The sequence below is a fragment of the Myotis nattereri genome (genome assembly GCF_964212035.1).
Source record: "Myotis nattereri genome assembly, chromosome: 1".
Taxonomy (NCBI): domain Eukaryota; kingdom Metazoa; phylum Chordata; class Mammalia; order Chiroptera; family Vespertilionidae; genus Myotis; species Myotis nattereri.
In genome coordinates this window covers 41,111,163-41,255,341 of record NC_138075.1, presented here as the reverse complement: position 1 = coordinate 41,255,341, position 144,179 = coordinate 41,111,163, and the positions used below count along the sequence as shown (strand labels likewise).

The 144,179-nt window shown below is 43.9% G+C and overlaps 3 protein-coding genes across 3 annotated transcripts; 1 reads left to right on the top strand and 2 right to left on the bottom strand.

The window, feature by feature from the left end:
* Nucleotides 1–25,022: 25,022 nt before the first annotated feature.
* Nucleotides 25,023–46,345, top strand: RTRAF (RNA transcription, translation and transport factor). Its single transcript, XM_081090526.1, has 8 exons — nt 25,023–25,203; nt 26,780–26,904; nt 34,125–34,224; nt 39,866–39,952; nt 41,302–41,390; nt 43,765–43,833; nt 45,846–45,894; nt 46,015–46,345. Exons 1-8 carry the CDS (start codon nt 25,143–25,145, stop codon nt 46,167–46,169), a joined length of 735 nt encoding a protein of 244 aa, XP_080946652.1. The 5' UTR covers nt 25,023–25,142; the 3' UTR covers nt 46,170–46,345.
* Nucleotides 46,346–46,452: 107 nt separating this feature from the next.
* NID2 (nidogen 2) lies at nt 46,453–110,139 on the bottom strand. Its single transcript, XM_081090516.1, has 21 exons — nt 109,918–110,139; nt 108,966–109,274; nt 101,275–101,507; nt 94,694–95,415; nt 82,671–82,820; nt 81,997–82,242; nt 78,950–79,150; nt 77,423–77,653; nt 68,825–68,968; nt 67,993–68,121; nt 66,796–66,939; nt 60,277–60,396; nt 59,235–59,465; nt 55,342–55,563; nt 54,578–54,747; nt 52,243–52,372; nt 51,159–51,330; nt 50,379–50,536; nt 48,774–48,897; nt 47,468–47,580; nt 46,453–47,158 (listed from the first exon to the last, which is right to left on the bottom strand). The coding sequence occupies exons 1-21, from the start codon at nt 110,122–110,124 to the stop codon at nt 47,148–47,150; spliced, it is 4,167 nt and encodes a 1,388-aa protein (XP_080946642.1). The 5' UTR covers nt 110,125–110,139; the 3' UTR covers nt 46,453–47,147.
* A 33,005-nt stretch (nt 110,140–143,144) lies between these two features.
* On the bottom strand, nt 143,145–144,074 carry LOC308514491 (small ribosomal subunit protein uS5-like; the record flags this gene model as incomplete). Its single annotated transcript, XM_081084655.1, has 1 exon — nt 143,145–144,074. The coding sequence occupies one exon, from the start codon at nt 144,072–144,074 to the stop codon at nt 143,175–143,177; it is 900 nt and encodes a 299-aa protein (XP_080940781.1). The 3' UTR covers nt 143,145–143,174.
* Nucleotides 144,075–144,179: the final 105 nt, after the last annotated feature.

Genomic DNA, 144,179 nt, shown 5'->3' with positions numbered 1-144,179 from the left:
TACAGTGGAATGACCAGAACAACCAGTTGCTATGATGTGCACTGACCACCAGGGGGCAGACGCTTAATGCAGGAGCTGCCCCCTGGTGGTCAGTGCACTCCCACAGGGGGAGCACTGCTCAGCCAGAAGCCGGGCTCACAGCTGGCAAGCACAGTGGTGGTGGCGGGAGCCTCTCCCACCTCCACAGCAGCACTAAGGAGCAGCGAGCAAGTGGGCGGTAAGGAGTGAGGGGTCCCAGACTGCGAGAGGGTGCAGGCCGCTGAGGGATCCCCACACCCCACCCCCGTGCACAAATTTCATGCACCGGGCCTCTAGTCTATAATAATCACAACAAATGGCCAGAGTCCATGGTCAATCATACAGGCTGTGGCATGGAAGAGACAGGCTGTGGGTTATGTATCATTCCAAAAATGTTCCCCTGTCTCTCATTCAAGAAAGTGCAATGATAATAATCATGATGATAATAATAATAACAGCAGTAGCAGCAACAATAAAGTAAACATTTATTAGTACTTAACCATGTGCCAGGCACAATGCTAAACCTTTTACAAATATTTCAGTGAATGCTCACAATACCTCTATAATATGGGTATTATTTATCTCACGTAGCAGGTACTGTGTCTCATGTCACATCAGGTGACCCATTTCTAACGTCAGCCACAGCTGCATGGAGACTTCTGTACAAGCTCATTCTTCGCCCTGGGGAAATTAGTGCCCTGGGGCACTCCTCAGACAAGGAGGGACAAATGTCTCTGGCACCTACCTTGAGAGGATAATTCAGGAATATATTTTATATGGTTTTTCAGAGGTTATGGAGGGATTGAGCCTCAATTATCCAGAATAGTAACCAGCCCAATAATTCACCATATTGGTCTTTCCTCTTCATCTGTATCATTTTCTTTCTTCCTACATCTCTGCTTTCTGGGATAACCCTCACCACCTGCCCCAAGTCCTTGACTTGGGCTCTGCATTGGGGGAGACTCAAGCTAATTCAAGCCCATTTTACAACTGAAGAATTTGAGATTTAAACAGGCCTTTCCCCAATTTCCCATTGATACTAAGTGGGAGATCAAGGATATGTACCTAGCTGTGTCTTGATTCTAAAGATTTAACTCTTAACTACTATCTTATAGTAAATGTGAATGCAAGCAGGGAAGAGGGAGGCTATAGGAAAAGTTTTGAAGCTGTACTTATTTATAGACTAGAGGCCTGCGTGCACAAAATTGTGCCCGGGAAGGGTTCCTAGGCCTGGCCAGAGATCAGGGCCGATTGGGGCCTCCCAGCTGCTGGACAGAGCCTCGGCTGCCGGCCAGCTGCGGGCTGCCTGCTGGGGCCTTCCTTCATTCCATGCCACCCCCTGGTGGTCAGCGCATGTCATAACGAGCAATGGAACTCCCAGTCGAACTCCCAAGGGGACACTTTGCATATTAGCCTTTTGTATACTAGTATATAGATAAGCAGATTGTTTGTTAAAACTTCAAACCTCTGAATTGCTTCTCTGGAATGAACAAATCAGTGAACTCCTTGTTAATATTTACCTTTTGTTCACTGTAGTCGCCTGGTACTTTGCACAGGGCACATCACCTGGTATCTAGGAAACAGTCCAAAGAAATTCAAGAAGGGTGATTTTAGCCCAGCTGGTGTGCTCAGTGGTTGAGCCTCAACCTACGAACCAGGAGGTCATGGTTCGATTCCTGGTCAGGGCACATGCCTGGGTTTTGGGCTCGATCCCAATAGGGGTTGTGCAGGAGGCAGCCAAGTGATGATTCTCTCTCATCATTGATGTTTCTCTCTCTCTCCCCCTCCCTTCCTCTCTGAAATCAATAACAAATATTTTAAAAGAAGGGTAATTCTTCATGGATGGTCTAGAATTATTTTTCCTTCAGGACTTTGGGAAAGGAAAGTTTCTTCCCTTTCCAACAACTGTTCCAGCACCTGCTCTGTCATCTCAGAGCTCAGGGACCCCCCAGGGTCAGAAGCGGGGTCTGAGTGGCAATGGAGGATTCCATTAGAGAAAAGGATCAGGAAGAATCTCAGGACAAAGGCCCTGCCAAGGCAGCTTTGAGGTCTTACCCTGAGCCTCTCTGGGAATCGATAAGAATGGCGCTCACTTCCTTCCCCCACCCCCATCCCATTTCCTGTCCCCAGCACTGTGCAGTATCCACTCCAGCCTGTCACACAGAATCCCAGCTCAGATTCCACTGCACGCGCATACCACACTCAGGAGGAAAAGCGTACTGTTCAGAGTGCTTGAGAAGGCAAACAGGCACTCGGAAAAAGGGTCAGAATGAGGTCATGGTTGATCACAACAAATGGCCAGAGGTCATGGTCAATCACACAGGCTGTGGCATGTCTCATCATGAGAAATGACAGCTCCCACCTGCAGCATATCTTGGTTTACTTAGCAGTTCTCAGGGTGTTTCAGGAAGTCTTGAGGGTCCCTGAGATCCTTTTTTGGGGGGAGGGAGTGGGTCCTGATAGATCACTATTTTTATAATTTACTATGTTATTTACCTTTTCTACTCTCATGTTCTTATGAGTGTACAGTGGAGCTTTTGGAGGTTAAATGATATTGATGTCACAACAGATGAATGCAAATGCACATATGAGAATCCGGCAGCCTTCCAGTAAGCCAATCATTAAAAAGAATTGCAAAAATAGAAAACAGTACCACTTTTCTCACTATCTTTTTTTGTTTGAGAAAATATATATTTCATAAAAATATGTTAGTTATGTTAACATGTAATGGGTTTGTTGTAGTTATTTTCAGTGAATTTAAAAATGCGTATTTTTTTAAATCTTAGTTTTCATTTCTAATATGGTAAATAGCAATAGATATTTCCCACATGAACCAACATCTTAATAATTTGTGTGGATTTTCAATAATTTTAAAAGTGGGAAAAGGTCCTTAGATCATAAAGTTTGAGAACAGCTGCCTTAGAGACAGTTTTCTAGTTCCACCCCCTATTTTGCAGATGGGAAAAAGTGTCATTCCAAATAGCATAGCTATTTAGTGACACAGCAGTAAGAGAAGATGACTCAAGAGGGCAAGACAGAAATGTTTTAGGTTGTCACCTTGGATGCTGTTCAAGTGTTTTCTAGGAAAACATTCCTGAATATAATTCCACAGTTAAAAAGCATGTTAAGAGAAAATTTTCCACAGGAGTAAAATCTTGACTCTCCTACAGGTGTAAAATGAACACATGTCAATGATTTTATTTAACTCACTATTAATAAGGAAACCAGGCAGATGTTATAACTGGTTCAAATCACAAGTCTAAAATCAGACACATTTTTACATCGGGAACAATGGAATGAATTTGCAAAGGGATGCAACACTGGCTTCCTTCACAAAAGGGGAGAGAATGCATGGAACCTCCATTAGACAGAACTTAATTGCATGACTAAAGCAAGAACTACTTCATGCCCCGGCCAGCGAGGCTCAATGGTTGAGTGTCAACCTATGAATCAGGAGGTCACAGTTCGAGTCCCCATCAGGGCACACTCCTGGGTTGTGGGCTCCATCCCCAGTGGGGGGCGTGCAGGAGACAGCCATCAATGATTTCTCTCTCATCGTTGATGTTATTATCTCTCTCTCCCTCTCCCTTCCTCTCTGGAATCAAGAAAAATATTAAATACACACACACACACACACACGAACTACTCCACACTGTATCAGTTATCTACAACTCACAGATTCATAAAGTCACTCAAAGGCAAGGAAAGGCGCAGAGCCCCCATGGAATTGGGATCAGGTAACTTGGAGGAGTGTGCTCTGAGCAATGCATAGCTTCCCCTTAAAGCACAGGTTTTTCTCTACAATTGAGATTCCCTTAGGTGACAGGCACCAAGCTAAGCTAAGTGAGTCAGAAAAACAGGAACTTGGTGTGTACCCTGCTCTCAAGGATCTTACAATCCAGTCTATTACTATATTAAAGGATGTTTGTATCCCAATAACAGTCATATGTCAAAATCCTACCCCTCAATTTGATAGTATTTAGAGGTGGAAACTTTGGGAGTTGATTAGATCATGAGGATGGGGCCCTCATGAATGGAATTAGTGCCCTTATAAAAGAGACCCCAAATAAATCCTTCATCCCTTCCACCATGTGAGGACACAGCAAAATGACAGTCATTTATGGACCAGGAAGTAGCCCCTCACTAGACATAAAATCTGCTGATGCCTTGATCTTGGACTTCCCAGCCTCCAGAACTAAATAAATTGAAAAATAAATAAAGTGAAAAATAAATTTCTGCTGCTTGTAATTCATCCAGTCTATGCTACTCTATAAGAGCAGCCCAAATAGACTAAGATACCAAATAACCGATTACTAAAGTTGGAGTGTACCCCTTTTCTCATACATAGATGAGGTATTTCTCAGGGTTCATCTCTATCTTTTGGGTAATAAAAGCTACCACCTATTTAATGCCTAGTATGTTTCAGGTTCTTGACATCCTCCCTAAAGCCCCATCCTATAGCAAATGTTACCTCCTCATTTTGCAGATGAGGAAAGAGAAGCTGGAGAAGCTAAGTCCCAGACATACCCAAGCTCTCAATCAGTAGGACTCTGGGTTCACACCCTCGTGTAACTGGCCACATTCACGCTTCCCCTAGTTCAGTGCTGATCCAGCAGAGCTTCTCGGGCAAAGCATGCATTTTGCAGTCAATATTCACACCAGAAAGAGCATTCATTATGTTGACCCTTGAGAATCATGAGTTTTAATTAACCCCAAACTCAGTCCAAAAATTTTTAACTGCTCTCTGCTCAATAATAGATATAGTAGGACCTCCAAGAGATGTTTTGGTTCCTTCATCTTTCTTGAGCAGGAGTTGGCAAATCACAGGCCATGGGCCAAATCCAACTGGTTTTGTATAGCTTATGAGCTGAAAGTGAATTATATATTTTTAAAGGATTGAGGGGGGCGGGAGGAAAGGAAGACAAATGATGTTTTGTGACTTGTGAAAATTATATGCAATTCAAATTCCAGGGTCTATATGTGAAGTTTCATTTGACTACAGCCACACCTGTTCGTTTTGTGTTTCCTGAGCCTGATTTCAAGCTACGAGGGCAGAGGTGAGAAGTTGTGACAGAAACTGTGTGGCTTGCAAGAGTGAAAATATCTATTATTACCAGAAAATAATTGCCAACTCCTGGCTTAGAGTGACTTTCTACGTGAATGTTAAGAATAATTTCTCAGGAGCCCCAGAACAAGTCATTCTAAAGGACTTCGGGATGGCACGACCTAAATGTGTCAGGTTTCAGAATTACTTGGGGGAAATTCTGTGATTGCAGGAGTCTTGGTAAAAAGGCAAAACCCACTAGAGGTTTGAAATCCTCCTCTGAGCACCACTTTGGGCAGGTTCTCCGCCGGGCTTCCCATTGTTGGCACCTCTGTCACCCTGTGGCTGTTCTGGTTTATGTCCTGTGGAAGCTCCGCTTGCCTTTACCATTAATTACAATAATTAAAATTAAGTGGTGCCTCCTGTGTGGGAATTTTCCAGTCCCTGACAAGAAGAAGCTTCCAACTAACTCTTCTTTCTCAAGAGCACCCTCTGCTGGCCACTTCTAAGAAGGCACCGCCTCAGCGTGTTTACATCTGCAGGAAGACGCCAAAGGCGATTTTGATCTAGAGCCAAGTATTATCTCCGTGCCTGGTCAAGTTTTTCGCAGTACACGATTGTCAGCATCTGAAGATACAGAACTTCTTCCTTGTCTAAGTTGGTGAGAGAACAAAACTCCCTTTGAATGCAAACTAACAATCTTCCTTAGTCAGGCTGGAGAGTTCTGGGGGGCACAAAGCCTTGTTGAATGCTAGCTGGCCAAACCCCCTGTTAGTAAGGCAAAACGGAGCGTATTGCCTACGACCATAAGGAAGCCTGAGTCTCCATAAGGGAAGGGCAAGGTGTGATTTGGCAAGAGTTTGAGGTCTGGTTTACAGCAGATCTTTTCATGTTGGGAGAGGGATTCGGGTTGGGTAAGGATCATGCTGTAGCTGTTTAGGGTTGGTGGACACATAAGTAAGCCAAGTCTAGGAATGTCAGCTGTCCACCGATAACTTGATGAGACTTTCCAGAAATTTCTACAATGAAACAAAGATTTGCAAGTTTGCTTTTCCAGGGTAAGAGTCTCTGAACAAGTGAAGTTATTCTAATGAGGGTGGTGGAATAGTCTGGATATGTTCATGTAGACAGTAAACTGGGGGGGTGAGGAGAGAGAGGGTTTTGATTCTCAGCTTCTTGAAAATGGTTATTGTGGTCCAAGAGGCTCAGTATGGATGGGATGTGGGCATAGCTAATGCCCTAGAGCAGTGATGGCGAACCTATGACACGCGTGTCAGAGGTGACATGCGAACTCATTTTTTTGTTTGATTTTTCTTTGTTAAATGGCATTTAAATATATAGAACAGATATCAAAAATATAAGTCTTTGTTTTACTATGGTTGCAAATATCAAAAAATTTCTATATGTGACACGGCACCAGAGTTAAGTTAGGGTTTTTCAAAATGCTGACACGCCGAGCTCAAAAGGTTCGCCATCACTGCTCTAGACACTGAGACGAAATGTTGGGCCTGTTCTGGGCTCCAGATTTGTAGGAGTGAATGGAACTGTGTCTACAACTTTCATGTTTGGGTGTGTGGACTCTGTGGCTACAAGGTAGCCTGTGAAGGAAACCTGATTATGTCACCCCAAATTTGTATGCCTCTTTTGTTGTAGGCTGCGGGAACGGCACCAGGTGTCTGCCCTGTGGGATCAGACCAAACCTGGGTTCAGCAACCTTGGTACTTGGGTTCTGGCTAAGAAAGAATTCAAAGCAAGACCCAAACTGTAATAGCAATTTATTGGGTAAGTTACAGAGGTAGGAAAAGTAATTTCTAAAAGAAATGGGCTTAGCAAACAAGTTCTAGAGGTAAAGGAAGGGCCCTTAGAGATTGGGAGTGAGGAAGCTAATGGTAACATTGGGGGGAGGGGGCGTGCTCCCGGAAGGGAGAGGACACTTGGTCCTCCATCCTAAGGGTTTAAGGGCAGAGATTTTAGGGGAGGCCCCAGCGAAAGATCTTAACAGAATATTCAGCAGTTTTCCAGGTGTGTCCTTACAGGGTTGTGGTCTCCACTGGTTGATTGGCAGGCACCAGGGTAGTAGGTCTTATTCAATGCAGCTGGTCCTGATGTCAGCCATGGCTGATTGTTGCTTCTCTGGCCTAGAGCTGAAATACAACAGAGGCCTAGATGTTACCTCTAGGGAGGAAAGGTCAGGGGGTCCAAACAGCCTGACAGCCATCTGCTCGGCCCCTAGCAGCTGGGGAAGAAAAGTCGCCCTGGGGGCGAGGTCCCACCCTACAATTGATTGTCCACTGTTACCCACCGGGTAGCTTTCCTGCGGATGACCTTCTGTACCTGGCCCATCATCCATGCTCTGCTCAGGTCTGTCTAACTGCCTACAGCACTTTGGCATGAAAATTTTCTTGAGCTGAAGGCAATTAAGAAGCAATAAATGCAGAAAAAGCTTCCCCTTTCCTGCTTAAAGCAGTGGTTCTCAACCTTGGCTGCACATTAGAATCCCCTGGGAATCTTTTTAAACTCCTGATTTCTGGGCCTCATCTTCCGGAAATTCTGTTTCTTTGTTACTAATGTTGTGGCCCCACCCCATAACAAAGACACAGAATTTCCGGAGGATGAGGCCCAGAAATCAGGATTTTAAAAAGATTCCCAGGGGATTCTAATGTGCAGCCAAGGTTGAGAACCACTGGCTTAAAGGCAAGAAATAAATTTCCGTTTATTGGAGACAGACTCTTATCAGCCAAGAGAGGGCACCAGGGGATTCTGCCAAACCTTGTTAAACTAACCCTTATCTTCCTAGTTAAGGAAGATGAGGAAGTCCTAGCCCTAGTTGGAGGACCCTAGCCCAGACCTTTTTGTTTTCTTAATTCTATTGCACTTCACAGTGTTGCATTTTTTACAAATTGAAGGCGGGATGTGCCACCAGCAAAAAGATTATGACTCACTTTATTGCAATATTCACTTTACCATAGTGGTCTGGAACCAAACCCGCAATCTCTCTGAAGCATGCCTGCAAAAGCATTCTGCTCTGGTCACTTCTTTAAGTCTTCCTTCTCTGGTAAAGATGCCATGTTCATGTAAAAATTCTATAAAATTTCTCTTCTTAGTCTGCCTTTGTCAGTTTAACTTTCAGACCTAGCCTGGAACCCCACGGGGGTCAAGAGAAATGTTTTCCTCGCCTACACCAAACAGGAAAAGGGTTGATCTCCGTAGACTACAGTGGTGCTGGTTTGACTTGAGTACCTGCATTGGCTTTGAGGGGACCAAGAGGAGTGAGAATGGAGATGCACAGAGGACAGTGCCCAGGGGAGACATCAGGGATTCAAGGTGAAAGGACAGAACAGGACTGGTAGCTGTGTCCTTAACCCCTCTTCCAAGAAAAAGCCGCAGAATGTATCAGTTACTCAGCCTGCCCTTATCTCGGCCAATGGGAAAGGGGGGGGGGGAGGGGGAGACTAGCCCAAGGCCAAAAGTATGCTAGCCACCCCCCACCCCCCCCCACCCCCGTCTTTGTGTAACCAGACCCTAGCTGCACCCTGCCCCCCACCCCCACCCCAAGCCCTATAAATTCTTTGTTCTCTTGGGACTCTGGGGCTCTCTCTTGCATCCAGTAATGGAAGCAGGGGGGGGGACCCAGCGAGCTTGTATGAAAGACTCTCTGCTTTTGCATCGGACTGGCTGGCTCCCTGGTGTGGTCTTTTGGGGATCTTGAAATCTGGGTATAACAAAGGCATGATGGGAACTCACCAATCTAAGAAAGGAGGGGCAGTCAGGAGGCTTCTCAGGCCCAGATGCCCAAAAACCTCCCAGGGTATTCTGGGGATGGCAAGTGATTCTGTGTGGCTGGAATCCAGTGTGTTTGGGGAACAACATAGGAAATGAAGTTTGAGGCCAGGTGCTCAAGGGCCTTGCTTGCAAAGGTGTTGAACTTGATCCAGGAGGTCTTAGCCCCTGAAAAAGTTTAGCAGCAAAGTACTAAATGTGATTTGACTTGTTATCTAGCATGTTGCTCCAGCTGCAAAGTGGTGAGTGGGTGGATGGGTGCCAAAAAAGGACTAACGAGCTGGGAAGCTATTGCTGGAATAATAGATGGAGAGACCTTCCCCAAGAGAGTGTCTTAGAGGAATGAAAGGGGGAACGATCCACGGTGAAGAGGTAGAACCACTGTCCCTTAGTGACTCACTGATGCTGGGGATGAGGAAGAGGTTTTCTGGCTTAGATGATACAGTAGGTGTTTAATTAGCTGAGATGGGAAATGCAAGAGAACAAGTGGGTTTATTGTGGAAATAAGCCACCCTGAAATATATGCCCCTTTGGCAAAAGCTTTATTTTGAGAAACAGCAGACACAGGAGAAGCTCTGAAAACAGAATTTGCCCTTTTGTAAGGGAAATTGACATTTATAGAGGGAATCCCCCTCTCTGTACCTGGCAGAGAAGGATGACTAAATCACTAGAGACTCTTCATTTTAAGGCACCGAATTAAATCTGCATAACAAACCTGACTCTCATTCATCTTTTCCTGGCCATCTCCCAGAGACTGCTAGTCCCTGCACCATTGTTTGGTGGTTTTCAGAGGGTTGTTTGTTTGTTTGTTTGTTTTTAGCTAAAGATAGTATTTCAGCCTGAATCCTAAGCTTCCTCTTGGAGAGGCACTGATTTTTTTCCCCTGGATGCCTTCCATGTACACATGAGCGATGCATATTAATAAACTGCTATTTGCTTTTCTCTTGTTTATCTGTCTTTTGCCTTCTTGTTTAAAATATATTTCTTTATTAATTTCAGAAAGGAAGGAAGAGAGAGAGAGAGAGTTAGAAACATCAGTGATGAGAGAAACTCTGCCTCCTGCACACCCCACACTGGGGATCAGGCCCACATCCGGGCATGTTTCCTGACTGGAAATCGAACGGTGAACTCCTGGTTCATAGGTCGACACTCAACCATTGAGCCATGCCAGCCAGGCTGTCTTTTGTCTTTTATCTAATAGGGGCCCCAGCTGAGAATTTAGGAGGGTAGAGGGAAAATTTTGTATCCCCCTCTTCAAAGGTGGTATGTTTAATTTGGACACATAGGCTATGAAGAAGAGGGCGAGGCCAGGCCAGGAATGGCAGAATCAGAGCTTCTCAGAGAGGCGGGGATTGGACAGACAGATGTAGACTTCCCTGACAGGTAGACTGCTGAAGCCATGAAATACAGGCATACTTCCTACATCCCGTGGGCTTGATTCCAGACCACCGCAATAAGGCGAATCATAGTCTTTTTGCTAGGCGAGAGGGGCTTTGCCTTCAAAATGCGACTTCTGTGAAGAGCAAGAAAGCGAAGTGCGATAAAATGAGGTGTGTCTATAGCTCAGTGATGGCGAACCTTTTGAGTCTGGCGTGTCAGCATTTTGAAAAACCCTAACTTCACTCTGGTGCCGTGTCACATATAGAAATTTTTTGATATTTGCAACCATAGTAAAACAAAGACTTATATTTTTGATATTTATTTTATATATTTAAATGCCATTTAACAAAGAAAAATCAACCAAAAAAAATGAGTTCGCGTGTCACCTCTGACATGTGTCATAGGTTCACCATCGCTGCTCTAGCTGAAGTCAGCAGATGACAGAGGGAAAAGCAAAGATGATGAAACAGCGATACTTATACTGCAGTACCGGTGGCCGAGCAAAGTGAGATGCCTCCCAAGGTCCTACACATCTCCCTCCAGGGAGAGAGGTTCTTGTCTCAGGACCAGAAAGCATCTGAGAGCAGGTATGGACTCCTGGGGCCTGGGGCCACCTGTCCCATAGACCCGGCCATGGACTGCAGAGGACTATGCTCAGAAAAAAGGAGGGAAAGAACTCCTCCTCCTCACAGGACAGAAGCAGGAGGACAGAGAAGGTAATTAGTTTTTATGGAACAGAGGATTTGACCTATTTCTTCCTCTGAATTTAATCAACTCAATGCCTGAAAGGTTGGGAAACAATAGAAGCGGGAAGGAAATTGTTCCGAACGAAGGCTGCCTCTGTGGAGATGCAGCTGTGTGCCTGGAGGGTGCTCAGGTCTCTATGGCTGAGCAGTAGGTGGTCCTGAAGGGGGGCAAGGCTGAGCCAAAGCCCAGGAAAGGGTCTGCGTTGGGAACTCTTCTGTGCGCAAGAGGTCAGCTCCTGGGACCCCCCAGAGCTCTCTGGCAGCTGTTCTCAGTCTTGAGCACATCCCCTGGGGGGCTTGTTGAAACATAGATTGCTGGCCCCACCCTCAGAGTCTTAGATTCAGTGAGTCTGGGATGGAGCTGGAGAAGGTTCATTTCTGTAAGTTCCCCGGTGCTGCTGGTCCAGGGATCACCCTTTGAGAACGTCTGGTCAATGAGATCCCCAAGATGACTGCGGAAAGCCCACGGATGAATATTATTCCTTGTAACAACGATGTGTATATTTGCATGTGTATAAGAGCATTGTGCTAAGCGAAATAAACCAATCGGAGAAAGATAAATATCATATGATCTCACTCATATGTGGGATATAATGAACAACATAAACTGATGAACAAAAATAGATCCAGAGACAAAGAAACACTGAACAGAATGTCCAACCTCAGAGAGAAGTCAGGGGAGTGTGTGTGTGTGTGTTGGGAGGGGCGGGCGGTAAGAGATCAACCAAAAGACTTGTATGCATGCATATTAGCATAGCCAATGGACACAAACACTGGGGCGGTGGGGGCTTGTCCTGGGGGGGGCGGGAGTGGTGGGGGGATCAATTGGGGGAAACAGGAGATATATGTAATACTTTAAAAAATAAAAAAAGTACCACTTACATATCAAATTTATGATTTTAAGAATATTCTTGTTTAGGATAAGGCAAAAGTGGTTGTATAAGTAAAAAATGAGTCAATTTAAGTAAAAATATTTTAAAAAGTAGTCTAGCCCTAACTGGTTTGGCTCAGTGGATAGAGGGTCAGCCTGCGGACTGAAAGGTCCCAGGTTCAATTCTGGTCAAGGGCATGTACCTTGGTTGCAGGCACATCCCCAGTGGGAGGTGTGCAGGAGGCAGCTGATCGATGTTTCTCTCTCACTGATATTTCTAACTCTCTATCCTTCTCCCTTCCTCTCTGTAAAAAATCAATAAAATATATTTTTAAAAATTAAAAGAAATAAAAAGTAGTCTAAGCAAAATTTGAATATAGGAAAATCAGAAATGGTATGCAAATGACTAATAGTAACTATGAGCATAAAAAGGAAATGATTTTACATTCACACTTACTATGTAGTTAGGGGTTGGTTGAATAAGAATTAACAGTGGGAAAGGCAGGGCCACTGCCCAGACAGAATGGACACAGCCAAGCAGCCAGTTTTGCGGTGGAGGTGACTACAGCAGAGTATCCTAGTCAGGGCAGTTAACTGAATCCTGTTTTATAAAGGGTGTCCCAAAATTCACGCAAGAAGTAATTTTGATAGAAAACACAGGTTTATAAATAAAAATTGTAAATTTTTTATTGATTCATAAAGTATATAGTATAGGGTTATGTATGGAATAGCATATCGGGTAAATGGCCTCCACAGCTTTGCTGGCACATACGCACTCTTTTGTTATTGCCTGAGCAGCCGCATTTTCGAAGAAGAATGGGTCCGATGATGCCTTCAGCCCAAAATCCGCACCAAACAGTGACATGTTGTAGATGCATTTGTTTCTCAACAATCACTCGTGGATTTTCTGAACCCCAAATGCGACAATTTTGTCGATTAACCAAGCCATCAAGATGAAAATGAGCCTCATCGCTGAAGATGATTTTGTTTGAAAAATCAGCATTCACTTGTTGTTGTTCCATAATCCATTCAACGAACTCTATTCACTGTGCGTGGTCAGTAGGCTTTAGTTCTTGGGTCAATTGAACTTTGTAAGCACGAAGATGCAAATCTTTCGTGAGAATACGTGTAGAGAGCTTCTCGAAATGTCTAATTCTTGACCACGGTGCCAAACTGATGTCCCTGGACTCTCAGCAACACTCTCACGAACTGCTTCGATGTTTTGTGTTGAACGGCTTGTTGAAGGACGGCCAGAGTGTTTCAGATCACTAATTGACCCAGTCTCCCTAAATTTGTAATTAATCTCTTCACAGTTGGTGAAGTTAAATCACTATTCCGACCATATTTTGAACGAAAATTGCGAACTGTAGCTGCCAAACCTTCATTATTTTTAAAATATTGCTCAACAATGAAAACGTGTTGTTCTTTCGTGTAGCCCTCCATTTTTAATAACCCTGAACTGTCAGCTGTCACGCTATCTTTTTCATTGGCAACACTTTATGGCACAGATGACATAAAATTCAAATCTTGTGTGAATTTTGGGACACCCTTTAGATAAGGAAACTGAAATTAAGAGATCAAGATCACAGTCAAATTCAGAGCAAAGCTATGGCTAGTACCTATAGCATTGCAGAGACAAGAACAGCAGAAGGTGCCCAGGGCATTCACATGGAGAGCTGGACACATTCCTCTAACTCAGTGGTTCTCAACCTATGGGTCACGACCCCTTGGGGGTCGAACAACCCTTTCACAGGGGTTGCCTAAGACCATCGGAAAACACATATATAATTACATATTGTTTTTGTGATTAATCACTATGCTTTAATTATGTTCATTTTGTAACAATGAAAATACATCCTGCATATCAGATATTTACATTACGATTCCTAACAGTAGCAAAATTACAGTTATGAAGTAGCAACGAAAATAATTTTATGGTTGGGGGTCACCACAACATGAGGAACTGTATTAAAGGGTCGTGGTATTAGGAAGGTTGAGAACCACTCTTAACCCTGTCCCCTTCCATCACCTAGAAGGGCCTCTCCTGTCATACCATGGCCCTGCACGGCCCCCCTTCCTCGCCTGCCGATGGCCCAGGCCCTCCACGGGGGTCACTGGCTCACATGTATGTGTATGTGTGTATATATATATATATATATATATATATATATATATAATCCCTGCCTATAGATTTTTTATTGCATTTGTTTGAAAAATATTTCTTTTTTTTTTTAAACATATTTTTATTTCAGAGAGGAAGAAAGAGGGAGAGAGAGATAGAAACACCTATGATGAGAGAGAATAATTGATCGGCTGCCTCCTACATACCACCAACTGGGGATCGAGCTGACAACCCAGGCATGTGCCCTGACCAGGAATCGAATCATGATCTCCAGTTTCAGAGGTGGATGCATAACCACCGAGCCATGCCAGCCAGGCTGACAAATAAAACACATCCAAGGGCCACATATGGCTAGCAGTTTGCAACCTTTGACGCAGGCAGAAGGGGCTTAGTTCCTCAGTGCCACAGGCTGCAGCGGAGGATCAGTGCTGTGGTCCCATGGGTCCCAGAGGCCATGGAAATGGAGTTCCTGCCACTTGGATGGAACAACTGAGGGCAGCACAGCAGAGTGAACCTGGATTCCAGGCAGTGGGCCGAGGTGGGTACAGCAATGACTTGTGCACCAGCAGCCAAAGACTGTACAGAATGAGAAGGTCCCAGGGGATGCCAGTGGGGGTCCATGAGGACACCTGCCACCCACCCCTTGGCATTTCAGAAGGTCCCCCCAACTTAGGTGCAGGCCCTAGAAAAAGAGACCAACATGGGCTCCTCATATTATACATTGACTGTGATTTAGCTTCTCTCCTGCGTGGAAGGGAGGTTCAAAGCAGACATGAGATTCCCACTGTGGGAATCTGTATATCACTTTCTCCAGCAATGCTTGTGGGGGACAGGCTGGGACCGACTGATTTCCCAGGGGCCTATCAGAGAGGCCCATTCTCAGCTGCAGATCGACACTTGGCTTTTGAAAACCAAATTCCAAATGCTTCCTGACTGTAAGGAAAGAGTATGGAAACCGCAGCAGCTTTAGACGCACACTCCCTGAGCCCTGAAGGCTACAGCTGCCAGAAAGTTGGACTCACTGGGGAAATGACTCAGGCCCTCATTAGCCATCTAAATGTTTTATTCCTACACAGTTGTTAGCGGGACCAAGGAAGTCAGGCCTCAGCTTCAGCAACGCCATCAGGGTGATGGTGGGATGGCAGCTGGAAAGGACAGGATGGGAGAGGCTGCATGTCCTGGGTGTTTGTGACGCCCGTGCCCAGCCCTGACTATGAGCCACTAAATCCTCAGGAGGCTGCCGTGGCTCCCATTTGCCAAAGCTAAAGTAAGAATGACCCAGCAAACGGGAAAAATAAAGAGAAACAAACTGTTCAAGGATTAATAAGTATAAAGAGCAAACATTTTCCTCTTTATTATTAAACCCCATACAGTCGCACATTTACAATGCTTGTTAGGGAGCTCTATAAAGGAAAAGTGTAGGGAAATTATCGTGCTTTCCCGAGCCTAGGAGAGAAATGGGGGCCGGCATCTCACTGAAAATCTGAAAATCTATATTTATTAAGAGTGGCAATGGGAGAGCTGGGAAATGTGTGTCCTGACTGTTAGCAACTGTATTTCTCCCTTTCTTCCAAGGGCTCCTTCTCTCAACCTTAGAATTTATTTTTCTGTCATTGAAAAGTTATCCAAATGGCTATCCGGCTCTTCCAACAATGCTGAGTGATGAATGGGAAGTAGGAAGGTGAACAGTGCACAGGCGTGACTCTCGATCACCCACAGGCTGAAAAGAGACTCAAAGGTAATTTGCCACAGCTAATCCCTCGTGTACACATTATAATACTGGAGATAGTGTGCATAGCTCCGATTCACCATTGCCACTCACCTAACCACCCCAGCAGCCTCCCAACTGGTCCCCCGGTCCTTACTCTTTACCAGCTACATTCTGTTCTCCACAGAGTTGCCAGAAGGATCTGAAAACTCAAGTCACTGCTTGCCACTCCCTGTTTAAAACCTTCAATGACTTTCTGTTGCACTTAGAATAAAACCCAAACTTTTCGCCATGACCTTTATGGGCCTGCTGACCAGTGTCAAAGAGAAACAATGCTGGGCAATAGTTAAAGTGGGAAGAGCAGATTTTAATCAGTAATAACTATTGCAATGGAAAAAAGAAGCCATCGTGAGCTGAATTCAACCTGGATTTGTAGAGGTGAATGGATGTTTTTTGTTTGCTTTTAAATCTGTTTTTATTGATTTTAGAAAAAGAGGAAGGGAGAGGGAGAGAGAAATATCGATGAGAAAGAAATATCAACATTGATTGGCTGTCTCCTGCACACCCTTTGCTGAGAATTGAGCCTGGCATGTGCCCTGAGCCGGAATCAAAAGAGTGATGTCTTGGTGCATGGGTTGAGGCTCAATCACTGAACCGCACCGGCCAGTCTGAATTGGTGTTTTTAAGGACAAATGAGGGATTAGAGAGAGGAAGCAAACAAGGGCTAAGGACAGTAAGAGGAGGGAAAGATTACAAAAGGCTAGTCAGCATACATGCATTTAGGCCAGCTGTGTCTGCAGGCTAGCAACTCTCAAAGTTAGGATTCTGTCTTCCCGGGAGACAGACCTTCTCCTCAGGTGATGGCTAGAACACACAGTAACGTTTTCTTGACAGCCTTGAGTTTTTAGGCCGGCACTTTCAAAGGGGCTAGTTATCTTGGGATGCAGCCTTAAAACGACGCTAGCGGTTGTTTACGTCTTTATAGACCAAGATTGAAACCAACTTGAGCGGAGGGTTCAGAGAAGCCTGGCTAGAGTTTGGTCATGAAGAGAATCTTTGTCACTGCTCTTCCCCTACATCACTTCCCCTTCATCTGACATGCATCTGCCCACACACCTTGCTCTGATCTGCCTTCAGTTCCACCATATCCCACCCTCCTGACAAAAAATGTTTTTACTTATGCTAGTTTCTCAGCCCTTTCTCTCCTCTGGACATCCAGTAACCGCTCATATTTTATGACTCACTCTGAATGTCACTTCCTCTAAGAGGCCTCCTCTAATCAACCCATGTAAAGTAGGTCCCTTTTGCCCTAACTGGTTTGGCTCAGTGGATCGAGCATCGGCCTGCGGACTGAAGGGTCCCAGGTTCGATTCTGGTCAAGGGCATGTACCTTGGTTGCGGGCACATCCCCAGTAGGAGGTGTACAGGAGGCAGCTGATCGATGTTTCTCTCCCATTGATGTTTCTAATTCTCTCCCTTCCTCTCTGTAAAAAAAAACAAGAAAATATATATATTTTTAAAAATAAAGTAGGTCCCTTTTGCTCAGTGGTTAGAATGTTGGCTTGAGGACCGAAAGGTCTCGGGTTCAATTCCCAGTCAAGGGTATGCACCTGAGGTGCAGGTTTGGTCCCCAGTAACCAATCAATGTCTCTCCCTCTCTCTTTAAAAAAAAAAGAAAGAGAAAAGAAAAGTAGATCCCTTTCTGTTCTTCTCTATCTCTTTTGCCTTTCGCTGTTGTTTCCTCTCTCCCTATTTGGCCAAAAGCTCCATAAAGGTGAGGATCATGTCCGTCTTCATTAACATCATATCTCAAGTATCTAGCCTGGTAAATAACAGATGCTCAGCAAATATCTACTGATAAATGAATGTTCTCCATCCTTACCCACGTCTCACTTCCTCCAGAATTGACCCATTGTGAGCTACCCAGGGCTTTCCATATCATTTGAGCACAGAAGAGTCCTGTGAGACTTAGAAGCAGAAGGTAGAGAATTTGTGTTCCTGCATCAAAATAGAATTTTACTTAAAATGTCCTCATACTGTAGAGCCAGTATAGGATCAGGGCAAACCCAGGGGATTTCACTGTCACCTGCCTACCTTATACCTTGCAGGCGGAGCTCCAGTTCTGTGGTGTACAGGGAGGAGCCCTGGGAAGTCTGGCCCCAAAGCGAAGCTTACATTTGGAGCCTACCCGCAGGACCATGCCTTTTCCAAGATGATCAAAGGCCCTTGGAGAAACCTGACTTCTCAGCACAATGGGGGGTCTGCAGTAGAAACCCCTGCCCGATCCCCAGCATCCTGGAGAAAGACCAGTTCTCAGAAATTTGAAAAAAGGGAAATGGCAAGTCTTTGTGGGAGTCTCAGACCATCAGCATGTCTGCCTGAGGGCTCACTTAGGTGTTGGGAAGAGGGAAAGGGAAGAGGGATTTTGGGGGGAGATCTGTAAAGCAGATTATCTAAATTTGACTATGTCAATTAATCTATGAGATCATAATCTCTGCCTTTCAAACATTCAGTGATGGCTTTTCTATAATTCTTAGGGGAACCCTTCATAGAATTCTAGCCCCAAATGTTGATCTCCATTGCCCCACCCCTAACCCTGCCTCTCTAAACTCCTCTCTGCCTTTTGGGACACTGTGTATTCCTGGTTCTTTTTATCCTTCCAACCACTTTCTTCATGAAAGTCACCTTTCCAGACTCTTCTTCCTACTCTGATTGAGTATGATCACTGGGTTTTCCCGAAATGCAGTTGTCAGCTCTCTTTACTTCCCATGGTTTCTCAGGGAGCTCCTTCTACATGTAGGTTTCAACTACAACTTTATGCTGATGGCCCCTCCGAAGGCATCTTTTGACTGGACCAGTCACTCAGGCTCATTCCTAAATTACAGGAGTGTTTACAGGTATAGAAGAGGAAATATCATTTTCCCTTTACCGTTCTGAGTTCTTGGCTGAGACCCCTGTAAGAAAAACTACTAAATGATTAACAAAAGTAAACAGTTGATGCATGCATGCAGAGCACATCATGTGGGAGAAACAACGCGGAGGCTTAGAATTCCAGCTTTTCTAGCATCTTCAACAAAGAATAATACCCTAGTAGAGAAATGACAGGACAAAGTAGTTTTTTTAAAAATTTCTTATTGTGGAAGAATACACAAAACATAACATAAAATTTAACTTCTTAACCATTTTAAAAAAATCCTCACTCAAGGATATGTTTTTATTGATTTTAGAGAGGAAGGGAGAGAGAGAGAAACATCAGTGTGAGAGAGAAACATTGATCTGTTGCCTCCCGTACACACACTGACTGACTGGGGATCAAACCCATCATCTGGGTGTGGGCCTGACCTGGAATGGAACCTATGACCTTTCGGTGTATGAGACAATGCTGGAACCAACTGAGCCACACCAGCCAGGGCTTAACCATTTTGTAAGTACACAGTTTACTGGTATTGAGTGCATTCACACTGTTGTGCAACTATCACCACCATCCATCTCTAGAACTCTTTTCATGGAAACTCTGTACCCATTAAACAATAACACCACATTCTTCCCCTCGCCCCAGCTCCTGGCAACCACCATTCCAATTTCTATCTCTATTAGTTTGACTATTCTAGGTACCTCATATAAGTGGAATGATTTAGGGGGAAGAAGTTTTAGTCTTCCAGGGGCCACAAACTATGGGAAAGTAAATAAAAGGGAGGAAACTAATGAAATAAGGTTTGTTTGCAGAATCCTCTATTAAGTCTCTGGGATGATAAGAGACTGTCTCTAATAAAATAAGAATTCATATCCTGCCTTTAGGCAAAAAAAAAAAAAAAAGGGGGGGGACCTTTTTCTGGGTTTGTTGCTTTTTAAAAAAATATATATTTTTATTGATTTTGAGAGGAAGGGAGAGGGGGAGAGAGATAGAAACATCAGTGATGAGAGAGAATCATTGATTGGCTGCCTCCTGCATGCCCCCTACTAGGGATCAAGCCGGCAACCCAGGCATGTGGCCTTGACTGGAATTGAACCAGGGACCTTTCATTCTGAAGGCTGATGCTCTATCCACTAAGCCAAACCAGCTAGGGTGGGTTTGTTGCTTCTTAATTGCCTTCAGCTCAAAAAATAAATTTTATGTCAAAGAGGCATATTTTGGGATGACATATTCTGATTTCCTTCATGGGCTACATCTACCATCCCCTCAAACTCAACAGGTGCTGAACTCGATTCTTCAGCTTCTCCATCTGGTTAATTTCTACCAGTGTTCCTGTTTCTATGCCTGCATACACTGTTTCTTCAAATCTCTGATGTGACATTCCCAAGGTCACCTTGAAGCCATCATTTCCTTCTCATCCAGGCTTAGTCCCACCAGCATGCGGATCATTTCCTTTAACTCTCTCTGGAATCTGTCCTCATGTTAGAACTATTGTAGTTCCAAGTGGCAAAACCCTAACCCAATCTGGCTCAAGCACCAATAGGAATGCACTCGCTTACATATCTGAACAGTGGGATCTAGGCCCTGGGAAGACATTTTCAGAAATTACCTTTCTCCAACTCTTGGGTCTGTTTTCTCTGTGTTGTTTTCATTGTCAGGCAAGCTTTTCCCTGTAGGATCCAGTATGGGAGGTGAAGGCTTCATGCTCCCGGTATGACTAAGGAAATGCCTATTCCATTTCTACCATTAAAATTGAGCTCTACTGGCCTGCTTTTTACTTTTAATTTAAATCATGAAATTCCAAAACCTGACCTGAAAAAAAACACGAAGAAGCAAGTCTTCATAATTAACAAAAAGAGTCTCAGAAAGAGATTGAAGGAGATGTATTCTCTCCAGGAGGCTCCAAGGAAGAAGACTTGAAGCTTCTCTGCACTTGTCACTTGTTAAGAAAGATCTGATTTAATAGAGCGTTAAATTAATAACATTCGTTAGAACATCAAGCTTGTATTTCTGTTCAGTATAGAGACTTTGTGTATATTCTGAAGTGTTACCAACTTGTTCTGTTCACTGTCTTTGGAAGAATAATTTAAACAAAGGGATCTAGTAAAACTGTCAGGACTTCAAAAAACGTTGCTATTTGTGAAACTAACCTTCAAAGAACACCCTGTATTTCTGGTATCTCTGATTTGCTGTCTCGCTTGATAATGTGTTGGCCTGGTAATAATGGTGAAATGGTCACCTCTGCTTTTCTGAAACAATACAGTTAGTCTTTGTGGAGCAGATGGTCTCTGTTGCAACTATTCATTTCTGCCCTGTAGCACCAAAGCAGCCTGTTAGCAAGCGGGCATGGCTGTGTTCCTATCCCACTTTATTTATAGACACTGACATTTGAATTTCATATAATTTCCATGTGTCATGAAACACAGGGTGTCCCAAACATATTTATGCACTTTAACAATTGGTAGATAGCTCACTGCCTTTATAATCATTCAGAATGTGTGTCTACATTTTGGGGGGACACCCTATAGTCTCCTTTGGATTTTTCAACTATTTAAAAATATACAAACTATTCTTATCTCTTGTTTGCACTGGTTGCTCCATCTGGAACTGTCTTCCCCATTTATTCACATGGCTAACTCCCTTACTTCTTTCACGTCTCCTCATTTCACCCTCTCAGTGAGCCTAACACAACCATTCTGTTTAAAACTGCAGCCTGCATCATTTCCCATTGCCCCCACTCCTTATTCCTTTTATCTTGTTAGGATTTTCCCATAGGACTTTTCACCTTCTAAAATACTAAATAATTTACTTACTTATAATTATACTAGAGGCCCGGTGCACAAAAATTTGTGCACTGGGGAGCGGGGGGGGGGGGGGGGGAAGGGGTGGTCCCTCAGCCCAGCCTGTGCCCTCTCGCAGTCTGGGAGCCCTCGGGAGATAACGACCTGCTGGCTTAGGCCTGCTCCCGGGTGGCAGAGGGCAGGCCCAATCCCTAGGTGCAGCCCCTGGTCGGGCTCAGAGCAGGGCCGATTGGGGAGTTGGGGCACCGCCCCCTGTCATACTCAAGGCAGGGTCAATGGGGAGGTTGTGGCGCTACCCCCTGTCACGCACAGAGCAGGGCCCATCAGGGGGTTGAGGAGCTCCCCCCTGTCACACACAGAGCAGGGCCGATCAGGGGGTTGGGGAGCTCCCCCCTGTCACGCACAGAGCAGGGCCCATCAGGGGGTTGAGGAGCTCCCCCCTATCAGGCACAGAGCAGGGCTGATCAGGGGGTTGGGGCAACTTCCCCTGTCAGAACAGAGCAGGGCCGATAGGGAGGTTGTGGCCCCGCCCCCTGTCACACACAGAGCAGAGTAGCTCAGCGGGTTGGGGTGTCGCCCTCTATCACCCACAGAGCAGGGCCAACCAGGGGGTTGGGGCGCCGCCACTCTCACACTCAGGGCAGGGCCTATGGGGAGGTTATGGCTCTACCCCGTCACACACAGAGCAGGGCCCGTGGCGGGGGGGTGGGGGTGTTGGGGCGCCGTCCCCTGTCACACACAGAGCCACAGGGTGATCAGGAGGTTTGGGCGCTGCCCCCTGTCACGCTGATCCTGGTGCCGGGAGACCTTGCGGCTCTGCGGATCCCGGTGCTGGGAGGCATATTACCCTTTTACTATATAGGATGAGGCCTGGTGCACAGGGGGGTGCCGACTGGTTTGCCCTGAAGGGTGTCCTGGATTAGGGTGGGGGGTCCCCACTGGGGTGCCTGGCCAGCCTGGGTGAGGGGATGATGGCTGTTTGCAGCTGGTCACACACCCTTCAGGGTGGGGGTCCCCACTGGGGTGCCTGGCCAGTCTGGGTGAGGGGCTGAGGTCTGTTTTCAGGCTGGGGGTGACTGAAGCTCCCAACTGCTCCTTTTTTCCTTTTTTTTTTTTTTTTTTTATTCTGGGCCAGCTTTAGCTTGAGGCTTGGCTCCAGCTCTTAGGCCTGCCTCCGCTGCTGAAAGTAGGTTTCTGGCCTTTGCTTACAATGTTGCGAATCTGCTGGCTGAAGTCCGGCGGTATTTATTACAGAGTTTCTTAAACTGCAGGCTCAGAGGCCTGCAGGCTCAGAGGCCTGCAGCCACAGGCGGGGAACGTTGGTTTCCTCCGTCACTGAGGCAAGCAAGCCTCATGTTAGTTTCAAGCTGCCTGGCTGCCAGCCGCCATCTTGGCTGACAGTTAATTTGCATATCTCGCTGATTAGCCAATGAAAAGGGTAGCGGTCGTACGCCAATTACCATGTTTCTCTTTTATTAGTGTAGATTTTTTGTCTTCCCTTGTCAAGTGGCAGGCTCTCTGAGGGCAGAGGATTTTGTGTATAAGTTCACAAGTGAATCCAAATTGGCTAGAAGACTGCCTGGCAGGCAGACAATACCTGTCTTAAACAATTACACAGATGGATTAATAACCTATAAAACCTCTGATCAACCATTAGACTGGAGTTCAGGATGAAACGGAATTTTTGGACTGGAACCCGGATTCTTTGTCCGCCGGAATCGAAGAATGAATCCACGGACAGAAAGTGGTATAGCAAAGGTAGAGATTTATTGAAGAACAAGTACAGACTCCCACGTGGGGAGAGGGAAAGAGTCCCACTGAGTTCCTTTTCCCTGGATGGCTTATAAAGGCTGCAGATCCTGGTGCCTTGATATCCCCTCTGATTGATCACTATTCCCTTAGACTGGTTACTATATTAACTCCTGGGCTCAAAGGTCAACCTCACATGGGGGTGGGGGGGGGGTAGGGGGGTGGGGGGGCATGTGAAGTTCTCCCCCCCAACTCCCCTTCCTTATTGTTTTCCTATTTATTCCCTTTGGGCTTTCTTCCTCTCCTTCTGGATGAAAGGCTTCCTTCTCTTTATTTTGTAAATATAGACCTTTTGCTGTTCCCAGCTCCCTCATTCTGTGGAAATGTACCTGCTGCAGCTTTTCAGCTTTCCTATGCTATGGAAATATACCTTCTGCTGCTCTGCAGCGCTGTGCTTCCTCCATGGTCCCCTTAATTTCAAAAATTTCTAAAATTTCCTAAACCTGTCCTATTTTACCCCTAAAATTCCTGTTTCAAGGACATTTGATAATAAAGTTGGTTTTCCCTTCTTGAAGTGCATAGAGGGGTTAGTCTTCAGAAATGCCTAAGATTCACTTCTTGGACACTTCATTCAAGATAGGCCACAGAACTTCTTCAAACGCAAGGTGGGGGGGGGGGGAGGACAAAGGTTTTTTATACAAAAGAGAGGTGGATGTTTGTAATCTGTAATATCTCTTTTCCAAAATTAGCTTTATCTCCTCCTCAAGTCTGGTAGGTCCCTTCAGCATTCTGTGTGTCTGAATCCTCTTCTAACTTCCCCACGCACCTGGGGGTGGCCGGGGCTGATGACCAGTTTCACGTGGCTGACAACTTAGGGTTCTGAAATGGAAAGACAACGTCAGGAGCAAACAACTTAGTTTCATTGAAAGGTCAATTCCAGAAAATAAAATGCAAGAGCTGCTTTTCTCCCCTTTATTAAAAAAATGTATTATCTGCAATTGCATATAAGTGATTGCTTTATTATCTTCCCTTCCTTGAAAAGTTTATTTTTGTTCTTGTTTTTTTGTTTGTTTTGGGCTAGTATTTCATTAGTTATATAACTAACATACACCACAGTGTGTGATTATAGCTGCAACTTCGATCAAATTTTGAGGCAAGACACTCTTGAAGCTGGTTTTCTTGCTTCAGTCTGTAAGTATTTTAATTGGAAAATACCTTGTCTCACGGTGCCTCCTTAAATTTGTATTCTGGTCTGACAGCACACTTAGTACTTATAACTTATCACTTTCTAACTCTAGATTACAAGCATCTATAAGTATCTATTTACATGCCTATTTTTGCTATTAAATTTCCTGAAAATATCTTGCTCATTTGTATGACCCACAAATGCTAAAACTTGTGTAATTGTAATCTGTTGAAATGAAATGAAACATATATAACTGGTGATGTTTGTAACTATAATATTATGGCTGTATGATACCCGCGGATCACTCCAAACCAGTCTGAAAGGGATCTTTGTATTAGCCGTGTAAGAAGAGCACCTATTATGTAGAAGGCATTCAATGAATGAATGAACACACTGAACATACTAAAGAGTAATTCTGTGAGCCGATGAGCGTGTCCCATTGTAGAAATTCTACATATACTATTCTCTGCACGCTGTATCAAGAAGGCGAGGAAAACCAGAGGAAACCGGCTTGGAACACAAGACGAAAGCGGCTTCTCAGAGGCTTTTTGCCTCTGTACGACTAGGAAGCGGACAATAAAGTTTATTTGAGCGTCGACGTGCCCGACGTGGCCCCGCCCCCCCAGCCGAAGCCGCGATTGGTGGGCGTTCGCCGGCGGCCGCCTGGACTAAGCCGCGATTGGTGGAGGCTGCCGTCATTGCAGAGCGTCCGCACGCCGGCCCGCCCTCTCGCCGCGTCGCCGGGAGCTTCGCCGCCAGCCGCTCCTCGCCTCTCTCTCCTCTCCCGGCCGGAGCCCGGGGGGCAGAGCGGGAAGCCGGGACCATGTTCCGCCGCAAGCTGACGGCCCTCGACTACCACAACCCCGCCGGCTTCAACTGCAAAGGTGAGGCGCCGGCCGGCCTGCGCTGCGGCCGAGGACCCCGCTGCCGGCGCGCTCTTCGGCGTCCGACCCGGGCTGGGCTCCCTCCCCGGACCGGGCTCCCTCCCCGGACCCTCCGCGGCCGTCTCCCCGGGGGGCCCAGGGCCGCGCTCTCCTCCCGGCCTCCAAGCTTGCACCTCTGTTTTCCGACCCCCGGCCACGCCCGGGCTTCGGAGCCCCTCCCCCCTCCCCCCTCCCCCCTCCCCCCTCCCCCCTCCCCCCTCCCCCCTCCCCCCTCAGCCCTCAGCCCCTCACTTTCTGCACTTGCTAAACTCCCAACGTGACCCCCCCCCCCCAGCCCCTCAGCCCCCAGCGCACTAGAGAGAAGGGACTCGCTTTCTAACTTAGTCCTTCAACTCCACGGCTTCCGGGTGATGGGCGGCACCTTTAGCACCTGCTGTGGGCCCCGCCGAGCTGGGAGCGGAGGAAGATGCTGAGTAATTTGGAGACCAGTTCCCTGCCCGCCGGGAACTGCTGGGTGAGGGTGGGTGTGGGGGCACCCGGAGCCCACCCAGCCCGTCCCGGACCGGACCGGGACCGGGACCGATGGCGTTGGAGTGAGCGATGCAGTGACGGGCTCATTCCCTGGTGTGGGTCGTACGAGAAGGTTGATGGCAGGTGAACGGGGTGGCTGGATGGTAAATACGAAGGCGCTTGGGTTTTCCAGCCTCAGAGCATGTTGAGGCGTTGGCGTGGCCACCCACGGCTCCCTGGCTGCCGCCCAGCACAGCCCGAAAGGGGTCCCGGTGCGCGGCCTGCGCGCCTCAGACCGTCCACGGTGCAGCTGGTCCTCCGGCTTCACGGTGGGAGCTGGACTCGGAGAGAGAAAAGCGTTCTCAGCAGGAGTAACGGTGTCTTGTTGGTCTCCATAGAAGCATATCAACTTAATAGAGTCTTGTTTTTCTGTCTTGCCTTTTATTTAACAAAAAAGGGTCGGTGGCAGTAGAGGTTAGGTCGGGATTTGAGCCCCAGTTTTTCTCATCTGTGAAGGGGGGCGGGGGAGCTGTTACCTCAAGAGCGTGTGGAAGGACTGAATGAAACAACGTGTGGTTTCTCGTGTGTGCACTTAGGGTGCAGTAACGGAGACAACGGTATCCTCTTTTTATTTCGTCATTGGCTTTATTATTACTTGGCTGTACATTTAACCTGGCCCCGTCCCTCTCTCCAAAGGAACTGGAATAATAACACTGAAGTAGCCAAAACTATCTCATTGACCAGACACTTTGTAATCTTATTTCATTTAATTTTCCTAACAGCTCTATAAGGTAAGCCCTGTTATTGCCTCCATCTTGTAACTCAAGAACCTGAGGCAGAGAACATTAAGGAGGTGAGCCCACGTTTACACAACCACTAAGTGTCTGGAACCAGAATTTGATATGAGCAGAACATTTTTTGATCTGTTGACCCCAAATCTGCACTTTCAACCTCTACTTTGACCAGCTCAATTAACTAATTGTTTTTGGAGTTAAAAGTTCCACAAAACCACTTATTGGAGGTGAAGGAAGTGCTTCTAGTAATTTATATGGCATTTTTGTTGCAGATGAAACGGAATTTAGAAACTTTATTGTTTGGCTTGAAGACCAGAAAATCAGACACTACAAGATTGAAGACAGAGGTAATTTAAGAAACATCCACAGCAGTGACTGGCCCAAGTTCTTTGAAAAGGTAATGAATTTGAAAGTAAAATAAAAGTACAGAGAGCTTTTCTAAAAATTATGTGAAGACAGACATGCTTCAGATTACTTTGTTCTTTTCAAATAAAAATAATGATCAGTGTTAGAAGTGCTGGATTTCAGGATTCTACTTTTCTTTTGTTTTTAGAGTAAATTATATTCTCTCTACCAAGCTTTCAGTATTAGATAGAAATATTTTTGTCTGGAAACATTGTGAGGTTTCTTAAATAAACAGTGATATACCAGTACACATATTCTATAAATGGTAAAAAATGGCCAAAATAAGAATTTCTACAGTAGACTAAAAATGTAGCAGTAATACTTACATTAAAACTAGGGGCCCAGCGTGCAATTGAAATTGCGCAAGGAGGCGCCCCATTGGGGGCCTGGACCCTCACCTGACCCATGTAGCTCCGAGCTGCGCAGGGGCTGCTCTGAGCACTGCCCCCGCTGCCGTGTTGTGTTCTGCTGGGGTGGGGGCAGGTGCTCCTGTGTGTTGTGTCTCCACTCTGCCCCGCCCCCTGCCCCAGCCTCCCCGCGGCCACTGGGGTGGGGGCAACACACAGTCCCCTTCCGCCCATGTGCCCGTGCAGCTCCTCCTGAGCGGTCGTCTTGCTCGGCTAATTACATATTCCCTGTTTATATAGATAAACTAGAGGCCTGGTGCATGAAATTTGTGCACTGGCAGGGGGTGGGGCAGGGAATGTCCCTCAGCCCAGCCTGCACCCTCTCCAATCTGGGACCCGTTTAGGCCCCATCACAGTGGGCAGTCAGACATCCCTCTCACAATCCAGGACTGCTGGCTCCCAACCGCTCGCCTGCCTGCCTGCCTGCTGATTGCCCCTAACTGCTTCTGCCTGCCAGCCTGATCACCCCTAACCACTCCCCTGCCAGCCTGATTGACACCTAACTATTCCCCTGCTGGCCAGTCACCCCCAACTGCCCTCCCCTGCAGGCCATCTTGTGGTGGCCATCTTTGACCACTAGGGGGCAGCCATCTTGTGTGTTGGAGTGATGTTCAATTTGCACACTGGTTGTGGCTAATTAGCATATCTGGTTATGAATGTGAGGGTGTTGTGACCAATTTGCATATTACCTTTTTGTTAGTATCGATAAGACATCAATATGCTTGAAAACGAAGATTGTCCTATTTATGATTATATTTAACGTACACACGTCCCTTGTTGTGAACAATAGAAATAATCCTAAAAGGATTATTTTTATACTAATAAAATAATGAGTAGATATACTGAATATATCCATTATTTTATTAAAAGGCCCTGAATGTATTTCTTATTTTTGTGGCTAGAATAATTTTCACATTGACTTAGTTTAATTTTAATAACACTTTTGCAGAAAATGGGGATAACAGTGGTACCTATTTCATGGTGGTGGCTTGCGTTGTTAATCAGTTGTAATATACCTGTTTACAGAGTGCCTGGCCCACAGCAAATGCTAAGCAAATGCTATATGCTTATTCCACTGCCTCTGCTACTGTTATTGCTACTACTAGGTTATTTTCCTTTGCTCCTAATAAGTTTTTATGAAAATTTTTATAGGCTTCTTTAAATTTTGAAATATATTAAGATTATGTAGTTAAATCACCTTATTTTTGGCCAATTCATGTGTATTAGACTGTATACAAAGTTCCACATACAGAAGGTATTTGAAGAATACAGTAGTCCCCTCTTATCTGTGGTTTCACTTTTCAAGGTTTCAGTTACCCACAGTCAACCACTTTCTGAAAATATTAAATGGATAATTCCAGCAATAATCCATTACTTTTAAATTGCACACTATTATGAGTATCATGGTGACATCTTGTGATGTTCTGCCCTGTCCGAGAGGTAAATCATCTCTTTTTCCAGCATAACCACGCTGTATATACTATTCACCCATTATTCACTTACTGGCTATCTCCATTATCTAGATCAACTGTCATGGTATCACAGTGCTTGTGTTCAAGTAATCCTTAATTGACAGAAGGTCAGTGGTAGCCTAATGCTACATCAGAATGCCTATGTCACTTATCTCACTTCATCTCATATAGGCATTGTGTCCTTTCACGTCATCACAAGAAGAGGATACAGTGTAAGATTTTGAGGGAAATCACATTCACATAACTTTTTGCAGTAATGTTGTAGTTGTTCTATTGTTAATCTCTTAGTGTACTTAATTTATGAATTAAACTATCATAGGTGTAATATATACATATATATATATATTTGTAGGGTTTGGCATTATCTGAGGTTTTAGGAACCTACTGAGTGTCTTGGAACATAGTCCCTACAGATAATGGGGGAATACTATATAAAAAATTTCTGGCCCTAGCTGGTTTGGCTCAGTGCATAGAGCATCAGCCTGAGGACTGAAGGGTCTTGGGTTCAATTCTGGTCAAGGGCACCTGCCTGGGTTGTGGGCTCAGTCACCAGTGTGGGGAGTGCAGGAGGCAGCCAATCAATGATTCTCTCTCATTGATGTTTCTACCTCTCTTCCTCTACCTTCCTCTCTGAAATCAATAAAAATATATATATATTTTTAAAGATTTAAAAGAATAAAAAAGCAGCCTTCCTGGGGATTTTCCTGGGCCAAAACAAAGTGGCCATAATGTGAATTTTTTAGCCACAATTTTCTCCATCAAGCTGTTTAAAGTAAGCATTCACGAATTCATTATTAAGTCTAGTAGGTTTTTTATGGAGTCTTTAGTCTATGTATAGTATCATGTCATCTGCGAATAATGACAATTTTACTTCTTTTCCAATTTGGATGCCTTTTATTTCTTCTTCTTGTGATCGCTATGGCTAGCACGTCCAGTACTGTGTCGAGCAGGTGGGGTGAAACTGGGCATCCCTGTCTTGTTCCTGTTCTTACAGGAAATGGTTTTAGTTTTTGCCCATTAAGTATGATGTTGGCTGTAGGTTTGTCATAGATGGCCTTTATCATGTTAAGATATGCTCCCTCTGTTCCCACTTTGCTGAGAGTTTTTATCAAAAATGGATGTTGGATTTTGCTGAATGCCTTTTCTGCGTCTGTTGATATGATCATGTGATTTTTGTCTTTCAGTTTGTTTTTGTGATGTATCACATTTATTGATTTGCGAATATTATACCAGCCTTGCATCCTGAAATAAATCCCACTTGATTATGGTGTATGATCTTTTTAATATATTGCTGGATACAGTTTTCTAATATTTTGTTGAGGATTTTAGCATCTATGTTCATCGGGGATATTGGCCTTTAATTCTCTTTATTTGTAATGTCTTTATCTGGTTATGGAATTAGGATAATGCTGGCCTCATAAAAAGAGTTTGGAAGTGTTCCTTTCTCTTGGATTTTCTGAAATAGTTTGAGGAGTGTAGGTGTTAGTGCTTCCTTGAATGTTTGGTAGAACTTCCCTGTGAAGTCATCCGGACCTGGGCTTTTGTTTGGTGGGAGTATTTTGATAACTGCTTCTATTTCATCAGTTGTTATTGGCCTATTCAGGTTTTTTCATTTTTCCTGTTTCAGTTTTGGGAGATTGTATTTTCCTATGAATTTGTCCATTTTTTCCACATTGTCCAACTTGTTGTTCATAGTATCCTATCTAATAAAAGAGAAACATGGTAATTGGCGTACGACCGCTACCCTTCCCATTGGCTAATCAGGGTGATATGCAAATTAACTGCCAGCCAAGATGGCGGCCAGCAGCCAGGCAGCTTAAACTGAACATGAGGCTTGCTTGCTTCAGTGACGGAGGACTGCAACATTCCCCGCCTGCCGCTGCAGGCCTCTGAGCCTGCAGTTTGAAACATTGTAACAAATATAGAAGCTAACCAAAACCCCAGAAACCCCGCTTTCAGCAGCCGGGATCTCAGAGCTGGAGTTGATACAGTGTTTTGAGATTATAGAACCCAAACAAACCAGATACCTGCTTTCAGCAGCAGAGGCCTCAGAGCTGGAGCCAGAGCTAAAGCTGGCCCAGAATAAAAAAAAAGAAAAGAAAAGAAAAAAAGGAGCGGTTGGGTCAGTCACCCGCCAGCCTGAAAACAGCCCTCAGCCCCTCACCCAGACTGGCCAGGCACCCCATTGGGGACCCCCACCCTGAAGGGTGTGTGACCAGCTGCAAACAGCCATCATCCCCTCACCCAGGCTGGCCAGGCACCCCAGTGGGGACCCCCACCCTGATCCAGGACACCCTTCAGGGCAAACCAGCTGGCCCCCACCTGTGCACCAGGCCTCATCCTATATAGTAAAAGGGTAATATGCCTCCCAGCACCAGGATCAGCAGAGCCCCGAGGCCTCCCGGCACCGGGATCAGTGTGACGGGGCAGCGCCCAAACCCCCTGACCGCTCTGTGGCTCTGTGTGTGACAGGGGGCGGGGCCACAACCTCCCTATGGGCCCTGCTCTGTTCTGACAGGGGAAGTCGCCCCAACCCCCTGATCAGCCCTGCTCTGTGCCTGATAGGGGGGAGCTCCTCAACCCCCTGATGGGCCCTGCTCTGTGCGTGACAGGGGGAAGCTCCCCAACCCCCTGATGGGCCCTGCTCTGTGCGTGACAGGGGGCAGCGCCCCAACCCCCTGATTGGCCCTGCTCTGTGTGTGACGGGGTGGCGCCGCAACCTCCCCATTGACCCTGCCTTGAGTGTGACAGGGGCGGTGCCCCAACCCCCCAATCGGCCCTACCCTGAGCGTGACTGAGGGTGGCATCGCAACCTCCCGATCCGCCCTGCTATGTGCATGACAGGGGCTGGCGCCCCAACTCCCCACTCGGCCCTGCTCTGAGCCCGACCAGGGGCTGCACCTAGGGATTGGGCCTGCCCTCTGCCACCCGGGAGCAGGCCTAAGCCAGCAGGTCGTTATCTTCCGAGGGCTCCCAGACTGCGAGAGGGCACAGGCTGGGCTGAAGGACCCCCCCCCCCCCCCCAGTGCACAAATTTTTGTGCACCAGGCCTCTAGTTTTCTTATAATCCTTTATATTTCTGTGGTGTCAGTGGTTACTCCTCCACTTTCATTTCTGATTTTATTTATTTGGGTCCTCTCTCTTTGTTTCTTGATGAGTCTGGCTAATGAGTACTTCATGTCATTCCCTTCTGGCGTATAGAGTTTCTGATGAGAAATCAGGTGTCAGCCTTATGGAACTCCTTTTATAGGTAACAATTTTCTCTTGCTACTTTTAAGATTCTCTCTTTGTCTTTAATTTTTGGCATTTTAATTATGATGTGTCTGGGCATGGCCTATTTGAGTTCTTATTTGGGGTTCTCTGTGCCTCCTGAACTTGTGCCTTTTTCCTTTACCTGGTTAGGGAAGTTTTCTGCCATTATTTCTTCAAACACCTCCTCTATGCCTTTCTTCCTTTCTGCCTCTTCTGGCACATTTGCTATTCTTATATTGTTAAGTTTCTTGTTGTTCCACAGCACACTTAAGCTTTCCTCCTGTTTTTTCTTTTTGGTTTTCTGATTGAGTGATATTTTCAACTCTGTCTTCTAATTCACTGATTCGATCCTCAGCTTCCCCTAACCTGCTGTGTATTCCTTCCAGTGTGTTCTTTATTTGTGTTATGTTATTCTTTATCTCAAACTGTTCTTTTTTCATAGTTACTATATCTTTTTTCATGCTGTTGAGCATCTTTACCATCATTACCCTGAACTCTGTTTCAGATAAATTTCTTACCTCTGCTTCATTTAACTCTTCTTCTGGAGAATTCTCTAGTTCTTTTATTTTGGGGTTGTTTCTTTGTCTCCTCATTTTGGCTTTCTGTTTGGGTTTGTGACTGTGTTTTAGGTAGATCCTCTACACCTCTCAATCTCTACTGTAGGACAGTGTTAAAGGCTGTTTCTGACTAATTAGATCAGGCAGAGACTGCCTTGGCCTACAGTCTGATAGGATTCCAACTTGAATTGCTACCCTGGGCAATCATCCTTGGGTGTTCCTGGAGTGATTGAGTTTGTTTGTTTGTTTTTTCAACAGGGTGGGGCAGTTGCTTCTGCCTGGAGGCTAATTGTTACTTTTAATCTCAGAGGAAGGTGTTTTCCAATAGGATGTGTCAACTGTCTTTCCCCCAGGCAGGGCTGATGTCTATGTGGGAAAGATGTCCTCTGCTGCTTCAGGGAAATGACTCAGTCCAGGAAACTTGGGGTGTCTGCCTTTTGAGCTCTATCCCCAGTTCCCAGTCCTGGCTTCTGCTCTCACAGATCCAGTCCACTTCACCCTCCCCTTGCGGGAGCACAAGGTGGGTGGCTACACAGGGAATTTTGTGCGTTGGCTTTTTAAGAGGGTGCCTGAATTTTCAGCTGTTACTCTCTGGCAGGCAGCACCCTGCTGCTTTTCACAGCCAGATGTTATGTGGGTGCCCTCCTCAGTTTTGGTGTTCTTTGCTGGGGGGCAGCTTAGGGATTAGACCCCAGAGTTCTCAGTGGCAACCCCCCACAGCTGAGATATCTCTCTGGGACTTCAGTTGCAGTCTATGGGCGCCTAGCCAGCCCTTCGCACCTCAGTCCCTCCTACCAGTCTCTGTGCTGTCTCCACTTGTGGTCTCCACTTGCCGTCTCGGGTGTCAGGGTTCTCCTGCGAGTTTTCCGTTGATTATTCAGGAAGTTTTTCAGTATTTTAGTTGTAATACCAGTTTGTTCCTGGGAGCATATCCGTGAAGCATTCACTTACTCTGCCACCATTTTTAATCTCCAATCTCTTCCATTTTGTTTCTTCTATGTTTTATGAAGTCTAAGAAATTTATTTCCAGTGGTTTTAAAAACACTACATTCTTTGCATTTTTTTCTATCTTTCTGGGGCTCTCTTGTCTAAATAGCAACATATTAATTCATACATCTTAGCTTCTTTTATCTTTCGCCATTTCTCCTTCTTCCAGAAGATTTCCTCAAACTAAAAATTCTATCTCTTGCTTTATTATTATGTTCTTCTTTTTAGAGTCCTTTTTATTTAATTGCTCTATGTGTATTGAGACCTGGAATCAGAAAGTTTAGATTCAGGTCCCAGATGTTGGCAAGTGTTAACCTCAATTTTTTTATCTATAAAATGAGGAAGTTGTTCTAAATCTGGAATCTGCAAAAGAAAAATTTCAAAAAGCATGATGGAAATACTTCACTTAAGGTGGTACACTTAAATGTTATGAGAAATTCTTTGAGATCCAAACTAAGGTATCTTTTAATTTTATCATTTTTTGATTCTGTGACTTTATAGCAATAATGAAAGTGATTTTCTTTTTTCTCTCAACAGTATCTCACAGATGTTAGCTGTCCTTTCAAGATTGAAGATCGACAAGAAGCAATTGACTGGCTTCTTGGTTTAGCCGTTAGACTTGAATATGGAGATAACGGTATGTTTTGTGGGGAATGTATGTTTTAAAGAGAGGAGGGAGGATTTGGGAAAGGAGTAAAAATGTAGGGAATACCAGTTTGTGTTTCTTTGTCTACTTTTGGTAGACAGTTAAGTTTTAAGTTTTATATATTCTCATGTTCCTTTTCAGTATCTATTTAAACACTTAATTTTTGGTAACCATTCTTCTGTGTCTAATACCCATCTCCCATCCCCCCTAACTCTTAAATTGTCTGGGAAAGAATTTTCTTTTCCAAAATTAGAGCCTTTTTATTATTATAAGAAGTTAAAAGCACTGTCTTTCATTGGTATTTAGATTTTTGTTTTGTCTTTTTTTAGAATTTAGAAATGGTGTCTTCTGGAGAAAGCATTTTTATGCCTTCTCAAAAAGTAGTATTTATTACATTAATAAATTTTTCATCTTTCACAGTCTGTACCTTAGCCTTTCAAGTTAAATTGTTAGTGTTCAAGAATTGATGGGATTTCAGAATGTTGATTGCAGCAGGTCATTTCACAAGAGACTGAAAGATATGTGTATTGCTGATATACATTATAGGTCAAAATATATTATTTATATGTAATAATCATTTTATTACAGATACTTATAGGATGCTTTTAAATACTAATATCTATAACAAAAATAACATTTCCTCTCATTAGACCATTTCATTTTGAAAGGCCTGCCAATATCTAAATGCAAGATCTGATTATCTTACCTCCACCCTCTGTGTTTTGTGTTGTTCCTTCTTACTGTCAGTTCAGTTCTCTTAATCATTGCTTTTTTAAGCCTTTTTGATATCTTTGAGTCCCTTTTCTTGCCATCCTGTTCCCATCTATTTTTTCCCATGTCTATTGTATCTGTTCTGCCTTCCCACTACATACTATTGCCCTAATTCAGTCTCTTATCATTTTCTACTGAGATTATTATAATCTCTCTCATACTGGACTCTTAGCATCACCCTCTATTCTCATCAGCATGGCCCTTCAAGCTAACTTTTTTAAACAAATCTGTTTTAGAATGCTATGGTTGGTTTCCAAAAAAGCACCTCCTATTATATTCAGAAGCATCATTGCTTTTCCATTTTTCTCCAAAAGGGACTCCAGGCTCCTTAGCCTGGTATTCAAGGCCTTTGATAACTGGGGTCCACCAGTATTCATGTGCTTGGTATTCCAGCCCAACTAGATTAATGCTGGCTCCTGTTTACATCTCTTTTTTCTTCCCTCGATTTCTTGGCTTACATATTCCTTTGACTAATATGCCATTTCACTCTATTCTCTACACATTCTAAATCCTGCTCATCCTTATAAGATCCAGCACAAATACCAATTAGCATTTCCTTCTGAACTTTCATAGTTTTTAGCTCTATACCTTTTAAGTCATTCACTTTCCATTTTGGCTTATGTCTTACTTGCCCCACTAAATTGTAAGCTCTTACTCAGTTTTACTTCCTACATGGTACTGTACCTCTATTAGTCTCCTATTGCTGTTGTAACAAATTACCACAAACTCAATGACTTTAAACACAGTTTATTATTTTAGTCTTGGAGGTCAGAAGCCCAGCCATTTATTTTACTGTCAGGTTGTTGACAGATTCTTTTCGGGAATCTAGGGGAAGATCCATTTCTTTCTTTGTCTTTCCTATCTTCTGGATGTTGCCTGTATTCCTTGACGTTGTCCCTTTATCTTCAAATCTAACAGCATAGCGTCTTCAGTCTTTCTGTAACTCTATTTCCATTGTCACATCTCTCTGATTATCCTGCTTCCTCTTATAAGGGTGCTGTGATTACATTGGGCCTACCTGGATAATCCTTAATCACATCTGCAAAGTCCTTTTGCCATGTAAGGTAACATTCATAGTTTAAGGAATTGGGAATATGGGAATCTTTGGAAGGGAGTGGGCAGTCATGATTCTGTTTCTTTGCATATAATAGAAGACTTTTAATGTTTGGCAAGTACAGTATTTGAATGTTCACATATTCTAATACAGAGCACCAACCAGCTCCAGACTTAAATTACAGAAACTTTATGCAGAAATATTAAAAGCTCCAACCCTTTTTTTTTTCCAGTTTGAATTTTAGTTTAAAATGAAAATACATATGAATAAATGTTGTAATCAGAAGCCTTGGTGGCATTAGTTGATTTTTAGGACCTTTAGGGAAGTCTTTATTCTGCTTTGAGTTGGTAACTCTATGTTAATTTCTTACAAAGTATTCTCCAGCTTTTCAAAAGTGTATTTCAGCTATTCCCAAATGAAATTGTAGTCATATTTCAATTTATTTCTGCTTTACTTTTACTGTATTAATTTCACATTTGTCTATTTTTATAATACTTTAATTTAGATTACCTAGGTACCAGGAACTATAGATATCAGATATATTTTTATTGATTTCAGAGAGGAATGGAGAAGGAGGAAGAGAGAGAGACATCAATGATGAGACAGAATCATTGATCAGCTGCCTCCTGCACACCCCACACTGGGAATTGAGCCTGCAGATCTCCTGGCTCATAAGTCCATGCTCAACCACTGAGCAATGCCAGCTTGGGCTAGCATGATATTTTTTAATTAATAAAAGAAATACACTGATGTTGGATCTGAAATAAAGTAAATTTTTTATATTGAAGTTTATACTTGAATTTTGTTTGAAATTTTAGCTGAATTATTGTTGAAAGGTAAATTATATCAAAAGTATATTAAAAGTCTAAACTAGAAAACAAGTTTTTGTGTAATCTTAAAATTCAGAATTGTAAGAACAGACTTTTTGGGAAAAGGGCTAAAGTGGTAGTACTGTCCCTTATCAGTAGAAGGCACTGTTGTATTTTTGTGGTTTTACGTTAACTCCTTGCATTCTTCTTGACTTTTAAATTATTTGAAATGTTTGTCCTTATTTGATGAAACCATTATAAATTTGTATTGTGCTTTAGTACTTTTAAAGGTTTTTGTTAGCTTGTGGGGTAAAGTGATTAAGATCAGACTTAAATTTTTCTTTTAACTTTTTTTGGCATAATTTAAGATTTACAAAAAAATTGCAAGAATACAATAAATTTTCTCATATTCTGTAAATATTAACATTTAATTCATTTGCCTTGTCCTTCTCTCTATATATAATATACATATTTTTTTCTAAACCATTTGATACTAAGTTGTAGGTGGTTCTTTTTTGCCTTTGAGTATTTTAATGTGCATTTCCTAAATGTACATAACTACAGGATAGTTAGCAAAATCGGGCAATAAACTTTGATTCACTACTCTTCTCTGTAGCTGTTACTCACATTTTATAAATTGTCTCAATATTTTTTGTTCTTAATATATTTTTATTGATTTCAGAAAGGGGGAGAGAGAGAAACATCAGTGATGAGACAGAGTCATTGATCGGCTGCCTCCTGCACGCCCCACACTAAGGATGGAGCCCACAACCTGGGCATATGCCCTGACCGGGAATTGAACCCTGACTTGTTCATAGGTCAACACTCAACCACTGGCTGGACTCAATAATATTCTTCATACAAAAACAAAAATGCATTCTTTGCTCATGTGTTGCATTCCGTTGTTATGTCTCTTTAGTCTCCTATAATCTGGAAAAGTTCCTCATTCTTTATTTGTGCTTCATGAGACTGGCGTATATTTAACCCTTTGTATGTCATAAGTGTCTATGTGGGGATGGTTTCAGTTTTGGACGTGTGGCAGTTAACTGGTTATTAACTGTTCTCAGTGTGGGTTTATCTGTTGTTTCCTCATGATTAGAGTTAGGGTTTGTACTTCTGTTAAGAACACAGAAGTGATGTTTTGTTCTTTTAAGTGCATGTTATCAGGAGGCATGTGTTAGTAATATGTCCTTATTACTGGTGCTATTACTTTGATCACATGGTTAAGGCTTCTCCATTCTAAAGTTACTATTTCCCCTTTGTAATAAATAAGTTTATTGTTGGGAGATACTTTGAGATAATGTCAGTATGCTTTTATTCCTCAAACTTTTTCATCTAGGTTTAGCTCCATTTGATGAGTCTCATCTGAGTCAATTATGCAGATAATTGCCAAATGATGTTTTTTTAATTCCATCATTCTTTCTATGTTTACTTGTTGGCTTTTTAATGAGGAACTTTTCCTGTCTTTCCAGTTTGTTTGTTTATTTAGATTAGTTTGTATATGTGGATTCTTATTTTACTCAATGGCTTACAATCTTTTTTTGTTAATAGTGTATCTTTTTAAAAATATATATATATTATTCATTTTTTTTACAGAGAGGGATAGAGAGCTAGAAACGTCGATGAGAGAGAAACATCAATCAGCTGCCTCCTGCACACCCCCACTGGGGATGTTCCCGCAACCAAGGTACATGCCCCTGACTGTAATCGAACCTGGGACCCCTCAGTCCGCAGGCCGACGCTCTATCCACTGAGCCAAATCGGTTAGGGCTAATAGTGTATCTTGATGTTTACGCTATCCCAGATTTGGCCAGTGGGAGCTCCTGTAAGCTATCTTCTGTCTGATTTAAATCTTAACGCTTTTGTTTCCTCTCGTTTCAATAGCAAATCATCTAAGCATTATAGCAAAAGATGGCATTTGGACATTACATTCAGTATATTAAATATTTTTCAAGTAAAAGTTGCAAACTCTACCTTTGGAATTCTGGCTTTCAAGTCTCCATAAAATAGGTTTAGGTTTGTATATGATGGTGTATTATTTGAAGTACTGATATTTTAGAAAGAAAAGTTTTTGAGTTCTATGTACAGCTTTCAAAAGATTTGGGAAGAAACTTACTTTTTAGTTTGTTTGCATTTAATCTCACGTAACTTAACATTTACCCTCACCCCTATAAGTTTTAAAGGAAGCCGTGAAAGCAGACTTTGTTTGCAAACATTTAGATCAAGCATGTCAAACTCAAAGGCTAACTAATATGGGCCAGATAAACAAGGTTTACGTTTATGTGGGCCGCAAAAAAACAAAAGCTTCAATTTTCATAGAAATGTACGTTTATTTCGATAGAGACATGCTGAATACAAAGAGCTGAAATAAATGAGTAATCGTTAACATAAAATGATAGAACATTTTAATAAAAATTAATTTTTCTTGAACATTAACTTACCAGACACTGAATAACTGCACAAATTAATAAGCGTAACGCAAATCTATTTTTTTTGTTCTCCAAAAGCAAAATATTTCCTGTTGCGTACACCAAACAAGTCAGTCCAAGACTAATGACGTGGCAGTTGGCTGCTAAAATATTCGCTGCTAGTATTAGTAGAGAGAAATGGTGTGCCTGCGCGTAAGGCGTGTAAGGGAAATGAATGCAACATGATGATAGTAATCAGTCATTATTGAATGTTGTAGTTCATTAAAGTGTTTCTTCCGCAAAAATATTCATTGTGGGCTGCGAGTTTGACATGCTTGATTTAAATAATGTTTGATATATATTACTTTTTAAGATATTAATGAAAAGATCCTTGTGTAAGGATTCAGTAATCATTTTAGATTAATTAGAAAGCTATAATCACATTGTCTTCTGCTAGATTTTTTTAATAGCAAAAATAATTTTGATTGGATGAGTTGTTTTATAATAACCAGTTTGGCTCAGATTCAGTATATAAACAATGTTTGTTTTAAGTTGCAGTTTTACAAATTGCATTTTTGCCTATTTTTCAGCTGAAAAATATAAGGACTCAGTATCTGATAATACAAAAAATGCTGACAATGCAGCTAAAAATGCAGAGCCATTGATCAATTTGGATGGTAAGTACAGTAGACCCTCTTTATTCGCACTTTCACTTTCCATGCTTTCAGATACCTGTGGTCAACTGCTTTCTGAAAATAATACATGAAAAATTTCAGAAATAAACAATTCACTTTAAGTTGCACACTGTTCTGAGTAATATGGTGAAGTTTTGCACTGTTTTGCCTAGCTTATGAATCAAGCCTTTGCTCAGCATATCCACACTGTAATCACTTAGTTTCCGTTGGGTTGTCAGATCAATTATCATGGTATCCCAGTGTTTGTGTTCAGGAAACCTTTATGCTACTTAATGGCCCCAAATCATGAGACATGATGCTGGCAGTTTGGATATGCCAAAGAGAAGCTGTAAAAAGCTTCTTTAAAAAAAAAAGCACACACACAACAAAATATATATATAAAACATGGTATATAAAGGGTTAGGCACTGTCCCAGTTTTAGGCATCCAGTGTGGGTCTTGAAATGGATCTCGTTTGGATAAGGGGAGATGACTATGTAAATGCATAATAATGATCAACATTTTTGGTTTCCTAAATGATTTTTATTTTCTAAAATGAAGTCTGTGTTTACTTGGTTTTAGTAAATACTTCATGCAGACAGCATTTGTGAGGATATTTTATTCTCTATGGTTTTTTTATTGTCAGTTACAATGTGCTGTCTCCTTCCTCTTATAATTGAATATCTGAATATTGAAATGCTTTTCTTTGATCTTCTCATAGTAGTGTGGAGATTTTTATTTGTATTTAATCATGGTGATGATTGTTTGCTTCCTGGTAACAACATTTTTTCTAATCTAATGTGACACTATGAGAAAGTGGTAAAATTTTTCATTATTTTAAATCCAGATGTCTTTTAGTAATTCTGCTTTAAAAAGTATAAAGAGTCTAATTACTTACATTATAGTAATATGTTAAATAATTCTTTCACTGATTCATTGTGACCTATAATTTGAGTTATTCTTGTGAATTAATAAGCTGCTTAGACACTTGAGAGCTGCTGCTTAGAGAAAAGGTTTTGGGAAAACTGTCCATTGAAGGGATCTATGTATTAAAATGAATAGCTTTGGGAAGAAATGTTAATTAAAAGTGCTGCATAAATGGGCCTTGCAGAAAAAGTTATGAGTTAATTTAGTTATTTATTGGATTGTTCAGTTTGGCTGATTAGTAAGAAATCCATTAATCTTATCATTTTGCCTAGCTGTTGATGCCTCTGCACTGCTCCAGTCAGAAGTTTTAAAAATTGAGATTTGTTGTTAATGGAAAATTCAAAATGTTTCTTGTAAATTTATGTTTACATATCTGTCTAATTATATGTTTGCAGAGCTCTAAGTTTCCATTTTAATTTTTTCTAGTTAATAATCCTGATTTTAAGGCTGGTGTAATGGCTTTGGCTAACCTTCTTCAGATTCAACGTCATGATGATTACCTGGTAATGCTTAAGGTCAGCTTCATATTCTTGATTCTTGACAGATATTTTTTATATATATATATATTAGAGGTCTGGTGCATGAAAATTTGTGCACTGGGGGGTTGGGGAATCCCTCAGCTTGGCCTGCCCCCTCTCACAGTTCAGGAGTCCTCAGGATATGTCCTACTGACGGGAGGTGACCAGGCTGATCAGGGGAAGGCGACGCCCCTATCACTCGGCTGCTGCTGCCACTGCCGCAGCTGCGAGGCCTGAGCCCCAGGACTTGCAGCTGCCGGGCTCACGGCTGCCTGATCCCCGGGCCTCGCATCTGCTGTGGCTTTGTCCAGATGGACATCTGGAAGACGTCTGCTCTAATTAGCATATTACCCTTTTATTAGTATAGATATTTAAACTCAATTTTTAAAAAATCAACTTTTTATATTTAAATGTATGGTTGATGACTAAAATGTGGAGGAATGTGGAACATAAAGCAGATTTCATCTGTTTTAGATTATCTATTAACAGCTAATATCAAAGAGTGTTTACTGTGTGCCTGTCATTTTGTTTACATCCTTTTGCAAAGATGATTTCATCCAATCCTCCCCAACATCCTAGAGGTAGATGCTAATGTCTTTCTTTTTAATATGTATATGAAGAAATAGACTTAAAGAGAATAAGTGTCCAAGATGACACAAAAAAATGATAGAGCCAGGATTTTAATGTAGGCATTCTGACATTGTCGTTTCTGTATTTCCTAAATCGCCCTATTCGTTAAGATAGTGGAATATGCCAAATTAGTAATGGTGAATTTGGCCAAAAGTACATATTCCAAAATGTCTTTGAGGAAGGAAAGAATGTTTCTGTCTTCCAAGTCACCCTTCCTAGATAGGTCCTCAGTTCATACCTCCACTTCAGGGATTCCAATAGTCTGAAAAACGTCTCTTATTTCTGAGAGGAAAAATATACTCATATTTCAGAAAATTTATGCCAAGTAATTGTGACAGTATAGTGGGGGGTCTCATGGAGAGGGGAGTGGTACTTACAATACCAGACTTGGACATTATTTTAATTAAAGTTTTAGTTTCTCATAAAAATCTACACCTTACACATGTAAATTACTTTTAAATTGCTTTGCAGTGAATTAAATAATTAAATTTCACTCTACCCATAAGAAGGATTAAGCCATATTCTATTTTTTTTTATTCTATTAGATTAATTTATTCTACTATTTAGAATTGTATGTAGTAAATGGCGGTTGTAACAAGGGAAAGACTATTCTGTTCCTAGATTATTATTCTGTATGCTGACTCTGAATGTCAACTTGGATTTTCTCAACTCAGATTGGATGTCAAGAGACAAAAAGTTGTATTTAGTGAAATTTAGCCCTTTCAAAGGCTTGTTCCTTACCTAGGCAATTATGTAAATTATTTGAAACAGTTCTACAGTATTCACATCAGCTTTAATCATAAACTGGGAGGAGAAAGACAATTCAGCATTTTGGAGGTTCTCTTTGTTATACTTTAAACACCCAATGGGAAAAAAGTAAAAGTTAGCTATAATCATAAGTTTAATAAAATTCTAATCCTCATTGCATGGTTGTCCTTTGAGTTATTTTAAGAATCATTCAAACAATGCATAACAACATGGAAAACATCTTCATAGATTTGCCAAGTATGAGAATCAATATATTTTCTGTTTGACCACCACACTGTTTACATTTGCAATCACTGTTCAAGATTGGTTTAAGTAATTCTTCTCAAATGTAGCATTTAATTTGTTTTTATTATTTAAAAAAATTTACAGTTTTCACTTACTTTTGAATTGTAATTGTCATCCATTAGTTAAAATTACATTTAAAAATCTTATTTTTTTAGTTTATGCAAATACATGTATGCACTTGTGTCTGCTGGAATAAAATTCCTTGATGATGAAAAAAACATGTTCTATGAAAGACCAGAAAACATTTTACTATAATTAAGAGAAAAAAGCAAGGACAGTGTATGTGTGTGCACATGCTTGCCTGAGTATGCTTGTACTTTTAATAAGAATCCAAGGATCTGGTAACAGTGATTGTCTTCTGGAGGGATGGCTGAGGCTTGGACAAGGAAGGAGACCTACTTTTTAACCATGTGTCCTTTATTTAATTTTTTTTTTCTTTTTTTTTTTACTGCACACATGAGTTACCAATTCAAAAAATGTTTTAAATTGTTTTGGGTATCATTTCACATTTTAAATATTAAATGTGAGAACTTTTATTACAATATGTTTGTTTTTTTAATGGGGAGTTTGTTAATGAAGTAGGTAATTCTAACTTGATCAAACTGGGCATCCTTCTTATCTAGACTCAGAGAAGGAAAAACGACAAACAGGCAGTGAAAACTAAAAACAGTATTTTTGGGTTTCTTAGGCAATTCGCATTTTGGTCCAGGAACGCCTGACACAGGATGCAGTTGCTAAAGCAAATCAAGCAAAAGAGGTATGTACTTTTTAAAGTAAAATCTAAAGTAATTATTAATGAAAGTTTCTTCTGGTGTTGTCACAGGTTAAACCCTGCATGTTACTGTTTAAGATAACCATTCTGTGTTAGAACTGCCCAGAGAAAGGATAGCTTACTTCAGGGGGATTGAATGTGGTTTCTAAGCAAATTGTGTCTAACCATTTTGAGTGAAAAATGAACTCATGTTTATCTCCTTTCACACCTTAGAGAAGCTGCCAATGGCACATCCAGTCTACCAGTGTAAACCACTGCATCTACCTAGTTGAAGTTTATTTAAAGGAATGTGCACTTGTGAAATATTCTGGGTTATTTTGACTAATTGCTGGGGAACGGGACACAACCTCTCAATATTTTCCTTTTTGACCTAAATCCTACGTTTGTTCTTTTGTTTCTTCAGAGAAATCTCATTTTACCTTTTCTATTTCCTAGCATAAAACCTAAGTAACTTGCATAACGTCACCTAGTGGATACGTGGTTGAGACAAGGATTCGAGTGGTGGTTCACATGAGCTAGTTGATGATCTAGGTGAATTGGGGATAGAGAGGCTACTAGAGTGTGAGGTTCAGGGTACAGGTGACTAAAACTTATCTTAGTAGAATGAGAAAACTACACCATAACTAATAATTCTGAGAAGTTTTTAGATAAATTGTACCATAAATCTAAATGTCCCAAAAGTCTCATTGACTATGGGGCAATACAGAGAATGTCCTCATGGGTTAGCAGCAGCTGCCTGATAATGCCCCCTTCCTGCTGTACAGATGTTGCAGCGACAGCCTTGGTTGGTACAACCACCATCCTGAACCCTGGTCTTTTTTTTTTTTTTTTTTGCCTCCATCAGTTCCCCAATGTCATTTGTCTTCTATTAAAAGGTTATTGATGCCAGGTAAGTGTACTCCCTCTAAAAGACAGTTTCTTTTAAAGGTTCTTACTGGCTTATTAATTATGTGTGAATCCAGCCACTGGAAATTGGGCTAAAAGTCAGCCTATTTCTCCCACACTATAAACAGAGAGTAAATTCATTCGGTAAAGCTATGGTTTGGAAGGCAGTGCAAATAAGGACAGAGCCAAATCACTGCTGCTCTTTACAAAGTAAAATTTAGTTTTATTCTCAGTGCTCCAAATAAATCTTAGTTTTAATGTCATCTCAAAAGATTCCATGCTATAAATAATAATACAGTGGAGAAGTTTTACAGTTGTGTTCTTCTTTGTAACTGTTCATAAGTAGCATGTGGTCATCTTCAGCCATAGAGGTATTTTTTGGTGTTTGGGCAAAGGGGAAAGGGAGCCTCTGGTACAGCCTAGCACAGTACAATTCTACTCTTTAGTTTTGCTCACTGAGTTTCCATACCTGTTTGTTTCTATACTTACATAGTGTGTTTATTAGCTATCTTGAAGCAGATGGAACCTAGGTAGATTTTCATTAATAGATTAGGCAAGAATTGAGTAGTGACAACTTAGCATTTATAGCATTGAAGTATCACTATGGTTTAGATTCTATTCAAAGTAACTTCAAAATGAACTGTTGAAAGTTAAATTATATATATTACATATAATCTGTTAAAATTTCTGGCTGAAAAAGTATGTTTTAGGTTTGTGCAATTTGCAGACAAATTAATGTGCTCGGGAAAGTAATATTAAAAGTAGTCCTATTCCATTTGCCCTGTACACTGCTGCTTACTGTAGGTAAAACAGAATAATAGCAGCCCTGCAGTAGTGACAGGGGCCCTACAGCAAAAAGGAGCTATTTTATATGCCTGGTCTTAAAGGATTGGATGGGTTATGGAATTAGCCTCCCACTATATTTAAAGGCCATTCTTTCCTCACTGGTTATAGTAGGGAAAACAAACATCAAAATGCAAATTTAAGAGAACTCTCATTCCCCTTGCTACTGTGACTAAAAGGGTTAAAATAATAGCTAGCTGCTCTTTAGTTTTAGATAAGAAAAGAGATGATACTTAACTATCGCCTCATTTTGTCCATTTTTTTTAAAGGGGTTGCCTGTTGCTTTAGACAAGCATATTCTTGGTTTTGACACAGGAGGTAAGTGATTTTGTTTTGATGATTAATTCAAAATATTTTAGAAACTTGGTGAACATTTTGGGGGAAATGAGTGGTCTGAAATATAAAAGCTATTAATTTTGCCATGTTTCTTATAAATAGATGCAGTTCTTAATGAAGCGGCTCAAATTCTGCGATTGCTGCATATAGAAGAGCTCAGAGAGCTACAGACAAAAATTAATGAAGCCATAGTAGCTGTTCAGGCAATTATTGCTGATCCAAAGACAGACCACAGACTGGGGAAAGTTGGGAGATGAACCTGTTAGGATCTCAGCCTCTCATCTATTTAGTACAGTTGAGAACCATGCACACTGTGGTATGTGTTTCAAAATCAAACATCACATTTTCAAGGGAAGAGTCCCAGAAAATTGACTATGTTTTAGAGATTTACCATCATTGCTTTTTCTTTAATAAAGTTTGGGAAAGCAGAATATTTTTTTTTGACTATGTGTTATGTTTATGTATAATTAGTCTGTTTCTTCCTTTGTAATTAAGGTACATGCCAACACCCAGCTTTGTTATAGAAATAATACACATCCTCAAAAAGTCATAAGAAAACTTAAAATATTTTATTGAAGTAATCTAGAAAATTTGAGGACTGATACATCTTTGGTATTTATAAATGTAGTAATTTCTGTGGGTTATTCTATAGAGGGACTTACAGGAAATACAAACTGAAATGTTCTAGCACCTTTTAATATAAATAGAAATGAAGTAATGCAGAGGTAAAAAATATTTTAAGTCTTAGAACTTTTGTTGGGAAACTATAAATAAGTTGGTTTTTTCCCATCAGTTCTGCATAGCCTTCTCTATGTCAAATTTATGATGTTTAGGGTTTTATTTTTATACTGGTCATTTGTGCTTTAATTTCTTGGCCCAAAAGAACTCATATAGGGTCTTGACATTTTTCTAATTGGTTCTTAGTTGAACGAATTTGACCTTTTTAAATATGACATAAATGTTTATAAAAAGTTGCTTTAATAAGCAACAATTAAAATTCTATTACCTCTTTTAAACTTGCAATAATTTTTGTTTTTAAAAATACAGTAGTAAAGATTGAGGTATAAACTTTTCACAAAATATACTTAGTCTTTTTGCACTGAAAATGTCCATTTTGTATGTCCCAGAACTTTTAATGGCCAATTCCTTTTTCACTTTCTTCGCCTTTGTTTGCAGTAAATGTTCTTTAGGGTCCAGAATCTGATTGTAAACTCAAGTCCTTTAGGATGCTATATTTATTTTCTTCCTGTAAGGGAAAGTGTGGGAGAGGACAGTGCGTGAGTATTTTTTATAACTGAGTTGCAACGTAAGTCTTTTTAAAGAAGAAATATCCTAATAGGCTGACCTGTTTTGTGTATAGTTTAGCTAGATAGACTTAAGGTAGTAAAAACTGGTCACCCCATGGGTTGGCCATTAACTTTTCCAGCTCAAAGTGGCTCTCACTGGTGGCAGTGTCAGAGGCAGCAGCCAGAATCAGGACCAAGGGTAATCAGTTACCAGATCTGTCCTCCCCTCCCCTGCTAATCCAAAGGAGCAACCTGAGCATGTTGTTTACCTGCTGGGCAGTAGGGGTAGACTGCAGTTATCCCGTAGAGATGAGATCGCTGTTCTGGGAGATACTCATCAGTAAACTGGCCACTGTCTCTATTGACTGATATAATACCATCCCTGGGAACAGAAAGGAAACATGAAGTCATAAATTTCAAAACAGAAAAATCTCTACAGCCTTTTAGAATACATATTTTAAATTAATATAACAAAATGAGTTTTGACTCATTTAGATTCAGAAGGTTTGTAGCAGTGGTTCTCAAAGTGGTCCTCAGACCAGCATCATCTGGGAACTTGGTAGAAATGCGAATTCTTGGGCCCTCCTTCATACTTAATCAAATTCTGGGATATAAGACCCAGTAATATGTTTTAATTAGAGGGCCTGGTGCACAAAATTTGTGCACACGGGGGGGGGGGTGGGTGTTCCTCAGCCCGGCCTGCGCCCTCTCATAGTCTAGGAGCCCTCGGGGGCTGTCCGACTGACGGCTTAGGTCCTCTGCGCTGGCCAGCTGTGAGCCTGGCTTCTGAGTGGCACTCCTCCTGTGGGAGTGCACTGACCACCAGGGGGCAGCTCCTGCGTTGATTGTCCCCTGGTGGACAGTGCGCATCATAGTGATCAGTCATTCTGCCGTTCAGTCAATATGCATATTAGCCTTTTATTATATAGGATAAGCCCTCAGAATGACTCTGATCCACACTGAAGTTTGAGGACCACTAACTGGGTCTTAGAATCACGAAGATCTGTTAAAATACTGATGCCTGGGCCCATGCAAGATGAATTAAATCAAAATTACAGGGTTTAGGATAGACACTACAGGAGTGGGCAAAGTAGGTCTGTGACATTCTTTTGAATTAAAACTATGATAATCATAACTCTCATGTCTTTCCACACAAACAGCTGTAAACCTACTTTTACCAACCTTGTATATATTTTTTTAATGTTCCCCAATTCCTCCTTGGAGAACTGATAGACAACTAGTAAGTCCACAGTGTCATTTTAAATCATATAACTAATATACTTCATGGTGCCACTTAAGCCAGTAATAACTCTGAAGGTCATATTTAGATTAAAGCACTTCCTTTTTGGATAGTTACTACTTAATAGCTCTGCCACTTTTAAGCCACATGTGAGCATTACCATTAAATTTCTGGGTAATGTTTAAAAGATGCTATCTACTAATAAAGATAACAAAATGAAAACGTCAGTAGAGGACTTAATTACTGAAGTCACTAGCTAACATTGGGTGAAACAAACGATGTATCCCCCAGAACAGTTTGCATTTTCAGGCTCGTCCAGAATGTGTCAGGCTCACCTCCTCCAGTCTGTGTGGTAGAAGTGATCTGCATAGCTAACAATGCTGAAGGGGTAGTTGAGGTTGTTTTGAATGACATGCCGTCCAGTTCCATCAGGCAGTGTACACTCCAGTTTTTTGGTTCCTTTGAAAACGAAGAGGAAAAAAGATACTTTCACGCCATGGGGGAGAGGAGAGGGAACCTTGCCAAAAATAATATTGGCTGATAGATTCCATCTTAAAGAAAGGTAGAATAAGAAATAGCTATTTTGCCGAAACCGGTTTGGCTCAGTGGATAGAGCGTCGGCCTGCGGACTGAAAGGTCCCAGGTTCGATTCCGGTCAAGGGCATGTACCTGGGTTGCGGGCATATCCCCAGTGGGAGATGTGCAGGAGGCAGCTGATCGATGTTTCTCTCTCATCGATGTTTCTAACTCTCTATCTCTCTCCCTTCCTCTCTGTAAAAAATCGATAAAATATATTTAAAAAAAAGAAAAATAGCTATTTTATTCCCATTGTAGTGATACAAATTAAAACCTAAAATTTTCTGTTCTATTACCAGCCTTTAATTTTTTCTTTTTTTTTTTCAGTCTTTAAATTGTTAAATAGAGTTTAAACTCTTAATCCTTTCTTGGAAGAAAGGATTGCTTTTACAGAAATTTAGCCAAGTTTCTCCCAAAGTAGGGCATTAGAGAGAAGCTTTTTTATAATTAATTTCAAGTGTAAACATAACATTTGGATAAATATTTGCACTTTGTAAGTAATGTATAATAGCCAAGATTGCCTTTTAACTAGTTTCTAGGTAGAAATAAAAAGTAACTAAAGGGGCAACATGACTTCTATTTTTCAATTTAAAGGAATCTTAATTGTGAAAATTTTGCCATAGCTAAACAATTTAAAAATTTTCAAGTTTCACATTTCTTATGGGACCTGGATTTAAATTTCAAATACTTTAAAAAATGTTAACTGTTGTTTGGACAACTGGGTTATAATAGTGACCTATGTGCATTATAGTCCCCTTTTTTAGATGATAAATTCTTTAGGAACGGCCGTTTTCATGTTCTGTGGTATATAGACATACTGCATCCTTTCAGTAGTGAAATCACACAACAGAGAACGTTAGCCTGGCTTTCGGCAATCTGAACTTGTTACTGAAGTGAAGCTGCCATACTGCTTTTCAAGAATGTCCTCAGCATAATGGCATACTGACCGCTAGACAGATACTTAGAAATTTATAACACGGGCCAAAGGAAAAACCACCTATCACCTCTTGTTCATTTATCTAAATCGGTCAATTCTAACAGTGGGTAATATTTCTTTTTAACTTTGAAAGCATGCCAAGTATTCATGTGGGGAAATGGCACACAATACAAAAATGAGGGACATAGTAGTACTCCTGAAACTTAACTGCCGAATTTATATTCACACACCCTAAAACCCTAGGAAGTTCATTGTAAGCATCATTACAAAATGTCCTTTGAAAGTTTACATACCAAAGGAATAGATTCTATGTGCTGTACTGTTACAAATTTAAGCCAAAAGATGGGATTTTGTTTATAAAATCTGATCAAGGGCAGGCACCACTGTAATGAAGCATTCTGTATCTGCATCCCATCAGTAGTATTACCTGCATCTGCCCAGCAGAGCAGTTTGGACACGGGGTCAAAGGTTAAACCATTGGGTAGTCCAAGGTCATTATTCACCAGAATTCTTCTGTTTTCTCCATATAAAGATGATGTTTCAATTTTAGGAGCATCTCGATTCCAGTCTGTCCAGTACAAGTTGCTGTGGATAAATTGAGTAGAAAAAGCACCCTGAGTGTGTACAAGTCAAACTTCAGAACCTTCTTTGAGGCTTTTCACTAAGTATTTCTGAGTCAGAAACAATGTTTTCTTCACTTATTGAGGATTTTCTCTGGAACTTCATTTGGTAGAAGCCCCATTAAATATGGCAAGAGCTTCTCAAGATACAGCAATCCTCCCTGGTTCTAACAAGCACTGAAACACTGACCAAGTTATATGTCCCAGTGATCACCTTAGCATTTATGGACAGGGAACATTTTCTTCTTCATTTTGCTACAAGGAAAGAGGTCTGAGAAATGAAATGCCAGGCGTGAGTTTTGGTTACCATTTAATATGCATAAACCCTACTGTGGTTTTAACACTGACTTCTGTGTTGCTGAAGGAGACCCACTTCATTCTAGTTTAAGTATTGACCTCTGGCCCTACCTTATCATCTGATAAAAGGTAGAACAGTTCCTGACACCTAGTAGGTCCTCAATAAATACTGTTAAATTAACACATTTGGGCTTTTCTTTCTGCTTTTGTTCTGACTCCCACCACATTTAAATCCAAGGTCTTCAAATCAGGATCTATAGGTAATGGAGAATTAGGGAGGCCCAGCTGACCCTCGGATAGGATCCACAGTGATGGCTCGGGGATTCACCAGGTCCGTGTGGAAGAGAGCCTTGCGCTCAGAGCCGTCCAGCGTGGCCCTCTCTATCCTATCCAGGCCACTGTCTGTCCAGTACATCGTTCTGTGAAAGTGGTCAATGGCAAGGCCTTCAGGGCTTATCAGATCTGGAAATAAAAAAAAGGTAGGACTGGAGCAGGTGAACCTGCAACAGATTTACGTTTGAACAACAACAACAAAGTCCTGAGAGTCCCTTAAGTTGGAAGAACTGGGTTACACAAACTAATTGCTAAAATTCTGTGGCACACCCAAAATACGATTTTTGCCGAATTGACAAAAAAAAAAAAAGGTATCATTTTGATTAATTCACACCAGAAGGCTGCTGTTGTGTTGGCTGATATCATTTTTCATTTGACAATCTAAGGGAAGAGAGGTCAGTGCCCCTGACTAAATAGTCAGGTATTGCATGTTTTAAAAACTGCAGCACACCAGTTGAAAATCGCTGGTCTAGACCAGCGGTTCTCAACCTGTGGGTCGCGACCCTTTGGGGGTCGAACAACCCTTTCACAGGGGTCGCCTAAGACCATCGGAAAACACATATATAATTGCATATTGTTTTTGTGACTAATCACTATGCTTTAATTATGTTCAATTTGTAATTGGGGGTTACCACAACATGAGGAACTGTATTAAAGGGTCACGGCATTAGGAAGGTTGAGAGCCACTGGCCTATGAACAGACCTAGCAGCCTGAATGCACCAGGCAGCCACAGAGCTGGTGTCCCAGGCAGCATCAGTGTGGCCTCACCCTGAATCCTTAACTGTGAGCCTTCCTTTCCTCTGGGAGCCCAACTTCTCAATAGAAAGGGCCCACAGCAAAAATCACTTTCTTATTCCTTATGTATGAACATGTTTGTTTATAAAGAGGATGTTGTCCAGCGCACAAGTGACTTGCATAGAACTTAGTTTCCCCTGTTGGGTTAAAATAGAGGGGAGACTTTGGGATAAACAGGCAAAAATAACTTGGCCTTCCAAGGAATCAAACGAAATGGGAAGTGTCTTCTGGGTGAAGCTGCTGACCTGAATTAATGATTGTCTCAGGCTCTGCTCCTGGTTCCAGACTGACACGGCTAATTGTCCGCGCAGCGACATCCGTCCAGTACACCATCCTCTCCCGGCAGTCATAGTCAATTCCCACAATTATCGAGCCCTGTGTGGGCCAGAACACAGAATTGGAAGAATTAGGACTCCTTGCATTTCCCCTGAGTTCATGCTCAGCTGCCTCACGCATGCATGTCTGCAGTGAACAACCCTGCACTGTACAGGTAGCCAAGCTCAGTGGTTAGACATGTAGGCTCTGCAGGCCGACTTCTTGAAGTCAAAGCCGAGCTTGGCCACTTAGCTGTGCGATCCTGGTACTTAAGCTTTCTGTGTCCTGGTTTCCTGATTTCCAAAACGAAGGTAACAGTACCTATACTTCATATGGCTGCTATAAAAATTAATACCATAAATTCTTGTGAAGTGTCCTAATCAGAAATGAATATGCAGTAAGCTCTCAATACTCACTATAATTGTTGGCAGTAAAAGCAAAAGTGCCTGCATGAAAAAAATTAGCCCATTCAGTGATTGAAGGACAGATGTTAGTCTCAGCAAAGTAAGGTCTTAATACTTTAACGGACAAAAACAGTGACACCTTTCAAATGTTATCAGCACTTTTTGAACAAGCTTTCTAAAATTTGCTAACAAATAACAAAATCTATGCTCCCCTCCCGTGATATGAGCTCTTTCCCCTAGCTCAGATGCTGTCACCCTCAACTCTGTCTCTCGTTGCAAAGCAATTCTTTGGTTGTACTCTTGGGTAAAAGAAAGTCTACAGTTAGACGGGTTAAGGAACTGGGGAATGGCCGTCACTCAGCTTCTGGCTAGGGAGGTTTCGTCTCCCTTATTGCTAAATAAACTGCAAAGTCTTATAAAATGCTGCGTCAGTGATACTCCTTTCCAAAAGTCTGCACAGTACTTGCTTCGTTTGATTTCCAACCCAGATTCCTGCTTTGAGAAGCCCAGCCGAATGTGCAAAGCCAACATCTAGGGGCCATCTGGCTGTCCCTGAGGCCACGCCAGCTCCTGCTTGCCTAACAAGCCTGGGGCTGGCATGACTTATGGCCTCTGGCAGAGGAGTCAGCATAGAACCGCTACACAAGCAGGATGTGGCTCCCGTGGAAAAGGGAACCGTTTATATGGGGTAGGAGGGTCTGAAGGTCAAATACAATTTTACTTGAAAATTAAAAAGTCGTGTCTCAGGGAAGAGTACACATCCGCATGGGCTCCCATTAGCCCAGGGAATCATGGGATTCCTTAACCCATGTAATGACTTCATAGTTATTTGGAGAAAAAAGTCGCCATTTCAGTAAATTTCCCCAAGGTGTGCTTATAACCCGCGTTCCATTTCTGTTTCAGTTCCACCACCACCCTGTCCTCATCAGAGACAAATTCAGAAATGCAGAGAAGCCATGTGACATGGCTAGAATAGATGGTTACTTGTGATAACTTCTGAGTTTCTACCTCTTCTAGAGAAACTTTTATTAAAAAAAGAGTATGCTTAGTGTTTGCCAAGAAAACACAAAAACTCTAAAAGGAAGAAAAAAAACCATCTTTTTCTAAACACTGGCTGCTTCTAAACTTCTTCGGAACCAGATACGGGGTTCATCAACAGAAATAAACACGGACACTGTACTGTTATATAAGCAAGTACCTGGAGCGTGAAGCTTAGAAATGGAATCAGACCATTTTCCACTACAAGTGGCCCTGCCTTTCTGTGACCTCCCTTTTCTTCTCCATTTGAGAGAAGAGTCCCTCCTCCGAAATGGAGTGCCTTACAACAGGGAGTGGCTGGCTCAGGAAGCGGCAAGCATCCCCCAGGGAGAGCTGGCCACTCCTTTTCCAGCATCACTCTCTCCCCAACTCATCTAGAAGGAGCCAAAGAAGATGAGAAAAGAACCAAAATGGGAGGGGAAAGGGCAGTAAGTTGAGGCAGTCATTAATGGATTTCCACTAGGGATTCTCATCTGACCCCCAAAATCACACCCTGTCGTGATTTCTAGATCTCTGGAAATGTGGGTGGCATTGAAAGCACCCTGGGGCCTGGGGTTAAAAGTCAGTTTTCCCTTGGCTCACCATACTGCCTCACAACCCTGGAATGCCCTTTCCACACATCGGAAACCCCATGAACCAACGAGGCGGCAGCCTTGGTCAGACGTGACCCAGCAACAGGGAGCCCCACTTCCGGTGGTGCTGGTGTCAGACCCATGAAGACAGACTGCAGCTCAGAAATCCTTGACAACCTCCCTCCATCTCAGGCCCCTCCCCAGATCTGAACCCCCACGCAGCTCCGTCCCACGCGAGAAATCCTCTTTACATGCAGCGACAGCAGGGTCCTGGCCGTGTCCTTCTGAAGCCTAGTACCACTGAGGGGCAAGTAGCCGATCTGCTGGCCTTGGGCATAGAGCAGGAAGGTGCCCACGGACGGAGGAATCACATCAGGCCGAGGCGTGGGCCGGACCAAGGGTGGAGCAACCGTGGGTATACCTGCCGTGGGAAAGACAGTGAGCGGAGAGAAAGGGGAACAAGGGTGGGCGGGGAGAGAGAACAGTTACTTTCCCATAGACCAGAGCCTCCAAAACATCAAAAGTTCTTAAACCTAGACAGATGTGCTCCAGATGTTCCTTTAAAGAAATTCTAATTTCTAGGGTTTTTTTTTCAAGGATCAATTATGTAAATCACTGCCAATTACTAGGGAGGAAGACAACAACACATCTCCCTCAGAACAAAGCAGTTTTTTTCTTCTTTTTAAGGGAAAGAAACCAGAGCCAGAGTTGTGTCAGCTTCTCTTTGGGGCCCCCGGGGTGACACGCGTCCCCTTTCACCCTGGGCTGGGGAAGGGGAGTAACGGCGTGCTGAGCTGAGTTCCAGATGTTCTAGTTACAGAAACGGCTAATGACAAAATCAAACATTAAGTCCAAATTGGGATCTCGGGGGGGATCAGATTATAAATCAGCACCACACAGGAGTGACTTGTCTCATTGGATCTGTTAACCCCTTGTTTGCCCACCTTCCTACACAGCCTCCCAACAGAGAAACCTCAGGCCGCTGAGGTGAGTGAGGGCTGCCCCGGGTGCTTACATGCAGGGGTGGAGCCTGGCTGGGAGCGGGTGCCCTGCACCTCTCTGCCGTCTCTGTCCACACACCAGCAGAAGTCACTCTTCCCGTGGCACTGCATGGGGGTGAAGTGGCCCAGGTCGTCGCACTGCGGCACGTACTGGTCGTCCCTGGGCGCGCCACCATAGTGCTCCAGCAGGTTTGCCCTCCAGCGCTCACACATGGTCTGGGGCCTCTGGGTGGGCGCTGAGCAGATGGGACAAAAAAGCCTTTGATTGTAAGCCAAGGACAGAGTGCAGCCTGGCCGCCTGGCCTCCCTCCTCCTCACGTGCATTAGCGGGCCTCAGCCAAGTCCCTGAACACGGACCAGAGCAGTCAAGTGCTCTAAGTCCTCCACAGGAACCAGGAGAATGGCATCCTCTGGATGCTCCCATCTTCCCAGGCCAGGAGGGTCTGCCATCAAGGCCCCACCACATCGGGAAAGAACAAGAGGAGGTTAAGATCAGGTGCAGGGCTCACTCAGCCCGGGAAGGGGGCGAGCTCACTCCGGACAGGAGAGGCCCAGGGCCTCTGCTAACAACACTGTGGGGCGCAGTGGCCTACATGACGCTTAAAGCAACCTTTGCTTCTTTCCCACTTGCTTCAAACTCTAGGACTTGCATCTGAGAGGGTTATCTTCAGGCTGGCTGGCTACTGCTTGTCTTAGAAAGCATTCCTGAATGTCCACCTATGCGGCCCTCAGCACCTGTCCACTGGAGGACTATGCTCGTGAAAGCACAACTTACCGTAATTGGTATATGAGAGCGCAGAGAGGTAGCGACACTCCAGTTGCTGGAAGTCGTCTGGCCATGCTGTTCCTGGTATTATCTCAAAGCTGAAGTAGGCTTCACCTTCCCACCATGTTTCTCCAGCACCCTGCCCCTCTTCCCTCCCTCCCCGCTCACCACCATGCTTACACTCCACTAGCTTCTCTTGCAGAGCCGTTTCTCTACCCGCAATACCCCAGACTGCTTCCACAGGGCCGTCGTGGCCTGTCCCAAACACCAGTTCTCTGTCCGAGAGGGCTCTGTTACAGCCTATAGCACAGCCACCTGTGGGAGGATTGCTCAAAGGACCCGAAACAGGAAGTGCTGCTCCTTTTTTATCTCCTGCCACTCACAGCCCATAGTGTGCAGAAGAGACAGCCACGTGCCTACTTGGCACCGCCACTTGGATGTATCACAGAAATCTCAGAGGAGGACTAACAAAATCTGGGCCCCTGGATTTCCCTTATGAGTAATTGCACCTCCACCTCTCCATTGCTCAAGTCCAACTATCCTGGACTTCTTTCTCTCGCTCACATATGTCAAGAAATATCAGCTGTACCTTCACAATACATTCAGAATATCTTCACATCTTCCCACATCCACCCCCAGCACCCTGGTCCACGCCCCATTACCCTGTGCCACAGCTGTTTTCCCTGCTTCTCCCCTCCTTCTTGCCCCTCAGTGTAAACTCAACCTGGACTCAGAAAGAGTCCCTTTAAAACCATCATTTCAAGCCCTGGCTGGTTTGGCTCAGTGGACAGAGCATCAACCTGTGTACTGAAGGGTCCCAGGTTTGATTCCAATCAAGGGTACATACCCAGGTTGCACGCTTGATCCCCAGTAGGGGACATGTAGGAGGCAGCCAATCAATGATTCTCTCTCATCATTGATGTTTCTATCTCTCCCTTCTCCCTTCCTCTCTGAAATCAATAAAAATACATTTAAAAAACAAACAAACAAGTCATTTCATGTCATTCCTTTGATGAAAATCTCCAACGGCTTCAAAGAACAAGCCGGAAACACTATAGGTGGGCTCCAACACCTATAATTTTTCTAGGAAAGCAGGAAGATGGGGAATAAAATCGGGGCTCAAACCCAAGAGGCTCAACTACAAGACTCACCATCGCTCATGACCCACGGAAGCACAGCTCTTGTTAAGACCTCATGCAGAAGGAAAAACTGATTTCCTCACCCAGATGTGTCTCAATGAACCCAGAGAGGGACGTGCTGCTTTCTCAAACGCCTGCCCTCCATCCCTGGAGAAGTTCCCAACACCACCACTGGTCCACATTCCAAACCCAGAGGACCCATTCTTGGTTCAGGGACCACCCAGTGAGGAATGTCTTTGTTTGGAATGAGGACACACAGCACAGTCAGCTTCTGGGAAATGGCACCACACCTCCCTCACACGTGGGCATCCCTCTCATGCCTGACTATATGAAGCTCCTTCTCAATCTGACCGTGGCTTTATTTTCCTTCTGTTTCTGGTTGGCAAGGTTTTAAATATTTTGAAATTGTGGGCAGAAACTGTTCTCTCCCCCTTCAAGCTGACCCCATATGTAGATGAGACCAGTCAGAAATGGCAGCCAAGAGGGAAGTCTGGGCCACAGGGAAGAGTGCCCAAAAGAACATGCCTCTCTTTTAGTGATGAACTTCCCATTCTCTCGGCTCCCTTTTGAATCACTGTCCTTAACACATGCTTGTCTTCGTAAATGCAACAGAATTCTGAACCATTCCCCCAAGGAACCTCCCAACATCTGATTCCTTCAAATCCCAGCGGGAGTTAGAACCAAGACTTCTTAAACAGTAGGCATGAGTGAAACGGGATTTCTCTGTATTCTTTTTTTGGGGGGGGGGGCAGTATGGGGGGAGGAGGCTGCAAAATCTTTTCCTAAAAATAGGAACTAGGAGTGTCACTGTGGAAACAGCTAGCTCAGCGGTTGCCAACTGGTGGTCCATGGACCACTGGCGGTCCGTGAGGTCCGAAAGGTTGGCGACCGCTGAGCTAGATGAAGCGTTACCCATTTTTACCTAGATGAATCACTAATGTCCTGGCCATAATAACTAATATTTTAAAAGGATCAAAGCTGGTAGTAATTCTCTAGTTCTTCATATTCACATACATTAAAAGCCAAGACTAGTATTTATGGAAACCTTTTCAACACTAAGAATGGATCTTTGAATATAGCAAGCACATTGATAGAGGAATTACTTTGGCCGAAACAGTATCACACCAAATTCTACGTTCTTCACAATCAAGTTCTTCTGTTTTTAAAAAATAAAGTTCTTCCCATCTCTGAACAGTTCCGCAAGGAGCAGAAACCTGCCTGGGCAACCTGTGGTTGGCGTAAACTGTGAGCGCTTGATAACCATTCCCCATCCGGATGGGTAGTGACGATGAAAACAGACATGTTTATCATCAGCATCTCAGATCACAGGGGCTAATAATACAGGTTCCTGCTTCTCTTTTGAAGGCAGCTGGGCCAATGGTGACGTCCCCATGGACATGTTGGGCTGGCTAGAGGGGCCTGGGGTTATTTGCTCAGAGCAAACTAGCTGGATCCACTCACAAATGACATACTTATGTTTCCTAATGCTATTAAAACAGCCTTCCGGCAGTTTCCTGTAACTCAGAAGGCCAAGTGAAGAGACAGTTATATGGGAAAGGCAATTTTTCTTTTGGACAAAAAGCTGGTCTGGCAAGACCCTCTGGGTCTGACATCTCTAAGCTGCCCTAACAGGTCTAGGGCAGTGGCCTCAGCCTGACCTACACACTCAATCTCAATCGTGGGTTGAACCCATTCTCTCCCTTCAAGCTGACCCCATCATGCAGGCGAGTTTTGTATTAGACGAGAGTCAGGAGGCTGGAGTACAATGCATGCCGGGATCACATATATCGTGTGTGCATGTCTCTGTGCCCCTGTAATGTGACTGTGCATGTAGCTGAGTGCATATCACTCGAGAGTTCCTAGAAGGAAGGAGGATGGTGTCATAAAGGATGGTCATCAGCCCTGAATCTGCGTGGTCTGGGCAGGGATTATAATCTACCCACAGCCAGTGCCATTCTGCTCCCCAAGCCCCAGGCCTAACGAGGCACAGGAGGAGGCTCACCTGGGGGTCCGCAGTGAGGTGGGTTAGAGCCGGGTGGTGTCCGGGTACCAGGGACTTCGTGACCGTCGGGGTTCACGCACCAGCAGAAGCCGGTGCTGCCGTGGCACTGCAGTGGCAGGAAGTGGCCCTGCTCGTCGCACTGGGGGATGTGGATCCTGACGCCTGGGTAGAGGTGCTGAGCCTGGGCGGCGCGCTGCTGACGCTCACAGGTTTTCAGTCCTGAGGTGGAGTCTTCAGGGCGGGGTTAGAGGAGACACAAGGAGGAGGAGGAGGAGGAGGAGGAATAAAAGGCATTGCTACCCACCTGCTTTTATGAGCCAACCTCAAGGTCTCCTGTCAGAGGCTTTTTCTTCCATAGTTGGAAGGCAGCATAATGTGGGAAAATGAGCAAGTTACTGGGAATTTGGAGTCCTGGATTCTTATTTTAGCTCTGCCACTAACTACCCAACACCTCCCTAATTCTCGCAGTCCGCCCTGTAAGTGCCTCCGCTGACTTTACTGTGAAGCGGCCCCGCCCATCCGCCTCTGGCTCCTGTTGCTGTCTGGATCAAATGAAGAGCAGCCATGGCTTTGGTCCAAACATCCCAGAGGCTCAGGAGGAAACAGTTCAGTTTGTCTCCTGAGTCCAGAGTTTAAGTCTGAGGAGCCCCAGGTCAACAGCTGTCACTAGACTGCCCCTCGGGCCAAGTCCCAGAGCAGTCATAGGGGGGCTGCACCCAGCTCACCAGAGCACAGCACTCCTGCTTAGTAACCTGAGTCTCAATACTTCTAACTCGCACTTATCAAGGCAAAGCAGGTCATTAGGGCCGTTAACCAGAACTGCTCACAGGTAGGACAATGGATGGGCCACACCCCAAGCCTCCAAGAATGCGAATAGCTGTGAACAGCAAACCGAGCCCTGGTGGTAACTGGGAAATATCCAGAGCCTGAAGATCCACTAACTACAGCCTCCGACCTGGAGAAATCAAGAGTGGGCTGAAGTGCTATAGAAAAATAGTGCTGAAGGAGCCAGTTCTCTGTGCCTAATCTGGCCTCCCCTTACCAGGTGTGCACTGAAGTCCGTCCCCATGATAGCCAGGCTGGCAGCGGCAGGAGAAGGAGCCGGGGGTGTTGTAGCAGGTAGCCGAGGGGTGACATCTGTTCTCCAAGCACTCATCAACATCTGCAGTGTCAGAACGGGGGGGGGGGGGGCGAGGTAGGGGGGGTAAGGCATGTGACTTCACTGCACTCAGCCTGTGCTACTACCTGGCCTTTAGTACAGGAGGATCAACCATGAGGATCAACTTCAGAAGACCTTTGGGCATGAGCAGAAATTACTGACACTGAAAGGCACACCTAACAGTACAAGGTCAAAGGCTGTGTTAGTCTATTCGAATGTTCAGTGTAGAAATGAAACATGTGGTCACTCAGAAAAATAGATCCTGCAGTATATTTCTACAGCAGTTTCATCTACAGTGAAGTCCAAGAAGTTATTACCTGCGAACTAACCTTCAGACTATAAATCATTAATTCCTCTCAGTAACACTACAATAAACATATGTAACAATGGTTTTCCCCTTTTGTTGCTGGTACCATGTCCCTGTGGCACTGATTTATGGGTGCAGAGAAGTCCAATGAGGTTTCAACAAAGTTAGAAGCACATACAGTCTTGCTCAGAGCCCTACTGTCTAGAATGCCCAATTCATCAGAAATTTTTCTTTGCTTTCCAGTTTCAGAAGAAATAGAAAAGTATAGAAAAATATTATCAGAGGTTTTGATACCACACATTAAAAAAACTAAATTTGTCAGGCTTACAAAGTATAAACAATTCAGAACCCTCACCACCACACACACACTCTACTACATAGCACCATGAAAATTTTCCTATTTCTCAGCCCTAACCGGTTTGGCTCAGTGGAAAATTTTCCTATTTCTCAAACCTACAACCACCTGAAACTTCAAACAAAAGCCAACTTCTAGCCCTCCTATTTTATTTACTGAAATCAGACAATAGCAGAAAAGAAAACCATCTCCGAGAGTCTGTTAAAACCAATGCCCAGTGGTTGAGATAAGCTGTCTTCACAGACAGAAGTCTTTGAGAATTAAGAGGAGGCTAAGGGTGTAGGTCTGATCAAGGCTCCACTGAAAATAGTCACATCCACAATGACATCCAAAAACTGGTTTCAAAACGTGTAAATAGGAAACATGTGGATGGGATGATCAGTGTGACACCAAGAAAACAGGAATCCCAGAAGTGAACTTCAACAACTTGGTACAACCTGGGCGGGGACTCATGGGACCAGGAAGCCAGAGACTTACAGCCTGAATTGGACGTGAGTTGGCTGAGGACAGATGTGGCTCCTCACCCAGCCTCCCGGGACCCAGATGGAATCTCCTCTAGGGTTATCAGCGCCGCCCTGCCTGTGACCACACTCTCACTGAGCCACTCCTGTCCCGGTACCAGCAAGCAGACACACTGGTCGTGCAACACAGACCTTCTGTTCACAGGAGAGGAATCTCTTCCATTGTAATTAGCAAATTAGCATTCCTCAGTCTCAGGGGAGGTTAGTCAACATAAATTAGCTCCCTGTAGTCCAAAAAAGTCCTCAACGCTCCACACAACCAAGTTTAATGCCACCCAGAAAGGCTCTGCTCAGATGAGCAATCGGCCCCCATGGTCAACTTCCTTTCACCTGCAAAGGCAAAAATGTAGTTATAACTTCATCTGAAAAGTTAGAAACAAGGTTTTCTGGTGAGCTCCTCAGTTAACCCGAAGTAAACCAAATGAAAACAATTACAAGGAAAACCTCTCCAATGTAATGAATAGGAGCTGTACGTTGTCAAATTTAGTCATCCTTGAGATCGTCTCTTCCAAAGCACAAGTCAAATTCCCAGTGGGCAAAGCTGGTGACCATCCAATTCCCTGGGCCTGGAAGAGGCCATGAAACCAAACCTGTAAAAATTAACATCCAGCCAAAGGCAGGAAATGAAAGCTATTCAGAATACATATGCTAAAAGTACTTCTCCTGGTAACCGGAACCCAGGCAATGGCAGGAAGCAGGAATTCCTGAGACACGGCCTATTTCTAGAACTCACGGATCAGTTTCTTGTGATTTGTGATTATTTTTTGAACTCAGAGGGGACTCCCCAGAGCTACCAAGTTACCTATGTTCTTGAAGCCTATGGTCTAGAATTCTGATCAGACCTAAAAGAGCAGCCATCCTCCCCGCAGACACTGAAGTCCTGGGGAGACAGGAACTGCAATAAATGCCCAACAGGGAAAAGTCCCTCAAGAGACTAAAAGCATCACAAGTGAGAAATGCTTATCCCCCCAAATCTGGAGCAGGTTAAGGCTCCCTGGAGCACAGTCCATGCCACCTCCTTGGAGGAGCTGACACCACGTCCAGGCAGCCACTCCACGTCCCGAGCTCCGAGCAGGCTGTGGCCCCCTCAGGAGGGCCAACACTGCGGGCTTCAGGGGTAACTGGGGCTTTTGTAAGGAGAAGAACTCTTTCCTATTTCACAGGGTGTCAGGAGAGAAAGTATGGAAAGGTTTCCAGCCCCTTGCCAAGGAGGGGCTTTCCTTGTAGCCCTGGGGGAGGTTCATGCCGAACCACCACTGTCAGGGTCTGTGGGGCTGTGAGAGCACCGATGTCAGGACAGCCGTGTGCAAGGCGTGGTAGAGCTCCTTCACCACTCCGATAGCACAGGGAGGCACAGTCTCAGCAGACAGTACTTCTCCTTTCCAGCATCGATTAAGCTGGCAAAAACAGTTTGGAAAATGTGTTGAAAATCCTCCATTTTGACTTCATGCTTTGGTGCTTCCACATTCTTCTCACTGCCCTAATTCTAAGCACACACCCCAAACCAGCTGAAATCCCTTCAAAACAAACCCAACCAATGGATTCTAGTTCCCTCCTTCCCTCAGTCCTCTATCTGCTTTGCTTTCGAACCCACAGTGAAATTTCCTGGTGCCAATTAACCTGCCTCCCACTCCAGACCCCCAGTAAGGGCCCACAAGTTCTCACTCCCCACCCATCTGGTCAAGCATCCTTCTGGTTGTGGCCCTGCATGGCACACGGTGAACTCTGGTCCTGTGAGAATAATAAACTTCCTCCTTTCAAGTCTTGTTCTCTTCTCCCGTGGCTGCACTGTTACCTTACCTGACTCAACAGCATATCCTTAGAACAGAAAACCTGGGCAATAATGTAAGCACCTCCTCCCCTGGCCCTGCTGTGCGGCAGTGGCCCTGGGTGATGGGCCATCTGGACCCCATCTCCTAACTCACACTTGCTCCTGCCTGGAAAGGTCCAGCTCAAGACAATCTGTTTGTGCACCCGGCAAAGTGGCCAAGTCTCTATAAGGACAAATGTGCCGGAGGAACATCTGATTCAACACAGGACTCAGACCAACACAGGGCTGATCCAACACAGGGCTGAGGAATGATTTAACTCAACTTGGATAAAACGGTTCCTGCTAGTGACTCAGACTAGACTGAGAACCTAAAGCCAAGTGCAGCCTCTCCAGGGAACCAGGATTTTAACAAACTACCTGGAGAAAATAAGCACACACCCTTTTATTGCTAGTTTGATGGAATAAAAAGGTGTGCTTTAAGAATGCATGCTCTCTACAAAACCGAGCCCTTATCTCTATTTTTCTGTATTTTTTCTATTTATCTCTATGGCCACTGGGACACACACACACACACACACACACACACACACACACACACGTCCTGCAAGTCATCTCTGTGATTAGCCCAGCCTGACTTAGGTATGGCATGGGTATTTAGGAAAAGGATTATTCATTGTCTACTACCACAGTAGTAGACTTTCCAAGCTTTCCAAAAGCTTGGAAAGCAACCACATGGTAACTGACTCTAGGAGGCAGCCTCTCAGATAGCCCCAAAGATTTCTCTTCCCTCCTGGTAATCACAGTCTTGTATGATCCCCTTCACTTGAGTAACTTGCTTCCTCACTTCTAACTAATCCACAAAAGCAATATCAAGGGGATGACATTTTGATTATAACTTCCGTCTCTGCCCCTGGCTTTGATGAAGTCAGCTTCCTTGTTGGAGAGGGCTGTATGCCAAAAAACTGATGGTCACCTCCAGACCACAGCAAGAAAGGATCTGAGGCTCTCAATCCGTCAGTCCCTCAAGGAACTAAATCCTGCAATAACCATGTGAGGCTCTTTCCCCAGTTGGTCCTTCAGATGAGACCCCCAGCCTGCCAGACCCCTTGACTGCAGTCCTGTGAGGGTCCTAAAGCAGGGGACCCACCTAAGGCAGGACCCTGACCTGAAGGCAATAAATGTGTATTGTTCTAAGCTGCCCCATTTTGGGGTGGTCTGTTCTACAGCAATAGATAGTTAACACACTGGGGAAGCAACTGATGTATCTGGCATGTTTTTAAATTTATGGGTCCCAGAGAGAATTCTAAAAGCAGAGAACGAGAGAGGTGAGCAAAGTCTTACAGGACAGGCTAGAACAGCAGTTCTCAACCTGTGGGTCGCGACCCCTTTGGCGGTCGAACAACCCTTTCACAGGGGTCGCCTAAGACCATCCTGCGTATCAGATATTTACCTTATGATTCATAACAGTAGCAACATTACAGTTATGAAGTAGCAACGAAAATAATTTTATGGTTGGGTCACAACATGAGGAACTGTATTTAAAGGGCCAGAAGGTTGAGAACCACTGGGCTAGAAGTTAAAAGAAGGGGGAGAGAATGATTGTAGAAGGGATTAGGGCAAAGGCACATCTAACCTCAATTAACATTCTAATGATTAACACTCCTCACATCTAGGCTGCAATTAATTTCAATTGCTTTGCTTTAAACCAAAGACCCAAGAAATTAAATACTTTATAAGCACCCTCTCAGCTGACCTGAGCAGCCAGATGTTTGAATATGAAATTCTGGCAAGGTTTTTTTTCTCTCTGAATTCTCATTTCTCAAACCAGTAGTGTGTTAAATTGAACTGAGTGATAAGTTCCACAAGGGTGGACAAAGTATTATTCCCACTGTGGGGCTTGACATAAACAAGGAGTCTGTGTTCCTCACCCGGACCCCCCAAGCTTGGAGAAGGTACCCCACCTATAAAGAGCCTATCTGTTATAGACAGAGCTCTTTGGCTGGTCAAGTGGGACAAGCATCTGTGAATTATAAATACACCTCATTCTCATTTGAGCAACACATGAGCTCTGTCTAAATCTGGGGGTGGATTTTGTTGATTTTGCAGGGGGTTGGGGGAATCAGGCCTTAACTGAGACCCAGCTTTAAGTCATTTCAATGTAAATTGTGTTTTCAAGAAAAACCATATAAACAGAGCTTCTGGACAGAAGAGGAAACATTAATTGATTAGGCAACAAGATTCAGAAGAGACTAAGTCGCCCTCCACATCTGGAAAGGAGAGGAGGGCTGAGCTGCCTTGACACACATCGTCTGTTAATAACATATGGCTGTGTCTGCTGGTCCAGTCAGCCTGTCCCGCTGAAACCAAAGCGGAAGGAAAGGGAGAAGGATGAGACTCAAACCACTGGCGAGGAGGGAGAGGGCCGGGCTACTTAGATCTCTTGGAGCTCCCAGGAGTTACAAGGCAGTTCTTAGCACCCCGCTCAGTGGGCCCGGGGTACAGTGGCAGATGCAAGCAGCAATTCGAGGAGAAGGGGAAAGCCTGCCTCTCAGGTTTCTGTTCCCAAGAGAGACCTTTTCCCATTCCAAACCCTCTTCCCACCATCCTCTCCTTCCCATAATTTGTGTGTTACTGATGGACAGACAGCATGAAATGGAATTTCAATTCAATCACATGCTACTGGCTGGATTATGTAGATTCACACTGGATAATCTCTAGCTGAAACCACTACTAAGCCCAGTTCCATGAATATTTATACCCAGAGCGTTATGCCTACTGTTTCAAAAACAGCCTCACACATTATTTCTAAGTTAAATCTGAACAGTGAGTCCTACATTCTGGTTTATTGATTTTGTAAGTCTTAATGGTAGTTAGGTTTCTGGGAGAACAGTTTTGAGGACTCTTATATAAAAGTGTTAATATCCTCATATCTGTGGAGTTCATCTATCTACCTACCTACCTACCTCCACAGAGAGAAGAGAGGGAAAAACTTAGAATTACATGCATGTTCAGATATTGCTTAAAATATTACTTGAAGCAGGGGAATTGCAACTAAAAATTAAGCATGACTTAAAGTGCTAAATTAGGTCATTAACCAAAAGATTGAAAGAAGCCGGCATCCTAACAGGAGACTAAATGACTGTCCCGAAGTCCCTCCAGCCCACACAACGCTCCAAGGAACAGAAGGTTACAAGCCGGCAGTGGCTCCTGGTGTTCAAGGCATGTCTCCACCACGGACAACCATATATGCTCACCAATCCAAGCCAAGGGAGATCCACCCTTGGCCCCTCTTTTTGACTCAAAGGACACCCTTTCTCTTTCCCTTTTGGCAATTCCAAAGCTGTACGAGTCAAAGGAGGGGTCTTTTCTAAACCAGGTCCTGCCGATGTGGGGATGTGTATCCAAGGTGACCTTCCATTGTCACTGAGGCTGACCCGCAGGTACTCACCGGTGCACTGGTGCCCGTTGCCGGTGTAACCAGGCAGGCAGACACAGCTGAAGGTGCTGCCTCCAAGGTGAACGCACCGGGCCTGGCCAGTGGGAGCACAGGTATGGCTGCCATCCTCACAGGGGTTGGGAGGTGGGGCAATCACTAAAAAAGAGAAGAAGGCGAGATGTCCAAGAGTTCAAGCCTGCAAATGGGTGAGCTTTGCTCTTCACAGCGCGATCGGCACACCAACAGCATCGGGACTTCTGAAGGCTAATAAAGAATGCAGGTTCTCAGGCCCCATCCCAGAGCCAGGGAATCTGAATTTTAATAAGAGCACTAGATGGTTTGTATGCATATTAAAATTCGAGAAGTGCTGGTCTGGGTTTGTGGTTAAAGCACTAGGCATGAAGATCATCAAAACAGTGGATTTAAAAGTGTATTTCCTTTAATATCATCTAGCAATGGCATGAATTTGGAATTCTAGTTCTTTTGGATCCACTTTTTTTGGGGGGTGAACCCTAGAAAATGGTATTTTATTATAGACTAGAGGCCTGGTGCATGAATTCACACATGGCTGGGGTCCCTTGACCTGGCCGGCGATCAGGGCCACGGGGCCAATCTGGGCAGGCTGGCCGAGGTGAGGAACCGCGGAGGTTGGCTGAGGGGAGGGGGGGGGGGGGGGACACCGCAGGGGGCAGCTCCTGTGTTGAGTGTCTGCCCCCTGGTGTTCGGTGTGAGTCATAGCTATCAGCCAGTCATCCAGTTGTCTGGTCATCCAGTCGTAACAGTCACTTAGGTTTTTATATATATAGATGGAACGCTTTGTCTGGTCAAGTGGGAAAAGTATCTTTGAATTACAAATCTATTTCATTGTAATTTGAGATATATTTGACCTCTACCTGGAGCTGTTATTATTTATTAAAGAGGTTCATAGTCTTGTTACATGACTGGACCAAATACCAGACACATGGGAATCCCAACTGAAGTGAACATCCTTCAATATCTCAACACCAAAAACGTCTCTTTAGAGAAAAACAACAACAACAAAGCAACCAAAACAAACAACCCAGAACTGAACTGAGCCATAGCTTTGGGTTATTTTAACGGAAATTTTGTTTTCTAGAAAAACCATACAGTAGAAATGGAAATGTTAATGAATGAAAGAGCCAGGTTCACATCATTTTGGCCAAAAAGAGGAATGACTTTGGGACTCACAGACGCAAGTGTACTGGTCCTCTGCAAACCTGTAACCGCTCCGGCACTCACACCTGTAGCTTCCCGGCAAGTTGATACACACAGAGTTGGGGCCGCAGCGATGGAAGCCAGTTGCACATTCATCTACATCTAGGAAGAAATCAGAACAGAAAAGTGCTGCTCAAATCATGGGTCCCACAGGGGAAAGGTCTGGAAACTCAGTATCTTCTCACCACAATGAGGCTTCAAGGGGACTCACAGCTGGTGGACTAAACAGGAGTTGAAATGCAGGATTTTAAGCACCAGATACAGATGCATGTTGCAGATCATAAATAATATTTCAAGTCATTCAAGCATAAGCCACAGGGAGATGTATTTTGAACAAATATTCTGAAAAGTTTTTGAATGTTTAAAAAATACTGAACATTTAGAAGAAAACCACACTGTAACAATTTTTCTTTTAAAATGTAAAGAGATTTCTACTGATACTTTTGGGGACATAATAGGTGAAAGAAACACAATGTCTGAAATCTGAATAAAAAAGCATACCAGAAAATGTACTGCTTAGTAAGTGTAAGAAATATTTAATACCGGTTTAAAATTACAAAGCTTAAAAACTCAGAATATCCAGGAATTGCAATAGAGGTCTTCTTTTCACAGTCCCATCCCCAAATACCCACCTCCAAACTGTCCTCTCAAACTATCCAGCACACACCCTAGTTTTTAAATCCTCGTCTTTAGATTAACAGCTGCTAACCTTATGGGTCAACGGAGATCATTAAGAAGATAGACACTTGTCTTTCATAAATGTAGTGCCTGGTGACTCCACGCGAGAACCGAGTATGGCTCTTACCCATGCAACTCCGTCCATCTGCCTGGTACCCAGGTGCGCACTTGCAGGTGTAGTCCACACCCATCCCCGGGTAGCACTGAGCTGTCGGGCCACATGTGTGACTCCCATCATAGCAAGGATTCACTGGCACGGGGGTTGAGTACTCTGTGCGGGTAGAGAGGAAATAAAAGCACAATCTGACTGTTGTTACGAGAACGGCATAGGAGGGAGATCCAAGACTTGTTGGAACTAACTGTATATGTGTCTGTGTTTGGGGCCCACATGGCAACCTGCTGAATTATTAATATCCAAAGCTAGGCTGCATTATTTGTATGGTGATTTTTAATTCCAGAATGACTTCCTTTTGCCTACTTTACAGACAGCTAACCTTTTCTTGTTTATAGTAAGCTTGTGTCCAGGGATTAAAAATATCCAATACATGGCATCCTTTTATTTAAAAACTAGAGGCCCGATGCAAGAAAATTCGTACCAAGAGTAGTTCTTCCTTCCCCTGGCTGCTGGCACCGGCTTCCCTCTGGCACCTGGGACCCAGGCTGCTTCCCTCCTGCGGGCACCCGCAGGCACCCAGCCAGGACCCAGGCTAGCTTCCCCTGGGCTGCCCGCAGGCACCTGGGACCTGGCTGGCTTCCCTCCAGCCCCAGCTTTGTCAGGAAGGATGTCCAGAATGGCATCCGGAAGATGTCTGGTCTAATTAGTAATATTACCCTTTTATTATGATAGATGGTCTATCATCTCATGTGATTCTTGGGGTAATTCTGAGCTGGGTTGTCATTGCCATTATTGGTAATTTTCCCAGATAAGGAAAGTGAGAGCTATTGGAAAAATTGCCTGAGCACACAAAGCCAGGAAGTGGGACAACAAGGACTCACACCCCAAATTTCTGCTCATAAATTGGGCAATCTCTCACTAAAATTCACTATAAATCAAAATTCACGAGAAAAATCTTGCTATTACAACATAAAGAGGAATGATTTTTGCAGTGTTTACTTTTTAGGATTAACCCTGCCATGGACCCATCTACCCACTAGATAGTGATGACTGTTAACATCTGAAATCTTCCCTAAATAATTTTATTTCTACTTGCAACGTAATAGTAACGCTTATTGAGCACTATATGCCAGGCGCTGTTCTAAACCCTTTACATCCTAGCCCATGAAATCCTCATGACTACACTGTAGGAAGTAAGCCACCCACCGCCACACAGCCAGAAGAGATGGATGGGGCTGGGAGAAAGAGCCAGGCAGTCTGGCTCCAGAGACCATGCTTTCCACCACTTTGCTACAACCACAACCAAAGGAACGCCATAAAGTTATCCAGTCTAAGCCAAGGGCACAGAGATGATGGTGTTCGAAAGGGCCCCGAACACCCAGATGGGATGAATCCATTAACCATGGGCACTTCCGTTTACTTCTGATTCCTCCAGTATCAAATGAGAACACAGCCCGGCTGACATGGCTCAGTGGTTGAGCATCGACTTAGGAGCCAGGAGGTCAGGGTTCAATTCCCGGTCAGAGCACATGTCTGGGTTGCAGGCTCAATCATCCCCAGTGTGGGGCGTGCAGGAGGCGGCTGATCAATGATTCTCTCTCATCACTGATATTTCTATCTCTCCCTCTATGAAATCAATAAAAATATATTTAATAAATAAAATAAAACAAGAACACAAACAATGCTTCTATCTGCTAGAACCGCTGAAGAAAATAAAGAAAATCCAACACAATGCATGTGAAAAGTGACTCCCCCAGGCAGGCCTACCCAGTTCCCTGTGACTGTGTTCCTTCTTCCTCTTCACTTAAAGTTTTATCTTTGTCTCAATCCCTAGAATTAATTCTGGCTTGAGATTTGAAAGATTTCAGGAGCCTGACCCAAACCTCCCAGGTTCTACATCAAGCCATCTCTGCTACCACTGGGGCTCCCTCTAAGTCATGCTAACTTGGGCTTCTGCCTTGGATTTCTGTGCCTGATTCCCTGTCTTGACAGCCAGCTTAGTGCACTCCATGTCTTGTCTTGCTCTTAACAGCTCCCTCACCTCCCCAGAAGCCAGCATCTTGGCATCGTAGACAGACGGTGGCAGTCCCACCTAGCCTGGACCCAAGGGCTTGCTGCTGTTGTCTGCCCCACAGACTGGACTTCCTCCCAGTCCTTCAGGACGTCTGGCCACCACACCAGTCCTGGCCCCACTGCCTACACCAGGGCTCTCCCAGTTTTCTGCTGTGAACTGGGATGCCTTGGCTGAGTCCCTGATAGGACACCCCTGCTTTCTGGTAAGGTCCCACCATCTGCTTTATAACAAACACCACAGTGTGTTCCTGCAGTAGAATATCCTCATGGTACCGATTCCCATATTATGGCCTGAAAAAAAAAAAAAAAAAAAAGAGGAAGGCCATGGATTTCTCCTTGGTTCACCTCAATGACTCTGGCCAGAGTAACAGCAACTTTGCCAAGAGGACCAACAAATGACTCCAGCATTTTTTAAACCTGATGCACTTAAGCTTGCTGGCACAAGCCTAGCCCCCCCATATCATGCAGACATCCTTGGACGCCCCTCATCCCTCCCGCCGGGTCTCTTGGCAGATGGGACGGAAGCCCAGCACTGGGGCTGTGGTCGCTGGGTTAACTTACTAGGGTAGACCAAGTTCCTGAGTCCGTCCCAGCCGGTTTCAGTTAACAACGACAGGGTCATGTCCTCACCGGAGGCCCCGTGTAAGACAAGAGCCCAATTCTCCCCCATGATTATGTCTCCATTTTAGGAGAAGATTCTGTCCTAAATGCCCGGCTGTACCCAGCCAAAGGGGGATGTGCGCTTTGAAATGTTTTAATTTATAAATACTCATGCTCGGCCTTCTTGTTCAGGGCTTTCCAGCATCACATCTTCACCCTGGCACATCCCAGCAAAGATCAGTGAGTACACAAGAGCTTACGCCCCTCCTAGGCGTATAAAGAGGAAGCAAGCAACACAAAAGTTGACTTGCAAACGTGGACAGGATACACCGGCCTACCCGAAACTGAGGAAAAATGCCCACAATGACATAAAACTGATTTAAAATATGCGTCACAGACAAGACTGGCCATTCAACGAAACGTGGAGGGAGCCCTTTGCTCAAAATTAATAAGCGCTTCAAGAAGACAACAGCAGAGCACTAAACCAAGTGCTAAAGCCCTTCTGTGCCCAGGGCCCCATTTACTAAACTTGGTTTTCAGAAGCATTATTTTAAAAGTACATCTCTAAAACCACATGGCTATTCACTCCCCATGGCGTGTTAGCTTGTCTCCTATTATAGTAAGCAAAGAACAGCGGTGCCCTTCTTAAGACATTTTCTATTTCACCCTCACCCTCTTAAACAGCTTGACTCGGACTGGGGATCTGGAACTCATTTTCTCATTTAATCAAGAAGGGAAGAGCGGTTTTCCTTAAAGGAACAGTGCGGGGCCCTCTGCCCGAAGTCTCCTCAACTCGCCAGATGGAGCCCCAAAGGGGAGCCAGGGCAGGAGACAGCCAGCCCACACGGGAGGGGTGGGCTAGTGGCTGTAGCGCTCAGCAGGAGACCACAGCACCCCTCCTGGACCCCTGGGGGAGCCAGGGGCTCCCACCTCAGGGATGGCTGGACCGGTCCACAGACTTTCCGACCAGATTATCGTTCCCTCTGGAAAAAGTGGGAAATTCTTAAGATGCTATTCACTGAGAAGGGAAAGAAAAAGAGGTTTTCTTTTTGTTTATCTTTTTCTTTTGTTTCCCCCACCCTATCCCCATCTCGCCAACATCCCCTTCGCCCGTTTTTTCCTATTTGGAGAGAATAAACAGTACCGCTGTTTTCTGTGGGGGTGGATGAAGCAGGGTGCAAACATAAAGGGTTAAAGTATGCATTCCCTCTTGTAAACGTTGGTCTAAATTAGAGGCAGCCTGGAGGCCAGCGAGGCCAGGTGGAGGGGCAGTGCCCTGGAGAGTGGAGACGGGGCTCTGGAGCCGGTGCCGGGTTGGAGTCCAGCTCCCCCCTTTCTAGCTGTGACCCAGCAAATTACTTCATGTCTCCACTCAGTCTGGAAAATGGGGTAATAATCCCCCGACTGCCTGTTGAAGTTGTAGTGGCGATTAAACGAGTTAATTCGTGAAGGTACTTCGTGTTTGGCACCAAGTAAACCATCCTTTGCTATCACTCTTGTTATTATTAGACGCGGTGTGGAAGGGAAAAATCATATACGTTTCTGAAGACAAATGAGCAACTTGTACCTGCCAGTGTGCGGGATTTCTCCGATCCTTCGTGACTCCTACTTGGTGTGCCTCTAGGAAAAACACACCAGAGATCCATCTTCCCTAAACGATCCTGGAGTGGGAATGGGCCTCTGTGGCCTGGGAGGCTCTTTCCACGCATCACTGTTCTCACAGGTGGGACGCCCACACGCCGCAAAGGGCTGGGCTGGACACTCCAAGCTGAAGAATGTTTTCCCAGTTGTTTTTGTTCCGGTCTCTCCATGAGAAATCGGCAGTAACGATCTTTTCCATCCCTCTGATGTGCATATTTCTCTCAAATCAAGTGACACTTCCATGCTCTCAATTCACTACCTTATAATCCCATCGCCGGACACCCAATGCCTGTGCCCCATCTAAGGTTCCTAAAACCAAACCGACTCCCACCCAAGCCAGCAAACTCAGGATCTCATTTCAAGTCACCTCTGCCTCCTAGAAGAGTCTCGTCCTCTGACCTTAATCTCCTGTTATGTTGCTGAAGTGACACTTGCATACTGAGACCGAGGAGGCTCCAGGAGCCCTCCCCTCCAGTGACAGCTCCCAGAATGGCCTGTTGGGTACAGAACCACCTCTCTGAGGCGCCGATTCTGGGCTCAGCAGCCTCGATATGGAGCTGAATGAGGAGACATTCTCTTTCTCCGCACCTGCCTCTTGCATTCTAGAGTGAACAGTACCTACTGGTTTTCAGGATGACAATGTCCCCCTGATCTGACGACGTCAATTCCTATCTGTATAGTTCCCCGACCCACAGGCTCATCCTCTGGCTTGCCTACAACTTTTTTTGTTGTTAATTAATAGACTTTATTTTTTAGAACAGTTTAGAATAGTAGGTTTAAAAAAAATTTGAGCAGAAAGTATAGATTCCCCACCCCTCTCCTGCTTCAATTTGCACAGTTTTCTCTATTATTAACATCTCGTATCAGTGTGGTACATTGGTGGTGACTGATAGACAAACATTGGAATATTATTATTAACTAAAGTCCATCGTTTATGTTAGGCTTACTCTTTGTGTTGTACATTCTGTAGGTTTTGACAAATGTGTAATGACACGTATCCACCACTACAGAAGTGTACAGAACAGTTTCACTGCCCTGAAAATCCCATGTTCCCACCTATTCATCACTCTCTTCCCACCCTGCCCCTTGAACACCTGGCAACCACTGATCTTTTTACTGTCTTTATAGTTTTACCATTTCTAGAAGATCAATAGCTAGAATCCCACAGGATGTAGCCTTTTCAGACTGGTTTCTTTCACTTAGCAATATGCAGGAAAGGTTCCTCATGTCCTTTAATGCCTTGATGGGTCTAGAACATTTTTATCACGCATTACAGGTGGGGTTAATGCTGACTGAAGTATGAGAACCACTGCTTTAGAGTTATGGTTCTTTTTCCCCCTCAACTGTTTTATTTAAATTAAGATATTATTCACTTCCCATATAATTCACCCATCTGAAGTGCACATTCATGCAAATGAAAATTATAAAAACTGAAAAAAAAATAATAAAATGCACAATTACATGGTTTTTAGTATATTCACAGAGTTCTGCAACCATCCATCACCACAGTTAATTTTGGAACATTTTAATCCAGCCCCCCCACTCCAGAAAGAAAGCTTGTACCCTTTAGTTATCAATTCCCTATTCCCCTATTATTTCCTTAGCGCTAGGCAACCACTAATCTACTTTTGTCTCTGTGGATTTGCCTATTCCAGACATTTTATATAAATGGAATCATGCAATTTGTAGTCTTTCCTAACTAGTTACCATCACTCAGCATGTTTTCAAAGCTCATCCATATTGTAATGTGTATTAGCTTAATTTCTTTTTATGTTTAACTAGAGGCCCGGTGCATGAAATTCGTGCAAGAGGGGGTGTCCTTCAGCCTGGCAGGCACCCTCTCCAATCCGGGACTCCTGTGGGATTGGCCTTAAACTGGCAGTCGGACATCCCTCTCGCAATCCAGGACCACTGGCTCCTAACCACTCACCTGCCTGCCTGCCTACCTAATGCCCCTAACTGCCCTCCCCTGCCAGCCTGGTCGCCCCTAACTGCCCTCCCTTGCTGACCATCTTGTGACCACTTGGGGGTGGCCATCTTGTGTGTTGGAGTGATGGTCAATTTGAATATTACTCTTTTATTAGAAAGGATAATGTTCCACTGTATGGATATATGATATTTTTAAAAATCCATTCATCAATGGATGGGCATTGGGGTTGTTTCCACCTTTTGGCTATTATGAATAATGCTGCTATGAATATTCATGTACAAATTTTTGTGGAGACATAAAGTTTTCATTTCTCTTGCATGTATAGCTAGGAGTAGAATTGCTTGAACTGTAACTGTGTTTGACTTCTTAAGAAACTGCTAGACTGTTTTCCATAGTAAGTACAATCATTTTACACTCACACCAGCAATGTATGAGGTTTCAATTTCTCCACATCCTTCCCAATACGTATCTGTTTTTTAATCATATCCATCCCCACTCATGTAAAGTAGTATCACACTGTGGATTTGATTTTTCATCTCCCTGATGACTAATGATGTTGAGACCTTTGATGTGCTCATTGGACATTTGCATGTCTTCTTTGGAGAAATGTCTATCCATAATTTTTGCCTATCTTTTACTTATATTATTTCTTTTTATTATTAAGTTGTTCTTCATCTATTCTAGATTCAAATTCCTTACTAAATATATGATTTGCAAATATTTTCTCTTTTTTGATAATGTTCTCTGAAGCACAAATGTTTTTAATTTTGATGACATCCAAATTATCTATTTTTTTCTTTTGTTGCTTGTGCTTTTTAAATATCATTATCTTAAAAGCTATTGCCAAATCCAAGGTCACGAAAATTCATCCCATGTCTTTTTCTAAATTTGAGCTCTTACATTAAGGTATTTGACCCATTTTGAGTTAATTTTAGCACATGGTGTGAGGTAGAGATCTAATTTTATTCTTTTATACTTGGGTAGCCAGTAGTTGTCCCAGAACCATTTGTTAAAAAGATTAGTCTTCTTCCTCATCAATTGTTTTGGCACCCTTCTCAAAATCAATTGACAGTAAATGTAAGTGTGTATTTCTGGACTCTCACTTCTGTTCCATTGATCTGTATGTCTAGCCTTATGGCTGGTTAGACATACAGATCAATGTCTTGATTACTCTAAGTTTTGAACTCAGGAAGTATGAATTCTCCAATTTTGTTGTTCTTTTTCAAGATGATTTTGGCTCTTGTGGGTTCCTCAAGTTTCCATATGAATTTTAGAATCAACTTGTCAGTTTCTCAAAACACACACACACAACCAGCTGACAGGAGTGTGTTGAATCTATAGGTCAATTTAGGAAGTATTGCAATCTTTACAATACTCAGTTTTTTATTTGTGAACATGGAATATTTTCCCATTTATTCAGTTCTTCAATTTTTTTTCAAAAATGTTTTATAGGTTTCAATGTAGACATATTGTGTTTTTAAAGTTTATAATTTAATCCTAAATATTTTATTATTTTTGGAATGGAATTGTTTCCCTAATTTCCTTTCAGTTTACTCATTACCACTATATAGCAATAGAATTAATTTTTGTATATTGATCTTGTATCCTGCAACCTTGCTGAATTTGCTTATTAGTTCTAATAGTTTTTTTAATGTGAATTCCTTAGATTTTTTTCCTACATATGAGAACATGCTATATAAGAATACAGATCATTTTACTTCTTCCTTCCCAGTGTCTCATTGTCTTGACTAAGAGCCCTGGCTAGAACTCACAGAACCACGTGGAAGAGAAGAGCGAACATTTTGGCTTATTCCTGATCGCACAGGGAAAGCATCCAGGCTCTCCTCATTAAGTATGGTGTTAACTGCAGGTTTTTCATACACGTCAGCTCTATTTTGTTTTGTGTTTTGGGAGGGCACTGGATTGTTGTCCCACCTTTAAGTTTTAGCTAAATTGTCTCTTCCTTAGGGACATCTTCCCTGAACCTCCAGACCAGGCTAAAAGGACCCTGTACTTATCACAATTATAACAAACTACCTGCCAGCATCACTCTCCCTCCTAACATGGCCCCAGCTTGTTCACAGTTGTATCCCCGATACAGGTTGGTGCTCACAATTATTGCTACAAACCAGCTTCACATACGATGCTCTATTCCTGAGCTTGGCAAGGATATTGTTCTAAAAATTCCGTTTCTGCCTCTGTCTCCACCTCAAGGACAGGACCCTGCTTTATTCAGACCCAGCACATAACACAGAGCCTGGCACAGCAACCTTTAGTAACCTCTGTGAATCATTCTGAGGCGACCCAAAAAGGTATGAAGTAAGGTTACATGTAATTTTGCCCAAGAACAAAAAAGGAAACTATACCTTCGACAGGGCCAATTTGACTGGTCACAGCAAATCTAAGCACTCTTTCCTCATCACTGTACATGGCCAAGGCCCGGTCCACAGTCAGCTGCCGGGTGGTGGGGGTGCCCGGGGCTCTAGGGGCGTGCCTGCACGCCTGGTACGTGATGTTCTGTTGGAGGTGGTAGGACAGTGTGCGGTTGATGGCACCAGAGGTGAGAGAGTAGTCTCTGGAACTTGTGGAGGTCACAGCTGCAACAGACACATGATACAGGCAAACTGGTAAATTTGAAAAATATTAAATACAGAGAATTTCACATAGAGTATGTTTTTATACACTTAGATTTTTTAAAATCTAATTCCTGGGACATGCTCACTTGGGAAGTTCCAGAGTTTACATGGAAACCTACAAGGCAATCCCCAGAACCTGAGCTGACACAGAGCCAAAGTGCTGAGAGGGAGGAGGTCCGGCCACTGCTTGTCGCTATGTGAAGAGTAAGTGCTACGATGTGCCAGCCCAAGAGGTGAGCCCTGTGATCGTGGGCAGAGCCTTATAGAGGTTAAGTAGTCGTCAAAGATGCAAGGCTGGCATGTGGCAGAGCTGGAATGGAATTCAAGTCCACCTGACTCTTCGCCCCACGATTTTAGCCAGTCCGTCCTCTACATCACACAGGTAATGTCTTCCAACCCCCTGTGCCTAAATCTGAAGGGCTCCAGGGAAAGAAAGGGGTCATTTCTTTCAATCTGAGTCCCAAGTGAGGAGCGCAAGTCAGTTATCTGGACACCCACTATTCTGTGTACAGTCCAGGTCTCAGCAGCCATTCTCTTCCCTGCATCTCTTGCCCGGCGTCCAGTCCTCACCCAGTAAGAGGAGCAAGAGCCAAGGAAAGGCACAACCCAAGCAAACTGCCCTGTTGCAGGGCAGCAGCTGGGATTGGCAGTGTCCTGCATTCGGGTGGTGTTTTACAAAGACCTCGCTTTACACATCTCCCCCATGTAAGGGGGACAGAAAAGGTGTTGTTATTCTCATTCTAAAGATGAGACAATAGGCTCTCGGATGATGGCCTTTTCCCCATCTATTTTAAGCGGCAAATCCAGGATACGATTTTCTATCTTCTGACTCCAAACCTGACATTAATTTTACAACACTGCAGCATGCCTGTGACTTTAAAGCAGGCTGAAATAAGGTTATAGGATGAGTCTCAATTCCAATAATCAATATTTTGACATGGCACAGAGAGCAAAATGGTTAAAAACTATATATAATTATAGCATCCCTACCCATCAAAGTTGTTATTGATGACATTATTATTATTTGAAAGTATTGGGTAGGAACATTAAGATTCTTATGTATAGCAGCTGACACTCTGCTCACTTACACTATAAATTTGATATTAACAACAAAAATAATAAAAACGACATTAAGCTTATTTTATGTGCCACACACTAGTCTAAGGACATTCCATGTAGTAACACTTAATCTCCATAACTACCTTGGGAGATATGTACTATTCCCATTTTACAGATGTGAAGACCGGTTACACATACCTGAGTCCGAGTAGTGATAAAGCTCCTTGTAGGGAGCCATGTGGGCTGTGAAACCTGCTGGGATGTAAGGCACCTGGCCTTGAATGTTGGTCTTAATGATCAGATAGTCCTCTGGGTCAAGCCCCTCAGCAACTTGAGTGATTCGAACCCTCTCCTTTCCTGGGTAAAAAGTAACTTCCATGTCATGGATAAATGTAGCACCTGGAGGGGGTGAAAAAAATCAGTACAGAGATGAAAAAGAGGCCTTGCATCTTCTAGTAATAATTACCAGTGCATATGTCCTCCTCCCAATTTCCTCTGCTAATGGAGAGGGGGCCTAAGGAGATCACGTGAGACCCAAGACTAAGTGCTGCCAGCTGTCGATTACAACAGCTCCTCAACTTCTCTCTTACAGAGTGTGTTGTTATCCTGCCACATCTCACACCATTTCTTTTTGTAGGAGCTTATTTTCCATGAGAAATAAACTCCTGGAAACATCACTGCCCGTTCTCTTTCCAAGGGTGCCCAAATTAGCAAAACAAACCAACAAACAAAACAGGATCCCCTGTTACATTCAATTTCAGATAAATAATGAATGTTTTCTTTTGTCTCTTTAAAAATTTTTTTAATATATTTTATTGATTTTTTACAGAGAGAGAAAGGGAGAGGGATAGAGAGTTAGAAATGTCGATCAGCTGCCTCCTGCACTCTCCCTACTGGGTATGTGCTGGCAACCAAGGTATAAGCCCTTGGCCGGAATCAAACCTGGGACCCTTAAGTCCGCAGGCCGATGCTCTATCCACTGAGCCAAACTGGTTAGGGCATGAATATATTTTTAGCATAAGCATGTCCCACACAATATTTGGGGCATGTTTACATTAAGTTATTAAAATTATTTATTGTTTACCTGAAATTCAAATGTAACTGGGTATACTGTATTATATTTATCTACTTTTGACTCAAGGTTTTAGTCAAACCCTTATTAAGAGCAAGATCCTCTAACAGCTGTGTGCTCTACAGCTGGAGGTGGGAGGGGGGACTTTTCTCTCAGCACTTTCTGTGCAATAAGATAAATCTACCAGGAGAGGAATCCACAGGCAGCGAAATCGCAAACATATGCCGAAGAAATTTCTTCTCTGATAATGCTCCTAGGGCAATGGAAACTAAAGAGAAAATAAACAAATGGGACTACATCAAAATAAAAAGCTTTTGCACAGCAAAGGAAACCATCAAAAAAACAACAAGAAGACCACTACATGGGAGAACATATTTACCAATGATACCACCGATAAGGGTTTAATTTCCAACATATACAGGGATCTCATGAAACTTAACAAAAGGAAGATAAACAATCCAATAAAAAAATGGGCAACGGACCTAGATAGACACTTTTCGAAAGAGGACATACAGAAGGCAGAAAGACATATGAAAACCTGCTCAAAGTCACTAATTATACGAGAGATGCAAATCAAAACGACAATGCGTTATCATCTCACACCTGTCAGAATGGCTATCATCAACAAATCAACAAACAACAAGTGTTGGAGAGGATGTGGAGAAAAAGGAACCCTTCTGCACTGCTGGTGGGAATGCAGACTGGTGCAGCCACTGTGGAGAACAGTATGGAGCTACCTCAGAAGACTAAAAATGGAACTCCCATTTGACCCTGTGATCCCACTCCTAGGAATATATCCCAAGAAACCAGAAACGTCAATTAGAAAGGATATATGCACCCCTATGTTCATAGCAGCACAATTCACCATAGCTAAGATTTGGAAATAGCCTAAGTGCCCAACAGCAGATGAGTGGATTAGAAAACTGTGGTACATATACACAATGGAATACTATGCTGCGGTAAAAAAAAAGGAACTCTTGCCTTTTGCAACAGCATGGATGGAACTGGAGAGCATTATGCTAAGTGAAATAAGCCAGTCAGAGAAAGATAAATACCACATGATCTCACTCATTTGTGGATTATAGAGAACAACATAGTCTGATGAAAAAGGACAGACCCAAAGACTGAGAAACAGCGATCAGGCTATCAATCCCCAGAAGGAAAGTAGGGGAGGGCGGGGGTAAGGGGAAGAGATCTACAGAAGGACTTGTATACATGTATATAAGCCAAACCAATGGACATGGACAACGGGGGGATGGGAGCGTGAGTTTGTGTGTGTGGGGGAGGTTGGGGGTTAAAGGGGGGGATGAGGACACATTTGTAATACCTTAACTAATAATAAAAAAAAGAAAAAAAAAAGAAATACACTAAAACCTAGAGTTTAAAAAAAAAAAAAAAAGATAAATCTACCAGGAAACAAACTTTTTCAGGTGGAGAGCAGAGAAGCCAAAATTACCCTCTGCACTCTCGCTATCACAGGGTGGTCCTTACACAGCACGAGCATCGCCTGGGAGCTTGTTGGGAAAACAAAATCAGACCCCACCCGAGCCTACTGAACGAGAAGCTGCATTTTCACAAGGACCCCAGGGGATCTGGTGCTGGATAAAGTCTGAGCAGCTCTGGTCTCTATGCTTACAGGTCAGGGTGGTGGGGGCAGGAGAAGAGGAAAGGCACGCCCTTTCCCATGACGGTCTGTCATCTCCAGGTGCCCAGTGTTACCATCTGTGCCTCCCTATTGGACAGATCTGTGCATAACAACTCAATTAAACAAGGCCTGACCAACAAGCTTCAACAAATGGGGGCGAGAAGACACAATGCTCCAAATGGAATATTCTATTTGTCAGGACAACTTAGAGGAAGCCACAGTGGCTCAGGGTAGCTCAATGCTCCAGCGCTCCCTTCCATCTCCCACTTATTCTGCCCACTAAAACAAGAGGGCCATTGGTGCTACCCAAAACAAAGGAATTGGAGCAGGTGCCATTTAGAAGAAATCACTGTCTTTCAAAAACAGTCCTGTGAGGTCAAACCATCCCCAGCTACCTCCAGACAGGAAACTACACACCTGTGGCTCTGGGACACCGAAGAGGCAAATCCTCTCCCACTGAATAAGAATCCAAGGAGCAACGCCACCAAAGCCACGGTGACCACTGGCCCTCTCAGAGGCCCTGCTTACCTGTGAAGCTGAAGCCATTCTCAAAGCCTGGTTTCTCCAAAGCGAAGAGCCAGCCAAACAGGCCTCCAATGGGTGTGAGGGGGAGAAGGGCCTGGGCGGCGGGCTGTGGGATGTGGCTGATGGCTGTGTAGGCTCTGCCATCATTGCTCACAATGTAAGCATGCAGGTCCACGTCCGTGAAGGTCACGGGGGTGTGGTCCACGAGGAGGTGGCCATTCACCTTCCCATTGACTCGATGAGGTGCCCCTGAAAAATAGCAAGACCATCATTCAGGCTGGGGAGGGGCCACAGAAAACATAATTCCACTGCAACCCCCCAAACTCAATCATTAGCCATTTCCATGATTCCCCAAATCAACCAATTATCCATCTCAGTATGAAATACACCTGTCCTTGACCTCTTTTCTCCCATCATCCCTCTCGCCCATCCACTTTGACTCTAATGAGCTGGCAAAAAGGAGGAAACATTTCTAGTTAATCCTCAAATTGGGACATCAGCCCAAACATGTTCATTTCTCAAACATTCACTGAGCATCTGCGAGTTGCTAGGGCTTCGGTTCAGGTAGCAGAGGTACAAGGTCTACAAACAGAGCTCCCAGTGGCAGCTAGACATGAGCAAGCGGCAGAAATAGACACGGAGCAGCCCCCAGACCTAATCATGCTGGAACGCCTCACCTCTTGGTAGACAGTGCTCCCCATTTCCGTTAAACTGGGACTGGCAGTGGCAGCAGAAGCCAGTGGCGTAGTCAGTGCAGAAGGCGTTCCGGGAGCACGCTTGGTGGTTGTGTTCACAGGTCTCCTTGTTGGGAGTTCTGTACAAGAAATCTGGAAAGTCAAACAAACCTGCATTAAAGGACTAGGCGATCCCAGCATCCTCGATGCTGCCAGCTTCATTGTGGACACCGTATCTGCTCCATAACATCAGTTTAGATTGTAACCAACACATGGGCATTGATGTTTAAGAGACAGGAATAACATTCAACGCAGGGGGATTAACTTGCTTGGTTTTCTGGTGAGAGGGCTTCCACCTGGTCTCATTGCCAGGCTGGTGAGCCAGCGTGAGCAGTGCACTCTGCTTGGAGTGAGTAACAGAGAGCCCACCAGTAAGATCGTGTTAGGATGAACTGTACAAAACTGCCAGCTTGGGGGTCACACATGGCCAAAGATCAGCAATTCTGGTTCAACCTGCTAGTAATGATCCCCTGAGAGGAAGACAAAAGAGAGAAACAAATGTCATTTATGCCTAACCATTCATTCTTCTCTTCTTTTAGGTGACCCTGAACCTAAAGAGAATAGCCTATAGCTTGTCTCACTACCCAGAATTTTTTTTTTTTTTTTAGGAGAAGGGCTTAAAGAACACACAGCTCCCTTAAGGAAAGTGTGTGGGAGAAGATGGAGGGAAAGACCTGGGAATCCATCCAGCTGTTAAATGCTCTGAGCCTTTGCAAAGTTTCTTGTGAAACAAGCAGGACTTCATGCGGTAGTAGAGCCTGGCCACCACCACAGTCTCCTAGGGAGCCACAGTAGGCCTGGGTAAAAGCAAGCTTCCAAGTGCTACCAAGAAATAAAGGAATTGGAGCAAACGCCATTGATCATAAAGGAAATGGCCAAAAAGGTGGGATGTGGCTGTGGGTGGGCACTGATAGACAAGGGAAGGCTTTTTCCCTGACACTGGGGATGATGCCAATCCTAAGCATAGCCACCAGGAGGCCAAGGGGCTGTACACACCTCTGCTCCTGTATCCCCAGGAGCTGGTATTGGGTGGTGACTCTGGAGCACGCTGACCAAAGGGAAGGCACAGAACTCTAGTGCTAGACTGATGCTGCTGTGAGGAGCCAGCTCCCAGGGAAGACGGACACCCTAGTTTAGGTAGTTGTGTCCCAGGTCTAGGTCTAGAAAGGAGGGAATGAGAGGGGAAGCAAGATGATGAAAAAAATCAATATTTGTCCAGTATTCCAGCAGAGAACAAAAACAAAGAAACCAGTGGGAGGAAGATGTAGCACTGTATATGTCACAATATCCTATATAATAAAAGGCTGATATGCAAATTGTCCCCTTGGGAGTTCTACTGAATGGGAGTTCGACCACTCTCTATGACGTGCACTGACCACCAGGGGGTGGTGCGGAATGAAGGAAGGACCCAGCTGGCAGCCAGAAGCCAGGGTAGGAAGGCCCTGGCCAGCAGGCAGAAGGCCCCGATCGATTGGCCCTGATCGCTGGCCAGGCCTAGGGACCCTACCTGTGCATGAATTTCATGCACTGGGCCTCTAGTAGTTTCATAAAGACTTGTATCCACCAGGCAGAACAAAGTTAACACTGAACTAGTGCTTAATGTATGCCAGACACTAGCCTATGAACTTGAACTCTTAATTTCCATGGAGCAGGGGACGGACAATTTTGATCCCTGTTTCATAGATGAACAAGCTGAGGTACAGGTTAAAGTGGCCTTCCTGAAGTCACAGGGGCAGGAGGTGGCAGAGCTGGGTTTGAACTCAGGAAGTCTGGCCCAGGATTCTATTACCCTTCCAGGGAAGCCTGGTCCATTCATCATGAGAGCGGGTTAAGGATCTGATCAGGGGTCTGGGGCCAGTCAGCGGAGGCTTCAGCAAGGAAGGTTTGAGCCATCAGGCTTAATGGCAGAAGACAGCAGAGATTATCCAATGGGTATCGTAGCACCCTGGGAAAACACAGGTAAGAGGAAGTGAGAGTAGGAGCAGGAGCTTTTGGACAGCACGTGAGTGCTGCTTAGATTCCTGAGAATGCAGCAAGCTGAGGGGGTGGCAGCACAGACTCTTGACTTCAGGGGAACATCTGACTGGGAAACTAGTGAGAAGGAAGTTGGTGACTCAAGATTTGGGACAGGGCCTACATGATATAGCCGAGAAATCCCAGCCTGATAAAAATAAAAAACAAGGCATACTAACCCTGAACAGTTTTTAAAACAGAAAAGTGACAAAAACTCAAGACAGAATGATAAAAATTATTCTAAGAGGCTCCTGTGAGGGAAGCTATATATCACTGTCTACCTTTGGTTTAAGAAAGGAGATAAAACCCTAGTTGAAGTAAAAAGAAATGAATGTGGCTTGGGTGTGTCAAAGTCTGTTTTCTCCAGCTCAAAGTTACAACTAAGTGCAAAGAAGTGGCACCTGGAGGGACTGGCACACTTGCGAGTGTGCTCACGGCCTGGGCTGCCATCCAGACTCTCCCTCTAGAACCCAAGGGAAGAGTGGGGGCAGGGGCGGAGGGTCCCAAGCTCTAGAGCTTACCCCACCATGGCTCAGACTGCTAGGGGGAAACTACAGAAAGGCAGTCTCTCAGTTTCCTCATCTCTGAAATCGGGATGACACTTCTTCTCACACCTCATTGCAGAAATCACGTTTTCTAAGTTAATATACTCTGAGCACCAAGGTCTAAAAGCAATCTCATGCAGGTCTAAAGTGTAGTCATTTTCAGGAAATTCAGTTCAAAATAAAACTAAACTCTAATACTGCTCTGCCCCAAATTAAGGAAATTATGGATCTGTGTTATATGCCCCCTGTTTGTTTCGTTGTGAAGACTTGTTCTCCAACTCATTTCCCATTCTAAGAGTGGATTATGAAACAGGGAGAGAAGGGATGGAGGAGGACTACAGATATGAAGAATTAGATTAATTTAACTAAAAAACTACCTGCAGGCATGGCTTTTACATAGGTAACAAGAGAGGCACAGCCATGCAGCCAGCAACATACAGAGACAACTGTGCAAATTTAGGCTGACTGGCATGTAGGCTATCCTACCTAATAAAGAAGGAATATGCTAATTGATCCTCACACCATTACAAAGCTGGCGGTGCCCACAGCCAATAAGGAGGGAATATGCTAATTGACTGCCCTGCCCTCAAAGATGGCAGCGCCCACAGCCACAAGATGGCCGGCAGGTGAGGGCAGTTGTGGGCTATCAGGCCAGCAGGGGAGGGCAGTTAGGGGCGACCAAGCCAGCAGGGGAGGGCAGTTGGGGGAGACCGGGCTGGCAGGAGAGGGCAGTTGGGGGCAACTGGGTAAGCAGGGGAGCAGTTAGGCGTTGATCAGGCTGGCAGGGGAGTGATTAGGGGTGATCAGGCTGGCAGGCAGAAGTGGTTATGGGCAATCAGGCAGGCAGGCAGGCAAGCGGTTGGGAGCTAGCAGTCTCGGATTGTGAGAGGGATGTCCGACTGCTTGCAGTCAGACATCCCCTGAGTGGTCCCAGATTGGAGAGGGTGCAGGCTGGGCTGAGGGACAACCCCCCAGTGCACGAATTTCATGCACCAAGCCTCAAGTCTATATATATAAAAGCCTAAGCAACCATTATGACTGGCCAGTAGCTATGACATGCACTGATCACCAGGGGGCAGATGCTCAATGCAGGAGCTGCCCCTGGTGGTCAGTGTGCTCCCACAGCCAACCTTCCACAGTCCCTCCCCTGAGCCAGCTGGCCAGCCTCCTGCAGTCCCTCCCCCCAGCCAGCCAACTTCCCATGGTCCCTCCCCCTGGCCGGCCAGCCAGCCCTGATCGGGACTGGGCAAGACAGCCCCAATCGCCAGCCAGGCCTAGGGACCCCATCCATGCACGAATTTGTGCACCAGGCCTCTAGTATTTTTCTAACAACAAAAATAATGATTAGGCTCCCAGGAAAGGCTATTATGAGACAAACTATGGGTTAAATTAGTTATTGGTAAGCTGGCCTGGGGAGTCTTTTTAAATCTGGTGTGTGTGAGGAATAGTGCATTCTCAGGATGGAATTCACTGAACCAAGCACTGCGTTACAAGCTCAACCTTCCAGCCCCAGGATAGCCACACCAGAGCATGAAAATAGGCTCACTCCTAATCAGGGGGCACATAAGGCTTGCTTTTGGGGCCCCTTTTCCATGCCTGCCTTCACACACAGGTGTACTCACTTCACACAGGGCCGGCTTGCTAGGTGAAAAGTACATGCTTGTTGCAATAGTCATTCAATAATTCAACAAATATTTATTGAGCACTCACTATGGGCCTGGTGCTGGTCTAGGACTTAGGGCTGTAGCAGTGGGGAAAAAGACAATGTATTCCTGTCCTGAGCTTACAATCTCCTAGGCAGGAGTCAACAGACAGGTAAATTACTCAGGATGGAGGATTGCGTCAAGAGCTGTGCAGAAACTTAACTCAGGGAAGGACAAGAGGGGGAAGGTGGATTTGCTCCTTTAAATGTCAGGCCTCTGGAGAAGGCGGCCTTAGGGCAGAGGCCTGGAGGAGGGGACAGTGGAGGCAGGACAGCCGTCTATCAGGCGGGTGGGGCTGTGGGAGGACAGAGGAGAGAGGGAGAGAGGTAATCCTGTAGGTCTCCCAGGACCTCTAGGTCACAGGGAGGATGGGATTTAGGCTGAGTGAGCTGGAAAGCTGCTGGAGGGTTTTGAGCAGAAGAGTGACATGATCTGACTTCAGGAACCTGGGGCAGGAGCGGTGCCTTAGTAGTAGGAAGTGCTGGTGGCGAGGAGGAGAAGGGACCAGACCCGGAATATCTGACGGTGGAGTTGACAGGGTCTGCTGGTGGATGGAGCGGGGGGGGGACAGAGCGAGGAGAGAGGAGAGAGAGGTAGCAGAGAGGGGAGAGACAGAGAGGAGTCCACAGGGTGCCCGTGTCTTGCCGACTTACTGTGACAGGGAGACCGAGGAGCAGGTTTGCGGGAGATCAGTTCTAGCAGCAGCTTTGAGCAGGGAAGTGCCAACCCAGCTCTGACAGGGACTTACCCCTCGCCCAGGCGCTATTCCACCAACTCAGAGGGAGCTGCATTCCTCCTGTGGGCTCCGCACCGCAGTGGAATCACCTGGGGCAGCGGTCGGCAAACTGCGGCTCGGCAAACCGCGGCTCACGAGCCACATGTGGCTCTTTGGCCCCTTGAGCGTGGCTCTTCCACAAAATACTGACTTCTGCACATGGGCCACGAAGTTTCAATCACACTGTATGTGCGCGCCCGCATGTGGTATTTTGTGGAAGAGCCACACTCAAGGGGCCAAAGAGCCGCATGTGGCTCGTGAGCTGCGATTTGCCGACCACGGACTTGGGTACCTGTTAAAAAGGCAAATTCCCAGAGCACACCTCAGACCTACCAACTCAGATTCTCTAGGGGCGGGTCTTGGGAATCTGAGCCTCAGGACTCCCCACTGATGATAACGTCCCATTTCTGAGCTAGAGGGTGCTCATTCATGTTGATCATCTGATCAACTAGCAGCTCCTGGGGCGTGTGGGATTTCAGGGAAGCTCTCGCATTCACTCCTGGCCAGCTGAGAAGCCCATCTCAGTGCTTGTGGCCCACTTAGGCCCAGCTCCACAAGCAAGCAGTGTGAGGGCCCTTTAATGGAGGTAACTCAAAGCCCAGAGGCCAGCTGCCTTCCCTGATGAAGGGCGAGAAATGTGATCCCACGTGCACCTCTCTATCAGGGCAAGAAAAGCCAAGCTGCTGGCTAATGTGACTTCTCCAATTCCTATGGGAACTGCAGGTGCTTCAACGATGCTGAACTACTTGAAGGTGTGGAATCAGCGTCTGGATCCCAGCTGGATAAGATGTGAGCATCTCAAGAAAAAGTGGCATATTTTTCTTGTGGTTATTTATATGCCCTTCACATCATAGTTGCCAATGTACTGGCACACACTTCTTCCAATTCTGGTAAGGAGATATTGTCCCCGTTTTACAGATAAAACTGGGGCCCACAGAGATTACATGATATTCTGGCTCCACAGCCCATGTCTTTCCATTACACCAGCAGTACTCGCGTGTGGGCTTTACAATCGCCAGGGACCCTGGTTTTAGAATGCAGATTCTGGTTCAGAAGCTAGAGGCCGGGCATGGACATCAGCGCTTTAAACAAGGGCCTCATGTGCAAGCGGACTAGAGCCCCCGCTTTGAGAAGCAGTTTTTATTCCACGGCTTCCTCTCTCCTGAAGTTACTTACAGGGTCAGGCTGTCTTCCAGACCCTCTGGGGACCCCCTCTCTGCCAGGGAGCTCCTGACCTGGAGGCAACATGACCGAGACAGGTGCTGGCATTTTAGGACAGGGCTGGAGGCGGAGGCCGGCCAGGTGTGAATGAATGAGTTCAGTTTACAAAGGCTTTGGTAACTGAGGGTAGGCAGTTGCTCAAGGAATCTTAACGAGAGGATTTTTAAATCTTTCTTTTTTCCATTTAATGCTTTTTTACTCTTCTCATACCCTTGATAGAAAGAAAAATAGGATGAGGATACATAAGAGGGAAAGAAAGCAAAGGTGCTGTCCAAGTTCTTGACACTTATCTTAATTGGTTTTTTTGTTTTTGTTTTTTTGGGGTTTTTTTTTTTCTCACAAAAACGGAAAACTTCTCCTCACTTGCTCGGCTCCACCCTTCAATCTTCATTTTTCCGAAACACTTAAGCACTTGTCTTCAGCCCTGGGCCTGCCCTGCCTCCCCCTGGCCCCCCACCTCCTCCGGGCTCTGGCCCAGCCACGTGGGAGGCAGGCAAACTCCGAGGCACAGACCGAGTTCATTGTGCGAACATGAGGGGGATGGTGGGCTTCCTGCGTGGGGCTGCCCCAGGCAGCTGGAGTGACTTTTTTATTTTTTTTAAGATACAGTTTTTCATATAAGCATAACCAATGGACATAAGACACTGGGGGGTAGGGGAGGCCAGGGGATTGTCAAGGGTGGGGGAAAAAAGGAGACATATGTAATACCCTTTGTAATACTTTAAGCAATAAAAAAAAGAAAAATGAAAAAAAAGAAAGCCCGAATAAGACAAGTGTTCCAATAAACAGTGAGAAGCTGCCTCACTTTTCACACAGCATCCCTTTTACATATTCTATTGGTTGAAGCAATCACAGTCCACCAGATTCAAGGGGAGGAATATAAGACTCGGCCTCTTGGTCGGGGAGTAGAAAGTCCCATTGTAGAAGCGTGTGGGAGACTAAAGCTATTGTGGCCATCGTTGGAAAATACCACCTGCCCCCATGACTTTCTGAAGCTCCAGGTGCGGTCAAAGGCCTGGAGCCATCTTGTGCTACTGCCTTTCCCTGGGAATGCTCCTTACCCCGAGACCAAACCTTCTTCAATCACCACAAAATTTCTTGCTCAGCGGGAGTTGCTACATTCAGTACCGTCAACTGAATTCCTCAATCACTCATTCTTCTGAATGCAATAAGAAAATAATGTTTTTTAAGTACCAGTCTTGTAGAAGAGAAATATTGCCATGGGAGACTGGGAGAAAGAGGTGAAGGGATTAAGAAATTCAGATTGGTAGTTACAAAACAGTCATGGGGATGTAAAGTACAGTGTAGGGAATATAGTCAGTAATCCTATGATAACTATGCAAGGTGTCAAGTGGGTACTGGAAATATCGGGGGAAACACTGTAAAGTATATAATTATCTAACCACTATTCTGTACACCTGAAACTAATACAAAATAATATTGAATGTAAAGTATAACTGAAAAATAAAATTTTAATATTTTTAAAAAAGAAAAAAAAAGATCCAGTTTTATTGATTGTAGAGAGGAAGGAAGAGGGAGAGAGAGATAGAAACATCAATGATGACAGAGAATCATTGAATGGCTGAATCACAGGGGATTGAGCCCACAAACCAGGCATATGCCCTGACCAGGAATCGAACCTGACCTCCTGGTTCATAGGTGGTGTCCGAAAGCCAGGTGTCCCGCCTCCTTTCTCATTCATCACGCAGCCTGAGGTTCGACTCAACTCCTCAGGGCACCACCTCAGCAGGCTTAAGACGCCCATAGTCAATGTCACTTCTGCTACCCACACGCAGGCAGTCCCCATTCTAGTCAGCGGTTGCCCTCACTGGCAGCTCCTCTCTCTCTCTCTCTCATGCCCACCCCCTCCATTCACTCACATGCTGTCTCTCCGTGTCCACCTCCACACCTCCACTCTCATCTCCTCCTGCCCAGAATACTTCCCCACTGTTCCCCTCTGCAAACACAGGCTCTGGCCCAAAGGCCCGGCTCAAGCACCTCCTCCGTCACGGCTTCCCTGGCTGGACACACACGGACGCACCCTTCGCTGTGTTACTTCCCAGCCTGCGCCTGGTCGTCTTGGTCTGCCTCTTACTCGGGCGAGCCACTCAGTACTGCCAGGCCTCATTCCTCCTCCACAAAATGGGAAGGATAACACTACCACCTCACAGGGCCATTCTGAGGACTGACTGTGATGCGCAGTCTACTGCCAAGTCCCCTCTCGGAGCCCCAGTGGGCACCCACAAATGCCAGGGAAAGCTCCCACTAGTGCCTCCATCGGAGCAGCACACGGCAGGTGTCCAGAGAACTTTCTGGTTTGACAACCAGCCCTTAGCGCTCCCTGGAGAAACAAGACAGCTCGGACAGAGGACACTTGCACACTCATTTTATTGCTGGTTCCGGGCTAAGAAAACAGAATAAGGCAAGTAATATACTTGAGGCCAGAGCTAGCTTGTGACTGGGACATTCTTGCCTCGTGCAGGCATGATCTGAAAAGAATCTAGATTTCTCAACAAAAAGGAAAGCTTATAATAAGAGTCCCTAAGGGGGAAAGGAGAAATTAAAATTAAAGGAGAAGGGAGAGATATTGGGGGGAGGGGCTTCAACTAAATCTTACTTTCTTGTTTTAGCAAGATGTCTGCTATGAAGCTTGAGGGAGAAACTACTAAAATTTATTAGGCGAGGTGCTTCTGATGCCCAACTTTAATGCTCATAATGACTTAATGAGGCCTAAAACTTTCCCACTTTAGAACTAAGGAAAATGTTGGCCAGACAGAGCTTAAGTTTTACCCCAAACTGATACCATGGTAATTAGCTAGTTATTAATAATAGGAAAAGAGCAAAGGGGGAAGCCAGACATTATAGGCATGCCATTTGGGAAACTTCACCAGGAAGCTGCAACTCTTCACTCCCCAGGGAACCACAGGCCTCCTCCCTGCAAAACACTGGGGGAAGGGACCTAACCAGGGGAGATAGACGCATGCCCAGTAAAGCTGGGGTGACACAGGGAAAGTACTTGTCTCTCAATGGTATCAGGGAACAAAGATCATTGGCCAGAATGGGCATGGCCGCTGCAAGGGAGCGAAAACTTGGAAATACCTAATCTCCTAAACAAAGGCATTTTCTCTCTTGTTGCTCACGTGCTCTTGACTCGCTTGCTTTCTCCCGTGTTTCCTCCATAGCCATGTGGCCCTGCAGACCCCACGTGCAATGGGCTGGTGGACTGCAGTGCGGAACACACACTGTGCTAGCCTGATGCTGGACTGGCCTCTGCTCCAACATGGAAAGGAAACTGTTCACTGGCTCCGCATTCAGATCTGCTAAGCCCCCGCTACACTTCTTCCATGACTGCCCTGAGGGAAATGGGACTTCGGAAACTCAGGGATGTAATTCCACAGACATAAAGCTTTCTACTACCTCTCATTCTCCCGCGCAGGTCTCAGAAAATTATTCCTCTTGGGATATCACAAGAAATCCACCCCCACTACCATCCAGGGGAGACGAGGACCTCTCCCCTCTAGTAACAAAACCACAAAGCAGAGCTGGAAATCAAGCTCAAGTCCACCTAACACCGCAATCCACACTCCTCCACTCCATCAGGAGAGAAAGCCAGGCAGGATGGGCCATGGCCTGGCAGTCAGCAGGCAATGCTCTACGTCTCTGCTACTCCTACCCTCCCGCTTCCCCAGGGGAAGTCCTTTTTTGCCAGCTAGACCTCTGGGGAGCCACTGTTTCCTTTAGGGCCAGGCGGGGGGTACTCACTGTACAAGAGAAAGTATCTAACAACTGCATGGTTCTGTACTCCACACAGTCTTCCTAAAGCCTGAGGTGCAAACAGAGGCTCGCCCATTTTCCCTCTCTGCTTTCAAGTTTTAAAGTTTTTCCTCTCCACTCTCTAATACGGTGGTTGCTCGTTAGATTTTATTTTCTGAATGTCGCAGAGTATTAACCAGCTTTTTCATATGCATCTTGCCATTTCCCAGATGTCAGTAGTAGACGCCTTCCTGCATCTGATAAATATCATGGTTCATGCCCCAGGAGGGTGATGGTTGCCGCCTCTGTTCTCCATGGCCAGTTCCCTCAACCTCCTCCGCTTACTCCAGTGATCTCAACCTCTCACAGCTCAAAGCAGGGGGTACAGCCCTTCCTCTCCACTCTTTAATAAATCACTCCATGGGTCTGCTTTTTAATATTCCAACCTCTTCCCAGGGCAGGAAATCACAAGTGCAAACACCATTTAGAAATACATCTTTGCCTCAAGATTCCTTTGCTGAAAATCTTTAATACTTAGCTTTAAATTTTCTTTAGATCTATGGAACTTATGCTGAAAAGTCAGGGAATTGTCCAGAGGGTCTGAAGGTTCCAAAGCCTTCCACTAAAATTCACATCGCCAACTGGGCAGACACATACTCTTTAGGCACAAATTAAGGCACAACCACTTAACAAGACCAATCCTTATTCTCTACTCACCCCCCACCTCATTCCCACTGCTATAAATTTTCTATAATTAGTAACAGCAGCCACCACTTATGAAGAGCCAACTGGTGCCGACACTAATCTAAGAACTTCATATCTCACTTAATCCTCTCAACATGTTTAGGAGAAGCCAGAGGTTTGGGGGTTACAGAAGTTGCCTCGTGTGACCCCGCCAGGAATGTGGCAGCCAGGATTCGAACCTGAGTCTGACACTAACACCCTCCCTCTGGCCCTTACACAGTGCCACTGCAGTCACAAAGTAGGTCCCTCCCTCCTGAAATAAGCGCTTCTCCATGCAAATTCCACACCACTGCAGAAGAACCCAGAAGACCCTCTTCGCTAGGTCGACATGTTTTTATTGCAAAAGGGATGAAAAACAGAAAAAGTTTAAAAAAATAAAAAAGGAGGTCCTGAATGCCTTCACCTCTGACCTCCTTCCTCCCACTAGAGGTCAGAGGAGCAGGCCCTGCAACCAACGGCATGACTCTGTGGTCAGTTTCCCATTCCATGTTTACATCCCTGGCTGGGAAGAAAGAGCTGACATGACAAGGCTGCACTAGGAAGAGAAGGCGACGCGGGCTCCGCATCTGTCTGAATTAACCCTGCCGCCCCCGGGACTTCCCTCCTGGCCCCTCGCTCAGGTCAGTGAGTCACGAAATGAGGACAAGGCTCCAGGGAGGCGAATACCACAGCTGCACAGCCATGAAGCAGAAATGACAAGACACAGGTGGTTAGCAATCTTCCTTCCCCGTGGGTCCCCCCTCCCACGCACCACCAAGTAGCTCTAACCGAGGGGAGCACAGGGCTGTCCCATCACAGGGGAAGAATCTGGAATGTTAGCCACTTCAAACCAGCCTCCCGCCCTCCATCACTGTAATGTGTGCGCAGCCCCGGGATGTTTTATACCTTTGCTGAACTTTCAAAACCCAAATACTTCATTACACTTGAGAGTGGTGCTGGCACGAGCAAGCCAGTCCTTCCCCACTCGCTCCATGAGGCCCATTTTTTTCAAAAACATGATTAATCGTCAAGGGATTCCAAACAGAATTTGCCTGCCAAGATGTATTTGGCAAAGGGAAGATACTCTATCTCCTGAAACATGCGTTTAAAAATCAGTTCCAATCTTCTTTCTGCTGAACTTTCCACGTACTGGCCTGAGAGAAAAAGTATGACTCCCTGCAAAACCAGCATTTTCAAAATGGGATCTTAGCACCCGGTTTTCTAACCACTTACCCCCGGTGTTGGAACCGTTATCGTCCGCCCCTTCCGCGGGCCTCCCGTGGCCCCGTGGCGCTGCGTGGCCTGGCAGGACCGCCTCTCCTTCGCCATGGGCCGGGCGAGCACCGCTTTCGGAAGGCAGTGCCCCTCCATCTACGTCTGGCTGGATGTTTTCAAGGTCGGGAGGTGGGGCTCCCTGGGAAGGACCCAGTACATTTTCTCCTCTCTCCGATGGAGGCGGGCCTCGGGTCCATGGCTGTTCCGAAGCCTCCTCCTGGCCTCTTCTATCTAGGGCGGCCATCTCCTTCACACGCCTCCCTTCTTTGGTTTGAGAGTCCAAGGAGGCAGATTCTGTTTCAGGATGGAATGGCCTATTTCTGGGTGTTGGATGCAAAGGGGAGTCCAGGTAGGAACCTGGAGGAGAGACCCCACCCCCTGCAGGCCTCGAGTCAGCCTTTGCGTGGAAGGAAGCATTGATATTGCCGTGGCCTTTCAACACCTCCTCCGGTTCGCTCGGTGGGTATTCAGTTTCCTCCTCAGTCTCACCATAATAATCCAAGTCGTCCTCACTGTAGCTTCTTTCCAGGGCTGCAGCATGGCTGAAGGAATGCTCCTGGGAAGCTGAGGAGCGGGCTTGGGAAAGGGGTCCTCCCACTGTGGCTGGCCTGACATTGTCCAGTGGGGAGACGCTACCGATATGAAAAGCCCACACTCCAGGAATCCCCAGGTTGCTGTGTCTAAAAAAAAAAGGGGGGGGGCAGTGCATTGTAATAAATGTGGCCACTACCCATCTTCCTACAAAGGTGAGCATTTTATTTTAAAACTAAAAGACTATCAAGATCAGATTCAGAGTTTTTATGGGTGTAGAAAAAAAAACAAATAAAATGAGACGTACATGTTAACTAAAAGGATGATACTGGAATTTTGATATAAACAACCTCTTATTTATAGTCACTTTCAAAGGCTGTGTTTCACAGAATGCTAGACTGCTCTACAATCCACATTTTATCTAAAATCTGGCTGATTGAAAACAAAGAGGGAATGCAAAAATATTTATCTTTCTTCTACTTTTAAGAAAACATATGCTGCCCAGCCTGTGTGGCTCAGTGGTTGAGTGACCCAGGAACCAAGGGGTCACAGGTTTGATTCCCAGTCAGGGCACATGCCCAAGTTGCGGGCTTGACGACGTGCAGGAGGCAGCTGATTGATGATGATCCTTGTTCCTCTCTCATCGATGTTTCTCTCTCTCTATTTCTGTCCCTTTCTCTCCCTCTCAAAAAAAGAAAAGAAAATGTATACTGAAAAATTTTTGCCAAACAATGACTACCACATGTTTTTAAGAGTTAGTTATCTGTCAAGTGCTTAACTTTCTTCAGTACAATCTACAAGGCAGAGGCAGTGGCCATGCCCAATTATATAGAAGAGAAAATAGGTTTAGAGAGGCTAACTAATCTTCTTAATAATTGACAGCTTGGATTAGGCACTAATACTAAAACCCATGCTCTACACTTGGGCTTTATATTCTTATAAAATAATTATTATTTTATGTCAGAAAACAAATACTCTATAATCAATCAGCACTTGAATTATTATAACTCTACAACATCTGAATTACCATACTCTACAGAACGTTAAAGACATTTCACTGCTTAGTCACATGGACCAATCAATTAACTAATTCATGGAGAATGGTTAAGTCAATGTAAAAAAATTCAAAGAAATACAACTGAACAAGTCTAAAATGTTGATCAACCACAGAACAAAGTTAACGGGAAAATAAGAAAGTAGTTTAATCAAAATGCCACAAATAACGCCCCAGACAGTTTGACTCAGTGAATAGAGTGGCAGCCAGTGCACTGAAGGGTCCCAGTTTGATTCCAGTCAAGGGCACATACCTGGGTTGCATGCATGATCCCTGGCCCTGATCAGGGTGGGTGTGGGAGGCAACCAATCAATGTCTCTCTATCTCACATTGATGTTTCTCTCTGTCTCTTCCCCTCCCTTCCACTCTCTCTAAATATCAATGGAAAAAAATATCCTCGGGAATGAATCTTTCTCTCTCTCTCTCTCTCTCATCTATCTATCTATCTCTGTTTATCTCTATCTCTATGTGTATGTGTTATTGTTATTATGGTTGTTGCTGCTGCTGCTGCTATTCTAAGTAACTTAGGAAAACAGGAATATAGAAAGCAAAACTATGATCCTTTGTGTAATATGCTATGCATTGTAAGTTCTGAGAATTAGTGTTGGTATTTCTTGGCAAGCAAATAAGGAACACTAAAGAAGATAAGAGAGACCCCTGAAGATATGCGGATACTGAGTTTATTATCATATCGGAGGTGTTGCAGCTGTGAAATTTCCTCTTGATGTTAGAAACAGAAAACTATAAAAGCTTCAAAGAGTAGGAAAATACAAATTATGGCAGATAAAAGCTAAATAAGATAACCTTCTCATTAAATATAAATCACTATCTTGGTTTTGTCATGGTGCATGATAGGAAAGTAACTAATGTGAGTTTATCCTAAAGTCCAAGGTCATTTGGAAAGCTTAGTGATGGAAAGATTTTATTTCCTAGAAAGAAAAACAAGACTACAGAATGGGATGACAGTGGTATCCTCCCTGGGTTGTTGGGAGGATAAAGTTAGAAAATCACATAAAATGCCTAGCATGGGGCCTTGCACATAGTAAGTACTTAGCAACTACTGTCTTCCAGGAAATAGAAAAGTGTAACTTCAAAAATGCAGGTGTGTGCATTTATATTCAAATGTTCAGAAGATTTATGACAAACACACTATGATTTGTATAATGTATGACCTTTGAGCTTATAACAATAGAACAAGTTTGAGGAATACAAAGATTCCACTGACTAGGAAAGTAACTTAATTCTTTAGAGATGTATACTGAAGTATTTGGAGTGAATGGAATGATGTGTGTGACTTACTTTAAAATACTTAAGCAAAAAAAGAAAAAAACTGATGAACATGGCAATGTCAATAACTTGAATTTAGATCACAAGCATTTGGCTGTTCATTTAGCTACTCTCTCCACTTTTCTCTATTTTTTTAATTTAAATAATGAGAAGTAAAAAAGAAGACTTAATTGAGGAACATTTCTATAATTTGGAGGTAGAGAAGACCTTTCTGGGAATAACTTCAAAATCTGAAATCATAAAGGAAAAGATAACTCTCAACTTCTAACTTCTAGATCATGAGTATCTTTAAAGATGAACAACTGGATAAAAATATGCACAGCATAGAAGAGGACTGAGATCTTTACCATGTTGTGTTTTTGTTTTGTTTTGTTTTGTTTTTTTCTGGTTTATAAGCGTTCTTTGTAAACACCCCAACAGAAAATAGCAAAGGATATGGACAGATACGTCACAAAGAAGATAGATAAATGGCTAATAAACATATGGAAAGATGTTCAGATTTACTAGTAACCAAAACAATTAGAGTGAAAATAAGAACATTTTCTACCCCTTGGATTCACAAATATTAAAAAGAATAAAAGCCTATAGGGAGCAGACACTGCCAATCACTGCCCTGCATCACTGGTGAGGATATAAGTTGGTGCAATGCTTCTGAAGGGCAATTTGTTAATACCCATCAAAATGTGAAACTTAGTACGTCCTTTTTCAGAAATTCTACTTTTAAGGGAAATGAGAATCTGAGCAATGTAGAGGGTGGGGCAAAAGTAGGTTTACAGTTGTTCGTATGGAAAATAATAATACAAGAATAAATTCTGCTTCACATACTCACAACTGTAAACCTACTTTTGCCCCACTTTGTATATTATGCTGTTTACTACAATGATATTTACAACAGGATAAACCAGAAACATGAAATGTTCATCGATAAGTTGTCTTAATAATACAGAATAGATATGATACATGTTTTAGTAGCCTCAAAATGATAATATAAACAGATATTGTACTGAAAGAGGCCTATAATATCATTATAGCTTTTAAAATTTTTTATATATACTGTACCTAAAATTCTGGAAGGACTATTAACACTGGTTATCACTTGAAGTAGTGATACTGGTTAATTTTTTGCTTTTATTTCATATTATTCTGCATTGTTTATAATTTATTTTGTTTTTTAATATTAAGTATGGGTTACACTTAAAGAAAAATCTATTAGTCATTTTGGCCCCATAACTATTCTGTTCTCATTAAGCAACTCAGAAGTTTCTGGGAAGCATCAAAGATAAAAATGAGGGAAGGCATGGAAGGAGGTAAATGGAAGTGTAAGTGTGTGTGTGCTATTTTATTTTTTAAAAAAGCTGATTTTAGACAGCGGAAGGAAGAGGGAGAGAGAGAAACATTCATCGGTTGTCTCCCACATGTGCCTCAACTAGGAATTGAACTCGCAATCTGGGTACATGCCCTGACTGGGAATTGAACCTGTCAACTTTTGGTGTATGGGACGATGCTCCAACCAACTGAGCAACCCGGTCAGGGCTGTGTGTGTAGTCTTAGGGGCCTTTATGATCGTGGTGGGGGAGCACAACTGCTTTTCTGACAGGCTCTTTGGCCCCTACCACCTCCTGTGCCCTGTGCTGGGAATTGTTGATCTATTTGTCTGTCAACCCGGCTACAGGGCAAGTTGCTAGTGCAGGGCCTGTGCCTTAGACACCTTTGTCTTTCTAGCGCGTGGCCCCCTGTGAGCTCTCCATAATATCTGAGGAGCAGAGCCTCTGGCCTCCAGGGTGGGAGGGTCAGGTGGAACCCAGGGAGCAAAAGCAAGGAGCGAAGTTTTCTCCACCAGAGCCTAGACTAAAAGGCAACCTAGATGGAGACCTACAGATGCACGAGAATGGAAAAGGCAACCAGGATTCAGCACAAAATAAGTGGCTCAGAGCCCCAGTCTTGTGCTTGAATTTTGGCTTCCCCACTTAATAACTGGGATTATAGGCAACTTAACTTCCCTAAGCTCATTTGTGAAGTTGAGATAAGAATCTAACTTACCTCCTAGGATTCTTGTGAGTTTTAATTAAGACAGCCTCTAGAAACTGTTTAGCACAATGTTTGGTGAGTGGTTAAGCTCTCAATAAATATTAGCTTATTTCACTTAGCATAATGCTCTCCAGTTCCATCCATGCTGTTGCAAGTGGTAAGAATTCCTTCTTTTTTATAGCAACATAGTATTCCATTGAAATAAGCCAGTCAAGCCGAAACTGGTTTGGCTCAGTGGATAGAGCGTCGGCCTGCGGACTGAAAGGTCCCAGGTTCAATTCCGGTCAAGGGCATGTACCTGGGTCGGGCACATCCCCGGTGGGGGATGTGCAGGAGGCGACTGATCGATGTTTCTCTCTCATCGATGTTTCTGACTATCTCTCTCCCTTCCTCTCTCTGTAAAAAATCAATAAAATATATATATTTTTAAAAATAAGCCAGTCAATGAAAGAAGAATACCACATGATCTCACTCATTTTTATGGATAATAATTAAGACCATTATAAACTGATGAACAAAAATAGATACAGAGGCAGAGCAACATCGAACAGACTGTCAAACTACAGCGGGAAGGCCGGGGAGGGTTGGGGGCGGGGTAAGAGATCAACCAAAGGACTTGTATGCATATATATAAACATAACCAATGGACACAAGACACTGGGGGGAAGGGGAGGCCAGGGGAAGGTCAAGGGGAGAAAAAAAAGGAGACATATGTAATACTCTTTGTAATACTTTAAGCAATAAAACAAAATTTAAAAAAATAAAATAAATGTTAGCTCGAGTAACCATACTTGGCTACAGGGCCTGCCCTCGGTAGCTGAGCAGAGCAGATGGCATGCAAATGTGCAAAGTGTTTCAATACCCGGGAATACTCTAGTGAAACTGAGAGGCAGGAAGGGAGGCTACGCAGCCAAGGTGTTCTGTCTGGCTTCAGCATCCATATTCAGGAAAGGAATAAAAGCAAGTATATTTTTAAAATTAATAGATATCAAGAGGTGCTGCCCCTATGCGGGCGTGATCTGGACTGACGAGAACCAAAAGGGCTTGGATTGCATGAGCAGAGTAAGCCGCGATGGGACTGAGGGATGTGCTCAGTCCTGGCTGCTCCTTCTATAGAAAACCAATCGCTGCGATTTCAGATAATAAAGCCATAGCGAAACCATGCACTGCTAAAAACCTATCCGTCTATTTGTTTACTTGTTTCCCAAATTACTTTACTCTTATTTAACTTTCAACACGTTATCTGTCTAAAAGACTAAAATCACAGCATCTCCTTCTGTGAAATAATTAACCTGGAAAGACTTCAATCTGGGCAGTTATATTACTGGGTATTTTTATGTGGTTCCAAGAGCAATGTTTTCCATAGCAAACCTCAGTGGCTCTGCAAACACACACACACACACACACACACACACACACACACACACGAGTTCTGTTTCAGGTATCTTTAGCCAACAGGGCAAGAAAAATAAAGGACCTTTTATATTTGGTGGCCTTGCTCCTCCCAGGGTCTAGTCTAGATGCCTTACTCAGAAACCACCAAGATATTATTTAATGGTCTTATGACCACTTGGGTTTGGGGAGCTCCAAAGGGTCCTTCCATTCTAACAGGAAAGGGCTTAAGCCCTAGGGCACTTACTGGTAGAGATTTTTCACAGATTGTTCAGTGCTAGTCAAGCTAAAATATGGTCCTTCTCTCTTCAGGTCATCGATCTCCCCTCGGCAGAAGCCCACTCGGGCTGGAAGCTCGAGCTGGACATTGTAGGACTCTTTGGGGCGTGTCCCAAAGAAATGAAGGCCATTGACAGGATAAAGAAAGAAGGCGTAGGTATCGGACTCATCGTACGCCAAAACCACCTGGAAAGTATTCAGCTGTGGGGGGGAAAAAAAGGAAATATTCTTAGTAAAACAAACAAACAAAAAGACAATGCAAGCAAAGCGTCATAAAGTGCAAAGGGTTTCCCCCTCATTAGGATTTCTCCAAAATGTTTTTATACGTACTATTCTTTTAAATTTCCTCTTCAAGTGGCAATATAATTTTATAAGCTATAATCACATTTTGTCAATTCAGATTAATAGTTGAAATATGTGTAGGGAAAAAAAACGGGTTAAAAACATAATACCTCTTAAGGAATAAATGCTCAATTTCAAACCTCTTTCAGAGCTGAGAGCAAGTAGCAAACTTACCTTGTTCATTCCCACTGCCCTAGTTTCCTGCCCTGGGCACTCATCTGGATCATTCATTCATTCACCTATTTATTAAATGCCCATTGTGGGCAGACACGGTGTTAGGCACTGGCTGATCAAAAGACCTCCTTACTATTGCCTCACTCTCTTTTCTCTTCCATCCATCTCCCCACACCCCCACCAGAGGAATAGAAGAGGAAAGAGAGACATAGAGGCTAATGAATCTGCCTAAGGTCAGGTAGCTGGCGCATGGTGGCAGGCCGCGCTCAGAGTCCAGGTCCTGTATGACGAGGCCACCCTCGCTGCTCCTCAGCATGCCATTCCAGGTGAGGTGCGCCCTGCTGTGAACTCCCCTCCGGGTTCAGATCTGCTGTATCTCCGTCAGACTATTTAACATTCCCCGTTTGTCCCGTGTACTCTGATGCCCCTGTATGTGCGCTCACATTTCCCTGAGACTGAAAACCTCCTATCCCTCTGGTGCTGCCCCTTGGGGTGTGCTGTGATTCCCTGTAGATCGATTTCTGTCCTCTGACCCTCCGTGACACCTTTGGGAGTGTTTCTAGCTTGCAGTCACCTCATTTTGCCTGGTTAGTTATTTATGTGTTTGCAAACCCCATCTATTAACTCATTCGTACAGTAATTCAAACAGCCAAGTGCCTATGAGCACCTGACATGCTTGGTGCTAAAGAAGCAAAGGAGCAGGGGACCGGGACGCTGCCCAGGTGTATTTGCTACTGTAGTTGTTGATTATTTCATCAGCAAAACTTGAGTTTTCCGAAAACAAAAGGCAAGAGATGTTTCCTAGAATTTCTCAAAGCTGGGAAGCCAGAGCTTCTGCATCATGTCTATACATCATGTAATATATATACTACGTCATCAATTAATGTGGATCCAGGAACTTTCGCGTCTTATTATAGTGAGAATAAATAAAGCTCAACTAGGGAAAGAAAAGTACTCCAGGAAGGAGAAAGAACCTGTTTCCAAAAGCTAAGCTTTCAAAGCTCCTGGCGTTGATTGCCCACAATAAACCTGCGATAGGAAGAAATCCTGGTTCTAAGTTTAGAGACATTCTACTAGATAAGGAGGGTCTACGGATGTGAAGGAATTGAAGGGGGGAGGGGGAGGGAGAGGGGGGGAAAGGACACAGAGCTGGGAAGGGGAGGGTCTGACTTTTTACTGTGGGGTCTGGGCATTTAGCACTTTATTCATTCTTTCAGTCAGCCAGTCAACAAATTCATTTCAAGGAACATTTACTCAATGTCTTTTACAGGCCATCCCTGAGACAAGCACTAATTACAGGTCACAAGCATTTAATCTACGTGTCTCCACCGAGGCAAATAAAAGAAGAATTTTAAAATAGAATTTAGGGTCCCAAAGTACACGCCAAAAGTTTGGCTACTTAAAATCCACCCACACACCAAATGATCACGTTTTAAGTTCTCGCCCGGTTCCAGAAAATTCTACATCTTATTGCTAAAGAGTGGCCTTCACAAGTCCTGAGGGCTGCTCCTCCTCCCAAGGCACTCGCTGACTGGCTTCCAGACCGGAAAGGTCTTCACATTCCTAGAGACAAGCCTTTGCAAGAACCCCACACGCTCTGTCTGAAGGGAAACCCTCAGATGGGCTGCCACACCCCACAGAAGGGTCACAGGTTCCCAACTCCCCCAGGATCCCAGAGAGGAGAGAGGGGCCTTCCCAGGCAGAGGAGCAGCACAGACAGGATCAGGGCCAGTGGCTGCGGAGCTGCAAGGTTTCTGTCATCCTGTTATCAGAAAGAGAGAAAAGCCAGAGCCCTCAGCAGAAAGCAGGCAGGAGTCTGGCTGTCCTCTGCAGGTATAGGATATCACCCGTCAATATTGCCTGGACACTCGCAGAGCCAAGCTGATGGATATCAAACATACCCATCTAATGCATTTAACTAATTTGTCACTGGCAAAAAATAAGAGTAGTGCCAACCTTACCCCAAAGGGATGGCCTATAGTGGCTTACAAAAATAACCATGAAAATTAGTCACTAGAGAGTGCCTCCTAAAGGGGTCGTAGGTCGCATGCTTTCCAGAGTGCAGCATCTCTGACTTCTGGCCTCCAGAGTTTGGGTTCAACACTAAATGCCATGCCTTGGCATAATCCTCCATCGCCCATTACTTGTACGATACTGTCACATGCATGATTTTCCCTCATTTATTTTCTGCCTAAATCCTACAGAGCCTGCCCCAGATCAAAGGTAAGTGCTCAGTGCTATCATATCCCTTCCTGACCTTTAGTCTTTAGCAGGACGTCAGCATTTCTTTAATCAATTTCCTTATCTGTCTCATTCTGTATGTCCTCACCGCTATGCCTCAGCCTCAGGTTAAACTCTTTCAGATCGACCGCAAACCTCCCCTCTTCTGGACATCAGCTCCAGAAGTCAAAAAGCAACAATATTGTCCTGCTTTTACCTCGAATTTTCTCTGTGGATCCAATGCCCTCCATCTATGGCCATCAGCCTTTGAAACAAGTCAACATACCTCAGACCCCACAGGGGCCTCCAATGGGCACCTTTCTGCTCGTCTTACGTTACTGCCCCCTGACTCCTTCACCCATTTTTCCAGCCTCAGCTCTCCAGCCTTCTCCCACACACCCTAGCTCAGGACAATCTCTCCTGCTACCTCGTTCTCAAGACCCATTCTTACAGCCCAACTTAAAATACAGATCAACAAAACATTCCCTGTCCCACACAGATCTGTGTAACCCCCATCCCTCCAACAACAGCAAAGCAACACTCCCCTTCCCAAAAAATGCAGCTAAAGTAAACACTAGCCCTCTCTCCGTCAGTAAGTTCTTTGATGTCAGTACCATGACTTCTTTGCTCCGTGAAGTACCTATGACAGCTCAAGGAATCTCAGATGAACTGAGTTGATAAACACTATTTGTTCGTATTTTTAGATGCAGTTACATCTTGATATCCCCGCAGTATCAGCTACAACATCCTGTCACACCCACCTTGAATATCCACGGAGAGGAAGGGCACCAACTGACGTTGTTGAAGTAGTAAAGATGCCATTCCTCTGATAGCTTCAAATTTCAGGTAACTTTGCAACATAAGGTTAATATGCCAAGGTTTAAGAAAGCCATGTAGAAATCCTTCAAGCAAAGTAGACAATTTGCCAAAATCTACCTCCAAAGAACTATTAAAACAAGAACTCAAGTCACGGAGCTCTTTAAAATATTCAGAACAACCTTCAACACGGGTAATTGAAAAAACATTCTTTCTCTAAACAGAATCTTTATCTCCTTTCTAAATGAAACAAACTCTGAAGCCAACTCAGCATATGGCAATGTCCAAAGATGGATTTTAATTAGAAAAGTGAAAGAGAGATGGAATCTACAAATCTTCCTGCACTCCCCACCCCAAAAAAGCCCGGATGGAAACTGCAATTTGGAAAACCTTGTATTTAAAGAGTCCTTATGTAAAGGACTTGCATCCTTGCAAGATCGAGAAATAAAAGAACCAGAACCTGGTCCCATCAAGCCAATGAAGGGGAACACAGATTGGGTGAGCATCCACACCAGACGGGTCTAAGGCAGTGGTTCTCAACCTTCTGGCCCTTTAAGTACAGGTCCTCATGTTGTGACCCAACCATAAAATTATTTTCGTTGCTACTTCATAACTGTAATGTTGCTACTGTAATGAATCATAATGTAAATATCTGATATGCAGGATGGTCTTAGGCGACACCTGTGAGAGGGTCATTCCACTGCCAAAGGGGTCGCGACCCACAGGTTGAGAACCGCTGGTCTAGGGATGGCAGTGGCGACATAAAAATGTCACTTTAGCTCATTCTCACAACAATCCTGTAAGGCAGGCATTGCTACTCCATTTCACAGCTTAGAAAACTAAAGCTAAGACTGAGTCATTGTTTCTGAAATCACTGGATAACATTCCATAATCACTTTTCCCTTCAAAATGGTTTTAACTTTATTGTCATTGTCTTTACATCACCCGGAAAGATGGGGAAGAGAAGCATTATTCCCACACTACAGATGAAATTGAGAAAAATAATGAACAAAGTCATGCTATCTGCATTTTAATTTTTGATTTCAAATAAGCCCTGACAAAATTGGAACTTAAAGCTGTAGCGTGATTTCCTCTCCCCGATTCATCTCATTCAAGTTGGTCTTTCTATTCCGTGTTGAAAAGGAAGGCAGATACAGCTGAGTCTCTCCAGAGTGTTGGAATACTAATTTGTATCAACAGTGTCCATCGTAGCAGATTTCATTCCAAGCTCATTTTTCCTTTGAACGCATTATGGTTCCTAGGACTCTTCTGGTACCAAGATCACATCAAGACAATAAAGCTCCAGCCTTATTTATTGGGAGTCTCAGGAAAAGGCACAACTATTGTGTCTACCTTCATCACCTGTGCCAACAAAATGGGTCTGGCGTGGAAAAAAAAAAGTCTGGGTAAAAGCAACAAAAAAACCCTAAGAACCAATAAGTCTGTATTCTAAACCTACCTTTGCCTCGCTAAGAGCACAAGTCTGGATAATAGCTTTAACTTCTATTTGCCATTATCTGTGAAATGCAAACGATAAGTCATGTGGTACTTCCCTTGTAGGATTGTTGTGGGAAGACAGTATGATAAAAATATTGTTATCAGAATGAACTAGATAACTTATACAAACAACCTCTATAAGTAGTCAATCTTTCCCTTGTGCCCTCACCTTCTCAATACAATCAAAAAGTTCTCTTAACAAAAACTATCAATCCCCTGCTTTAAATCCTTCAAAGGTTGCCTATCGCCAAAGAACCAAGTCCACGCTCTCAGTACATTATCTGCTAATTCCCACTTCATGGCCTTTCCGGCCTCCTGTCCCACCACCCTCCTCTTCAGTGATCATATACCACACATAATGCCCCAAACACATTCTACTCTACAGCACATGGCTGATATGTCACAGACCAGGGGTCCTCAAACTTTTTAAACAGGGGGCGAGTTCACTGTCCCTCAGACCATTGGAGGGCCGGACTATAGTTAAAAAAAAAAAACTATGAACAAACTTCTATGCACACTGCACATATCTTATTTTGAAGTAAAAAAACAAAATGGGAACAAATACAATATTTGTATTTGCATGTGGCCCGCGGGCCGTAGTTTGAGGACCCTTGTCATAGACTATCCTTTTGGGAATGTTCTACTCTGCTCAACTCAGACTCAAAGCTACTTCTTCACTGAAACCTTCCCTGATAGTGTCTCCTAACCAGAGAGGAGTAGTGTTATTCTCAATAAGTAAAAATGCTACTACACTTACCATATTGAATAATCATGAATGTTCCTACTAAATTATGAGATCCTTGGTAGTAAAGAGTATGTCCTTTCATGATGTCTATGTCAGTCCTGATGTACAGTAAGTATGCAAAAAAGGTTTGTTGGATGAATAAATCTCAACTATGCTTAAATGTAAATTACTTACACACACACATATGAATATGCCACATATAAGATATCTGTTTACAATAAAAGACTGGAAGAAAATAAACTATTAGCAGTGGTGACCTCTGGTTAGTGAAATTATAACTAATGTTTATTTTCTTTTCTAAATGTTTTATTGTAAATATGCTATAATTAATTTTAAATGTTTTTTAAACTTATAAACAAAAATGAATGAATGAATGAATGCAACATGATGGTGGGGGCCATACCTTACTCAACTTTCTCCAACTCTTTACCTAGCCCAATGCCCTACACAAAAGAGGTGATCAATATATCTGTTTAAATTCAATGTATTCTGTTGAATTGAATAATTAAAATGTCAAACCATGTATTGTTTAAAAAGTATTCAATAAACAAAACTAGATGTTGCCTGGCCCAAAAAAATGAGTGGTCAAAAAATCATAAATTTGAACAATTTTTATTTCTAAGTCTTTTTTGCTTAGTATAGTCTTATAGCAAATACTTCTCTTACAGAACACATAAATATGGCCACCATCTTGAAATACTCAGTGAGAGTGGGCAAGCTACTTGGTCTCTCAGGGAAGAGATGTAGCATCTTTCTGTAGCTAAGAACCACTTTGATGAGTTAAAATAGAGATAAATTGTAAGCGTTTCAGTCCTTGGAGTAGAACACTTTTGATTCAGGTCTAATTTCAATGGAGGAAGTCCCTACCTACTCCAGGAATAAGGCAGTTTACCATTTGCCATGCCGCCCTGACCCCACCTGATGTCCATTTGGTTGCTGCCAAGCGTAAAGACGGGGAGCTTGGGTTGCTCCTCAGGTAGGGACTATAAAACAAATTGAGGACAGTCTCCTGGAAATGAGGGAGGCATGGAAACCTGGAGGGCAAGTGGGCAAAAGCTATCAATAACCTTATAAAAAGTTCATCCCCCTGGCCCACCAATTCCAAACCCCAAAATGTCAACTGAGGACATGTGCAAAGATTTAGCTTCAGAAAAGTGCTTCACAAAATTAGTTATAATGATAAAAAATTGGAAATAACCTTAATGGCCACTGTGGTAAATCCAGTGGGTGGAATATAATGCAGGCTTTATAAATAACGTTGTAGAAATAGATTTACTGACACTGAAACATATTCACAATATACTATTTAGTGAGGGGGAAGTAGGCTACAGAACAGTATGTGCACTGTGAACCCATCATTGTTAATAGAAAATGACAGATAAATATAGATATTGATAGAGGGGGGAAAAAACTTCTGGAATAAACAGGAAAAATGTTTAACAGTGGTTATCTTTGAGTGGTAGGAAAATGAGAGGCTGTTCTTTTTAAAACTGCCTGTATTTGCTTATGTTTTTCTTTCAATGAACATATAATTAGAAATAATTCTTGTATACTTAGAGGTGATTCTTAAAATAAACAACCAAACAGGCAACTGCCTTGTGCTCTGAGGGCCGTCAGCATCTGCACTGGGGCCCTCTCATCCCCTAAGCACGTTCTCCTGCTGGAAGAGACCACCTCTCAGATCCTCAGTGGAAGCCTGAGGACTTCACATCCAGGCCACTTCAGCCTGGTGCCACCAAAGGATACATCAGGTTCAGCTCAAGGGCAGACTCTGAAAAGACTCCAAGTCGCTCCCTGGGTTCCAGCCCAGAATTCAAGCCCATCCCCTCCACTGGCTCAGCAGCCAAGCACCCCTTGTCACTTACCTCCCCGGAGGGCGGCATCCCGAGCCTGGGCTCCTGGTAGGCGCCCACCTGCTCCCAGGTGGCCAGGAAGGCGTGGGTGGGGGTGAAATCCGAGGCGGTGCGCGGGAAGCTGGTGCGCACGTAGCGGGCGGCCAGGTCCAGCACCTCGGGACTCGCGTCCTCGCGGTACAGGATCCTGCCTCTGCCCTGGCTCGTGTCGATGTCGGCCAGAAAGGGAGCAATGGCCGGGAAGTCCGTGGGGAAACCATCGTCCACATACTGAGTCTCCCTGGGGAAGTCTTGGGTGGAGATGATGCCGTTGGTGCCCACCTGGAGAGGAGGGGGACAAAAGGTGGCGGTCGCTTGATCTGCAAGGAGCCCGAGGGCGGCCACCACAGGTCCAGACATGCACGCCCACCCGGCTCCTCAAGGAGGGACGGGAACCGCCCCAGGCATGACGCTCCCCCTTCCCCAAAGCCTGGGAGGCCAACTCCTGGTTCAGAGCAACTCCGGCCCGAGTCCCAGCCGCCCACTCCTACCCCAGAACCCGACGCAATAGGTCCGGGAGCCCTAAAACTTGTTCGCATATTTCCTTCCTTGGCGCACAACCCTGGAGAAAACCTCCGAGTCCGAGGCGGGAGTACCCCAGCTCTGCAGACGTGCGCAGCCTTCTCGCCGCCCTCACTGGCAGCCCCACTGGCTGCCCCAGCAACGCTACCTTCTTCTCTGCCCGGACGCTCCTGATGCCGCGAACAGGTCTAGCTCTCTCACTGGGGGCAAGGACCGCCGCGGGTCCGGCAGCAGCATCGCTGCAAAGCCTGGTCCCACCCCAGGGCGCTCGGGGACAGCACAGCGTGCGCACTATTCCCTCCCCTCGGAAGTCAGGGTTCGGTGAGACCCACACTGCACGGACCCCTGGGGAGGAGCTGCGGGAAGCCTGCCGGGTCCCGCAGCCAGGGGGGGCCGCACTTACGTAGAGGTAGCTGAACTGAGCTTCGTAGAAGCGCAGGGGACTCGCCAGCTTCACCGCGGCTGAGCTCTCGTCGTCGCCTTCCTTCAGGAGCTGGTCCCCCCTAAACTGCCCGTAGGGGAAGAGCCCGCTGGGGTCCAGCGCCGCGGCCCGGGACAGCAGCAGCAGCAGCAGCAGCGCCCGCAGCCCGGCCGCCCGGTCCCCCCGCATGCTTGCTCGGCCTGGGCTGCCCCGCGCACCGTCCCGGCCCGGCCCGCGAGTCCACTGGCGGCGCAGCGCCAGCTCCAACCTGGTTCCCCGCGGGCTCCGGGGGGCGGGCCTCCCCGCCCTCTCAGCACGCTGATTGGCTGCGGCCCTACACGGGGACCAATCACCGGCTCTGAGAAAATTCGACAGCAGCCGCCACATCTGGTTCTCGTTAAAAGTTTGCTAAGGCAGGGGTTGCGGAAGCGGCCCCGCTTTTACCCCAGGCGAGGGGAAAGCCCCCGGCCGGCGCTGCCCAGAGCTGCCCCTTCTTCTCCGCCTCCGCTCGCCGAGACCTCCCAGGGCACCCCCTCCCTCCCGTCCGGTCCCCGCGAGCCCCGCCCCCGGGGACCCGAGGGCCCGCTAGGTCTGGAGGCAGCTGCGCTGCAGGAGGTGACCTCAGCGCCAAGGGGAAACCCCGCGGGGGCGCGTGCCCCCCACTAGGCTGGCTGGGCCAGGGTGTGTGCCGGGGTCCCAGGGGTCCCTTGTCCTCGAGGCCAACCCTTAAGGCAATTGCTTCCCGAGAAGCAATGGGAACTTGTCGCAGTCGCACCCTCTGACCGCTTCTCGCCACCCAAAGAAGTCCAGTTGAGAAGCGCGTCTTTGTACGAAGTCGGAGGGGCTGACTCCTAAGTTCCGTCCAGGTCATGAAACTGTTTACCTTCCCCGGGGAAAACCGCACCCGGGAAGAACATGAAAAACGACAGTGTGTGATCGGTTCCGTTTGGGGCGTGGGATGAGGCGTCCCGTTTGGGCATCAGAGGGGCGCGGGACCCTGGGTCTCTCGCCCGCTGTTTAAGGGTGTGGGCGTCCGAGCTGCCCTCGCCCTCGCACGCAGAGGTGGAATCGTCGAACTGGAAACCCGCACAGACCAGCTGCGAGGGTGTGGAGGAACCCCATCCACCATAAACATTCCCTCTGCGAAGCATCAGGGGCCGGACAATATTTTATTACCATTTTTATTATCAAGAGCTTGAAATTTCCCAGATAGTCTGTTTTCTCCCTCCAGTCCCCCAAGGGGTTCTTGGAAGCAAAAAGAAGGTAAAAAGAAGTAAAAGGCAAACCTTTGGAATTGCTGAAGGGACGCTCATTGCTCGATTTTTTTTCTTGTGAAAAAGTTATTCCAGTTGTACAAATCCTCTTGGGCCCACAGAGCCAAGCCCTAACCACGCTGAGGATATCAGACTGTGAGGTTCACAGAATCCACACAAAATGGAAAATTAGCCCAAAACAGTTTGCTTCCACAGACTGTGTAGAGTTGTATATTTGGTGTTACAACATGCATTTGTGCTTGCATAGATGCGTTCTCATTTCTTTGGGGCTAGGTATTTTTCAATGTATTCAGGAAATGAAGGCTCAATGACATGAGGTGACTTTACTTGCCCATGGTCACCTAAAGTTACTCCTTCATATGAAGTCCTTCACAGGCTTTCTAGCTTTTCCAACTCCCAATTGAATAGGCAAAGTGTCCCCTCAGGAGTTCAACCAGGAGACCGGGAGTTTGATCACTTGCCATGATGTGCGCTGACCACCATGGGGCAGCGCAGAACAAAGGTAAGGCCCCAGCCAGCAGCTGACAGCTGGGGAAGGGAGGCCCTGGCCTGCATCCAGAAGGCCCCGATCAGTCCTGATCGCTGGCCAGGTCTAGGTACCCTACCTGTGCATGAATTTCGTGCACCGGGCCTCTAGTATAATAATAATAATAATAGCTAACATTTATTTAGTGGTAAGAAGCTATTTATTTAGTGGGTCAGGCAGACAGACCCCAAAATGGCCTTCAATGATGCCCCTCCCATTTCCTGGTGATTATTGCCTTGTATAAGCCCCTTCTCTGGAGTGTGGGCCAGCCTACTGACTTCTAACCTGTACTATGTGGTAATCGTGATAAGTCACTTCAGTGATTAGGGTACATCTGTCTTGATAGCATACCTCTTTCACTGGCTTTGATGAAGGAAGCTGTTATGATGGGAAGGCCAACATTGGCAAGGAACTCAGGCAGCCTCTGGCCAACAGCCAGCAAGGCACTGGATTCTTCCAGCAAACATGTAAGTGAGCTTGGGAGTGAATCCTTCCAGGTTATGTCTTGAGATGACACCTTAGCTCTGGCTGACACCTTGATTGCAGCCTTGTGAGACCCTGAAGCAGAGGACCCTGATAAGCAGGGCCCAGATTTCAGACCCACAGAGACTGAGGATTTAATAAATACATGTTGTTTCAAGCTGTTATGGTTTGGGATAATTTGTTAGGCAGCAATATATGTGATACAGCCAGACGCTATGCTAAGAATTAGAGGGGTAAACACACACACACACACACACACACACACACACACACACACCAGTTATGGTTACATGGCTGGTAACTACCAGAGCTGAGATTTGAACTCAGTTCTGTCTGATTTCTAAACCTCTGCTCTTAAAAGCACTAAATCATCTTGCAAGAAAGCCCCTTGAAATGCAGCTCTAGCTCTAGCCAATCTTTCAGTTGAGACTTTAGCTCTCATTTGCAACCTCCTATTTTATGGTTTGGAACATCTCGCATGCTAGTCCCTGTACCTATGATGTTTTACCTAATCAATCTCTCTCATCGAGTCAACACTCATCGTAATTCTTGAATCAAAACCTTTCTCCTTCATGAAGCTTTTCTGGAAACCACAATCTGACTTATAAGCCTCTTCTCCTTGTTCCATGTGCCCCATCATCGTGTCTCCAATCACACAAATCTCTATCACCCCTGATCGTCACATGTGCCCCTCACCACCCCCACTGTACTTTGAGGGCAGGGGCTTTGTCTTATTCATGTCTGTGGCAAGGCCTGCCTGGCTCACTGGAAGAAGCTTAAAGAAATGTTTGTTGAATGAGTAAAGGCAAATAAGACAACCTGGGGCTAGGATTTCTGTCTGCTGGCTCAATAAAACATTCTTTCCCCTACCCCACCTTTCCTGCTAACCTGACCTGAGTTTTCTAATCCTCTTTCCCAGGCTGCCTAGCAGCTCACCTACCATTGCTCTCCATTCTTTCATTCATTCATTTAACAACTATTTCCTGCAGGTTCACCATGATAGACATAACTCTGCAAGAAATAACCGAATACAAGATGTGACCCCTAACCTTAAGGAGCTCATGACTGGGGCAGGGAGCAATGTTACAATATAGCATGGATTTAGCTAAGCAGGAAAAAAGGGGGCCCTTGAACCAAGAAGATGTTACTAGTTTTGAATCTGATGCCGAGTACAAAGTAGATCCAACAGGGAAGAGGCTGGAATGGATCCCTGTCGGCATAAAGTGGCTGAATTCTCCTTGAAATGTGAGGCTTTGGACCGCTGTGCTTAAGCAGACATTCCTTTGAGCCCTTATTCTAATATTTTTAAAAGACTCTATGGCACCAAAAGAGTGGTTTCTCCTTTAAAATGTCACCTTGTGTCTCTGGGGAAAGAAAAAATTTGTCATAGCTATTTCACCGGTCAGAGTAAATACTGAAGAAATGCTTCTCTTGTATCCACAGTTCCAGAGTAGAATTTCCGTGACCGGCCTGCCTGGCTCAAAAGGCAGAGGCCCCTTTCAGGCCGCAGGTAAGAGAGGACTTCAATAGTCTTCACAGTGGATCCGAGGATTGCTTGAGAGGTAAGATTATTTTAGTTGCAGGATTTTTATCCCAAGCCAGATAGTACCAGACACCTTGCCAGTAGACCTCAGCAAGAGCCTCCACAGTTGTATTTTTTGTGTGGTTGTATTTCTGTAACAAATACCAAGCCTTCCAGTATGATGATAGTGCTTGTTATTTTAATCAAGAGAATGAAAACACATTTGCTCCACAGTGTGGCAAATAGATGTGGGTATTAAAGAGCCAGTTCTATGTATAGCACTGACTGGGGTGTATACATGTTTGTACTGGAGGTAGGTTTGGCAGAAAAGTTTCTGCTTTTTGTTGCACACAGTGATTCTTTGCATAACTTTATTATCCTTTAAATTCCAGGGTGGGTGTGTGAGCATGTAGAAAAATTAGCCCGTCTCCACAAACTTGGGCTAAAGTGAAATTATGTTAGGAGGATGAAAAGCCATTCACTCCTCAGAAATTGTGAGAATGTAGGGCATCCTCCTACACCCCACCTACATTCTAATGACCTCCAAATATATCCCAAGCCCTAAGCCTTCACTTGAGTTTTTAATTTACTTCCAACTCCCTGAATATCTCCTTGGGATGACACCTCACACCCACATCCAGGAGAACTACATGCACTAAGAATTTCAATTAATGGAAACAATATCCACTCCTTCTTTGTTACCTCCTTCTCCCTGACAGAAATCTCCTCTAGAAGTAAGAAGATGATTGCTCTCTCGGCATCTCTTGCAGCTATAGGTAACCATCTAGCATAGTCCTTACCTAACCACCAGCGCTCTGCCAAAAGGCTGGCGGTCTCTGGGAGGCCTTTTACATTGGGGATTAAAGGGAATAGTTTCATTTTTCGCCATCCTTGCTGCCTTAAATGTGGATGTGATAGTTTAAGTTCAGACAGGCACCTCCTGACCAGGAGGTGACAACTGTGAGGACCAAAGCATGGCAAAGCAAAAAGAGAAAGGAGATGAGTGCCTGAGCCAGTGAATAACTGCTCACCTCCAGACTCCTGCTTATGTGAGAAAACCCCCTATTGGCTTCAGCCCCTGTTCTATGCAACAGTACTCAATTCTAATTGAGACTTTGCTAAGTCCTTTCTCTACATGTATCTAAAGCACACATCCAACCATCCCATGTTCTTTTGGTAGCTCTCCCTCGCCTTTAGGGTGGAACTTAGGCTGACCATGACCATGAGAATGTGAGCCAACCCTTGAGGGCAGGGCCATATCTTTTTCTTTCTAAATCTCATGGGTCTAGCACAGTACCTGGGACAGTCTTCTGGGCTGTTTAATGAACCATTGTGGATTTGAATTGAGGAAAGTGTTATAATGAAATCTTTCCTAACTCCTGTAGTTTTTCCTGAATAGTCCACTTCCTGATTCTTCACATATTTGTTATATTCTGGATTGTTTCTGGAAAACAGAAATTAAACGGTATGGCTTTTATGTCGGTAGATAAGATACCTTCCCTGCTCATCATATTTGGAGGAGTTATTACTAACGGCATTATTTTCCTCTAGAAAGAATAGTGTAGACAGGTCTGTATTGCTCGCTCCTCTGCTAACTGCTACAGCAAGCACAGGCTGAAGCGCCAAGTCAGTACTGAATTATATAACATCAGTCTCCATCTTCTTCACAAAGACTTCTCTCCCCACACAGACTCCAAGCTCCTCAAAGGTTCTACTTTTCACTTCCTTTAAGACTCCTGCAGCTATCTAACACAATGCTGAATAAATAAAGGCTGCTCAATTTCTATTGAATTGAATGACTGCCCAAGAGTGACCTCAGTATGTGCTATCTCCATTGGGTAGTGGCTGTGGCTGTGTTTCCAGAGGCTGTTGTCTTTGGCTCCCTCTGTACTTCTTTCCTAGACATCCTGTGCTTCTTACCACATTGAGTCACCTTGTTTCTGTTGCAAGTAACCTGCTGGCGACTGTCACTTCCTCTGGAAGTTAGTGCATGAATCAGAACAATGCTAATAAAGCCAACAATAATAATAGCAAGCCTTAATTAAACCTTTATAATGTACCAGCTTCTAGTTAAGAACTGTATGTGTATTATTTCATTAATCTATTGAGCATGTCCAGGTTGTTGATAAAGAAACTGAGCTGAAAGGGATAAAGCAACTTGATCAAGAATTCAGGCAATCTGACTCCAGGACCCAAGCTTTAACCTCGTAAGACTGTGTATCTGATTCTCTCATGGACCAGTCACATTGCTCAGTAACATGATTGTAGACTATACCTCTAATTCTGCAAGCCTGATGAAGATAATTAGTTCTAATACTCCCTATCATTTGTAAAGTTGGAATTGTGTTATATTTTTTGAGCACCAACTCATGCATGCTTGAGAATTATAAATATCTAAACTTGGTAGAGAAAACATGACCCTTAAGGAGTTTGCAATCTAGATTTGGAGATAATAATAGCTATAATTTATTATGCAGTAGACACTGTAATATATTATTTGTAATCCTTACAACAACACTACAAGATAAGGAAAATGAGATTACAAGATAAGGAAGATGAGATTCTGAGAATTTAACTGACATGCTCTGGCTACAAGAGTTATTAGTAGCTGAGTTAGGAGCTGATGGCCCCAAGGGCCACATCAAATATAAATAGAGTTGTGTTTCATGCATCTGTTGACTGGAACCTGGTTCATAAGCCATCCGGAATAACTGTGAGTACCAAAATGGGCCAGAAATCCTCCAAACATGAACATCTGAAATAACAACAAAGAAACAAATGAAGAAAAGACAGAAATGTGAAGGCTACAAAATCTCCTCAGTCTTTGATTCCATTAATATATTGATAGATCACTAAGCAGCAGTATGACCATATCAGACACTACCCGTGTTTCTTCATATTATAAAACTGCTACCAAGATAAGCATGGGTAAGAACAAGCTCTCAAATTCTAAATGATGTAAAGTAGGCTATGGGACTATGTCCCATGCTGCCCCTCCCCTTTTTTATCTTAGCAGGGACATGTAACCTGATAAAGACACTCCGTGAATTGGCTAGGGTGCATTTTTTCTTTCTTTTTTCCTTCCTTCCTTCCTTCCTTCCTTCCTTCCTTCCTTCCTTCCTTCCTTTCTAATCTTTATTGATTTCTGAGAGGAAGGGAGAGGGAGAAAGAGATAGAAACATCAATGATGACAGAGAATCATTGATTGGCTGTCTCCTGCACGCCCACTACTAGGGATCGAGCCTACAACCTGGACAAGTGCCCTTGACCAGAATCCAACCCGGGATCCTTCAGTCCACAGACCAACACTCCATCCACTGAGCCAAACCAGCTAGGGCTGGCTAAGGTGCATTTCCACGGCAAATATAAAGAGGAAAAGGAGCCCCCTCCTTCACACTGATGGCATAGTTTTATCAGCAAAAAACTGGAGCAGACCTCAGAAACAGCTCCATCTCTGGTTGAGCCCTATGACAGGTAGAACGCAAGGGTAGCCAGTGAAAGGACCAAGTTAGCATAGGATCACAATAAATGAGTATCTCTAATAAGTCAGCTTATTTGGACTTTAATTTTTCAGCTAACTTATGGTGGCAAGGACCACTGGGATGTGGTCTTACTCCAAAGCAGATGCTCTACAGCTGTGGTTCTCAATAAGAGCTGCCCATCAAATCACCTGAGAAAATTTGAAACTCTCAAAACAGAACCCGTGGCACCAGACTCAGGTATCAGTATATTTTAAAGTTCTCAAGATGATTCAAAATATAGCCATGATTAAAACCCACTGCTCTATAGGCACCTTAAAAATAGCTTATGCTGGTCACATTGACCTATTTATAAGCGATTGATTGTTTGAACCTAATCTCAATATTTTTTTCAAGATAAAATGATCTCTTCTAGAGCTTATGGTACAGAGCAGTAAGGTTTAAACAAACCCTTTAAAAGTCTGAGGAGATTCAATATATTTTGGGGGACAAAAAATGGCCTGACCTCTGTGGCCACTTCTATGAGAAAGTAGAATGATTTCTAGCCTGGGAAAGAATAAAGGAAGGCTTCTAAATTTCCCAATCGCATGTCAACTGTGTTAATGTGCATCTATGGCCTTCGGAGCTTTCTTCGATGAGCCACGCTGCATACTGCCGTGTCAGGTACCAGGCAGAGAATTTAATCAGGAATTAATCAAAATCCAGCCCTCAGCAATAGTTTCTTAGATATAGCTGATGTTTAAAACACAGCCTAGAGGACACATTCTCTATATTCCATCCCTATATTAAATTAAATCATCAGAAATAAATGTACGTGGATTATTTTATCTTACTGCCTCCAAAAAATACCTTGCCTAAATTAAAATTTAATTTATACTTTTAACTTTTATAGAAGGTCTTTATGAGATAAGTCAACTTGGTATACAATTCAGTATCTTTCCATATAACTCTATTCAATAATATCTATTTTAATGTGTTTTCTCATATAAAGATACAAGAAAAATGGCTCCTAAAATTTGGGGCCAGGAAAAAGTAAGTGTCTCCAGCCCAACCTGAGTGTGTCGTTAATTAGACACCGAGAGACTGTACAGCTCCACAGAGATCATGTAGTGCCAGCCCCAGAGCCCAAGAGTTAAATCCGGAGCTTATTTCATTTTAGGAAAGCATTTTAATTAGATGTCAATTCTCCAAGTTCATTGTGCCGGACACAGAATGTGTCACTTTTCACACCTCCCCAGGCATCCTCCTGCCTCCCATTGCTATTCAATTACACTGTTTCCCCAGACACTGGAGCTGGAAACCCCAGTCACCTCTATTTGACTTCCCACTTTCCCATCTCATTGATATCCAATTGCTGGACAAATGCCATCGACCATAAATACACAAAGATCAAGAATTTATCTGACTGGTAAGTGTTCCCAGCCCCTGGTGCAATATCTGACACATGGCAAATGTTCAATAAACATTTATTGAACAAATTAAAAAGTTCCAAAGATTTATTTCCTTATCTCCTAGTCTATTTAGTCTTTTGGCTCCTTCCCATCCTCCCTGCCATCACTCAAGTGTAGGCCCTGACCACCTTTCCTTGTTATTAAATAACACGCTAATCTATTCTGACTTCAGGCCATATGTTCCAGCCCATCTGAGTTCAGCTGATGCTAAGTAAGATTTTAAAAATACCTGAACATGCTCCTTTCTTGCTCAAATTCTTCCTTGACCTAGCATTCAAGGTGTTTGCTATTCTTACGTCTGGTTCCAATAATAACTCCATGAGTAAAGAGAAGTGGGATAAGAAGCCAGACCATGGCAGCTGTGAAGAAAGACACTGATTAGAACTAAGGACAGGATCAGGATGGGTACAAACAGCCTATGTACTTTTTAGGTTGTGGGGATGAAAGAGGTGATGTACGTGAAAGCAGGTTAAATTGGTAAAGCGCCACAGACAGCTATGTTTTATTTGTCAGTGCTAGATGTTCCTGAAGATAAACCTGAGTCATCGTGAAAAGTGCCAAGTATTTCAGGGCATCAGAAGAATGAATATCTAGTTCATAACGATCCTTACATTTGCAGAGGGGTTTGTGGCTTACAATGCGTGACTTCACATGCATTATCTCGCACAGCTCATTCCAGTATCTCTGGGAGATAAGCCTTCACATCCACATGGGGAGATCAAAGCTCAGAGAGGTTGGGTGACATGCCCAAAGTCACCCAGCTAGTAAGAGGCAGTATGTGCCTAATGTAATTTGCACTGTGGAATTTGTTTGTGGGAACATTCTTTATTTCAGTGTTATCCTGAACTAAAACCCTCGACTTTTGATGTCAAGTCTGGTGCCTTAGTCGCTCCACCAACAGCTGTCCCTTCTCCCCAGCACCATGCATTGTTCTTCGTAGTTCTGGAGCATATCATTCACTTTATTCTACATGGAGGAGTAGCAGCAGCCACAGCAGGAGTGGTAATATATAATATTTATCAAATGTTTCATGATCCAGACAGCATGCATTATTTCATTAAATCCTCACAGCAACTCTTTGAGGTGAATAATATTGTTATCTCTTTTTACATCTGATGGACTGAAGCCCAGAGAAAGAAATTCAGCTAAGGATACACAGGCACCAAATAGTGAGGCTGAAATTCGAACGTGGCAGGATGACTCAAAAGCTTGAGTATTGAACATCATTATGCGATATGCCCTAAAACTTTATAAACAGCCCTATCTAAATGGTCCTCCTTTAATAGTGTCACATGTTCCCTGCCACTTCTTTCATTTTTATTCTGTATGTTGAATGAGTAGTGTACTGATAAACAGGTGAGCTTAATGATTCAGGAAGATCCTGAGCATTCTGTATACTTGAGCTCCATTGCTGATTTAATCTAGTTGGCGGTCATACATTTCCTCCCTTTATTTTATAGACGCGTGGCCTTTCAGAACTGGAAGAGGCCTGAGAAATCCTGTAATCCAATCCCGTGGTTTAGAGAGTATTTTGCTAAGTGAAATAAGCCAGTCAGAGAAAGACAAGTATCACATGATCTCACTCATATGTAGAATCTAGTGAACAAAATAAACTGATGAACAAAATAGATCTAGAGACATAGAAGCATGGAACAGACTGTCAAATCTCAGAGGGAAGGCTGGATGGGTGGGTGGGTGGGTGGGAAGCGATCCACCCAATGACTTTGCATGCATATATGTATAACCCATGGACACAGACAAGGCCTGGGGTTAGGTGGCAGAGGCAGGCTATAAGGGGTCAAATGGGAGAAAAAAGGGGGCATATGTAATACTTTCAACAATAAAGATTAAAATAAAAAAGAACCCTGAGCATTCTGTGTACTTGAGCTCCATTACTTGATTTAATCTAGTTGGGCTTCATACATTTCCCCCTTGTTTTATAGACTCTTGGCCTTTCAGAACTCGAAGGGGCCTGAGAAATCCTGTAATCTATTCCCTGGCTTTAATGTGACAAATCCTGACTCAGGAAGATTAAGTCACACGTTCAAGCGTCACAGCACCAGAATCAAGTCTCCAAGTTCCCCGGCTAGGGACCATTGGACCAAAGTCCCAGGCCTTTCTGTCGCACGTCCTGCCAGGGATAAACAGATGACGAGAGGAAGCCCCTCTCTCAGATCAGGTCAAAGCACTAGTGATGCTCTTTTCTGAGCTTCCTGGCTGCAGTATGATCTCTTCAAAGACAAAGCATATCAGAAGGGCTTAACAGACCCTCACTCCCTGGACTTAGATGTGGCAGCATTAACCTGATTGTTTGGGTTAAAAAGACCTTTGAGCCCCCACTTGAAGCATCTGGCAGCACAGTCACAATAACAGACAGAATCAAATAAGCATCAAGCAGGCTGCCCGGTGTTATTTTCCCACGGGGGTGTGAGTTGGGAGGAGGTATTCTATTACAAACAGGGAAAGAAAACGACAAACAGGCCATTGGAGGAACTTCCTCCAGCTTAGACTCCTGGGCACGCTATTATTGTGAAGTGCTCACTTCATGACGGACAGCTGGTGCATCATAGCCATTACTCAGGGTACCACTTTATAGACTTATTTATACGGAACAATCTGTTTCAGCCTCTTCTATTTACAAACCCAAGTTGGTTAGCCTGACTCATTAGTAACCCATGTGAATAGGGTTGGGCTTCATTGCTAAGCCAAGCTGGAAAGTGGACATGACCAAGAAGAGCTCAGTCTTCTGGCCTCGGGACCCAGATTTTGTGGCCTCCTCCTCCCCCTCTTCATCCTCCTCCCCCTCTTCCTTCTCCCCCTCTTCTTCCTCCTCCTCCTCCTCTTCCTCCTCCTTCTCCTTCTCCTCTTCCTTTTTCCTCTTTTTTAAGATTGCTCCTCCATTAAATAAGCAAACTTAAAAAAAAAAAAAAGATAATTGGAAACACTGCTTCTACTGGCCAAATACCATGCTAACTGCTAAAGAGATTATTCTCATGCTGCCCATCTGAGCGTTACCGTTTACATTTTGGAGCCCAAGCAGATAAATGCAGTTAGGGTCCACAAAGCAGTCAGGGGAGAAAAGCTTGCTTCTCTGGCCCTCAAGGGCCTTCTTTGCTCATGATTTCAATAAAAGGAGGAGGAGCATCGGAATTTAAGACACCCATGGTCAAACAATCTCTTGCATCTGATTAATTGGTAGGTAAGGAAAAGCAACGTTCAGGTGTGAAGGGGGAGCTGTGTGGTGTTAAAGCTCAATGGACATCACCCACAGTCTGTTTGTCCTCACAAGTCACCGAGTGTTGGTCTACACTTCAGACAGTTGGCATTTATATAGAGTTTGTGAGCTCAGCCCTGAACTCCCAATCTTCCCTCAAGTAGGAAGAATATCACGGTCAATTTACACTTGGTAACCACCTTTGTCAATTTCAAAGCAGTTTCTTTTTCTTAATTCTACCCAGAAAATTACAGGATGCATCAAGACTTGTGAAGAGATTTTATTTTAATAAAACATTAGATCTTTTTCCAATGCTGTTTTTTAAAGTTATTTTAAAATTAACATACAATAAGATTCACATTTTTGGTGTATAGTTCTGTAAGTTTTGACAAATGCTTAGAGTTGTATAACCACCACCATAATCAAGACACAGAACAGTTCTCTTACCCTAAAACATTGCCTTCACTTTCCTCACCCACCCCTAATCCCTGGATACCATTGATCTGTTTTCCAATCCTGGAGTTGTGCCTTTTCCAGAATGTCACATAAACTGAACCAGACAGCTATGCTTCAGACTTCTATCACTCAGCACAGTGACTGTCAGCCCGTGTGCCGCAAGAATGTTTGAAACATGCAATACCTGACTATTTAGTCAGGGGCACTGACCTCCTTTCTCTTAGATTGTCAAATTAAAAAATGAGAATAGTCAACACAACAATAGCCGTCAGTGGGAATGGATCAAAAGTATACCTATTTTTTTGGCAGAGCAGCAAAAATGGTGGCATTTTATACACACTATTTGAAAACTTGCTTTTATCACTTAACAATAAACTTGGCTAGCCATCCGTGTCATGGTATTCAATTGTGTGCCTTATTATTCAATGATCTACTGTGTTATATTTTTTAATGAAACAGAAATTTGTTTTTTAGGTAAAAAGTCACTTTTTGGCAATTCCATATGTTTCAACATAATAGCCATTGTATTTCTAGTATTTGAGTAAAATTTTGAAGTTGTACAAACTCTCTGATGAAATTATATGTTGCACATTTCCCAGCTTTGATCTGATTGTGTTGCAGCAGCAATAAGGGCTCTTTTAGAAAAATGATGTGGAAATATGAAGCAGGGTCCAGTCAATTTCATGTTTATGTCTTAAGAAACTTGGCCTATGGGTAGCTGCTGTATGACAAGGAATAGCAAGACTACAAAGAAATGTATTACCCTGCATTATTGCTCCCCAGGGTTTTTCCGTCATAAACAAACTGAATCTGGTATGTTCTTTTAGTTGTTTCAAGGCAATTCTTTTCTGCATCAATGACTCCCACTAAATCATGCTATTCTCATGGGGCTTAAGTTACTATCAGTGTCCTTTCATTGATGATCTCATAGAGAATAGATAACGCTGGCAAGAGAATGTAAATAATTTATTTCTTGTGACTTAACTTTAAACCCGTATGCTTGCTTAAAGTTAAAGAGAAAATGCTGACAAAATGGTCATTTTCAAGGAAAAAAAATTTTTGGACTTTTTAAGCCACAGATAGGCATATTTTATCCTAGAAGGCTATAGAGAAGTAGGAAAGAAAAAAAGAAATATCAGAGAACTTAGTGGGTATTTCCTCTCTGCCTCTCCTAGGAGTATTTAATCTTTTGGTTTCTGAGCAAATCTCTCGCAGCTGCTTAGTTTCTGTTCGTGCCAAGGACCCTTTGTTTATACTAACTGCACCCAAAGAATTCTTCTTACACAAGTTGGACTACTTAAGCGCTTTTGCAAGTCTCAGACTTTATCACATCCATGGGGAAACAGCCGTACTTTTCTTTCTCAACATTCCTTCTGGTCAAAGGAGAATGTAGAGGATTTAATTCCTTAAACATCAGGTCTTAACTTAATACTGCTTGTGATTTGTATGTATGAGACAACTTTCATAAACCTGTGGCTAGGTACACCTACCATTTCCATGCAAGTTTAGAGAGGCAGCCCTAAGAAGGAACCAGAGCAACAGTTCAGCCCATCTGGATTGAGGTGGTTTCCTGTTCCAACCTGAAAATCAGCAAGAACCAGAAAGTCTAAGAAACTGAGGAAAAGGACGGGACCAAGTCCTCCTAGAGAAGATTGGTTCCACATATTCATCCATGAACTTACAACTTTTTAGTTCCATGAAACTAAAGATGAAAAAATTCTGTGTCTTTTTTTTTTATCATCCAACCCCAAATTACATAGTAACTGAGCTCATTCATAACTTTTAAAATTTTTCTTGAAAGTTCAAAGACTGTGAACAAAAAGGCGTCCCTTTTATTCAGCTGTGCCCGTTCAACCCCGACATGCAACATTACACAAACGTTTAGGTCCTGAACATCATTCACTGAAATGGTCTCAGTTGGTGCCTATGCAACCAGTTTAGAGTCAAAGCTAGGAAGGGTCAAGGGTCAAGGGTCAAGGGACACGGCCAAGATCCATTGCCGGAGGGTGGATTCAATCCAGACCCTCCCATTCCTCCACAATTTTTTCACTGTACCACAATTGCTTTTCCCTGATTATCCCTATTTAAAAAATTAAAAATACAGCTAATCATTCTGATGTTTGTTGTCATCCAGATACAAGTGACTGGTCCTTTTTTTGGCATTATATAGATGCAATGTCATCTACGTCCAAGCTTACTTGGCTGACATTACTTCTCCCCGGCCTCTTATTGCCCAGTTCCTCCTGAGAAGTTCACCATCTACAGGACTCCCAGACCCAGGGCTAGTCTTGGTCTAGCAGCCTCACCTCACTCACTTGTGAGCTGTGTGACCTCCACCAAATGACTTCAGCTCTCTGAGCCCCTCTTTCCTCATTTTGTGAAATAAGGAAAACAACAGTCTCCTCAAAATGGCTGTAGGGAAAATCTACTGGGAAAACGCATGCAGAGCCTTTATGGCAGTGCCTGGCCGGGTCAAGTGCTCAGTAGCAGTGTTCCAGGAAGGAGCCCTACAAGAAGAATCAGTGTACGTGAACACAAAGAGTATGAAGACTGTGGATCTTGCGACTAAATGGTGGGTGACACAAGTTTGCCCCAGGCCCTAAAATGTATTTCATGACAACATGGTGTATGTGCTGGAGGCAGCTGATACCAGCAAGAGTGTCTTTTGTGTATTTTTTTCTCGACTCTGTGTTCAGTGAAGTCAAGTCGGTAGCTTGAGACCAGCCAGGGTGGGAAAATGTATACGGCAGGAAATTGGCAAACACTAGAAAGGGGTCTTCCCTTCCCCCGCCAGAGAGCTGGTTGTTGAACAGTCACCAACACACCACTGAGAGATCAGGCTTCGAAGTCAAACAAATCGGGGTCTGGATACAAACCTGAACTCTGACACTCACTAGTGTGTCCTGGGCAAGCTCCTTGAGCCATGAGTGTCTGGTTCCCTGCCTTTAAGATGGGGACAAGAGTACAACATTTAAAGACTGTCAAAAAGATTCCGGGAGATCAGGTATAGGAAACACTTACAGTAGGACCTGGGACCTCGCCTCAAATAGTAGCTGAAAGTGGTTGTTACTATTATTGTAAAACGTCGGGAGTATTTTAAAACTCAGCTGGACCCTATTATATTTCACGTAGTTTGCATGATACTCATATATTAAACATGAACGTAATTTTAGAGTGAACTTGTCAGATTGGGTTAGGAAAAAAATTGCTCCGTGGAAAAAAATTTCTATGTAAGTTCCTTTATTGTTTCTGTTTGACGAAAATATTTAAACAAATATGAACATCTAAACAAAGACAGTTTTCAAGCCAAAAACCTAAGTGCTCTGAGTCTCCTCTGAGCATTTTTCAACAATGTTGGGCTCCAAACCAGAACATGCTACAACCTTTATGAACTACCCCATCCTGCCTCCACAGCAGGCCTCCCCCAGAGAAAAGAATTTGAATCAGTGCCAACAAGAGTATCTTCCTCCTTCAACTATCTCAGGCTTTCATCCTCTTTGTTAAAAAAAAAAAAGTAGCTCAAAAACTTGGCATGTAAAAGGCTTCAAAATATCCAAATGCACAGAGCACAGAGAGAGAAATATTCAAAATATAAAAATCTGTGGTTTGGAGGCATGTGGGTAAGGGCTTAGGCCTGAGGTCCCTCTAGACATATTGCAGGAATCGCCCAGACAACCACAGGTTGTATTCCCTGTCCCCTCCCAAGCCACACCCTCAGTTTCCTCATCATTAAGGGAGTAGCTGGTCACCTTCCTAGTGATGCCCTTGGCAGAGGCCAAGTGCAGGGGCTTAAGGCAGTCCAGTTGGGCAGTTGGGTGAAGGGCCAGTCATTTTTCACTCTGTTGCCAGGGCCTGCAGCGGTGGGGTAGGAAAGGGAGAGCGCAGACATGACTTAAGGGCACTGGTGGAGCCCTAGAAGCCACACCCCACAAACTGGTGAAGGAAGAATGTGGGAAAAATGGCTCCTTGCAGGTCCTCCAATGTTCTGGGGCAGTTCTATCACTTCCTCTTTATTGCTGCCATCTACCTCCTCCTTTTCTGGAGGGACTGTCAGGAGCATGTGATGCATTTTTGCACCCACAGCAGGGTAAAATCAAGACTTTCTGTGGTTTGTGGCTTCTGTTCTTATACAGAATTTCCCTGGCACAATCGCCATGAGCTGCGCTACCGCTGCCCCACCACCGTGGAACCTGAAAGGCAAGCAGGGCCACTGAATTGCACTTTGTTCCACTGACAGGACTCCAGGAGCTGAAATCCTTTTTCTGAGGTTGCACAGCTCGCTAACTGGCTGTGTGTCTAGAGCTCAGTTTTTTGTTTGTTTGTTTGTTTTTTGCTTCTTTCCAAGTGCAATTTTCCCCATCCACACAATGACTGCAACTTTTCACCTCCAAGACCTTAAACTTCAAGTCTTCTTCTCTGAATTGACTTTCGGAATTCTATTTCTCCAGGGTAACCTTGAACCAAATTCCTACGCAGCGATACTCCTCCCCTTCCATTTCCCACAAACACCAACCTCCTTCTGGATTCACTTCTCCCCTTGCAGAGGCTGGGCCCCAAAGTTTGGCTTCATAGGTCTCCCAGGGTTATTGACTTTGGGTCTCTCCAGCCCTTGACTTTTCCACTGGCAACCTCAGGCCGCTGGGTTTGGCTGGGTTTGTACGACCTCAGCTGGGTCCTAATTGCGACTAAGAACCCTGTTTGTGCCCTCATCCAACATTCACCACTGAGACCCAGCAAGGCTTTTCCCACTCGCCCAGTTCTCTTCACAGTTCCTCCCCCTCCAGCCCAGCCCCATACTTCTCTGAAAGCCTATAGAACTTCTGAATCACAGCATATTAAGAATAAATAGATTCATTAAAGATTATGTCATTCAAATACTCTCATTCTACAGAGAATGAGACTCAAGGGGACTCAGTGAGAATGAAGGGGATTCAAGACCATTGATACTCAGAAATAGAGAGGACTTCAAGGCACCTACCTGGCCTACACCTTACCTTCAGGTAAAATGTCATCTCTCTGTTAGAGATGAAGCACTAGAGATTCAGATATATCACGTGATTTGCTCAACATCATAGAGCCAGCCAGGCAGAGTTTAGAGCAGTGATGGCGAACCTTTGAGCTCGGTGTGTCAGCATTTTGAAAAACCCTAACAACTCTGGTGCCATGTCACATATAGAAATTTTTTAATATTTGCAACCATAGTAAAACAAAGATGTATATTTTTGATATTTATTTTATATATTTAAATGCCATTTAACAAAGAAAAATCAACCAAAAAAAAATGAGTTCGCGTGTCACCTCTGACACGCTTGTCATAGGTTCGCCATCACTGGTTTAGAGCCATGCCCTCTTCCTCTTGACCCCCTACCTTCCATTGCTCTCTAACCATACATCCCCTCCACCACTTTCAAATACCTCTGTCACTTTCTCTCCTCCTTTCACTCAACAAGTGTCAAGTGAGCATCTACTATACAGTCAGCATACATAAAGGAGGTGCAACAGCTAAGAAGATGAACAGAACACACTCATCCTCCTAAATCTACACCTCTTCCTAGAAGAATCCAGTGTAGCCTATTCTATTTTAAATAAGGCAGTTTTCTCTTCCTTCCAAATTATATTTTTATTTGTTAAATGTATTAAAGATATGTATTAAATAACTGTCTCCTTTAAACTCTGTTGATTTTCTCCATTATTAATTTTGAGCCTGGGCTTCTCAACCCCTTATTTTACACAAGGAGCAGGTAGATTTTAGGTCTAGCTATTCCATTGGTTTAACCTGAGCTCCCCAGCAAGCAGAGCCCAAAGCTGCTTTATTTGTTACTATTTTATTAGAGCATACAATCTCAGGCAGCAGACATGAGAGACAAGGAGAGTGATGCAGGGAAGGAAGGAGAGCAAAAAGGATACTCAACAGAGTTTTCTGCCATTAAATTCAACTGTTGCCTTAAATATTGTTGGCACTGTCCTCTTTAAAACTATATTTTATTGATTTTTTACAGAGAGGAAGGGAGAGGGATAGAGAGTTAGAAACATCGATCAGCTGCCTCCTGCACACCCCCTACTGGGGATGTGCCCGCAACCAAGGTACATGCCCTTGACCAGAATCGAACCCAGGACCCTTGAGTCCGCAGGCTGACGCTCTATCCACTGAGCCAAACCAGCTAGGGCAGCACTGTCCTCTTTAAAAAGCCATGATATAACTGGGTCTGGGGCAGGAGTAAAGGAGGAAGAATTTATCCACCAGTTCCTTTTCTCTATTGGTCAAAAGTCTGCCCCCTGGAGCATTACTGCCTTCTGCATTTTCAGGCTGTGCATGGGTGAGTACTGAAGGGGGGCCTGTCCCACACCTCGGCATCAGCAGGGAAGCTATGGGCTGGAGGCAGGAGGGGTGCAGCATGCGGAGGTGAGGCCCTGTCAGAGTGCGGTGGCACAATGTTTGAGTCCACACCAGTGCTGGTCCCCTCACGGGGAACAAGACCAGGTGAGACCTGATGCAGGTGTCTGATACAACTACTATTGACATGTATCCTGCTCTTTGTTTCCTTATAAAGACAGGAATTACAAGAGTTATTTGCAGTTTTTAATGACCTTTCTTTGACGTGTGTTCTATAGTCATGAACTTGAATACAGACCCTCCATGTAATCATACTCATAGGAAGTGTTAACAGCTCCTGAGGGTCAGGGCTGATAAGACTGACCTTCTAATTGAGCAGGTAACCATTTGCCGCACTGCAAAGAAAGATGCTCTATGCCTACTTCTTTTGAGCTTGAATTTTAATGACTAAATGGCTGCAATGAACAATTGAAAAACATTATCTCTACACAAAGGATATGGTTTTATTACAACATACTAGAACTGGGCTTTATAGACTATTAGGCTTGCTAATAAAGTTTTGCCTGAAACAATGGCTTAAGAATAAATCTTAATGAAAAAATCAACTTTGGCATATGTTTCCAATATCCAATCAGATTCTGTCCCTAGCTCTGCCTGACAGATGTGGTTGCGCCCCTTCTTCCTTCTTAGCAGAACCTGGTTTTGCACCAGGAGCCACCTCTCCCCCAGTGGCTCAGTGCTAGGCCATGATCTGTCCATGTCTCTCTGTGGGGTCCCACTCAGCGTGCTAGCAATTCGTTTCGGTGTGGACACATGCTACCATTCTGGCCAGTGCAGTGTGAAGGGGATCCCGCTGAGGGGCTTTGGGAAACATTATACCTGATCTTAAAAAGGTGAACAATGAGGAATGACTTTTTGCCACCAGATGTTGTTGAGTTAGAATAGGATGTTTGACGCTTCTGCAGCCATCTTGTGACAGGAGAAGAGCAGCCTGGAGGCGAGGCTGATATCCTCATGAGACACAATGGAAAGCTAGAAAAACCCTGGGTTCCTGATGATGTCTTTTAGCCACTACACTAACCAATTCTGGAGATGCCCAACCTGTGCATTTTTTATATGAGATAATAAATCCTTTATTGTTTGGGCCAGCTGAGTCAGGGTCTCTGTGACTTGCAGTTAAAAGTTTCCTGATTAGAGCAAATCAAATAGGTTTACCTGGGGATACAATTTACAACTAATTTATATTGGAGAGCAAACCAGAAAGGTATACTGTTTAAAACCAGAAGTTCCATGGGAATTTTATTTAGACTTTTCTATGAGTTTTGTGGGAAACTTATTATCTTCTTTAATAGCTTTTGTGCCACAGAACTTCGGAGTCCCAGAGGCACCTATAAATTAGAATAGACCCAGAATTTTTTCCTGAGGATAATTTGGTCCTGCCATCAGCGGCGAGAAGGTATCTGTCCAGACAACTGTCCTGATTGGGCTCCTTAATGTCAGTAAGAGGATCATCATTTTATCCTCAGCTCTATTGATTGCCAATGCATTTGGATCTTGTTTTAATTAGGAACCCAGAAATCTCTACTCAAAAGTTTTGCTAAATATTACAACTTTCAACTTTGTGGTCCAAGATTTATCCAAAGCTCAGTTATAAGGATGGAGCTTGCCAACAAACACATAATTCATCATTCTACTAGAGATGAGACACTTTGCTCTTGGCTCAAGCAGGCTGTCCAGCAGCCATGGCTGTACTGCTATGCCTCCTCCCCTCTCCCAAGTCACTCATCAGCCACAGCATTACATTTTTAGTTATATTTTTAATTGAAGAATGTTAAAGAAACAGCCACCTAAATTCTGTATTATACAGAACCCTACTGAAGCAATGGCCCAAAATCTGAGTGAAGTTCTAATAAAAAAATAGTCCAGCAACCAAAAAGTAATTTCAAAATCATACAAGTTCTTAACTTGTGTTTTTTAAACATAGCAAAGGCAATATTTTTAAAACTCTCATCTGTAAATTTATTATCTTGATTGTGGTGATAATTTCATGGGTGTCCACGTATACCAAAACTTATTAAATAGTACACTTTAAATATGTGGAGTTTATGTATGTTGAAGTATGTTATACATTGATTAAGTTGTGAGAAGTAACAAATAAAGCTTCCAGAAAAAATGTCACCTGTGTTCCACCATCATACCCTACAGTTTCTACAGAACCTCTCAGCTGCTAAATCCCTAAGAAAATTCCTGACTTATCCTACCCATTGTCCTTCACCATCCCACCCCCTTTCCTATCAGTTCTTCATCATGAACTCAGAAGATCTGGTTTACCAAAAAGCAGGTCCCAACTTAAAAAACAGGAGAGGGGAAAAACTAATCAGCCAAACCCAGAATCTTCCTAGAAGAGGGGTGGAGGGATAGGAAGGAGAGGCTAGGGACGCTCAGTTTTTGCGGCCCTCACAAGGAGATGTCTTATTGTCAAATGTGCCACTGGAACAATCTCAGTCTCAATCATGCAGAGCGTGGATCTACTGTATGCCTCTTCTTGGTGTTTGCTTAGGAAAGTAGGTATTTGCCCTGGCCAGTGTGGCTCAGTTGGTTGGAGTGCCGTTCCATATACCAAAAGGTTGTGGGTTTGATCCCCGATTGGGGTGGGTGCGGGAGACAACCTATCTATGTTTCTCTCCCTCTCCTTTCCTCTCTATAAAAATCAATTTTTTAAAAAAGAAAGTAGATATTGAAATATATTGACATAGAAACCAATTTCAACTTGGTTATTTCTTGAGACTTCTTCTTTTGTTTTGTTTTGTTTCTGATGAAACAACTCTATGCAGTGAACATACACCCGCTAGTACACTCTCTCTTGGTTTGCAACTCCAAGTGGATCTTAAGTTTGGCCCCTGTCCCAGTGTTTCAAGGTCACCTGGGCTCTGGGTCTAAGCATCAAAGAGGAAACTGTGCTCCCGGCTGATGCATGCAGCAATGATTTAGTCCAGCACACAGCAAGAGTGCAGCAACACAGGTCCGCATCCCACCCTGCAGCTCCCTCATGTATCCATAATGAAATGGTCTCTGAATGGGGCCAGCACCCATAGAAAAACAACTCCAGCAACCAAATAAGACTTCAAAATAAAGCAGTCCCTGGTTAATATTTTTCAAACATTATGAGGGAGATACATAACCAGCAGCACTGTTTCTCAAAACCATCTTGTTCTCCTTGTGCTCCTTTCATGCCTCGTGGCTCCTCTGAGCCAGCCTCTCCTCCAAAAACTCTGTAAAGGGCTCTCTCCCAACCTCAGTTCACACATATCTTGGCTTCCCATTCCTCTCCTTTTCTCCTCAATTAGTCAGCAACAAAATCCAGGAGGGAAAGTCTGCAAAGGCCAAACTGCTTTTAAATGGTGAAGGGGGAGAAGAAGCTGGGTGCGCAAAATCAAAGTACTCTCTAAGGAGCAGGGAGGAGGGGATGGCTGGCAGCATCGTATGTCAATTCTTTTGCTCCATTCAAATCCCTGAAGGGATCTGACAGGAGACTACATCATCTGTTGCATCATTTTGTCCTTTTTCTGTGCACAACAGGAAAATATTCAAGCGTTGGCATCATGGAAAGCTGTGCTCCTACTAAACTGCAGATTCGTTTTCATGGATGCAGGGAATCCTCTGCTGGTAGGCTCCTGTGCCTGCACAGGTCGTTAAGAGGTTTGGAGCCAAATTTACACCATCACCCTAGCAACGTGCAGTGTAGTGTCTGTAGTACACAAACCTATGTGCTAACATCACATCTGGATTTGATATTTCCTGTGCTTATTTTTTTCTCATCCAATTCCCTCATCTACTTATATTCTATGTAATTTTATAAATGGTTTCAGATCCTTGTGGAATGAGGTAATTAATAAATGAATGAATGAAAGCGCACATATCTTTCCTTCTCCTCTTTTACAAGGTTACACTTGCCTTTTTTTCCTTGCTTGAATCCTCCTCCCCACCCCCCTTCAGCTCCACCATACTATCAACTCATTTCTGTCTGGGGTTTCCCTCTCAATCCCAGTGACCCAGGATCTAGACATCATCTTTGGCTTCTCCTGTGCCTTCTCTCTCAGGTAATCCTGCCAGTTCTCACTTCATTTGCAACTGCAGATCTGATTCTTCCTTTCCATTCTCAAGGACAGGCCCTCTTCACCGCATGCCTATAAAAACATTGCAATATTTTCCTAATTTCCTTGGCTGCAGACCTGCTCCACTCTAAATCATCTTACAGCATCACCTGATGCATAGAAATATTTTTGGTCTTTCCTGATTTTGACCTATTACTCTATTTTTAAAACAGGGTTTTTCTAACATCTTTGGACATCCCAATCAAATTTTTAAAAAGGAAATTAATGTCTACTTATTGGAATAATCCAACATCTAAAGAAAATCTCAGTAATTAAGACTGAAGCCCATTCTAAATATATATATATATATATGACTGATATATATATATATATATATATATATATATATATATATATATATATATCAGTCAACTATTATACAAAACAAATAACCCTTACAAATGTTATTATCATTAAGACAGTTGTTCGATCTGATTTCTGAATAAAATGGGCTTACTCAAATATAACAATTTACTCCACTAGAAAGAAAATATATTATTTCAAAAAATTTGCACATCCTTGGATGTTTCGGAGCCACATCGTTATACACATGTACTAAAGGAGTAGCCTAGTGGTAGTGGCAGGGTCAAATTTGGTTCAGACTTCACAGACTATGGGCGGGAAAATTTTACCTGAGACGCAACAGGTGGTAAAAGCTTGCTTAATCCAGAGTTAGCATAACCCAGGAGAAAACAGATTATTTTTTAGAAAATTTCACTTTACAGTTAAAATATGCAAAAAAATATTTAAAGAAATGTGTCACTGACATATTATTTCCGAAACTCTAAGAGCATAAAATGAGCTAATGGTATTTTATAACCAAACCTATCCTGCTTTTCCATTTTAATGGGACCTGTCCAAGCCCTCATAAATTCTCACTGTATAAAATGGTTACATAAAGCCCCTCGAGTCTCATCTTGACTGTTCCTCTGACAGATGCCACTTGGAACATCCTGGTCTTGTCAGATATGATCAGGTTGACATGTGGTCATAGGTCCAACAGATGTGAGCTAAAATTCCCAAAGGTACATGTCTGAATTCACCACCACATGACACAGATTTAGAAGACCAAATATATTCAGGCTCCGATGAAAGTCAGTCTTAAAACTATATGGAAAGTTTTAAGTACTTTTAAGTACTCTTAACTACAAAAAAAATTATTAAATTCCAAGACATACGTCATAGACACATTCTTGCTGGTAAACACACTTAGGATCCTCCATCTGGATCCCACGACCTAGACCACTGGATACCTGACTGAAGGAGCTCCAAAAGGCCTCAGGAAGCCAACAACTTCTGGAAGTCATCGGCTTCTCCCCAGCCCCCGATGGATAGAAAAGATGACATCAAATGTAGACAGTTTCCTTTCAATACCTTTGGACTGAACACCAATGACAGGGTCAAAAGTCTTGTCATTGGACTTAAGATTTATTGTTTGTCTCTTTCTTCTTTATTTCTTTCCTTTGTGCTAATCTCTTTTCCTCTCTTCTCAACTATTTACTTTTCTGTAAAATTCTCTGACTTAAATTTGCTTTTCTCAGATATCAGTGATCACCAAACTTTCTAAATATTAAATTTGATATACACCTTCAACACTCATTAAAATACATATTTTTTAACTGTGGCACATCTATATGCTTAAATGGGATTCTAGGCCCCAACCAATTAGCTGCTGTTACTGATATTTTTTACATCCTCAAAGGGACCCAAGGTTATCAGAAAATCAGGAGACATGTGACTAATGATGCAAACTGTCCAATTGTTTTCTCATAAAGGTATGCAGGAATCATTGCAGGACTTTTTTAACTCTCCCCGGGAATTTTTCCTCCAGAGTTAGACCAATGAAGATCAGGCTGTTATTAGGACCTATTAAACAGCATCTCATTAAACAGCACCTCAATGAGTATCCTTGAATCTATTCTTCTTGAAAAAGAAAGTCTTCTTGTCCTTACCATACCAAAATGTGATCTGATCTTGAACACAATAATCTAGTCTTTCCTAGTATTCAAAACCATCCTTTTTTAAAATTTAAACTCTTTATTGCTGAAAGTATTACATATGTCTTCTTTTTTCCCCCCATTGACCTCTCCCCAGACGCTCCCACCCACCCCCGCCCTAGCACATGCCCTCACCCCCCTACTGTCTGTGTCCATTGGTTATGCTTATATGCATGCATACAAGTCCTTCGGTTGATCTCTTACCCCCCACCCTCCTCTACCCTCCCTTGCCTTCTCTCTGAGGTTTGATGGTCTATGCAACATTTCTATGTCTCTGGATCTATTTTTGTTCATCAGTTTATGTAGTTCAAATGAGTGAAATTATGTGATACTTATCCTTCTCTGACTGGCTTATTTCGCTTAGCATAATGCTCTCCAGGTCCATCCATGCTATTGGGAATGGTAAGATTTCTTTCTTTTTTACAGAAGCATAGCATTCCATTGTGTAGATGTACCACTGTTTTTTAATCCACTCATCTGCTGATGGGCACTTAGGCTGTTTCCAAATCTTAGCTATTATAAATTGTGCTGCTATGAAGATAGGGGTGCATATATTCTTTCTGTTCTTGGGATATATTCCTAGAAGTGGGATTACTGGAGTTCCATTTTTAATTTTTTGAGCCATCATTTTATTGAGAGCTTTTAGAGTAACTGACCAAGAGTTGTCCAATATAGTAAATTTCATTGGCTTCCATAAGAATTTCTGAACTATAATGTATGATGTATAATTTATCACTGATAAATTGCCCCAATGTAAATGGCTCCAATATAAAATAAAACAAAAATTTGAGTTGCTCAAGAAGTTAGTATAGCTTGGCTGGTGTGGCTTAGAGGTTGAGCATCGACCTATGAACCAGGAGGTCACAGTTTGATTGCAGTCTGGTCACATGCCCAGGTCATGAGTTCAATCCCCAGTAGGGGGCATGCAGGAGGCAGCCAATCAATGATTCTCTCATCATTGATGTTTCTCCCTCTCTCCCTCTCCTCTCTGAAATCAAATATATATATATATATATATATATATATATATATATATATATATATATCCGAACATCTAATGTGAACTGGTGGTGGTATCTGCTTATTTGTCATTCAGAATAGCCAAAAATACATTTCTTTTTTTCTCCTGTTATTCAGTGAGAGTAGCCAAAAAGAACCTGACCAAGAGTTATGGGTTGAAACTGATTTAGCTACTAACTTCTTGTGTGAACCCAATTCCAATATTTAACTTCTTTCCAACTGTATTTCCTCATCTGTTAGATAAGGGCCATATTTGTCTGTGTCTCACAGAGTTGTTCTGAAAGACTAAATAATATAGAAAGGCATATATAATGTAAAGTACTCTGTAGCAAAAGTTCTTGAGCACCCCTTCAGTCACTGAATGCATTTTAAATGGTATTTATGTTGTGGGACATTTGCCATCACTTAAAAGTTCTCTATGGTGCAGTTGTACAGGTGACAAGGTCATTGCTTTGCAAAAAAAATATGTTCCAGGCAAAGAGTCCTCTGCATAAAGTATTTCTGAGAGGGAAGCCATTGTTTAACTACAATTTCTGAGAATTTCCAAAAGTGGGAGATCAGCATGCTGGGATCGTTAAAAGTTACATCTGGCTCAGGCCAACAGCTTACCTGTTTGCTTTTATTTCAATTCCGGGCTCAGAGCAGGCAGTATATTTGCTGTTGATGCCTGTGTTGCTGTGGACATATATTGCTCAATGATTGGCTCAGCTTCCTGCAAATGGAGAGGAAGCATCATCATATGGAAAGCATTTCTTACAAACTAGGTTAAAAAGTTGAATTAATCAATAAATGTCAGGGAAAATATAAATAAGATGTATGCACAGGATATATGACATTTGTAAAAACTCCAAAAATGTTTCAAATATTCCCTGCATGTTTTCTTCTTTCTTATTACCACCATGCAGCACAGTTTGATGTTTGATAAATGCAAATCTAATTAAGAAAAAGAAACCATTTTATTATCTGGTGAGTGAAGACGGGGAAGCCACTTGGCAGTCTCTGTGTTTTCCAGTCTCAGATAAACATGAGAATCAGAGAACCAGGGAGACATTCAGAAGGCAGACACTTGGGTTTTCTATTTTGTTAGATTTTGCAAAGCTGGATATTCTGTTCTTGCCTCAAGTGGGCTAATATTGGAGCTCTCTCAGATCAACAGAAAGCGTCTCTTTGCCTGGCTGAACTCTTCTTTGCTTAAGATATTCTATCTCCTCTGAGGAAGATAGATAACAACTATCTACCATCACCTCTTGACTACAGTTGAAATATACAACACTGCTGTATATTCACATGTAAATATGTAACCTAATCAGCACCTTTGTGAGAAGGAATGTGGAAAGATACCTCCTCTGGCCAGTGCAGCTCAGTTGGTTGAGTGTCGTCCTATACACCAAAAGGTCGCTGGTTCAATTCCTGGTCCACATCAGTGTTTCTCTCCCTTCCTCTCTCTCTAAAATCAATAAAATATATGTTTGTTTGTTTTTTTTAAAAAAGATACCTCCTCCGAATGGGTGCAAGTCTGGCAGCAAAAGATGCTTTAGTATGAAAAAAAGATGCTCCTCTTCCTGGATTCAGCCCGAGCCAGACCAGAGCGGTTTGGCAAGCCCTCACTGGCCTACTTGGCTGCAACCCTTTGTACAGTGTGCAAACCCTGGGATAATTCTTCAGTCCCTGAGAATAGTCATTGTTACAGCCTGGCTTTCTCACACTAACATTGTCCCACATCTGTCTGTTTTAGATTTACCAAACTCTTTTAACATTACCTTATTTAATTCCCTCAAGAATTGTTAATGGAGATAGTATTTCTATTACTTAAATAAAGAAGCTTAGCTAGGTTGTAGGACACAGCTAGCGAGTGGCCAGGCCAGGCATCGAAGACCAAGCTTTCTGTTCCACATCCACTCCTGGCTCTACAGCATGAAGCGGCTCCTTTTTTCTTCCCCAGTGTAAACACAACAGCTGATTTGACCAATTCTCCTGCAAAAGCTTGTCCATGTTTGCTTCTCTTGAGAAAGTGACTTATTTCCCACTACAATATGACGACATTATTCGGAATGTCAATGCCATACTTTCCCTCGGGCTTTCCTCATTTTGGACTTGTAGCATTTCATTTTAGATGCTAAATGTCCGCTTCAACTTAATCATTTATCCTGTTCATCTTTCATTCTTTTTCTGACACGAGATGAACAATTCCCTCCTCGTCCTGCCTGATTGAGTGGCATCTACACATTTGGCCAACAGAAGTGCAATACTTGATTTCAAGTCCTGTAGGACATCTCTCTTCTCTCCCACTACTGAGAGAAACCCTGGGTGAGGGTGTAAAACTGGGTAAGGCTATATCTGTAAATGCGCTAGAGCAGGAGTCAGCAAACTTTTTCTGTAAATGGCTCGAGAGTAAATATTTTAGGTTTTGCAAGCCCTACGGTCTCTGTCGCAACTACTCAAGTCTGCCGTTAAGGCAAAAAAACAACAACAAAAACACACCACAGACGTGGACAATACATACGCAAACCGGCATGGCCATGTTCCAAAACAGGTTAATTTGTGGACACAAAAATTTGAATTTCATATCATTTTACATTTTGCAAAAATTATTTCCGTTTTAATATATTTTCTGACCACTTAAACACCTAAAAGCCATTTTTAGCTCATAGACTATACAAACACAGGCTAGATTTAGCAAGTTTTGTTAGCCCCAATGTAGACAGCAATACTTATATTAACATACAGTGAGCTAGCTATATATCTGGTAATGGGTTGATATCCAAAATATATAAAGAACTCATACAACTCAATAGCAAAAGTAAAAATAAAAATAAATCAAAATCTGATTAAAGAGTGGCACAGGAATTGAATAGACATTTTTTCCAAAGACATACAAATAGCCAACAGGTAAGTGAAAAGGTGCTCAACATCAGTAATCATCAGGGAAGTTAAAATCAAAACCACAATGAGCTATCATCTCACACCTGTTAGAATGACTATCACCAAAAAGATAAGAGATCACAAGTGTTATCAAGAATGTGGAGAAAAGGGAACCCTCTACAACTGTTGGTAGGAATGTGAATTGGTGGAGCCACTGTGAAAAACACTATGGAGTTTCCTCAAAAAAATAAAAATAAGAATATTTTCATACTTCCACTTCTGAGTATTTGTCCTAAAGAATTGAAATAACGATCTCAAAGAGATAACTGAACCCCTATGTTCATTGAAGCATTACTTACAATAGCCAAGACATGGAAGCCACCTAAGTGTCCATAAATAAATAGATAAATGAAATGTGGTGTGTATACACACACACACACACACACACACACACACACACACACACACACACACATGAAATATAATTCAGCCATAAAAAGAAGGAAATTCTTCCATTTGTGACAACAATGATGGACCTTGAGGATATTATGCTAAGTGAGATAAAGACATACTGTATGATCTCACGTAGGTTTGCTAGCCCCCATGTAGAGACTGTTAACATAAAAAAAACACATTCAAACCATAAAGAATTTTTGTGAGTTTATTTGAGCCAACCTGTTGATAATTGCCTGGAAGCAGAACCTCAACAGATTGAGATAATGCTCCCAAGAATGTCAGGTTACACCTATTTTTATACATTGCAATCAAAGGAAGGGACGTAGGTGGGTTAGATGAAATCCATTGGTGATAGATTAGAGAGGCAGAAGAAAGCAAAGTGAGGAAGGGAAGGGGGACCCCTGGGATAAGATAAAAAGTAAAATGATAGACACATACTTAGGTGGGTGCAGGAACAATTAACATGGTCATGAAGGAATTTGTGGTATCTGTCCTGGCACCCAGGCACAATAGGTTGTGCTCCAAGGGGTCCAGAAAAAGGGAAGTTACAAGTTACCCAGACATTTCAAGGATATGTTATTATAGATGCAAAAAGGCAGATAGGCTCAGTTAAAGTAAAGGTTGACCTTGTCAGTGAAAATACTGGTCTAGGACGTAACTACCCACCATAACTGCTTTTAGTTAAAGTTTAAGACCATCCTTTGTGGTTACTTTAGGTCTCTGAGTTTGCAAGACCAGGCCTTCCCTGAGCTTGTCAGGTTAGCATGTGGACCCTTTCATCCACAAGACCAATACTTATATTAACACTAGAGGCCCAGTGCATGAAATTCATGCACGGGCAGACTCAGCCCAGCCTGCACCCCCTCCATTCCAGGACCTCTTGGGGGATGTCCAACTGCTGGTTTAGACCCGATCCCGGGGATTGGACCTACACCAATCTGACAGTCGGACATCCCTCTCACAATCCTGGACCACTGGCTCCTAATTGCTCACCTGCCTGCCTGCCTGGTCACCCCTAACTAACCCCCCCCCCCACCAGCCTGATCGCCCCTCACTGCCTCTGCATGCTGGACTGATTGCCCCTAACTGCCCCCTCCCTGCAGACCTGGTCGCTCCTAACTGCCCCATTCTGCCAGCCTGGTCACCCCTCACTGACCCCCCTGCCAGACTAATCGCCCCCAACTTCCCCCCGTGCCAGCCATGTCACCCCTAACTTACCCCCTCCCCCCCACTGGCCTGGTCACCACTTACTGCCCCCCTTTCTGGCCTGGTCACTCCCAACTGCTCCCCTCTGCCATCCTGGTTGCCCTCAACTGCGCCCCCCCCCCCCCATGCCAGCCTGGTCACCCCTCACGGCCTCCCCCCAGCCTGGTTGCCCCACGCAGCCCGATACTAGAAGCCCGGTGCACATTCATGCACTGGGGGTAGGGAGGGTCCCTTAGCCTGGCCTGTGCCTTCTCGCAGTCTGGGACCCCTTGAGGGATGTCTACCTCCTGGCTTAGCGAGGAAGTGGGCCTAAGCCAGCAGGCGGACATCCCCCGACGGATCCTTAGTGCTGCCATGGAGGCAGGAGAGTCCTGCCACCACCGCTGTGCTCACCAGCCATGAGCCCGGCTTCCTGTGGGAGCACACTGACCACCAGGGGGCAGCTCCTTCACTGAGCATCTACCCCCTAGTGGTCAGTGTGCATCATAGTGTCCGGTCGTTCACCATTAGGTCAATTTGCATATTAGGGTTTTATTATATAGGACTGTGAGCTAGGGACAACTATAATTTATGCTCCTCCCTCTCAGCTTCCCAGGCAATAATGTTGCTAGAATAAAATCCTAAGGCCCAGAGGTGGCAACTAATAAAAACACCTTTAATGAAATAAATTTCAAATTAAATCTGGAAACAACTGATCCCTTCAAGTTTGATTACAGATTGCTGTGGCAAAGTAAATTTATTTATTCATATGAGGTTCCAGATTTTCATATTTCCCTTTAAACTTTGGCTTTATGAAATGTTCACAGAAAAAAATATGAAAAGATTTTTGATTCCATGCTAATAATAAATAGCTCCAAGCGGGGAGCACCGGCCACTCCCTGTGTTGCCCTTGGCTCTGAAGTCTGATTGGCCCACTGACCTCTCCTTCCTGTCTTGGGTCATTTTCTTCCAGGTTGGAGGTTGTACCTGGTTTCTAGTTTGGTTACATGTTCCTGTGAGTTAAAGAAATGATTTGGATTCAGGGCAGTGGGTTCTGGACAAATCCTTTTTCAAGAGGGATTCTAAACTAGCAGGATGAATTTGGGAGAAGGATAAAGAAATGGAAAAATTACCCATGACAGAAAAGTGGCCCCCAAGACTACTGGCCTCATCAGGACTTTGGACCTGAAAACATTACACACTAGAAGACAAAAAAATTAGTATCCTGTGGGTTTAGCTAGTTGGGCTTTAGCTATGAGGTCTGGACCATAGACAGTGGCCTGAACCCTCCTGGTTTTCCCAGGGCTGACTCCCGTGGCCTCCACTCCTCGGTCTCATCCCACCCTCCTCCTGCCTCTGCTCCTGGCTCCTCGTGCACAGCTGGGGATTCCTGGGGTTCTGCCTCTAACAGTTGCCTCCACCTTCATGGCTGTGGCTGTCCTTTTGAATTAGGCATTCTCTTTCCTTGGTGTTCTGTTCTTTTCAAAAGGTAAACGTGGGTTCTTGAGGAGGAGAAAAACGCAAATTAAAACCAGAAGCACTATGTTTCTGTGTCAAATCAGTAATGAGTGTTCCATTTAATGCTATGAAAGGTGTCAGGAAACATGCTCACATACTGCAGGTGTGTGTGTGTAAATCAGAACCTTGGCTAGCCCTGTTGGGATACAATTTGACAATACACATCAAGAGCTTTAAAACTACTTGTATCCTTTAACTTCATAGCCCATTTCTAGGAATGTGTCCCAGCAGAAGAATCTTCAATACAGAGAAAAGCTCTCAGTACAAAGATATTCATTATGACAGAGAAAGGAATATCCAACCTGGGGGCAGGGGGGTGGCGGATGGGAGGCGAGACTCAGTCAACGAGGCTGCATATAGCGGGTGAGCAGTGAAGGTATTTATAAGACAAGAATCAGTGAAAAGGCTGGAGGGGAAATTGTACATACAGTATGACTCCCACTCTAAAAACAAGGATATTTGCATTAGAAAATTAGAAGGAAATATTCCAAATAACACTTTGCTCTTTATATGTTTATGCACTTTCTATGTACGACTGTCTGTACACTGGAGAACGCGTATGGAAGCGTTAATGATATGTGGCTTAAAAGAAAAGAGCTGAGCATAAAGTTGTGTCTACAAAACGAGTGCAGTGATTTTAGAAAACACACCCAAAACTCTACATCAAGGGCATCAAACTTAAAATACCTCCAGGAGCCAAACAGGCAGCATAAACAAATAAAAGGAACTGTGTTGGAACCGTTTTCAAACGGTGAGCACACACCCCTTCTGAGGTGACAGCCTCTCTTCAGGCCCTGCCATTTGGGAATGCAGGTTCAATTTTTCAAGAAAACGCCTCAGTCTGGATTTCATTCTTGCATGTTAAAGTCTAATTAAAATTATAAATATATTGTGTGGGCCAAATGAAACATGCCAGACTTTTTTTGGCCCAAAGGCTGCCCGTTTGCACTTTCTGCTCTGTATGTGAACACACACACACACACACACACACACATAAGTACACGTTTGAGACAACCCAACCAAAATGGAAACAGCCATCATGGCTGGATGATAGCACTCTGGTGATTCCTAGTATTTTCTATACTTCCATTAAATTTTCTTTAATATCCACGGGTGCTTTTATAATGAAAACATTAAAGTATTATTTTCAACAAAATACAGAGTTTATATTTAAAAAAAAAATCCCAGAATCTGGAGTTTCTTTTTCTTATTTCTCTCTACATATTACAGCCATTTAATTAAGCTTTTCTTTTCTTTTTTTTTTTTTTTTTAAGCAGGCTTAATTCATTTTATTTTTCTTGTATAAAATTATGTGGTGGCCACAGCTGGAGCCTGGGTCCTCTGCACAGAAACTCTGGTGTGGGTCTTGACAAGATGGTCAGTGAATTCCTGATAGGGAGACTTGGTGAACACGGTCTCTTTCCAGAGATCTGGGGTGAGATAGCTGTAGGTCTTAGAGATGGCATCAAAGCTGGCCTTGGCGAAGTTGCCCAGGGTGGCAGTGCAGCCCCTGGCTGAAGTGTAGCAGTCGTCAATACCAGCCATCATCAGCAACTTCTTAGGCACAGGGGCCGAGACAATGCCCGTACCCCTGGGAGCAGGGATGGGGCGCACCAGTACAGAGCCACAGCGGCCAGTCACCTTGCAAGGTACGGTGTGGGGCTTGCCAATCTTGTTTCCCCAGTAGCCTCGCCGCACAGGCACAATGGAGAGCTTGGCCAGGATGATGGCTCCACGGATGGCAGTGGCTACTTCCTTTGAGCACTTCACACCCAGACCGACATGTCCATTGTAGTCCCCAATGGAGACAAATGCCTTGAACCGGGTCCTCTGGCCAGCACGTGTCTGCTTTTGCACAGGCATGATCTTCAAGACTTCGTCCTTGAGGGATGTCCCCAAGGAAAAGTCAATGATTTCCGATTCCTTGATGGGCAAGGAGAATAGGTAGATTTCCTCTAGGGACTTGATTTTCATGTCCTTGACCAGGCGGCCCAGCTTGGTGACAGGGATCCACTCCTTGTCCTCGGCCTTGCCTCCACGATCTCCGCGACCTCGGCCCCGGCCCCGACCCCGGCCACGACTCCGGCCTCGGATGCCGCTGCCAAATCCTCCACGGAAGCCGCCGCGACCTCCTATTCTGGGGCCCCCGGGGCCTCCGGGGCCCCCGGGGTCTCCGGGCCCTTCCGCAGCACCGGCGTCATCCGCCATTTGGTGTTTCCTCGGAAAAGAAGCTAATTAAGCTTTTCATTGTTCTCAAAGGGATGTTACAGAGAGCACCAACAGATCATACGTGGGTACAAGACTTTAGGACAC

Coding starts and splice junctions, on each gene's coding strand:
- NID2 (XM_081090516.1), bottom strand. CDS start 110,124: ATGCGGGGGGACCGGGCGGCCGGGCTGCGGGCGCTGCTGCTGCTGCTG. Junction 82,821..94,693: donor TAACGGTTCCAACACCGGGG/GTAAGTGGTTAG, acceptor TTGACTTTCCAG/ATTTCTTGTACAGAACTCCC. Junction 50,537..51,158: donor ACTGTGGATCCTATCCGAGG/GTCAGCTGGGCC, acceptor ATTTATCCACAG/CAACTTGTACTGGACAGACT.
- RTRAF (XM_081090526.1), top strand. CDS start 25,143: ATGTTCCGCCGCAAGCTGACGGCCCTCGACTACCACAACCCCGCCGGC. Junction 26,905..34,124: donor GGCCCAAGTTCTTTGAAAAG/GTAATGAATTTG, acceptor TTCTCTCAACAG/TATCTCACAGATGTTAGCTG. Junction 45,895..46,014: donor TCTTGGTTTTGACACAGGAG/GTAAGTGATTTT, acceptor TCTTATAAATAG/ATGCAGTTCTTAATGAAGCG.